The sequence below is a fragment of the Euleptes europaea genome, chromosome 2 (assembly GCF_029931775.1).
Source record: "Euleptes europaea isolate rEulEur1 chromosome 2, rEulEur1.hap1, whole genome shotgun sequence".
Taxonomy (NCBI): domain Eukaryota; kingdom Metazoa; phylum Chordata; class Lepidosauria; order Squamata; family Sphaerodactylidae; genus Euleptes; species Euleptes europaea.
Window position 1 is genome coordinate 36080635 of NC_079313.1, and position 144179 is coordinate 36224813.

The 144179-nt window shown below is 42.7% G+C and overlaps 1 protein-coding gene across 1 annotated transcript; it reads left to right on the plus strand.

Annotated features, from left to right (window-relative positions):
• Positions 1-16232: 16232 nt before the first annotated feature.
• NEK7 (NIMA related kinase 7) lies at positions 16233-75454 on the plus strand. Its single transcript, XM_056844533.1, has 9 exons — positions 16233-16317; positions 20725-20865; positions 30432-30494; positions 33405-33515; positions 43048-43156; positions 52760-52867; positions 60367-60461; positions 66173-66286; positions 75226-75454. The coding sequence occupies exons 1-9, from the start codon at positions 16261-16263 to the stop codon at positions 75334-75336; spliced, it is 909 nt and encodes a 302-aa protein (XP_056700511.1). The 5' UTR covers positions 16233-16260; the 3' UTR covers positions 75337-75454.
• The last annotated feature ends 68725 nt before the right edge of the window (positions 75455-144179 follow it).

Here is a 144179-nt window from a genome sequence, read left to right on the forward strand (position 1 = left end):
ACAAAGGCACCAAAAACTGCTGACATGCTAATTTTAGCAAATCCAGAGAATAGTGCATCGTATGCCATTGACATGGCTGTCCACCTGCTTATTTCAACACAATAGAACTCTTTTCCACAGAAGTCACCGGGGCACTTAAGTCTCACCATCTCTCCACAGCATCACATTAGTTAGTTGCATGTCAGATTGGTGAATACAACAGCCCACCATATGGGAGAAGATATGTATATAACTGTAGTCTTGGTTTTTACTTGACCTGCACAGCAAATCAGGTGAATTCCTAATTTGATTTTTTATTTTGGTTATTATATGTACTTGTGCTTTTATCCTCTCCCCATTTGCAAATTAACAAAACATTCATGTATTCTCGCACAATTTCTAGGGATAATAATATGAAAAGCAAACAACTGTGAAACTACCAAGGTTGCCTAATATGGCATTGGCAATTACAGTCATTGTTGTTTTTGATTTTATGAAACAATGCAAGCATGCGGCCGTGCAGGGCCAAAGATCTGCGAACTCCATACTTAAATTTCACCGATCCAAGGGTGAGCACTTTATACCAGCTGCTTTGAAACTATTCGCTGCAAAGACTTTGGCCCAATTTATGTATGCCTCATTTCTAGGGATTCCTGAAACATGCATAGCCTCCTTAGAGAGGGTTCAATCTAAATTTTTAAGGACCATTCTCCAGCTTCCCCTATGCGTTTCTAATTCTATGGTTCACTTGGAAACAGGATGCTTAGAGTGGAGGATAGGATCTGCATGGCATCCATTACAAAACGGCTCAAACTTAATAAAAACCCTCAGGGATTGTCGTCATTAATATTACACGACAAATTTCAGTAGTCATGGCTTGTAAGTGTCCAAAGTAAATTAGCACATTTAGGTTTTTCTACCCACTTTATATTAGACCTAAGCTTAGATCGGGCTATAACATCAGTTAAACAGAGAGTTAAGGACATTGGGCAACTATTAGACTTGACTAGAACACCATCCTTTATTGCCTCAGCCACAACTAGACACCTGTTGGCGCCAGCCACATATTTGCTTTCCCTTGAAGCAAATAGACATATAAGAGCATTCACACTTGCCAGATGCTCAGCTTTGCCCTCAGCGTTACTAGAGGGTCGTTATAAAAAAAATCCCTAGGACTCAAAGATTTTGTCTGTGTGGCAGTGGGCAAGTTGATACCACGGAACACATTTTACTATTCTGCCCTCTTCATGAAAATGCTCGTGCTGAAATGATTTCTCCATTGCTGGTAAGATTCCCAGGCGGATAGGGTCGCGAAATTGTTAAGCGGCGAGAACCCTCAGGTTACAACTCAGGTTGCCAAAAAAATTTCTGTCTCTATAAAGCTTCGTAGACTTCTGCTAGAATGATGTTATTGGTACTTATTGCACTTTTTTCTTCTCCATCCACTTTTATGTAAAGTGTTCTTAAAATTTATATAAATATGCCTCATTTTTAAACATTTTTTTATATTGTTCATGCGAGGTTTATTGTTGTATAGTTTTTACTGGTCTGATTGACTGTACCAATAAATATTATTATTATGATTATGAAACAATGATACTTGAGAAATGGAGAATTCTGCACAGAAAAGCACTGGAAAGTTTTCTTCCTAACACCTCTGGTTCAAAATCTTTGCAATACCTTTGTCTTAGGTTCTTCCTGTTGCAGTACCAAGTTTATGGTTAACACTGCTATTGAGAATGACCTGGAGTTTCCAACCTCAGGGTGGCTCCTGGAGTTGTCCTGGAATGACAATTGATCCTCAGACTATGGAGATCAGTTCCCCTGGAGGAAATGGCAGCATTGGAGGCCAGACTCTTCGGGATCACATTCCCGCTGAGTCCCTTCTCCTCTCCAAACTCTGCCCTCCCCAGGCACTACCTCCAAAATCTCTAGGAATTACCCAAACCAGAGTTGCCAACGCTAGCAACATTTTTAGTGGAAACTGGGCAGAAAGGTGCTAGAAGGTTCTTCTAGTGGAAGTAGTTCAAAGGAATGCATTTGGTTGGCCTTGTGGAACCAGAGAAAGAAAAAATAATATTTAATTGATACTAATGGACAACTGAGTATATGAACAGTTGAAGCAAGGGGGTGGGGGCAACTTGGCAGTCAAAGCACCACTCCCAGGTTTCTTCATTGGTTTTTTCATTGTTGTTGTTGTTGTTGTTGTGTGTTTAAATACCACCTCTCTTGTCATTTTTCTGAAATAAGAATGAGCTCTGCTAATTGATTCAACTTTGCTTGGCCTTAGTTGGAGAAACTTCGGAAACTGGGAGTCCCTTATGCTTTGTAGCTGAACAGCGTCATTCTTGGATTGCATGCTGTTACATTTAAACAAGGAAGAACCAGAACAGTGTGTAGCTATTGCTTAACATTTTCTGTTGTGCTAATGCCTGCAGGCCATTCATGTTCTCCTTGTGGTTAGAGCTGTGCAGATTTAAAGAAAGTGACACTCCCCGCTCCAGGAATTTGTAATATAAAATATTTTTTAAAAACCTCTAAAAGATTAGAATTAGTTGTGATATACCTTTAATGGGGTAGGAACCAATTTTAAAGCCATAATAGTCTTTAAAACCCTCAGTGTTAAAAATGGTGCCTAGACTCCCCTCTTGGATTTTTCCATTATAAGGTAATTATTTATTTATTTTGATATTTCTAGCCTACTTTTCTCCCTAATGGGAACCCAGAGACTTACAACATTGCCCTCGCCTCTTCCATTTTATCCTCATAGAATAGAATAGAATTTAAAACTTTGGAAGGAGTCCAGAGACCATCCAGTCCAGCCCCCACGCACTGTGCAGGAGGACTGAAAGCATTCCTGACAAATAATCATCCAACCTCTGTTTAAACACCTCCAAGGAGGGGGAACCCACAACATCCTTGTGAAATAGATTAGGCTGAGAGAATCACTGGCCCAAGGTCACCCAGGGGACTTCCATGACAGAGTGGGGATTTGAATCTTGGTCTCTAGATTCTAGCCCAACACTCTAACCACTTGACTACACAAGAGGGGCACAACTGATCAATTGCTGAAATGTTCAGTTGCAGATGAGTAATGGATGTATGGTAGATTGTTTTGCACCCTTGACCTGAAAGACAGTGACACTGTGTACCAGTGCTCCATCTGAACTGTGTACATTCTCCCTAGAACAGGGGTCCCCAACCTTTTTGAGCCTGCAGGCACATTTGGAATTCTCATTTGACATGGTTGGTGCGACAACAAAATGGCTGTCACAAAACCACTGCTGCAAGAGGCAGAGCCAGCCACAAAATGATAGTCACAGCTTAACTTCAATAACACAATATAGGTTCTTGTGCTGTGGTGGCCCATCAAATTTCCGATAGTCAGTCAGAAGTCTTGCTGGGCAAAAGCCCTACGTGGCCCCACCCACTTCCTAAAAACACTTGGTGGGCACTAGAAAAGGTGTTAGTGGGTGCTATGGCACCCATGGGCTTCACATTGGGGACCCCTGCCCAAGAACATGCTCAAAGTTCTCTGTTCTCAGAGACTTTGGCAGACAAGCCGGTATGGAAAGGATTCCCTGAATGCGGAAAGTCTGAAAACCAACAGGTTAGATAAACAAATGATTAGTCACTGTAATGAAACATGTGTTATTATTAGCCAGTGGAAAGCTGTAAATGTGCAGCATTGTCCTCACACCTGCTACTAGGGTGAAGGAATTAGCAGTGTTCAGCTCCTACTTACTGTATTAATTTTACTAAAATGTAGCAGTCTGCAACATCATGAGGACATAGCTGCCGTGTACAGGTGTTACTTTAATATGCAAGATAAGGAGGAAGATATGGGAGTTAATAGGTACAGATCTAATTCAAATATTAGCCTTCCTCTTCAAAACACACCTAAACAGAAGACACTCCCATCTATTAAAATGCAAAAGATACAGCTAACTGGAGGACTTTTCTTTCTCCACTAATGAATTTTCTGTTAATCTTTTTGTTATGACTATACCATCTATTTCAGAGGTGAAAAGAACTTTGTCTATACACAAGATTTCATGATTTGCTTTAGTAGTGCCAAAGCATACACTCTTCAGCTCTGATACTGGTAGCAAAAATATTATATCAAGCTGTTTCTCTGTCATATTTTCTTCTTTTTCTTTGGTGTTTACATTTGGAGTTTATATGGGATGTTCTTGAAGTCATCCCATGCCTATACAGTGTTGTTGTATTTTCTTCTCTTAATAGTCCTGTGAGGTAGGCCAGAGTGAGAGAGCAACTTGCCCAAGGACTCACAGTGAGTTTCATGGCTACGTGTGGGTTTAGGCTCAGTTTCTGCAGGTGTAGCACTCTTTCCATTACACTGGCTTCATTCCTTTCTGGTTAAAGGTAAAAGGTAAAGGTCCCCTGTGCTAGCACAGGGTCATTCCTAACCCGTGGGGTGACTTCACATCCCGACGTTTACTAGGCAGACTTTGTTTACGGGTTGGTTTGCCAGTGCCTTCCTGTCAGCGAGGGCATGCAATCGGACCCTGGATAGCGAGGTGACTTTCGTTTCATCTCTCCTTCCCGTGGGAAGGAAGAGGCAACAGCCAAAAGGCTCGAGAGATCTCCACTTCAAAGTGACTTCCTGATTGTAATCCTGCTCTGATCTTAAGGTGTGAATTCTCTCTCTTGGTATTGGGGAACCTCTGATGTTTTGCATTTCAAAGATGTTACTTGTAAACATGCTAGCTTGTGTACACTATAAGAATACCCTCCAAATGATTTGGCGCCATTGTAACGTTGTGTTTCATAGGTTACTGTACCCTTCCTTTCAAATAAATTCTACTTTAAACTCTCTGCTAACGTCTGGAGTAAAGTGGATGATTCCTGAGAGGCAACGGAGTCCTAGAACCTGACAGTACGTTACAATCCCAACCTTTTTTGTTTTCGGGTTAGAAGTAGTATTAGGATGTCGGCACCACCCTCGGTCCCGCTCAACGCGGGAGAGGAGCTTCGGCAGACTCCCGCTGATATTGAGGTTGGTCAAGGAGCAGCGACCCCGGAGCAGCGCCCACCCGGGCCTACCGATGTCCCTGGGAGGCCGACGTGGACCCCCCGATTCTCGGAGACCGGGCAGCGGCAGAGAGCAGCGTCAGAACCAGGAGGCGACTTCTACCGGGGACCGCTGGCCGCTTGGTATGGAGAAGGGGAAGGGTGGAAGGACCCCACGCTCGCTCACACCCCGACCCTCACTGCAGAAGCGGCCACTCTGATACGCGGACAGAATCAGATGCTCGTTCTGCAGAATCGGGACCTGCAGACTCAGCTAGATACCTTGCAGCGAGACCTGGCAGCCGTTCTAGGGGCAGTGAGGGGGCTTGGACAGCCCGTGCAACAATCCCAAACGGGTTCACGGCCGACTACAGGACCGCTCGTTGTTGGGGAGGCTCCCACGCCCAGACGCCCTACGGCCAGAGACCTGAAGGTATCTTTCGACGGGTCCAGCTCACAGTTGTCTCACTTCTTACTCCAAATCTCCGGCTTTATGAAGGACCAGGGGGAGACCTTTGCCTCGGAAGAAGCTCGGGTCAGGTATGTGATCAGCCTGCTGGAGAAGGAGGCAGTGGAGTGGGCAGTGACGGCGGCAGAAACTATGCCCCGAGTTTTGGCATCCCTGGATGAGTTCTTGTGCGCTCTACGACGCCGGTTCGAAGACCCCCACCGGGGGGAAAAAGCAAAGATTGCCATGCGTCGTTTGAAGCAGGGAACCCGCTCAGTAAGTGAGTATGCACAGGACTTTTTATCTTTGTCGTGCAAGATAAGGGAGTGGAGTGAGGCCACAAAGGTCCAGCATTTCCGCGAAGGGTTGCGGTGGGAAGTGCTGGATGGCTGTTTGACTTTGGGAGATCCAGAGTCAGTGGAAGAGTGGGTAAATTTGGCAGCTCTAGTGGAGAACCGCAAGCTTACCCTCCAGTTCTCCAAGGATCGTCCTTCGAAGACGATCCCTATCCCGCCCACGAGAGGGGACAGCGCAGCAGGTCCCCGGCGAGAGGGAAGACATCGAGGAGTCTACAGTCTCGACAGGGCACGTCGGTTCAGGGAGGGAGCTTGCCTTCAGTGTGGGAAGATGGGTCATTTTGCAGCAAGATGTACCAACACGCCGTCAGAAGGGACGAGCAACCGGGCGACACAAGAGCGGGAGGCGACACCACCTCGGAACCTGGAGCACAGGAGAGCGGAGGGGACGAACGGTCGCCGGGGGGGCGGCGGCCCTGCAAGCGGAAACCTCATCGGATCTCCACAACCGTGGTACCCGAGATAGCTTCCGAAGCCCCTCACCGGCAAAAAACGAGGACGGCCTTCTGTGAGGGAACCGGCACAGAGGGCACCCTTGGAAGAAACCAAACCGGCTCCATGTAGGGTGAGTGACCAGGGAGAGACATTGCTGATACCTGTTGTATTACGAAATCCCCAAGGGGGGGAACCGGTGGCCGTTGTGGCTATCGTGGACTCCGGGTGCTCCCGGACCCTAATTGATCAGGCGGTGGTAGAACGTCTGAAAATTGGGACTCGAGAACTGGATCAACCCTTACATTTCCATCAAATGGATGGGAGTGACCTGCGGGGGGGGCCGGTTCATTTGCACACTCGCAAGATGTGGCTGGGGGTGGGAAACCACTGGGAACAGATCCACTTCACGGTAGTGCCTAAGATTTCCTACCCGGTGGTCCTCGGCGTTAATTGGTTGGCGGGACATAACCCGAGCATTGACTGGGAACAAAGGCGGGTGGTGTTTGGAGCTCCTCAGTGCGAAAAACACAGCCGGGATGATTTACCCGGAGGCGAAGGGGGAAGCGCCGCTGCCTTGGAGGAACCCACGTTGCCCCCAGAATATAGTGATTTCGCAGATGTATTTGAGGGGACGGACTGTGACTTATTGCCTCCTCATCGCACTACGGATTGTGCCATCGAACTGATTAAGGACGTTAAACCGTCCAAGGCCCGAGTTTATGCCATGAGTCCTCAAGAGAAAGCAGTGCTGCGAGAATTTCTGGACAAGAACTTGGAGCGGGGCTTCATACGACCGTCCAAAGCTGCATTTTCTTCTCCCTGCTTCTTTGTGAAGAAGAAAGGTACATCTGATCTCAGACTGTGTGTAGACTATAGGGGGCTTAACGCGATTACTGAAACTAATGCCTACCCCCTTCCCTTAATCCCAGACCTCCTGAGTGTGTTACAGGAGGGTTGTATTTTCTCGAAAATTGACCTGGCGGAAGCCTACTACCGGGTCCGGATCAAGGAGGGGGTTGAAGTTAAGACAGCCTTTTCTTGTTGTTATGGGTTGTTTGAATTTTTAGTCATGCCGTTCGGTCTGTCTGGGGGGCCCTCGTGCTTCATGCAATTAATTAATGAGATTCTACACGATCTCCTATTTAAAGGTGTGGTAGTCTTTTTAGACGATTTGCTCATTTACTCCAAGGATCCCGCAGAGCACAGGGAATTGGTGCGGGAGGTGTTGCGTCGTCTAAGGGACAATCATTTGTATGCTAAGTTATCAAAATGTGCATTCAACCAGGACCAATTGTCGTTTTTGGGTTATGTGATCTCGCCACAAGGGTTAAGCATGGATCCGGAGAAGGTGCGGGCAGTGTTAGAATGGGAACCTCCCAGAACTCGCAAACAGGTTCAGCAGTTTTTGGGGTTTGCGAACTTTTATAGAAATTTTATTCAGGATTTCGCTCAAATAGCTTTGCCTATTACTGATTTGCTTAAAACCAAAGGGAAGGGGCAAGGGGCCACTTTTGCACAATACCAGGTACCTTGGACCGCCAGGTGTCAGGCGGCTTTTGAAACTCTTAAGGAGCGCTTTACCTCTGAACCCATTCTGGCGCACCCAGATTGCTCCAGGCCATTCACTTTACAGGTAGATGCCTCGGACAAGGCGATGGGAGGCGCACTCCTTCAGAGGGATGATCAAGGGAGGCTTAGACCCTGCGCATATTTTTCTAAGAAGTTCTCTGGTCCTGAACTAAACTGGCCGATTGGGGAAAAGGAAGCCATGGCAATTAAACATGCGCTCATGGTTTGGCGACAGTTCCTGGAGGGAGCGGCCGAGCCCTTTGTGGTTTGTACAGATCATCGGAATCTCGAATCGATTTTGGGTCAGCGGAAGCTGTCCGCCAAACAAGTACGTTGGTCGAGTTTTTTCTCTAAGTTTAACTTTACCATCAAACATATGCCTGGGAAAGAAAATTGCTTAGCAGACGGACTGTCTCGCATGCCGCAATATGAGTGTCAGGTTGAGCGGCCGGTGGGTTCTTTCTTCACACGGGAACACCTGGGTTTGACTCCAGAGGGGAATAGTGCAGGAGTTCTGACCAGAGCACAAAGCCACGCGGCGGCACAAGACTCGAGTTCGAGTCTCCCTCGAGATGTGGTCGCTCCCACCTCCTCATCCCCAGCAGTCCCCGGAGAACTTTCAACCACAACCGCTGGGGAGGGGGGGGAAAGCTCCCAAATAGAGCGAAGGGACCAGGCTGAAGGGCCGATACCCATCTCCTTGCCGGGGTCGGATGTTGCCATTCCCCGCCTCTGGGCAGTTCCAGAAAGCCTCCCGGAGGCAGTCCAGAAAAGGTGGGGGGAGGCTCTTCAACGGGAGCGGGAGGAAGAATCTTTCCCATCCCAGGTGACGGACCAAAACGGTATCTGTAAGAACAAACATTACGTGCCCAGGGAACTGAGGCGGGAGATATTGGAACGGAGCCACAGTTCAACAATAGGGGGACATTTTGGGTTTGCTAAATCCTTACACCTAATAAGAAGACAGTTTTGGTGGCCTGGGATGCGCCAAGACATCGAAGTATTTATCAAATCCTGCCCTGTGTGCGCAACTAGTAAACGTTTGATGGGAAAACCCCCGGGATTATTAAAGCCCCTAGAAACTCCCGAGGCACCCTGGCAAGTGATTGGGATGGATTTCATAACAGACCTCCCATCCAGTCAGGGGAAGACTGTCCTGTGGGTAATCACGGATCTTTTCTCTAAGCAAGTTCATCTCGTGCCGTGTGAAGGGATGCCATCTGCACATAAACTGGCTCGCTTGTTTGTGCACTGCATATTCAAATTGCACGGATTTCCACGGAAGGTCCTGAGTGACAGGGGCTCCGTGTTTGTGTCCAAGTTCTGGAAAGCGTTCTTAGGAATTGTAGGTGTGCAGTTGGGTTTGTCATCTGCCTATCACCCCCAGACGGATGGGCAGACCGAAAGGGTTAATGCGGTGATGGAATGTTATTTGCGTTGTTTTGTTAATTATCACCAAGACAATTGGGTTGATCTGCTGCCACTGGCAGAATATGCCTACAATAACTCGGTGCACTCTGCAACCGGGGTGAGCCCATTCAAAGCAGTTTATGGAATGGATTTTGGACCATTAGGGGCTGTACCTACCCCACCAGAAGGCGATCCCCCCGAGGTGTCTAAATGGGCTCACACAGTGAGGAACACTTGGCCCTGGCTTGTAAAAAACCTGGAACAGGCTAAAGACAGGTACAAACTACAAGCAGACAAACACAGAACACCTCAGTGGGAATTGAGGGTCGGAGAAAAGGTGTATCTTTCCACTAAGAACCTCAGGTCTTTACGCCCGTGTAAAAAATTGAGCCAACGGTTTGTGGGCCCATTTTCTATCTCCAGAGTTATCAATGAGGTTACGGTAGAGCTGGAGCTACCCAAATCCTTACAAGGGGTGCACCCGGTGTTTCACGTGAGTCTACTAAAGCCCTTTCTACAAGCACCAGAATGGCACCCCGAACCCGAAGCGGCAACTCCCATCATGGTACAGGGCGAACGGCACTTTGAAATCTCCAAGGTGCTCGATTCTCGGAGGCGCAGGGGCCGACTGGAATATCTTGTGCGTTGGAAACATTTAAATTCCAGTCACGATGAGTGGGTGTCCGCTGTTCACGTACAGGCTCCAACCCTTGTAGCGGATTTCCATCGCCATTACCCGGACAAACCAGGAAATCTGGAGGGGGGGCCTTTGGGGAGGCGGAGTGTCAGCGAGGGCATGCAATCGGACCCTGGATAGCGAGGTGACTTTCGTTTCATCTCTCCTTCCCGTGGGAAGGAAGAGGCAACAGCCAAAAGGCTCGAGAGATCTCCACTTCAAAGTGACTTCCTGATTGTAATCCTGCTCTGATCTTAAGGTGTGAATTCTCTCTCTTGGTATTGGGGAACCTCTGATGTTTTGCATTTCAAAGATGTTACTTGTAAACATGCTAGCTTGTGTACACTATAAGAATACCCTCCAAATGATTTGGCGCCATTGTAACGTTGTGTTTCATAGGTTACTGTACCCTTCCTTTCAAATAAATTCTACTTTAAACTCTCTGCTAACGTCTGGAGTAAAGTGGATGATTCCTGAGAGGCAACGGAGTCCTAGAACCTGACACTTCCCTAGTCATCTTCCCTTTACCCCCAGCAAGCTGGGTACTCTTTCTGGCTACTGTACTTTAAAAACAAAGAAGCAATAATACTCTCCTCAGTTACTTTCCTATTTAAACTAGAGGTATCAGATCTAATTAGTGGGTCTCAGATTGTAAGAGTTGATGGTCTTAAGTTCCTTTGCAGACCTACTTAGTATTTAAATTGTGCCTTCTCAGACTTGCCTAGACAGAGATATGATTTTTCCATGGAAGTGTTAACTGCACTGGGACGTCATATTTTTCAGCATTAGATGAGAAGCTATGTTGGGATCTTGCAAGGAATTGCCAGCATTGACCTCATCACACATCCTAAATAACACAATTTGTTTGCCAAGTGTTGTGGGAAAATACAGTAGCTGCCAGCAGTTTTCCAGCAGTTTTCCAGCCTTATCACCACTTTTGTTGCTGTATTTAATATAGTCAATGAAATTCAGGGTCCACATCTTTTAGAAACTAAGAGACGCAATGGCATATACAACTTTATTGGTACAAATTCCCACCTGAGGATTGCGTGTCCCTTTCTTGTGAGCTATTTTAGTGTATGGGTTCAAATGATAGTGTTCCCTTCAAATGATTGTGCTTCTGTGGTAGCCTCAGCTGGTTTTCAGTGAGGCCTGTATCTGGGCTGTATCACTTCAGATAGCTGGCAGGGCTCAGGATGCTTTCACACAGGAAATGGTACAGCAAGGATGTCTGTTCCTTATAAATGAAATCTGTAAACGATCTTTTTCTCTGTCAGTTGTTAATACCAATTTCAACCAACCATTTGATTGCTTTAAATAGGGAGTGACTTTAAATCTGGGACAGGGGAGCAAATTGGTAATTGCTAGTGGCCCACACCAAAATATATCAGTATTCATTTATAGACATGCATATTATTTTGTTTTATTTATTTACTTGCTTATAACCTACCCTTTTCCCGAATGGGGATCCAAACAGCTTACATCATTCTGCTCTGTACCATTTTATTTATTTACTTGCTTATAACCTACCCTTTTCCCGAATGGGGATCCAAACAGCTTACATCATTCTACTCTGTACCATTTTATCCTCATAACAACCCTGTGAAGTAGATTAGTCTGAGAGAGTATGAGTGGCCCAAGGCTAACCACTATACAATGCCACCTCTCTGTTACACTTGCTCACTTCTGCAAACCTTGTTATTCTCCTGAATCTTCTGGGGGCATTTTGAAGAGGCGAGTGAGAGATGCTGTATTGACTGCCTTTGTACTCATACTCTTAGGGTTGCCAGCTCTGGGTTGGGAAATACCTGGATATTTTGGGGGTGGAGCCTGAGGAGGGTGGGGTTTGGGGAGGGGAGGGACTTCAATGCCATAGAATCCAATTGCCAAAGCAGCCATTTTCTCCAGGGGAACTTATCTATCACCTGGAGATCAGTTGTAATAGCAGGAAGTCTCCAATCACCACCTGGAGGTTGGCAACCCTAATATCATAACAACCCTGTGAAGTAGATTAGTCTGAGAGAGTATGAGTGGCCCAAGGCTAACCAGCAAGCTTCCATGGCAGAATGGGGTTTTGAACTTGGGTCTTCCTGATTCTAGTCTGGTACTCTAACCACTATACAATGCTACCTCTCTGTTACACTTGCTCACTTCTGCAAACCTTGTTATTCTCCTGTTCAACCCCAACTCCAGGTCACTGATGAACAGATTGATAAGCACGGGTCCCAACACAGATCCCTGAGGGACCCCACTGCACATCCTTCCATTGCGAGAACTGACTATTGATTCCTACTCTCTGCTTCCTATTTTTCAGCCAGCTCTCAATCCATAAGAGGGCTTGTCCTCTTATCCCATGACTATGAAGTTTGCTTAGCAGTCTTTGGTGGGGGACTTTTGGAAAGCCTTTTGGAAATCCAAATACACACTGTCCACAGGCTCATTCTGGACCACCATCATCCTGTTTTGCCCCACTTGAGCGGATCCAATCAAAATTTTTAAGAGCTGCCCTCCACTTACCTCATTGCGTATCCAATGCAACTGTGCGACTAGAGACAGGAACAGTGAATGGGGAGGCAAAGGTATGTCTTGCTTCCATTACCCTGTGGCTCAAATTAAATCTTAACCCTCAAGGTCTGTCGCCTTTGATCTTGCAGGTCAACTTCCAGTCCTTATGCCCTAAGGAAGTTTACAACAAAATAGAAAGGCTGGGCTTCTCTCCACTTGCCTTGTTGGCGCAGGGTAAAGATCAGGCAATATGCCTTCTGAAGCAAAGGGTGAATGACATAGAACGTCAGGCAGTTCTCAGGAGAGCACCGTTTTTCCTATCACCTGAAAAATCTAGGTACCTAGTCTCCCCTGCAGCATATCTTTCTCAATTAGAACTTATCCATCATAGGAAAGCTTTCACCCTCGCTAGGTGCCAGGTCTTACCTTCGGTGGTATTGGAGGGAAGATATAAGAAGGTCCCTATAGCAGAAAGGCTTTGCCCTTGTGGGTCAGGGGATATAGAAACTTCAGAACATGTCTTGATACACTGCTCATTCTACCAAGAAGTCCGCACAAGGTTTCTTTCCCCTTTGCTTAACCCTTGCCCTGAACAACCAGATGAGTTTCTGGCTAAGAAGCTCTTAACTGATGAAAAATCACGGTTTACACTCTTGACTGCTAAATTCTGTGCTGCAGCTATTAAAATACGTTGTACCCGGACAGGATAAGAGTAGCAGAAATACTTTATTACTCAAAATATTAAGGGGGTCATACCAAGTTATACAATGTTTATATAAATTTTATTCATACACGTAATATGTAATGTTTAGGCTTAGATTATTTGTAGTAGCAGTAGTACCGTATATACCCGTGTATAAGCCGACCCGCGTATAAGCCAAGGTGCCTAATTTCTCCCCAAAAATGGGGAAAAATTAGGCACCCGCGTATAAGCCGAGGGTCGGCTTATAACCCCTCCCCCCCCCGCAGGCTTACCTGGGCTCCCGGAAGCAAGTGGCGCGGGCCTGGCGGCGGCGCAGCCAGGCAAGGGCCGGGACAGCCTCCCTGCAGCTGCAGCAGGCCGTTCTCGGCCGCGAGAAGCGGCGGTGCGGCCAGGCGAGGGCCAGGGCAGCCTCCCTGCAGCTGTCCCAGACCGCTCTCGGCCGCGAGAAGCGGCGGCGCGGCCGGGCGAGGGCCGGGGCAGCCGCCCCAGGCCGCTCTCGGCCGCGAGAAGCGGCGGCGCGGCCGGGCGAGGGCTGAGGCAGCCGCCCCAGGCCGCCCTAGGCCGCCCTCGGCCGCGAGAAGCAGCGGCGCGGCCGGGCGAGGGCCAGGGCAGCCGCCCCAGGCCGCCCTCGGCTGCGAGAAGCGGCGGTGTGGCCGGGCGAGGGCCGGGGCAGCCTCCCTGCAGCTGCAGGGTCCGCCCCAGGCTGCCCTCGGCCGTGAGAAGCGGCGGCGCGGTCGGGCGAGGGCTGGGGCAGCCTCCCTGCAGCCGCCCCAGGCCGTTCTCGGCCGCGAAAAGCGGCGGTGTGGCCGGGCGAGGGCTGGGGCAGCCGCCCCAGGCCGCCCTCGGCCGCGAGAAGCGGCGGCGCGGCCGGGCGAGGGCCAGGGCAGCCATCCCAGGCCGCCCTCGGCCGCGAGAAGCAGCGGCGCGGCCGGGCGAGGGCCGGGGCAGCCTCCTTGCAGCTGCAGGAAGCGGCGTGGGCGCGGCGGCGGTGGCTGTAAGTTCCCCCCTCCCTCCTCCCCCCTCCCCTCCCCTACCGTATTGACCCACGTATAAGCCGAGTTTGGCTTTTTCAGCCCTTTTTTGGGGCTGAAAAACTCGGCTTATACGCGAGTATATACGGTAGCTGTTGTTGTGATTTTCATATTATCTATTGTGGCTGTTGTTTGCTTGTTTGTTTTTGCTGGTAAGTGACCATATTAATAAATTATTGTTGTTGTTGTTGTTGTTGTTGTTATACTTTGGGGTAAGTTCCATTATGATAAATGGATCACTTCTATGTAACACCAGATAAGGTCAGGCTGCACAGGACCTTAACTTATCATTTTATGCACAGACTTCTCTTGCAGTGAACATGGATGGATTTAGCTAATGATTCTAGTCCTATGCATGTTTATTTGGGAGTACCCCCAGTGAGTACATGGGATTTACGTGTAAGTAAATGCATATAATATTGGACTGTTAGGCAGAAATCCTGTTCACATTTACACTGAAATGAGTCCTTTTAATTCATGGAATGGTCTTCCAACCTAACTTTGGACTAGAATTCTGTTAGTTATCATTGTCCACAAACTAGTATTCACATACTCCATACCAGCTCCATCTAGAATGACTATTTTTGACTGAATTGGTTATGGGTTGCAGTTACACCACAATTACCATAAGTAGACATAGAAATTCTTAGGTGTTGAATAATATCAAATGTTGTGCAAGAGAATACGTGGTATTCTGTTTTATTTCAGACACTAAGCATGGTATTTATACTAATCTATTGTCACTTCCAAGTTGACTTGCACCATTTGATTCAAATGGAATGCTAACTATGGTTTGGTGCTAAGCAAATGAGCCTTGGGCTCATCCTCATGTGCTCTGGTTTGGTGTTATGGCTTTTGCTATATGATCACTTATTTGAACATAGAAGCTGTCTACATTGAAAAATTATCACCCATGAAGTGAGGGAAAGGGATAAAAAATATGTCATGAAGGCATATTAGAATTTACATCCCGATCCAGTTCATATTTACTCAGAAAGAAACCCCAGAAAGTAAATGCATAAAATATTTTTATGTATTTACTTGTGTAAGAGTCCCACTGTATTCACTGGAACACTGAAGTAAGTAGGCATAGGATTGAGGATTGATGCAGAATCCTGTGCATGTTTAGTCTCAAGTATATGTTTAATCTCTCATGATCTATTCCATGATCTGTTCTAACATGCAATTCCAAGTGCTACGTTAATGTTGTCAACTATTGATGAACACTCATCTATAAATTTACCCTTACTTATTAATGTTGTGTTCATGCCACATTTTTTAAAATTTAGTATGACCGCTTTCACGGTCAGAATTCATTGGTTCTTGTAGGTTATCCGGGCTGTGTAACCGTGGTCTTGGTATTTTCTTTCCTGACGTTTCGCCAGCAGCTGTGGCAGGCATCTTCAGAGGAGTAACACTGAAGGACAGTGTCGACACTGTCTTTCAGTGTTACTCCTCTGAAGATGCCTGCCACAGCTGCTGGCGAAACGTCAGGAAAGAAAATACCAAGACCACGGTTACACAGCCCGGATAACCTACAAGAACCAATTAGTATGACCTTATTTTTAAAATATCTGCCTTCCTCCAGCAAGCTCAGGATAGTGTACTCCTCTCTTCCATTTTATTCTCACAATAACCTTGTGAGGTAGGTAGGGTTCAGAGAGTATATGACTTGCCTTAGGTCACCCAGCAAGGTTCATGACAGAGTGGAGACTTGAACCTGGGTTTCTGCAATCCTAGCCCAATGCTCTGACCACCCCAGCACCAACTACTATACTATAAACTATATATTATATTTATCTTGTGTTAGTAATTGCCCAAATCCCTTAAACAGTTAAGAAAAAAAACTTTAATGTTCATCCTTTTCTATAGAAACTAACCCCTAAATACATGTGACTGCATGTACACAGGTTATTTTCCTGTTTTCTCTTGCCTCGGTTCTCTCTCCCTGAATATTGTATCACTCTTTTGCTTGTGTTACTTAGTAAAGTCTGTGTATGTGGTATGTAATAACAGTGCTGTATAAATAATAAAAAGAAGAAAGGTTACACAGAATAATAAGATGTAATTGCATGGAATTTTATGCAGGTCATTCAAAAGTGTGATTGGAAGCAATGGACGAGCAATCCCAAGGAATGCCGGGCCCTCCTGTTCCTCAATTTCAGCCACAGGTAGGATATTCTAAGAGTTATGAAGGACAGGTAGTAAGGGGATGCATTAAGGAAGTATTTTAAAATCAGAAAGTGTGTTTAAAAAGATGCATCTGTTTTTCATCTCTGTTTCACACACCCAGAAAAGATTATGTGAACTTTAGGCCTTCCAGAATATTGTCGAAGGCCTTCCATGTCATGCAGCAGTCATGTTTTGCTGCTTGTATAACCATAGTGTGCTGCCCTTATATGTGAAGGGAAGGAGCATGCAGTGGGCATGGCTATTTAGCCAGTTATGACTCCCTAGTGGGCGTCCACAGCATGTTCTGAAGAGTTCATGGGTGCACATCATACTTTACAGGCAAGGATGGCAAAATATTGATGTATAATTCCCTCTTAAATGAGGTTTGCAAGCTCACTTCATAGTCAAGCTAGCATTAATTGGAGTTATCATTGCTGCAGATTTAATGGTAAGCCATGGTTGAGGATGACATGGGAAGGGAGGGAGGAATTTACACTAGAGCAGGAAGGGAGAAGGGCAGCATGTGGCTGACTTCTTATCTGCTAACCATAGTTGGAAGGAGGCAGTGATATGTTTGTGCTGAATGTGAGAGAGCATTGATGATCTAGATAAGCATCAATATATACATGGGAGTTCGTAGAAATCACCCCATTGTCACATACAAGTCCTTGCTGATTTTTAAAAAAATGTAATAGTTAAAATGCAGTCTGAAGATGACTACAATGTATTGTAATATGTTTTCTGACCTACCAATGCCCCAATTATGTGCAAGCCTGTTCTATTTCCAAATTGCGTTGTGGCTGGAAGGGAGACCTGGGTGATAGTTGGAGATGTGCAGCTATGGTGCTTCTCATGTCAGGTCTCCACGTTGAAATTGTATGACAGGACAAGGGAGCGGATGAGACAAGCTGTCAGTCAGCCACACTGCCCTTTGAAGAAAGGCCATTGGGTGTGGGGGGGAAGGTGCTGCAAATGGGCTGTGAAGTTTACATACACTGCCCACTGTTAAACAGATTACCTCTAATGAAGTGTCTAATGCTCAGGCCATATCAGCCTAATCCTCAGTGGCAGTTCATCCCTCAACTGCCAAAAAACACCGCCCTCTGGCCCTCTCTCGCCACTCTGGCCGCCAAACACAGGGAGGTGCCTGGTCTTAATAAAGCCAGACAGTGTGTGATCTGACATGCAAATGTAGGTCATTGCATATGTAAATGTGTTATTACAAACCTGCATGCCAAAACACATTAGTGAGACTTTGCTCTCAGCATGCGGTTGTCACACTGCCTTAGTAGTTCACGCTAATGTTTGTCAAGTTACTGCGCAGACAGAGGATGCAATTCCCAATTCAAATTTTGAAATATATGCTGGCTTAAAAAAAAAAAAAATCACAACCCCCCCCATCTTAATGAAGCCACATTCTTCATCTCTGTAACATGAGCATTTGAATAATGAGAGAACTCCCCAAGTTTCTGTATTTTCACTACAAACACTACAGATCACCTCATTAAGCCTGCATAGGTTCCTTTTGAATTTACATCATTGAATCTGTGCAATGCCATCTCTATCAAAGCCGTTACATATTCAGACGTCGGTGGTTCTATTGAATATTCATTTATTTTTAGTTGTGTGATGGACAGCTTCAGAGAGCCAAAAGCCTAGACATATTTACAGTATCCATTACATTTCAAAGAGGACCAGTTGCATACTTCAAGGGTCCTCGAATCACTGCTGTTTGTGCTTTTAAATTCTAATACAAAGGCAAGATGTGACAAAATTGTTGCCGTTTTGCAGATCCTTAATAAAAAGAGATGTTACTTGAACTGTGGTATATAAAATGTTTAGGGTGCAGAACAGAAAGCAACCCAAGTGTCAGTGACTTTCAGTTTACCCCTTACAACACTTACCCTTTTATATATTCCATGTGACTTTTCTAAAGTATACCATATTTAAGAATATTAACAGATAAAATTAAGAACAGAGAGACATTGTGGATCGTATTCTGGTGCTGAGTACTTCACCACCTTTGATTGCTTGGGGAATCCCTAAATATTTGCAATATAGGACGTTCACTAGATACTAGGAAAGTTTTCCCCACCTCTAGAATTAATGTCCTTCAGCTCTCTGAAGTGGTTGCTAAATTTCTTACTGTTACTTTGGAGTAATAGTGAATATAGTTAATAAACGATGGATTCAGGTTATGTAATGGTCTCCCTGGCCTCTATATGGAGCATTAAAGCTGTTTGTAGTTATTATTTGTATAGGTCTGGCCAAAGTATGGCCATTTTATAACTGCCCTGTATTTTGTATTGGATGTCCCATTTTTGTACTTGATGTTTTAGCTACTATCCCAATAAATAAGGCTATGAATGAAAAAAAAATTAATGTCCTTTTTGATCTAGGAGCCACATAGCTAATATTACTGAAAATACACATTGATTTCTCTTGCCCTTCCAGAGGCATGTAATATGTATCCTAACAGATGCAGATCTCTATTAACACTAGCAATTTGAGGAGCTGTTGTGATTAACCTAAATACTTAGCAGGAGTACCCTTAGATGATTAAACCTAAAGGGAATAAACAGTATAGTTCAGGGGTGGGGAACGTCAAGCCCTGGGGCCGTTTAAGGCCCATGAAATCATTAGGTCTGGCCCTTCGTGGATCCTGGCAGATCTCTAGCTCAGAAGGATCTAAGACTGGTGATCCATCCCCTCCTGCGGACAGGAATAGCCTCTATTTAAGGTGGATGTGAGTTTGTTTTGCCGAGAAAAGGAACCTTCCCCCTGCCTTGCAGAAGAGTAGTTAGCTATGGAGCTGTTAGGACCGCCCAAGAAACTGTGTTAACCCTTTCCCACCCGGGCCATGGAGAAACGTATTCCCTCTGTACTTCAAGAGGGCTGGGGGTGGAAGTGGCGACATTGGAGGGGTTAAAGGGGGCAGGGACAGAATGCGCGCGTGGGGGGGGGGGAGTTCTTAGCCAGTGTGTCCTCATTTCATCCCTGCAGGCGGAGGTAGCAGGAGCTGGCTGTAGAATCCACGCGGAGCAACTCTGGCGTGTAGCTGGATGGATACTCCAGGCTGGTGCAACAGACCATCCTGTGCCACCAGACTGGCGAATGCACCGCCGGTTGGATGCCTGCCTGCTTGCCTGCGCTGGGGGGGGGGTCATCTGGGGCATCTGCTTGCTTGGGGCTTGGTCGGCTAATTTTTAAGTTGATAACTTTGTATGGCCCATGAATGATGTTATAAATATCCAAATGGCCCTTGGCGGAAAGAAGGTTCCCCACCCCTGGTATAGATGGTCACATAATCAAATTTTTACTTGAGAATTCATGTACAGGGAGGCACTAGCAATGAATGAGGTATTTGGGTAATTGTTGGTAGGAGCAGTTGAGTAAAGAGGCAGGGGAGAAACACTCTGAGGACTGCTTTCTTTTTCCACATGTATATAACAGCTTGCTTATTTGGAGGGCTAGAAGAATGATAATCTTTTTCACCTCTCCTAACATCCTGAAGGGAGCTGCCTGCTATTGGTTCCTCTTGATGGTTCAGTAGACTACACATTATTAATGGAATTCAGGCTCTGATGTGAGACTCGGTCCTAAGAGAAGATGCTCCTCTCTGCTATTTTTTACTTGGTTGTGTGATTTGAAGACACCGTTTTGAAGAAATGCAAATAGGACTTCCAACATGTCTCTCTGTTGGCCTCAGAGGCTACTACCCCAGCCATGAGGAGAAACCTCCCTTCTGGGCATCCAAGCTTCTCATTCCATGCAGCAGAGGAGTTTTACCTTATCATCGGCTTCCTTGTCCCCTGACTCAGTGGTTGGTGACCAACTGTATGTCTCCTTCTGTGTCACTTCACTCAGGGGATCTATCTTGATGATATTGACCTGAGGTAGTAGGTCTCATGAAAGCACTATTTACTGTTTCTTCACTCTCCTCCTCCTCCCACAGTCTCATCTACTTTGAGGGTATTTGTTTTAAATACTGTGCCCGGGCACTGGGCCAACTGAGCCTTGAACTGTAAAAGAATGTTCTCTCTGTTCCCCGATGCACACATGCTGAACTCTGTATGTCTAATTCACTCATCTCTATTTAAGGATAGATGGAATCACTTTCTATCTGTATCGGAAGAAGTGAGCTGTGGCTTACAAAAGCTCATACCCTGCCAGAAATTTTGTTAGTCTTTAAGGTGCTACCAGACTCTTGCTCTTTTCTCCTGCTAGTGACAGACTAACACGGCTACCCATTGTGACCTATCTGTATGTGTAGGTTTCTCAAGTTCATGTTATTAAAGTGAATGGAATGAACAACTGGTTGAGGGAGATGATGACTGTGCATACTCCACTGTATAATGTAATATGTTGTGTACCATAAAATTAAGTTCTTGATTCTTTGACTGCAGAAAGCCTTGCGACCTGACATGGGCTACAATACTTTAGCCAACTTCCGAATAGAGAAGAAGATCGGCCGTGGACAGTTCAGTGAAGTGTACAGAGCCACATGCTTGTTGGACGGTGTGCCAGTAGCCTTAAAAAAGGTGCAGGTAAGGATCTGTCGATTGGTATGTATGAAGAATTCAATTTCTGATATTGTTGGCTTGATGAAATACTCCTTTACATAAATAAGGGTGCTGGGATGATGAAGAGAAGAACTATATAGAAACCCGCTATGACATTATGACATATTCTGCTTTGGTTTTACTGCTGTTTGGTTCTCTCATGTTTGCAGCTTTTTTTACAATGTTGAATTTAAGCTGGTGGGGCCTTGGTATTACTTAGTTCAAGATTGCTCTTTTTTCTGATTAGTTCTGTTTTATGTTAATTTCATTGGCTTGGAGCCTAAGCAACCTGACCAGTCGTGCTAGAGGAAGATGGCTTCCCCACCTTCCTCTTCTCACTGCAGCCTATTGTACTGTCCGAAATTGTACTCCTGCTGGTAATTGGACCTAAAGGCACAGTATGGGGATCAAACTACAAGTCTGCCTCCAGGCAATGAAATAAGCAGAAATGGCTCACTCCTTGGACACAGAAAGAAAAACCGTTCTGTTGAAGGAGCTGCTGCTGCATTGATGAGATGGCACATTAGATGGCATAAGCCATTGTTTTAAATATGACCGTCTTTAGCTTTTTGTTGTGCCCTGCCTTAAGAGCTTTTATGTAGAAGGGCGGGGTAAATTTTTTATAACTAAATGCTACATAGTAGATTAAAAGCAAAAGAGGCCCACAATTTTGTAATGTCAGCAGGAGTTGAAAAGCCCCAGCTGTCTGGTTATCAGGGAACGAAAAAGCTTTGAAATCTCTTTTATAGGAGACTTGCACATAGGACAACCTTTACTTTTTTAGAGTCTAAACCAGTTATGCTGGCATGTCGCTGGCTGTGCTGATTCCTAGGGATTAGAACAAAAATTGCAGCCCGCAATACTGTTGCCCCAGATCAGCCAGGCCATGAAGCAGCCCAGAGCAGAAAATATATGATTGGCTTTTAATTGCAGCATCTCCTTTCCCAGGGGAAAATATATATATGTAAAAAAAAAACCTCAAAGCATTAGAGAAACGCATTAGCTTTCTTTCAGTAGAACCAGACCATGAACTTGTGCAGGGAACCATCTACTCACCATATTGCCCAAATTCTTTCAGGAGGAAGCTATATTTTGTATGAACAGCCTCCCAACCCCTTCCAGATATACGAGACAGCAACAGTCAAAATGGCAGCGACTAGCTCCAAAATAATCTCAGTGGCATCATGTGCAAAGCTAAATCAACATGCACATCCTACTGTGTTGTAGGTCATTCCAAGGCCATCGTTATTTTTGTAGTCTTCTGAATGCACAAACCACAGTATGGAATCTTTCAAAGCTCTGAGTAGGGAACCAGACCCTCTTCCCCCTTCACTTGGATAGGAGGGATGCCCCCACATGCATGCTTCAAGGTGCAGGCAAGTCCTTCCCTGCTCAGTGTGTATCACATCCCTTAGGAGAACGGCAACAAAGGGACCTTCTCTAGGTTTTGTTACTTTGTGAGCTCATTTCCTTTTTTTTCCTTGTTAGGTTTCATTCTTTTCCTACTATTTAATAAATTCATAGTGGCATAACTTCTCTCTCTTTGGATTATTTTCCTGTCTCCGTTCCATGTGCTTTTAGTGCATCAAATGATTTTTCAAGAAGAGCAGAATGCCCATACTTAGTTTTGTTTCAGTCAGTCATCTCATCCTTTTGCTGTGTTGCCATGGTGTGGATCCATTCTGTTATTTAGCAAGACGTTCAGGGGTAGCTTGTGGTGCTGATGCTCAGTGCAGTTTATTATGGTGGTATTCCAGTAGAGGGGTTTTTAGACCCCATCCCATCAAAAGCACTTTTTGGCTAGCGCCTCGTAGGATCAGTTATGCTCAGTTAAGCAAAAGTATAGGATTAAACCCTGTCATTTGTTTTTACAAAGGTTGTTCAAATCAAATTATTTACTCATCAGCAAACTTTCTGTCTGCAAGTCTATGAAGCATTAAAATGTTGCTTAAACTGTCTTCAGCTTGCTTGCATGTTGCATAGTGTGCTGTCAGACAAATCTAAGTTATAAGATCTTTTGTTGTTTTGTAAGTGGGGTGGGGTATCATTAAATCACAATATAAAATATCAAAAGGAGCACAACTAAATAAAGCTTGCTGTTCTTTACTGAACTTTTTTAAAAACTTCAGAATGCGATAGGATATATAATTGCCCAGCAACAGTAAGTTTTTGTTTTTGCTACTGAACTCAGTGTAATTTTTAGCCAGCCTCATCTACTCAGGAAGGTTGAAATGTGTCACCAGAATTCTCTCCACTAAATTCATTGCATTTTGCGCCTTACATAGTTCCATGTTTTGTCTTTTTCATTTCAACTCTTAATACCTAGATAAAAGGAATCCTTTGATCTAGCACATAAATTAATTATTCATTGTTCGTTGTCAGTGAATTGCCTCTTGAGGATTAAATTAGAACTAATTAATCATAAAGAAGAATTTCTAGTTTTATACTATTCAGAACTGTTACTCGGTATTTTGTTAGGCTGGTCGGGTAGCTTTCTGTTGCTTACATTCTTATAGGTAATTTGTTACCCCACATCAGATTTCAGAAGCATCAAGAACCTAGAATAGTAAATCACATTAGCAATTCAAAATTCCCACACCCATAACTCAAAACCCACATCCCTGTGAATCTCACCATAGATACCCACCTCTTACCAAAACTATATATATTCACCTTGGTGCAAATACCCTGCATTCCATCCACCTCTTTGTCTCTTACCCAAAAGATTTGTTCGCTAAGTGTAATCCCTCCTTCAGAATAAGTCTTCCCTTCTCCCAAAGGGAAACCCTTGCCCATTCTCTCACTTGCCACCATCATCTCATTAACCCAGCCCTTCCACTCAGAAAACAAATAAAATGTCCTAAATAAAAATGTCCAAAATACCAAAGAAATAATGTATGTGCGTATGAAAGAGTTCTGACACACACACCCTTTTTTAATCTTCTAGAACTTTTATGGAGCTATGGGTGCAGAGAAGGGAGATGATTTCTAGCCACTTTTTCAAGTGTGCATCAGTAAAGTTTCATTGTGACCACAAAAATATTTAGACTGCCTTAATTTGTTGGATTTTATGTTCAAAATTCTTGGTAATGTATTGGGCAGTATAGTGTCTTGAGCTTTTTCAGTTCAGTCCCTACAGACTTCCTTGAAAGTGCTTGTATTTGTATTCAGCTGCAACATGCAGATAATGAAACAAACAGCATTTACAATGCATCCAAAGTTAGTGTACTTTGGATCCTGGTAACAAATAGACTTAAGAAATTTTAAAAGGCCTTCTTGATGTCCTCATTAGTACATGACTACGGTACTTGTTTTCAAGAGACTTAGGCGCAGATACTAAGTGGAATGTGTAAGTTTATATTAATAGTTCTCAAGTTTATGAAACCCCTTGTGAAAAATAACAGGTATTAATATGACACACAGCTTTCGGCTAGCTAATGTCATTTCCACATATTATTGGGCTCTTTTTGAGAAAAGTAAAGATTGCATAAAACATTTCAAAGGAGAATTGTAGATTACCAAATCAGCAACTAGGAGCATTGTAATTAAACTGTTCCTCTAGCATTTGAAGCTCCTTTGCTGGTTGATATTAGCCAAAGAGAACTGATATATTTGTCATAAAAATGCAAGACTGCAATAGTTAGGGACTACTCAGGGAAATGGTAACACAACCTTATTAATAGTGTGTTAATGGGCTCCTCTGTAGTAAACCACAAACAAAGAGCAACTTCTCTTATATAGTAATCCTGCCTTTTGGAATTCTTCTGAGGCAATCAATTTAATCGGTCCCAGGTGTGTGTTGCTTGGACACATTTGAAAAGGAAAGCCAGCGTAGTGTAGTGGTTAAGAGTGGCAGACTCTAATCCGAAGAACCGGGTTTGATTTCCCACTCCTCCACATGAAGCCTGCTGGGTGACCTTGGGCTAGTCACAGTTCTCTCAGAACTCTCTCATCCCTACCTACCTCACAAGGTGTCTGTTATGGGGGGGGGGAAGGAAAGCGATTGTAAACTGCTTTGAGACTCCTCAAAGGTAGAGAAAAGCATGGTATAAAAACTATCTCCTCTTCCTCTTCCTGCTCCTGCTCCTCCTCCTCTTCTTCTAAAGTAGAGCTAAAAAGTATTTAAACAAAAGTAGAGCTAAAAAGTATTTAAACAAAAAAAGAAGCATAGTTGCTCAGTATAATTTTAATACTGTGCATTTCCCCACTGGTAAAATCTTAATCTACAGATTGAAGAAAGATTTAGTATAGAGAAACTTCACCGGTAAACTGGATCCTGATCAGACACAGAAGCTGCATTTAGACCTCTTGATAAGCTGATGAAATTTTGGTTAGTTCTTACATTTGAACTCAGATCATCTAATAAATTGGACTTGGTTGGTTGGGTTTCAAACTAATGTTTGTACCTGGTTTGTTGACCACAGTTTATACTAATTGTGGTTTGTTTGTGATAACTGAAAGCACAGAGCACAGTATGAGTAGTGCCATGTACTTGTAGCTGCCTGGCCACAGAAGTCGTGGGTATCTTCCTGTTGGGGGATAGGAGAGAAGAAACAAAACAGCAAGTGCTTTTATTTACCAGCTGGGAATTGTTAACTGTGTTTGATAGATTAACCGGAGTTTGCTGCACAAATAGCAGTGACTAAATGCAACCAGATTTGAATCCAGTGGCGCCTTAGAGACCAATAAAATTTGCAGGGTAAAGGCTTTTGAGAGGCAAAGCTTCCTTGGTTAGATACAAGCAAAGGGAGTTTTGACTCTTAAAAGTTTACACCTCAAACATTTTGTTGGTCTCTAAGGTGCTACTGGACTCGAATCTAGCTGTTCGGCGGCAGACCAACATGGCTACCTTCTGGAAATATCTAACCACAGCCAGTGATTATGAGAAAAGTATGTAGTTGGCATTCACAGGATCAGTCACACACATTACTCTTTACGTTACAGATGGGCTAACTTCTTTTTTATGTAGTCTACTTATTTTTTGGCGGTCTTTCATTTTGTGTGAAATATAAGAAAGCAAAGGTGCACGCTCAGGATCTCTTTACAGTAATCGCATACGTATGTATTCTTTCTTATGTATCTTTCTGGATAAGACCCAAATATCCCTTAGGTCAGTATTTTTTGCAAGAACCCCAGCAGTTTGAAGGCCCACTGATGGACTACAGGGTACCTTCTTCCTGTATCTACTCTAGGATATTTAGGATCAGTACTAGTACAGGATGTAAGGTTGCCAGGTCCCTCTTTGCCACTGGCAGGAGGTTTTTGGGGTGGAGCCTGAGGAGGGCGGGGTTTGGGGAGGCAAGGGACTTCAGTGCCATAGAGTCCAATTGCCAAAGCAGCCATTTTCTCCAGGTGAATTGCTCTCTATTGGCTGGCGATCAGTTGTAATAGTGGGAGATCTCCAGCTGCTACCTGGAGGTTGGCACCCGTAAGGATGGAAAATGGGTTTTGCAACCATGTGTCTAGCTTCCACATCTGTAGGAGAAGCAGATGGAGAACTAAGATATATAGCACCTGCAATCTTTAAAGTCAGATTTGCTGCTTCTGAAGCAGAGGAGGCAGGCAGGGATGGAGTTGGTAGGACAATAGGGAGCTAAAAATAGGTTTAGAGATGATACAACTGAGAGCAAGACAAGATAGAGGTATTCTGGACAGGCCAAAGTAGCTTCCTTACACTCAGGCTATTTCAGTGTGGATTTGGGCTCTGGTTGGAGACTGAATACATTCACACTGGTATGTTCAGAGTCACATAATATCTGAACACACTAGGGCTGTTGATTAGGTAAAAACCGAGCCAAAAAAAGTTTTGGTAAATTTCTAGTTTGGGTTTACGAATCCACAAAATCCGGGAGGTTGGCAAAGCCAAATTTGTCATTCCCGAAAATCTGGCTTTTTCAGGAACACCTTTCCATGGCTCCTGGGGGGCATTTTTGCAGGTAGAGGTCCCTAATTGCCAGGGTAGCTAGAAGGGCCTCTCCTTGCAAGAACCCCCAAGTTTGGTAAAGATTGGGTCAGGGGGTCCGGAGTGGGTCTGGAATGGGTCACCCCCATCCTCCTCCATTGAAAAGCATTGGCAAAGTGGCTGTAGGCAGATTCTTTAGTGCAATCTTCGCTATGTATCGCAATGGAGCAGCCGGGCTTTAAATGGTGGGAAAGTTCGCTTGACTCCTCCATAGAGATACAATGTATCTTTAATGGAGGAAGCTATTTCCTGCGTTTTTGCAAGGAGAAAGCTCTCCTTGGTGCAACTTACCTTGCCTGGACAGCCTAACAAGGGGGAGGGGGGAATTTAACTCCCAGACAGTGGCTAGCCCTGAGAGGAGAGTGTCTTCGGCCAGTCACAGAAGCTGGATTCTCCATTCAAACTTTTCTGTGTTTTGGCCAAAGGCTATACTACCTGGTCTCTCTCTACTGGCTGTTGCTCACAGAGAGAGAGAGAGTTTGTTCTGGCGCAAAAACCTTGGCTTTTGCTCCTGCTGGCCTCATCGTGAGCTGACCTGGTGGATTACAGCCTGCTTCTTCCATTGGATTATTTCCTGCCTGCTATCTCTAGGAGAAGAGATGACATCTAAAAGTTTGAGACCCTATCATTTTATTTCATTTGGGGCTTTTTTTCCCTAAACTTGGCTGCATGCAAGCAAGGGGAGGGATTTCTGGGACTGAATTAACATTGGTTTCAACACTTTGTAGTTGTTATTGCTCATAACTGCTTAAATTCCTGTTTAATTCCTTTTTGATTCCTCTTTAAAAGTGTTAAAGGTTAGTTTGGTTCCTGCTTAAGTGTTGCCTGTTTGGTTTCTTTAATTCTGTGTATGTATGTGTGTGTGTGTGTGGGGGGGGGGAGCCATTTTACTTGGCTGCTGGTGGGTTTGTATATCCTTATTGCATGCCTGGTTATTGTTGTTGGGTTTGGCACTGTGCGTTGGATTGGCTTGGTTGACTCCACATCTGGGCTGGCAGCAGTGCCCCCAGACCTCCAGCTACCTGGTATCATGCGGCTGGACGGGTTTTTTGTGGGGCATGTCTGCCAGAGCGTGCCTGGGTGCTGCTGTGTCCAGCCTCCGCTGTGTGCATAGTGTAGGTTTGGTAAGGGATGGCAAAAGGGCCCCCACTTTGGATTTTGTTCTGGTGTCTTATGTTTTGGGTTTGTTGTAAAGAGTCTCAGCTGGCATAGAATTCTCCATGTGGTTTGTTGTGCTTCTAGGTAGCTAGGTTGTGACGTTAGGTTGTCTAGTGGTTGTGTAGGGATTGGCTGGCTTGCTTGCATTAGTTGTTAGGAAAGGAGAAAATGGGCTGGGAAAATTTCCCACCCATGTTAGCCTATGGGTTTTTTTTTTATTTGCGAAGCTCCTGGGGGGCATTTTTGTGAGTAGAGGTCCCAAATTTTCAGAGTAGCTGGAAAGGACTCTCCTTGCAAGAACCCCCAATTTTGGTGAAGATTGGGTCAGGGGTTCCAGAAGTTATGGGTCTGGAAGAGGTCGCCCACCTTCCTCCATTGAAGTCCAATGCAAACACTTCGGTCACCAAACTTGGGGGTTCTTGCAAGGAGAGTCCCTTCCAGCTACCTGCAAAAATAGGAGCTTTGCAAACAAAAAAGACCATTGTGCGAATATGTGAGAAAAATCCAATTAGTGGTTTCCTCCCACACGCAGTGTGAACTGGGTCACAGAATTCTCACACGTATCTGCACAATGGGCTTTTTTGTTCGCGAAGCTCTGAGGGGAGGCGTTTTTGCAGGTAAAGGTCCCATATTTTCAGGGTAGCTGGAAGGGACTTTCCTTGCAAGAACCCCCATGTTTGGTGAACATTGGGTCAGGGGTTCCGAAGTTATGGGGTCTGGAAGAGGTTGCCCCTTCCTCCATAGGGACCAATACAAAGTGTTTGCATTGGTTTTAATGGAGGAAGGGAATGACCTCTTCCAGACCCCATAACTTTGGAACCCCTAACCCAATCTTCACCAAACTAGGGGGTTCTTGCAAGGAGAGTCTCTTCCAGCTACCCTGATAATATGGGACCTCTGCCTGCAAAAATGCCCCCCAGGCATCACAACAAGCCACGCAATGGGTTTAAATGGCCAAATTTTTCAGGAAACCTGAATTTAAAGCCGAATTCTTATCTTTATCGGTATACGAAATTCGGCATTTGGGTTTTCCTGAAAAAAAGGCAAATAAAACCGAACTCGAATTTTCCCGAATTTTTTTTCTAACAGCCCTAGAACACGCCCATTTCCCCCAAAGGTAATCAGACCCTTAGAAGCTAACATAGGTACCAAGTTTTGGGATTTTAAGTCCAAGGTGATTTAAGCAAGAGTGGTGTCTTCATTCTGGCTTTCAGATTTGGAGCAACAGCAGGGTGGGATGTTTGTTTCTGTGTTTTCCATCAACTCTGGCTTGAATTTCAATATTTCATCAAAACTGAATATGCAGGGCTAGAACAACTCTCCCCTACCCTTATTAGTCAGATGTTATTTTTTTTACTCTTAACGTTCCATTCATGTTACTTATCTTGTTTTTGTTCTGTTCTGCCACTTAGCTTCCTGAATCATAACTCACTTCCTAGTGTGTTTGCTTTCTATCATTGTAGCATTAGTAGGGAGTGCAGGGAGTAGCATAGAGAGAATTCTAGGGTGTGTTTCTTTTAAAAGGTCCTCTTTCCTTAACTGACTGGCTGGTTAAAATTATACCCTACAAGCTTCTCTCTCCATTGAAAGGGTTTTCTTTTTTTATGAGGATCCAGGCTGCTTTGTAAACATCCATTGGCAAAGCTGTTTGCTTTTCCTTCCCCTAGTCTCCACTACATGTGTATTTAGATGTTCACAGTTAGTGTGGAAGGAGTCTGTTTTGAAGAGCAAAAATGGGGAGAGTGCTCAGTAAAGTTTGATGCTCCCTGAACTACTACACTCTATCCAGACTTAAATCATTATCTCGATTATAACCATGCTAATAATTTGAACCATTTTCTAAATGCATTACAAAACACTATGTTTTATTTTATACTGGAGAGTTGAAGTGCACTCATTTTCTGAACTAAAATTCAAGGCATACTTCAGTCTTAAAGATTTTTTTAAAGATCTACTGTCCCTTAGTGGAGCTGACCTACATGTTTCTGTATGAGTCATTGATCTGGGCATGCTTCTTGACATGAGAGTCAAGCCTGCAGCAGTGACTCATGAAAGTCATGCAATTCCACTGTGTGCCTGCATTGGAGTGATCGAATAATACAATTGCATCCATTGCAGACACATGGCAATTACCCATTTCCAGTTGAGGCTGACTTGCAAGAAGGTAAAACTGGAGCTGTGGATTATGCGGAGACATAACAGGCGGCTTCCTTTGTGGAAGCCTGTGCTGGATCCACAGGGGCTTTAAATTTAATTATTGGGTTTCTTGGGGCACAGCTCTTTTGCAGCACTCTAGCGAGCGTAGTTTGGAAGTTGCCAATTTACACCATGGATTGCATACTCTTTGGTTACATTAAAGATATATTTTCTGCAAATTTTTCATAAAATTAGTAAAAGCTAATTATATTTTTTTCTTCTTTTCTTTAAAAAGATATTTGATTTAATGGATGCCAAGGCCCGTGCCGACTGCATCAAAGAAATAGATCTTCTTAAGGTAAATCTTTTATTAAAGATAATATGGATTAAAGTGCAATTCAGCATTTTCCTGTTGATGGAAACAGTTAAGAAATTACCGGTATCCAATAATAAAACCCTTTCATCTAGGTTACAATATTAATGACTACCTCTCAGTGTGGATTTATTAAACTTCGGAGTTATATTGATTTCTTAAGTTGTGTATCATCATGCACCTCCAAAGCACTATAGGACAACTTGGCAGAAAGAGAAGAATGCTTAAGAAAATCCCTTAGCTGAGCTGCTGTGAAGTATGCTCTCTTTCAGAGGTGGAGAGGTGTGCCTTGAATCAACATTCCTTTTTAGCTTTGCCTTGTGATCAGTGTTAGAATTCTGAAGAGATAAGAAGTAGAGTTGCAGGCTTAAAAAAAATTATTGGTGAAATCAAGCCATTTAAATCTTGCGCAAGCTACCTAGACTCCAGGAGAATTTGATAGTGATTCATATTAACATTACAGCACTTCTCACTTAAAAAATGCTTTTAATGCTTGGTTATATGTCTGCCTGAGACACACACTGCCCTTATTTAAACTCTTACTTGATCTAGACCAGAGATCCCCAACCTTTTTGAGCCTGTGGGCACTTTTGGCATTCTCACACAGGGTGGTGGGCTCCACCACAAATTGGCTGCCACAGAAGGCAAGAGCAAACCACGAAATGTCAAGGAGTGAGGTTATGCATAACTCGTCAATATTTTGGGCAGAATCACATCTTAAGCGGATGCCTTTTAAAATGAATATATTGTTTAAAAATATTTTCTCGCATAGCTTACCTTTAGTCACACAGTAATGATTGTTGTGTTGTGGTAGCTGCTGCGAAAGCAGTTAAAAAAACAAAGCATGCACAGCCAAATAGGAACTCTGCTGGGCAAATGTCCCACCTGGCCCTGCCCACTTTCTAAAAACACTTGACAGGCACCATTGATGCCCACTGGTACCATGTTGGGGAACCCCTGCTGCAGACTAACAATAGAGCAACTGGGCTATGTTCTTGAAGTGCAGCCATCCTGCACCGGGAACAAGATGTGATACTCACCTTTTTCATCTGCCTTTGCATTGCCTTGTGGGGCCTTGGCTTGGCCTGCCCTGCCTTACCTTGCTGGGTCCTCTCTCAACTTGCTGACCCTACTGAATCTGTCCCTGCCTTACCATTCCAGCATTTCCCTGGTATTGGCCAGAAACTAGAGTAGACACCAGCTCTGCCAGGGGCCAGTAATCAGGATGTTCTCAGCACAAAGAGAAAGATGGGAGTGTTTGCCAGAAGTTGTATGCTGTAGTGGGAAGCAAAGAAAGGCTTAAGTGTGGACAGATGGTTCAAGGCAGCATAAACAGAGACTGACTTGTGCAAGATACAAGTCTGCAAGATTGACGTATAACTTTGACGTATAATTTTGTATTTATTTGCTTTTAATTACCCCGGGATTTAATTCACATTTGGATCATTGCATAGAATAAATTAGAAAAAGAAGTTGTGATCCTATCAGCCTTTTAAGCCACTGAATGAATTTAATCAAATATACTAAAATGAATTCATGTGATACTAAAAGCTAGATATATGTGCTTTTTTTGAGATAGCTTATGATTTAATAAGCATAAATTACTATCTCTCTGTTTTAGAAGGAAAGCCTAATTTTAATTTTTTAATTAATTTACTTCACTTACAGTGTGCCTTTCTTGCTGAGACTCAAAACAGATTCCTTATTACAGTTGTAGTAATATTACAGTACAGTAGTATTAATACATGAGAGCCAGTGTGGTGTAGTGGTTAAGGTGTTGGACTAGGACCTGGGAAACCCAGGTTTGAATCACCACTCTTCCATGGAAACTTGCTGGGTGACCTTGGGCCCGTCACATACTGGCCAGTATTTGGATGGGAGACCTCCAAGGAATGTCAGGATCATGACGCGGAGGCAAGCAATTGCAACCTACCTATGGATGTCTCTTGCCTTGAAAACCCTTGATGGCAAAACACTGTGACTTGATGGCAAAACACACACAGAATTAATACTTACAGCACGTTCCTAAGGAGAGTTACTCCAGTCTAAGCCCACTGAAATGAATTGGCTTAGACTGGAGTAACTCTCCTTAGGAATGCACTCATAGTGTCTTTAAGTATTAATTCTGCGTGTGTGTGTTTTGTCATCAAGTCACAGCTGACTTATGGTGACCCTGTAGGGTTTTCAAGGCAAGAGACATCCATAGGTGGTTTGCCATTGCCTGCCTCCACATTACGACCCTGGTATTCCTTGGAGGTCTCCCATCCAAATACTAGCCAGGGCCAGGGCTGAGAGTATGTGCCATCCAAGATGGACACTATGCATCTGGTGAAGTTAGCTTTGACTCTTGAAAGCATATGCTGAAATAAATTGAACTTCTTTTTGTATTATTTTTTTTTAAACTTCAACATACACATAAAACAAAGCTTACATCTTAACATACAACCTAACTACATAACATCCAACATAACACAACATAGCAAATGTGCTTTACTTTCTCCTAAATTGACCAACTATTCTAACGATTCGTACTACTACCTTCCTTTGCAAAATATCGTGTTATAATGTTATCTATTTCTCTTCTTATGTACTATTATATATCATTTAAGACTAACCATTGAAATTATGTTAAAATCTACTTTATGTGATGATGATAAAACTTTGTGTGATAATAAAACTTACTTTTATTTTACTTTTATATTTTACTTTCTTCTATGGGGTCTTGAATATCTATGTTAAAACTGTTAAAGTATCCCTATTACTTGTTCCAGCTATCACGCCTATTTTATCTCCTCTAATATTTATTATTTGACAAGGATTTATCATCAGATTAATGTATTAATATCTCCATATGTGATTATTCAACTATAAATTGAAATATCTTTATTTTTCTAGCAATTGAATCATCCAAATGTAATTAAATACTATGCCTCGTTTAGTGAAGACAATGAATTAAATATAGTGCTGGAATTAGCAGATGCTGGTGATCTTTCTAGAATGATCAAGGTAGGTGTTTTTTTAATCTTAGTAGAGTTTATTAGTTCTTTATTTGGAATATGAACAACGTTTTTAGTTTTTAACTTATTTGCTTTTCATTACTCAGGGTTTAATTCACATTTGGATCATTGCATAGAATGAATTAAAAAAAGAGTTGTAATTCTATTCCCGGTTACAAATGTGTAAATTCTATCCAGACGGCTGAGGCCTGCACATGTGTAACTGGCTTTCAAAGTTTGCACCTTATTTACACAAGTGCAAGAAAAGGCAGAAAGGAATAAGAGATCAACTACTGCACTCCACATCTGGCATTTTGCTGCCATAGTATATTTCGCCGGTATTTCCATTATAAATGTTCCCTTTTACGAATTGTTATAATTCAGGTGTAAAAACTAGCTGCAAGTTAAAATTTTGGCAACAGCAATTTTAACTCAAAAATATGTTTACTGCAAAGTCAACCTGAGAGCCTTTGAGGACTGCTCCCAGTATTAATGGAAAGATATTGCAAGCAGTTCCAGTGACAGTCATGGTAATGTGGGAAGGCTTTGGACCAGTGTCTACACAAGACCATTACTGGAATGCTTGGATTATTACATGCAGTGTTTGTTGATTTGGTATTGAGTCAAAACTGCAGAAATCATTAGCACATGGAGAGGATTTCAGATTGGAGTGTGCTATCAATATTAACTCAGCTCATTGCCTTTTCTGCACTTTATTTTTAAAACTATTTAAAATACCTGCCTGTCACCCAAACAACTGGGATCCAGATTAGCAGGAATCAGCAAAGGGTTAGGCACTGTTGTCATTTATCTTGTAAGTGCTTGTTTCACTGAACCATCGTTGTAACCAATGCCGTCCAACCAACTGATTCTATGCCTTTATCTTTATTACCTGTTCTTTTTATTTTCTTGTATCTTTATTCAAACTTAGTAAAGGGAAATACTCCTAGATTTCTGTTTCATCAATTCTACAGTGGGTACAAATGGTCTGTAAACCTAATTTAGAACAACTTGAGCATTTTGGGGTGGAAAAGAAGTCTGGAAGAGTGACAGACATTTTATATTTTATATTACTCTGTCCGTCAGTCTAGACAATCACAGTTTGAAGGATCAGAAACAATCTGTGGACTTGTGTGTCCTCCTCCCAATCCCCATGACTTCAACATCAGTTTGTAGATTGGCACAAACCATATTTTGCTAGGGATGTTTGAACTATACTTAACACTTTCCCCTCCCAAGCCATGTTTTTCAGTTTTCTGGTGTGACGGCACACTGTAGTTAGCACTGAAGTTCAAATTGAAAGAGAAGTTATGTGTAAGAGGGGAGGAGGGAGTGCACAAGCCCATTGCTTATTTCCAGTCCCACAAATCATGGTTTCTTTCCCCTCCCTTTTTGTAATATTCTGTGTAATAATGAGGAAAATGATATTCAGTCTTTCTTTCCATTGCATCTGAGGAAGTGAGCTCTGACTCACAAAAGCTCATACTGGAATAAATGTTGTTATACTTTAAGGTGCCACTGGACTTTTGTTCATTTTGCTTCAAAAGACTAACATGGTTATACCACTGGAATTGCCTGAACTGAGCCTTAATGAAGACTTTTAAACAAAATAATTCATCATTTTCGCACACTAAAATCTGGTATATTTAGTAAAAACTGCTGATGTATTCCAAAGATGATGGAATACTTCAGTAGCCATTAAAGTTGTTGTGATGATGGCTAACTGAACATTATTCAAAAAGTTCGCCGTTGAGTGAACTGTATGAAAATATGATAAAGGAAAATGTGAAAATCTTTTTTTTTTTTTGCTGTTGATTAACTTACAGAACAAACTGTTTTTGTTTTTCTTTGAATGAGCCCCGTGGCGCAGAGTGGTAAGATGCAGTACTGAAGTCCAAGCTCTGCTCACGACCTGAGTTCGATCCCGACGGAAATTGGTTTCAGGTAGCCGGCTCAAGGTTGACTCAGCCTTCCATCCTTCCGAGGTTGGTAAAATGAGTACCCAGCTTGCTGGGGATAAAGGGAAGATGACTGGGGAAGGCACTAGCAAACCACCCTGTAAACAAAGTCTGCCTAGTACACGTCGGGATGTGACGTCACCCCATGGGTCAGGAATGACCCGGTGCTTGCACAGGGGACCTTTACCTTTTTTAAATGCAGTAGGTTGCTCCAAGAGCTGACATGCATATTTAAGATATTATAACTTAACCAGATAATTGCATGGCAATGCAGTCTTTTTTATTGTTGTATTCTATTGTAAGGCCATTGACCTCCACCCCTACTTATTTTTAGTTTAGTTTAGTTTGGTGTATTTGATTTTTAGGCTACCCTTTCCTGGCCGAAGCCAGGGTCAGTGGCTAACAGCAGTCTAAAAACCGTTGAAAATGATACATTTCATAGAATGTTACAATAAGACCAAGCTTCTTAAAATGCCCATAACATTTATAGCAGCCAAATAGTTTAACCCATTTGTGGGCACATAGCAGAGCAAGTTCGGGGGAGGAGAGGCCAGCTAGAGGAATACCAGATGAATATACTGTTGCTGTCCTCAACCATTATTTCTAGTGCCTATGTCTGTGTGTAATGTATGTATGTTATAACAAATGTATGCTATTTATTTATTTTATAAAAATACTATTTTTGTGGCTTTTTCAGGCATTTTGTAGCAAAATAGTAAAAAATTAACTTTGAACTCTGAAGAATTTTCCTTTCCAATATAACATCTTTAACCTTAGACAGTGAAAAATGTGATGGTATACAGAGTAGCAATGTCCTGTTAACATTTATAACCAAATTTATAACCAAATTGTATATATTTTGCTTTTAAATTAAGTCTGTATTCTTACATTTGCTACACTGTAAAGCATTTATTTCTCTTTTGAAAATTCCTGTTTGTCATAACATTAATATGAGGTGTGTCTCTGACAGGTTCCATTATGACTTATTGAGGCCTTAATTTTACCTGAGGCTGTCAAAAACTTTTAAACAATCTAACTGCCTGGGTTTTAACTATTTAAAATAAACATCCTGGTATTTTAATATAAATAGATTTACATTTTTTATAATTTTGAAAATGGTCTTGAACACTCTTCCCCAATTCATAAAAAGACAAAGGGTACTTTACAGCAATGTCATCACCACTTGGAGACCCATTCAAAGACTAGGTCTGACTATAATTAGATTCTAAAACAAATCCTCCTCCTTAATGAGTGCATAATGAATTCATCAATTAATCTACTGGTGAATTGGTGGAGTATTTTTAATTCTGATTTACCCCAGAGATACCTAATGTCATCTTTAGCAAGTTTGGGCCCTGTTACGCTTCATGGGTATTTCTTACCCATTTCTTTCGTGAGGGTAATTTATGATGTCCTCTTAACACAGGCATCTTGTTTAATATTGTGAACTCAGATTGCTTTTTGAAGTTAATGACAGCCTATCAGGCTATGATTAAATATGTATAAGGTGTCACAATGTATTCATGTTTTCATAGTTCTTGTAGTAAGATTGGCATGAGTTTGTTTTAGGTGTTTATGGGGTGGGGAAGAGGGAGGGAAGTTTGAGGAATGCTGCCCACTTTCTCTCTTTATATTATAGTTTTAAGAGAAAGGATCTATAACACAATGAAAAGGCTTCACTCTGCTTGTGTTGTTTGTCACATGAGCAGGGGGAAATATGATAATTATATTTTAAAAGCATGGACTGTATCTTGGACTTTTGCTTTATAATAAATGCTGGAGGGGCTTTCTAGGTACTGTTGCTGTCCTCGCCAAGTGAGTGCACAAATTGCAAGGACAGTCTTGCAAACAATATGTGTTTTAAAGATTTATATCCCATAGTCCCCAGAATCAGCCTTAGGTGGCTATCAGTGAAACCCTAAACAGATTTGTACCCTTTAAAACCCTTTGACTTCAGTGGACTTAGAGGGGTGTAGGATGAATGTTTGCGATAATTCTCAGTGTATTCTATGGGGTTTGTTTAATCAGTGCTTTGTTGGTGTATTAAAGTCACCGCAACGTAATTTTACCTCATCAGTTTTGTAAGGGAAAGGTCACTTTTGTATATACCCCTACATTGCACCACCCCACAGCAAAACCTGGACATCAGAAGTGTATTCTAGAACATCTTGTGATGGGTAAACTGTGAAAAATCTAAATACAGGAAGCACCGCAAGAGGGTTTTTTTTGTTAGTAGGAGAAGTTTGTTTAAAAGTACATCATTAAAATCTTTTCAGGATTCATTTTTAAAACACGGAAGTGTGCTTTTATATGCATATACTTGAAGTTGTGTATTTGTTTTTAAATGAAAAGAAACCTGGTCTCTATCTTCTTGTTGACATCAAATGATCCTCTGATATGCAAATCTCAGCTACAGGGAGAACAGATACACAGAGTTTGTTTGGATTCAATCCAGTCTGACTGAAGTCAGCATTTAAGGAACTGGCATTCAAGCACTGCCTCATTTGAGCTTTAAAAGTACTGTGAGAAATATACACACACACACCAGTATCTCTTACTCTGTCTTGTGCATAATATTGTCTTGGGTCAGTGCAGATGTAATATTATTCCCTCTCAACTTGAGCTCGTAAGCCTACAGAACTCTGTGCTTTCTCCCCCCTCCTTTCCCGTATCTTTTCTAGTGGAGATCTCCTCACCCACTTGTGTACCCTTAATTGCAGCGTGCAGTGCATTCCTAAGAGCTGTCTGTGGGGAGGCTTCCGGCCATGAGCAAGGGGACCAGGGAAGGAACTTTGGGGATCAGGTCCCTGCTTACCTGTCAGTGTGTGGCTGCAGCTTTGGATCGAACCTCTGGAGATGGGATCCCTGTTAGGGTTCTGAAATGAGAGAGGTCAGCCACAGGGTGTGGACTTTGCTCTCCCCTTCAGGTGCTTATGCAAAGTGCTTGCCCAGTAATATTAAATGCTCTTCCTGTGCTTTTCCCACCACCAAAGTGCCTTGCTGCGGGGCTGTGCCAGCGCTCAAGAGTGGTGGAGTGGCACTGGGGGCCTGAACTGAGGTAACTGGCCCTTATGCCAACGTATCTCTGAGATACGCTGCCGTGAAGGTCAGTCAGCTCCCTGAACATATCCCCCCGCCCAGGATTGCACTATAAATGTTATGCTGACCCTAACATTAACCACAGTGAAAACCAACTGGCTGCTTGTTTCAAATTTGATTTCACATCCTGATTAAGAGGATACCTTTGTTAGCATTTACCACTTTTTGGGAAGGTGGGAGAGAAGGAAAGGTTGCAGCCAGGAAGAGAGGAAGGGTTTGGGGTGTATGGAAAATGCAGTTCCATAATTGCCTCCTGATTTCTTCATTGCAGAGAAAGGCTTTAGCACTGTTACACGTGTACCTGCTGTTACGGCAGAAAGATAGCATGTTAGGACTAGGATAGGTCTGGGGTGCCAGCAGGCATGAAGAAATGTGTTCTGTCCTTTTAATAGAGGGTTACCATGTGGAAATGGGCAGTTGATGCTTTCCATGGCATGGTAAATAAAATCCTATTAAGTCTCTATGAAAGGAATAGGACCTTTTTCTCGAGTCCAGGCAACTGTAGGTACCGTATATACTCGCGTATAAGCCGAGTTTTTCAGCCCAAAAAAAGGGCTGAAAAAGCCGAACTCGGCTTATACGTGGGTCAATACGGTAGAGGAGGGAGGAGGGAGGGGGGAACTTACCTCCATCACCGCCGCCGCCGGGCCCAGACGCCTTCCTCCGGCCGGCAGGGGCCTTCCTGCCCAGGCAGGAGGCCCCCGCCGGCCGCGCTGCCACCGGCCGCGCGCTTGGGCTCCTTCCTCTGGCCGGCAGGGGCCTTCCTGCCCAGGCAGGAGGCCCCCGCCGGCCGCCGCGACGACGACCGCGCGCCTGGGCGCCTTCCTCCGGCCGGCAGGGGCCTTCCTGCCCCGGTAGGAGGCCCCCACCGGCCGCGCCGACGACGACCGCGCGCCTGGTCGCCTTCCTCCGGCCGGCGGGGCCTCCTGCCAGCCCAGGAAGGCCGCGCCGCCGCCACCGATTCGCCGCCTCTCCAGGTAAGGGGCTCTTCCCCCTCCCCCCTTGAATGGCACTGGGGTCGGGGTGGGTTGGGGTGGGTTGGGAGGGCCCAGAGGCCGGCGGGAGGGCGACCTGGGGCAGGGCCCTGCGCTCCAAAATGGCGGCCGCCATTTTAGAGCGCAGCATTGCCGGTAAAGGGAATTTCTTATTGACCCTCGGCTTATACGCGGGTCAATAAGAAATTCCCTTTTCTGGCCTCAAATTTGGGGGGTCGGCTTATACTCGTGTCGGCTTATACCCGAGTATATACGGTAGGTCTTTGCATTTTGGTCTGCTGCCTTTCTGTTTGCAAGGAGTTTTCAGATAGGGGAAATCACTTCTCTGTGACTTTTAGAAGGACTGTGCCATGTGCTTTTTCTGACTTTTTGAATCTGATCCCTGTTTCACAGAAACTAATATTTCATCCAAATAAATATGTTTATGTTCAGAGGTTTGCTGTACACTGGAAAGTATGTGTGTGTTTAATGGCATTGAATAGAAATATAGGGATAATGATGGGCAAGGCTGTGTTACTTTAAGGACATATGTTGCCAGTGTTATTTACAAGACACTTGTTTCAAATATTGGTTGCCTCAATTAATGCACAGCTGGTAATTTCCTGTTCCGCATCCTGCTGAACCTTGTCCTGTCAAGTGGAGGACAGCCTCACATAAAGAGGGTAGATTGGTGGCAGATGTACGGGCAGCAGTTTTCTTCTCGGTTTGAACATCTCTGACAGCCGCCTCACACCTGCCAAGTTTGCAAGATTTTTTGAATTGGCAGCCTTACAGGTTCTTAGCCTATAGTAAAAGAGAAACTGCAGTTGTTTTGCTATCCTTGAATTACAATATGTGAAATAAATTTTGTATAGATATATATGTCTATATCTGGCAAGGTAGATGTAGCTTGCTATTAAATATTACATGAGAGTAGATATTGTTTCAGCTTTGGACTGGGAAGGCCCAGGTTCAAATCTTTGCTCAACCATAAGCTCATTAAGGCTCAGTTCAGACATTGCGCAAGACAGTATTTTAATTAAACTAGCTGTGATCAGCATGAATGAAGGCTACTCCACTAACTATGATTAGTTAAGGTCTGTCAAACCTGTATTTGAAACCAGGGATCAGTTCAGACATCACAAAACAATGACCTATTTTAACTGTGGTAAATCAGCAATACCAGGATTGGGTCTGCAGTCGATCAGTGAGTCCTGACTTGGCTTGGCAAATCCTGGTTTAAGTACTATTACCTCTTCCCCTCCCCACAATCCCTGCCAAAGATCCAGAAATTTTCCACACCTGCCTCTCATCACCCAACCAATGATAGTGCCTCATTGTATCACCATCTTGCTTTCCATTAACGGTTAGCACTAGCCATATGAGGACGGAGAAACTCCTCTTGTAACAGTGATTGCTTCCAAACCATCCCCCACCCCACTTGAGGGCTAGCTAAGGAAACCCGTGAATTCACTTTGGTTTGGAAATGCTAAACTATGGTTTTGAATGATGTATAAATGCATATATCCTGGCTTAATCGTGGTTTATTGCGTTGTTTAATCATCATATTCCCTGGAGATTGCCTTCCTAGGAAGGAAATGAAGCCAGCATTTGTTGAGGTAAACTGGGATTTGAATAATCATCCGTAAGATGAATCATGGTTTCAAAAACTAACCATAGTTAAAATAAACCATATTTTTAAAAAAGAAAAGAAATTAATGATGCATTATGTGTGAGAGACCTGGACCCAGTAGCTTTTTCCCAGCCAAACTTAATTCAAAGGGTTGATGTGAAGATAAATTTAAGAGGGGCCAGACCATATACACTAATCTGTGCACTTTGAAGGAAGGGCAAAAAATTGTTAAAAAATCTTTGCATTTTATTTGTGAGGTTGATGGATTTATTTATTTTACTTATTCTTTGATTTCTATCCTGTCCTCTATCCCCTGCCAAGGCCGGGCTCAGGGTGACTCACAACATTGTATATAATAGTACAATATTGTATATAATAGTACAATAAGAGCATAAAATATTACTATCTAAAATCATTAACATCGTTTCAAAATTAATCAATTCCATAAAACTAATGGTGCATCATTAGAGCCCAGGGCTGCCACACGCTCAGCAACACAATCAGGGTTGATGTTTGATGAAATCTAAAAGGGGGAAGGGGGGCAAGGAGGCCAGATTGGATGGAACTGTTGCTCCCCGCAACTATTGGCCTGGCCGAATATCTCTGTTTAGCAGGCCCTGCGAAATTCTGTAAGATCCCACAGGGCGCTGGTCTCATTTGAAAGAGAATTCCATCAGGCTGAGGCCAGGACTGAAAAGGCCCTGATCCTAGTCAAGGACAGCTATTACCCGAGTGTAATGCTCTCTTGGGGGCATACCAGGAGAGGCTGTCCCGCAGATACAAAGGTCCCAGACCGTGTAAGACTTTAAAGGTTAAAACCAGCGCCTTAAACCTGATCCAATGTTCCCCCTGGAGCCAGTGCATTTGACGTAGCCTAGGCTGGATATGGGCCCTCAGTAGGTTCCCTGTGAGGACCCTCACTGTGGCATTTTGTACCAGCTGGAGTTTCCAGATCAGTCTCGAGGGCAGCCTTACGTAGAGAGAATTACAGTAATCTGTCCTGGAGGTGACCATCACATGGATCACGGTAGCTAGGTCAGCCGTTCCGTGTGGCTGAATTGGGTGCCTTCCATGAAGATAGTTTCAGAGGGTAGCCGTGTTGGTCTGTGATAGAACAGCTAGATTCAAGTCCAGTAGCGCCTTAGAGACCAACAAGATTTTTGGGGTATAAGTGTTTGAGAATCAAAGCTGTCTTTGTCAGATACAGCTGGAATCTAGCTGCTCTACTGCAGACCAACACAGCTACCCTCTGAAACTATCTGCATTTCATGTAACCGTTCAGTAGATCCAAAGTGAAAGCAAAGTCTTGATGGCATTGCAACTTAAAGTAGGTTCCAGAATATAAACAGAGTCTTATGAGGGACAGGACTTTGCTGACAATTACTATTCTTAGAGCCGGTGTGGTGTGATGTAATGAGAGTATTGAACTACACCGGGGCTTCAGATCCCAAACTATGAAACTCAGTGTGTAACCATTGGCCAGGCATTGTCTCTCAGCCAAACCTACCTCGGAGGTTTCTTGTGATAAAATAGAGCAGAAAGGAACCATAAATGTTTCCCTAAATTCCTGGGTGAAAGGGCAGGATTAGAATATACTAAATAAATCCTGGCCCCTCTATGTATTATTAGGAAGTTCCCAGTCAGCCCTTTCCTTTCCTTCAGGACTGAGTTGGTTTTTTCAGACACCGTTCCCCCCCCCCCAATTAAGGGTACAAAGGTCCTGGAGGAACCTCCTTTTCCCCAGTTAAAGACTAATTTTCCCTCTTGTTTAACGTGATAACAAATTTCATTGTATAATATTTAAGTAGGTCATTGTTTTTCAACGTTTACTTTATTCACAAACCCAGATTTCAAATATTCTTCTTTTTATTTTTAAAGCATTTTAAGAAACAGAAGCGACTGATTCCTGAAAGGACCGTTTGGAAGTATTTTGTTCAGCTGTGCAGCGCCTTAGAGCATATGCATTCGCGGCGTGTCATGCATCGAGGTAACTTACTTGTGTTACACAAACATAGCATAAAGATGGTAACTAGGAAAAAAAAGGAATGTACCATTTATGGTACAGTAATCATGTGCAGAAGTCTATTTTACTGTAGAAATCAGTAACTAATACTTTATGGCTGAGTGCATAGAATAGTAATTGCACAATAACGCTAGATGCCAGGGATTAAACCTTCCATATTCTGCATGCAAAGATGATGTTCTGCCACTGAGCCTGGCCTATCGTTTTGCCTTCCTCCTCTGAAGAAAGCTATTTTTCTGTTTTCCTTTGGGAAGGTTAGGAGAAAATAGTTAAAATAAACAATCTACATTCACTTATATGCCATTTTGTATGCTATTGATTCTTAACAGGTTTACCACTTATTCATAAACATACCGTATTTTTCGCTCCATAACATGCATCTGACCATAAGACGCACCTAGTTTTTAGAGGAGGAAAACAAGAAAAAATCTAAGTCGCTCTCCTCCTCCGTGGAAGCCAGGGTCTCTCACTCTGACTGACGTCAGCTAGAGGACTCCTGACCGCTCTTCTCCTCGGCCTCTGCTCTGTTCTTCCGGTGCGCTCTACCGGCTCTGTGTGGCCCCGCCCGCCTCCCAGCTGGCAGTCGGGGCGGGGAACGCCTGCACGCGTCGTTCCGGTGCGCCCAGCCGGTTGACCTTCCCCGGCTTCTGCGGGCCATCCGGGCTGCTCGGCTCCTGCCCCAGATGGACCGGGCTAGGGTCCGTCTCGGAACACACATTCACTCCATAAGACGCACAGACATTTCCCCTCACTTTTGAGGAGGAAAAAAGTGTGTCTTATGGAGCGAAAAATACGGTATTTGTTTAGGAGATATAACAGGTATTACCAATCTTGGAAGTGTTCTTTTTTTTTTTTTACTTTAAGTCTTCCCGATAATTTTTAAAAAATCACCTGCCACAAAACCCTGAAGGAAGGAAACCTGGTTTCCCACCATAACTGACAGGAGAAAAGATCTTTATTTCCCCCAGCATGAGTCTGCACTCAGCAGAGGGGCTTGAGAAGCAAGGGAAGTATTTGATAGGCTCGGGGATGTAGTACAGTGCTTAGTGCTCATTAAAATCTTGTTGAATGCAAAGCAACAGGCCCTGGCTGGGTGTAAAAGTGTCCGAAATGTCATTTTTGGAATGTTGCAAATAGGCCTAATATGATCAGGCAGCTACATTTTACTTATGGAAATCAAATTCTTTTTAAAAAATATTTTTATTTTTCATTTACTTGCACTACAAGACAAAACAATACAAACATACCATTACAATACAAAATACTTCCCAGTTCTAATATAAGCCAGCTAATCATATTCTGGGTGTGCATATATAGTTTTGTTACCTCCTATCTACCTTATACTTTTTATCAAAGATTGATTATTAGATTATTTTTTCAAATTGATTATTTATACTTCTATTCTTACATTCTTTTTTATAATATAGATAATTTGAACTATTATACCAAGATTAATTATTATTGATGCATCTTCAGCTCCATGTATTCTTAAAAAACTTATTTTAGATTCACTAAATTCTGTTCATCATCTAACGTTAATATTGATAAGATTAATTATGTTAATTAGTTAACAACTTCCCTTGCAAATTTAAAAACAGTTTAAAATACATACTCATTATACAATTTCCAGTTTCTCTTGAACTCTTCCGTGGATCTTTTATTCACATGAATCGTTAACTTGGCCATCACTGCATACTCTGCTAGTTTGTCTAGCCAGTCTTCTAGTTTTGGAGCTTCTTCCAGTTTCCACTTAGTAGCAGTTGCAACCCTTGCTGCCGAGATCATATATCAGAACAGTTCTTCCATGTTTTCCCTATTATCGGTGGAAGGATACCTAACAGCATAGCTTTAGGGTCCAGTGCAAAAATGATCTTAATTTTTTTTGTATTTCCGAATATACTTCACCCCTTATTTTTCATAATCAGATTCTCAAATTCCATCATTTCTGTCATTTTACTCTCTACAAGACAGTCTTTTCTTAGTCTCGAGACCAGTTGACAATAGGTTAGTCAACCTATTTTTTATTCTCTTCTTTTATTGTTTCCCAGCTTTTAATTTGTCCATGTGTATCAATCATATCCTGATAAGTCAGATAGTAATTTAATTTCCTTTCTGCACTGTCACAGTACGCTTCAATGGGGGACATTAATGGTGAAGGAGAAGGGCTAAGCCTCTTTTGATTTGTCATCCGTAGATTCAGCAAGTTGTCTTTAATTACATGTTGCATTTCTTGACGTTTCCCTGCGCTAGATATAATTTTTCCTCATCCAAAGTTGATGGTATAATTCTTCTTTCATGTCTGCCCTCTCCAATTTTATTAGGCTCAAAATATAGTGGAAGGCTTTATTAGGCTTTTTTGCAGATTTTTAATCCAATCTGTAATCCACACCAGACCAGTTGCCTATTGGGTAAAGCTTCAAGTTCATTAAGCCAGATCACCTCTGGCCTTGTTGTCCTTTTGAATCTGCTCCTTGTTTTTTTCCCATTCCAAACAAATTTGTTTAGTTGTTTTTGCCAGCTGTCCACAGTCTTTGCTTCCAAACCGATTGGTAACATTTGAAACAAGAAATTGATCTTAGGTAGAACATTCATTTTTACTTTGGGAATTCTTCCCAGCCATGAAATATTTCATCTCAACAATCTCTTCAAATCCTTTTCAATTTTCTCCCATGGTGCTTTGTAATCGTCTTTGACGAAGGTCTTATTGTGACCTGTAATTTTTATTCCCAGATATTTTGCTGCTTCATCTGTTACTTTAGATTCAATCTCATCTTTTTCAGACTTCGGGAGATTTTCCAAAATTATTTTCATCTGAGATTTGTTGATCTTATATCCTGAATATCTTCCGAACTTTTCTATTTGTTCTATCAAGTATCCTATTGATTTCTCAGGGTTGAGAATGGTTAGTACCACATCATCAGCAAGCATTTCATTTTAAATTCCTCACCTTCGACCTGCAGTCCTTCAATTTTGAAATCTCTCCTAATTCTGATTGCAAGAAATTCCAGAACAATATTGAACAGGGGTGACAATGGACACCCTTGCCTTGTACTTTTATTAATTAAGATTCCATCCATCAATTACCCATTGATCAAAATCCTTGCTTTTTATTTTTGTATATACTCTGGATCCAGTTCAGGAATCTCTCCACACAGTTCAAACTTTCCAAGGTCTTTACCAGAAATGTCCAAGAGATATTATCAAATGCTTTTTCTGCGTTTAAAAAAATTAGTGCTGCTTTCTTATCTTTATTTTTAACACGTTCAATGACATTCAGAAAAAAGCAGACATTATCTCTCATTTGCCTTTTCGATATAAATCCTGTTTGGTCTTGATGTATGATTTTCATTAAAAAAAAATTCTGGAAATCAAATTCTTGATCAGATAATACTATTCCACCTTTACAATGTGACAAGTACGCATTTCAGTTTCTATTGGACTGAAAAGTAAATTATTTACAGATTAGGATTTTAGAAGGCAGAGTACACCTGGCTGTCTTGATTCAAACATTTTTAGCAGTATGTTACCTGTTCAAGATCCACTGAGCTCATCACCCAATGTAAAGTTTGGTTCTTCAAGAAAATGAATTGGTTTTTAATCACCATGTCTAAGAGTGGTGAATTTAAAACTGGCCAGTACTTAATGGAAAGTATTTGGGTAAGGACAATGGAAGGAAGGACAAACAGTGTTATGGTTGGAGTCTGCTACAGACTACCTAACCGGGGTGAGGAGGTGGATGCCGCCTTCCTTGAGCAGCTTGATAGTATATGAGCAGCTTGTAATTATGAGTGACTTCAACTTCCCTGATGTGTGCTGGGAGACAAACTCTGCTAAGTGTCCAGAGTCACACAACTTCATTTTTAAAATAATGGAGGATAGGGCTGTTGAATTCTTAAAAATTCGGTATAAATCAGATTTGGGTTTAAATGGCCTTTTTTTCGGGGAATCCCGAATTCCTACCTATACTGGTATAGGTAGGAATTCGGATTTAAATTCGGGATTCCCAAATAATTCAGCCATTTAAACACATTTGTGGCTTTCTGCTGCTCTGGGGGAGGCATTTTTGCAGGTAGAGGTCCCAAATTTTCAGGGTAGCTTGAAGGGACTCTCCTTGCAAGAACCCCCACGTTTGGTGAAGATTGTATCAGGGATCCTGAAGTTATGGGTTCTGGAAGGGGTCGCCCCCCCCCATCTTCTCCCTTGGAAATGCATTGGCAAAGTGGCTGTGTGACTCTTTAATCTGATCTAATGTATCTCAATGGGGAAGCCAGGTTTTAAACAGTGGGTGGGAAACTTCGCCCGGTGCCTCCATAGAGATACTATGTGATACACTTTGTCTCTATGGAGACACGTATGTTAGATTTTAGTAGGGTGGATTTTAATGAACTCATAGGCATTCTGAGAGTTATTCCATGGGCAATAATGCTGGATATGCTCTCCTAAAACAAGAGCTCTTGCAAGCACATGCACTCACTGTTCCAGCAAGATGAAAAGATGGTAGAGGATCCAAGAAGCCAATGTGGATGAACAGGGAACTCCATGATGAGCTAAGGCAGGAAAAGGTTCAAGAAGTGGAGGGAAGGACATACCTCTGAAGAAGAGTATCTGCGAGTTGCTAGATATTGTAGGTCAGCCATGAGCGAGGCCAAAGATCAAATTGAGCTGAAGCTGGCCAGGGAGGCTCGCTACAACAAGAAAAGCTTCTTCAAATATGTGAGGAACAAACCAAGGTAAAACAGGCAATAGGCCCACTTTTGGGTGAAAATGGAGAAACTCTGACAGAGGGCAGAAAGGCTCAATGCCTATTTTGCCTCAGTTTTTCCCCCTGAAGAAGAGAACAGGTCTATCTAGAGATGGTAGTAGCTAAGGCATGGTGTCTGGGCTGCTGATTGACATGGAGAGAGAGGTTGTTGAGAGGCACCTAGCTGCACTGGATAAGTTCAAATCCCCCGGGTCAGATGGTGTGCACCTGAGAGTGCTCAAAGAACTTTCTAGAGAGTTTGCAGAGCCTTTGTCCATCATCTTCTAGACCTCTTGGAGGACAGGAGATGTGCCACAAGATTGGAGGAAGGTGAATGTTATCCCAATCTTCAAAAAAGGGAGGAGGGATGACCCAGGAAACTACAGGCAAGTCAGTCTGACCTCTGTCCCAGGTAAGACACGAGAAGATATTAAGGGGGTCAGTCTGCGAGCATCTGAAGGACAATTTGGTGATCTGGGAAAGTCAGCACAAATTTGCCCCAACAGGTGCTGATTGTTTCCTTCTATGATGGAGAGATGGGCTTACTGGATCATGAGAACGCCATGAACACTGTTTACCTGGATTTCCTTTCCTTTCCTTTTATCCCTTAGAAACTCCTTGATCAATTGATCTTGAGCAGCATATATCTAGTGTTGGAGGGACATAAGGACTGAAACAAATCTTGCCACTGACAATGTAGCCTTGGGGTCCCTATCGCTTAGTAAAAAAGTCATGTCAGTCACAGAGGCATTGGATTTGTATATTAAAAGGGGGGAAATATAGTGCGATCGAAGTTCCTCGTAAAAGCGGCATTCCTAAAGGGCATGGGCTAATGAGTCAATAGAGCCAGAAGAGCAAGAGCAGATCCTGTCTGAGTATGGTATATTCAGAATTCTGCCCTGCATTACCATAGAAGGGTTAGCATTCAATCTAGCCAAGCAAAAAGCTCTACAAAGACGAGGAGTTGTCAGATAATATGTATAGGCAGGCAGACCACGTGGAGGGGGTATTCCGAAGAACTGGGATGAACAGACGCGACGAGCCCGAAAAGTAGTGCTGTTATAATTGAGCTCTTTAATGTGCTTTTTAATTTTGGTAAAAGCTTCAGTTTTCCCAAGATCTAATAACATATCCTGCGAGTGTCGTGGTACAGGCGAGGAGCGAGGGCTGTAAGCGTAGTCTGGGGAACAGTCCAAGGTCATTCACAGTGAAGGCAGAGTCCGAGATATCAATACAGACAAGGGAAGTCCAAAGCGTTAGTCAGAGCCAGTCCAAGAAGTCAGGATACCAGGAATCCAATGGATAGCAGGGAAACAAGGCAGGTAAACAAGGCAGGTACTCAAGGAGGTTGGTGACAAGTTGCTTGCACAACAGCCAAGCCTAACTGATGGCTTAAATCCCTTCCCCTGCTGCTGTAGCAGCCAGCTGATGCTGATGAGGCTGAGTTCACAGGTGGTGCTTTAGCCCTGCTCTTCCTCATCACTGCTACTGGGGAGGTTCCTCTGTAAAGCCTTCAGCCTAGCACTTTGCCGTCTCTGCTGCATTGCCAGACGGACCTGTTTTCTCCTCTGCTCCAGTGGCCCTGGCGAGGCCTCTGGAGACACTGCATGTTGCAAGGTGTCAGGTCCAACTGGAGTCCTTGAGCTGGCTGGCTGCAGACATGGTGAGTCATCCCCTGACCTTCGCTGATCCTCCCCTCCGGCAGGCTGTAGGCCCTGTGGTTGTTCCTGTGGGACTTCTGCCTGAGGATGTCCCTCTTCGTCAGAGGAAGTCTCTGCAGGCTGACACATGACAGCGAGAAGCCCAACAACGCCAGTTTCTCATCTACGATTTTTTGCCATGAGGATTTAAAAGGGTCATGCTTCAGAGAAGCTAGGAACCCCTCAGTGCTAAAGCACAGTTTAAGGTGTAGTTTAAAGGCGGCCAACCACGCCCTTGCTTCAAGTGACATTTGGCCAAACTCAGAACGAAGAGTAACGCCAGCAACACATCGAGGGGCATTTAGGAGTTTTCGTAAGAACTGAAGCAGTGGACGATCTATAGATTCATTGATGACTGTAATCCAGATGGCAACACCAAAGAGGATAATTGGGGTAATTTTCAGGTTAAACACCTGAGTAGCCCCTGGAATATACTTGCCACCTTTGGTGTGAAAAAAATTGACAATAGCACCAACCCCAGGTTTAATTTTGTTGGACACTGCTTTTTGATGGGCATTCCAATTTAGGTTATGGGAAAACAGAATGCCAAGGTAAACAAACTCCTTGACTTGGTCAACCTCAAAGCCATCTAATACCTAGCGAAAAAGAGGCATTTTTCTCCTCTTAGTGAAGATCATAATCTTAGATTTGTGATGGTTTATTTTAAGACCTTCCCTAGAGCAGTACTCAGAAAAAGTTTGCAAAGATCTTTTCAAACCAATTCTTGTGCGGGACAGGAGAACTGCATCATCAGTATAGAGTAGAATTGAGGTGGGATGACTTGCAAGCTTTGGGGGGTGGCAAAACTCTGAGAAATTGGTTGCCATATCATTCAGGTATAGATTAAACAAGAGAGGAGCAAGGAGGCAACCTTGTCTAACTCCCTTGACCAGTTCAAAGGGCTCGGTTAGTTCTCCTTGGTTGCCACAGCAAACCTGAGCTGTGAGGTCAGTATGAAATTGCTGAATAAGCCATAGTAACCTCCTATCCATAGTAAAATGTGATAGTTTCAACCATAGCCTCTCCCTCGGGATGGTATCAAAAGCTCCCTTAAGATCCATAAAACCTGCATAAAGGGTGCCATTTCGGGGGGAGGAATATTTCTCTGCTAGATGGGAGAGCACTAAACAGTGGTCCGTGACAGACCAACCCCTTCTAAAGCCAATCTGTTCCCAGCCAAGGATGTCATTACTCTCAACCCAGTCCAACAGCCTCTTTAATAAGTAGGAGGAATACAATTTGCCTAAGCAAGACAAAAGGATGATTGGGCGATAACAGCTTGGGTCAGAGCGCTGACCCTTTTTAAAGATTGGGACGATAATAGTATGTCTCCAAGATTTTGGAATGGCTCCTGATGCATTAATTTGTGTGGATACAGGAGCAAGAATGTTGGCCCACCATTTGCTGTTGACTTTAAAAAGTTCGTAGGGAATTAGATCAGGACCTGGGGCTTTGCCTGAGTGTAGGCGATCAATGAGCGGTTTAATTTCCTTAGGAGACACATCTGGCCAGGAATTCAAGAAAATAGAAGGTGCTACAGGTATAAGTCCCTGTAGGAGACTTATAGGAGTAGGAGAAGAGGCTGTTGAAGTAAGCTGCTCAGACCGAAGACGGGATACATGCGGGGACTCTGGCATAGCCTTTACTTAAAGAATTCACAGTCCGCCAGAAGGTTGAATTATCATTGTTGTTTATAGCTGTAATCAAGCTCCTCCAATTGTTATATAGGGCCTCTTTTTTCCTCCAGTTTACCAAGTCCTTGTAGTTCTTTTTAATAGTTAACAATTCCTTCAATACTGAAATAGTATTGTTCCTTCTGAATTCTCTATGTTTCCTGGTTATTGCTCGTTTGAGTAGTCGACACTCGCGGTTAAACCAAGAATTTCGTTTGTATAAAGCATGCAAGCTTGAGGTGATTTCTTTAGTAAATAAAGGTTTAAATAAATCAATTAATCTAAAAAAAACATTTAAGACAGTAGCTGCAGACTCTTGCTCAAGGAGGGCAACTTTCAACGAAGTCACCTCCAAAAGCTACATTTTGCCACGCACCAAGGAATCAAGCTCAGGGCTCAAGCAAACACAAGCTAGGGCTTTTTGGGATTGGTGCAATATTTGATGGTAGGACGGTATTAAGTGTTGAACACAATTGGTTGATCGAAAGAGAGATAGGGAGATGGTCACTGCCCATGTAATCGCAGACTTCCATATTACTGATTAGAGGTAAGAGATCTAATGAAACCAGAAAATAATCGATAACACTGGCACCATTTTGGCTAAAAGAAGTGAAATCTCCATTAGGGTCGATCCGTGATCGCTCATTTACTATTATTAGGTTCTTCTGAATAGCGAATTGGGCCAGACTTAAGCCAGAAGAATTGATTACCGAGTCCCTGGAAGTTCTAGTATACCATAGGGAACTTAGGAAAGATTCATCAAAATTCCCTATAAGATTTTGGAAGAGAGTATTATCATCTGGCCCTATTCGTGCATTAAAATCACCAGCCATAAGAACTGGAGTAGTTGGATGATTGTTTTTGATGTCATCAAATAGTTCTCCCAGACGGGCCCAGTTTCGTGCAGTATTACTTGATCTAGCAGGAGGAATATAAACAGAAAATAAAATATGTGAAGAAAAAGTCAGGTTTACTCTAACTGCTAGCACCAACTCTTCAGCCAAAAGAAGGTCAATTGAGCTTATGCTTAAAGAAGTGGAGATAAAGCATGCTAGTCCTGCACGAGGGCAGCCCACAGAGCCTTTGATTGCTTTTTGGGTAAAAGAGGTAAAGCCTGGGAGAAAGATCTCATTTGTGGCCCAACTTTCCTGAACAAGGATGATATCAAAGGTCGAAAGAACAGGCAGGACTGAGCACACATGTCATATGTCACATCGTTCCAAATGCTCTGCCCGCACCAATCAAAACTGTTCCAAACAAACCCAGTGAGCAGAGATCCTGAACACCCGCTTACTGTATAACTTGGAGTGGATGCTAGCAATTTTTTATTTGCTCAGTGCTTAACAACAAACAAGTCACAAAATTAGATTACTGATCATGCATTATTTATAATCTTGCAGTTGGTGGGTTTTCTTCTGTCATGTATTTTTAAAAAATATTTCTCTCTTTACAGACATCAAGCCTGCAAATGTGTTTATTACAGCTACAGGAGTAGTAAAACTTGGAGACCTTGGACTGGGAAGATTTTTTAGCTCCAAAACCACAGCTGCACATTCTTTAGGTCAGAGGGAGTTTCATGATTTTATAACGATGTGTGGAAATTAATTTCTTAAATAAAGAGTGGAAGTGACAAAATGTATTTTTTAAAAACCCATAGAATTGCCTGCATCCAAGTTGAATTTTAGCAAGTATTCATGGTATGGACTGTAAAGGATATGCTTCATCATTAAAATGCTCTTTTGCCTTTGGGGTGTTGGTGACAGAGACTTTTGGGGAAGATTATTAAAAACTTGGGTGTTGTTGTAGGAGGCAATCTCTTTTTTCTCTTGGGTTTTTGAGGTCCCTTCACCAGCACTAAACGATTGCCTTGAGGCATCAGATTGCAGAGCTCTGCTTTACTGTGGGGTTGGGTATGAGCTGAAATGGATCTTGATGAGCCCCTTTGAGGCTCCCAGGTTCTAAAATGCAGCAGCAGCAGCAATATCGCTGCCAAACAGCATGCCTGTAGGCCACAGCCTCCAGTAGTAGTGATGGAAGCCACTGCATTAAATGATCCTCTAAGACCTGCTCAACAAACGAGGTTCTGCCAGGCACATTTGTAGCCATATGAGATAAGTGGTTTCCAGCTCATTCAAATGGTGTTTATGTGTGAGCACCTCCTGGCCACAGCATCCCAAAACATTTGTCTGGACACTGCTGGCTAGTGTTAACCAGCCCTTAACAGGACAAGGACATCTTTGTGATAAAAAATTTTTTGCCATCAAGTGGCATCTGACTTATGGTGACGCCTGGTGGGGTTTTTAAGGCAAGAGACATTCAGATGTGGTTTGCCATGGTCTGCCTCTGTGTCACAACCTTGGTATTCCTTGGAGGTCTCCCATCCAAAAATACTTTCCAGGGTTGACCGTGCTTAGCTTCTGTGATATGGCGAGATTAGGCTATCCTGGGCTATCCTTTAAATGATACAACAGCAATCAGTGTTTTGGAAACGCCAGTGAAGAATGCTTGGCTGTTTGTAACATGCATGTTGCACTACTTTTGTCTCATGCATTCTTTGTTCACAGTTTACAATGCATGTATGGACAGTGGTTTCCTGCCACACACAGTTTTAGAAAGTCAATTGTCCTTACAGCAAGGGAATTTTTGGCATGGCAAACTTGCTGTCAGTTCCTTTAGGTCATAAGGCAGATAGTTCAGGATGAATCTATTATGCTTTTTCCTCAAGTTGGCACTAGTCCATTGCAAAAATCTGACTGAAGCACAGACTGAAATACTTCCAAAATTCAAGGGCCATCTAGTCCACCATTTGTTTTGCAGTGGACCACTAGATGTTATTGGGAAGGTCAAAAGCAGCAGAAGATAACAAGGCCCCTTCTCTGTTTCTTGTCACCAGCATCCAGTAATCAGAAGTGTAGGTTTGATTCAGACATTGCCTGAAACTGTGGATTAATCTGTGGTTAGTATGATCGTCCAAATGTTGGCCATTCCATTAACTATGATTAGTAAGAATATATCAAATAGGATTGGAAACCATGATTTGAAGTTGGTTTAATATCTACTATTGGTCTTCACTGTGGTTTCATATAACACATAAACTATGATATCCTGGCTGAATCCCACGTTCCTTGACACTGTTCCTTTTGCAGGCTAGGATACCAGCTGGATCCATGTGGGAGAGACAGAAAAAAGAGCAAAGGTGATAGAACCAGCATTTCTTGAGGCAGATCAGAATTTTCATGATCACCTGCTGGACAAATTCTGGTTTAGACAAACTAACTGTAGTTAAAATAAACTGTGGTTTCATGTTATGTCTGAACAGGCCATACAGAGACTTTATTTCTAACTATGAAGGCTAACAGCCACAGATAGACTAATCCCCAATAAATTAGCTGAGTATAACTGGTCTCTGGTTTTTGTTTTTTGTGATTAGATTTTATTTTTACATAATTGCATTTCACCCAGTACTTCTGGCATTTCTTGGCCCTTTGGTCTTGCTATTTGTTGTTGATTTTTTTCATGCTTCCTAATGACAGCTTACTGAGGATGCACTCATTGCATCTAAAAAAATAGAGCATAGTCAACAAAAGCTTATGCTGGAAGAAGATATTATTCATGCTATAAGGTATATCCTGTTTAACATTAAACTGATCTCGGTGGAATGTAGCAGTTCATGTTTTTTTGTTCATGTGAAATGAAAAAGCAGTTATTGAAAGCTTTCATTTGTATTATGGTTAAGGTGTTATACTAGGCTAAACTCTGCAAAATGCAAGCATTTGCTCTTCTTTTTCCCCATCATCAATCTTTCACACTCATCTCAACCCCCTAATGTAACAGCAGGTTTCTGAGAACTACTGGTTAAAGGTAGCTGTGCTTTTGGTAAACTATAAACTTTCAAATCTTAAGTGTTTTCAGGTTCATTGCCGATTCTGCAAAGTCTTTCCCCATCAGTTCATCGTTCTTGTTAGATCTCCAAATACTATAGACCTATATATAAACTCTTTATATCAGGGGAGGGGAACCTTTTTCCTGCCAAGGGCCATTTGCTCATTTATAACATCCTTCGGGGGCCATAACCAGGTGTAGATCTCCCAGCGCGGGGGAGAGAGGCTAGGGTTGCCAGGTCTCCAGCTACCACCTGGAGGTTTGGTAAACTTAAGTTAGCGTGCTGTAGAATAGTTAATAAATCAAAGACAGTCACAAAACTGCACAGACACTTAATTTTTAAATAATAAAGCATAGAAAACGCCAAAGATACATCCAGTATCTATATAACCATAAACAATTTTTCAAATGGGCATAAATGTTAAACGAAAGTTTATACAATCCTGGCGTAGTCACTAGGAACTCATCCTTCTCATAAGGAGGTTCAACTTGACGACCATACAAGAGGTAAGATGAAATGCAACAGACTTCCGGTTGTTTTTCTGTTTCGGCTTAGATATAGCCTTCCTCAGGGGCCACTATATTGATAACATAAATAAAAAAATGCAGTACAACGGCATAAACATATGATATAAAATTAAAAAAAATATATATATATACTATATACTATAAAGACAATTACTTACACGCTTGCTGTTAATAACAAAGCTTCCGCGTTGGCAAAATAGCCATGTCACCGCCCCAATTAAATACAAAATATCCACGTGATACACTGATTCAGTAATAGACATGTTCTTAAAGGTACAATGACCCAATGTTACAAGGCATGATAGAACATATACAGAATTATAATTATAAATAGCAAGACAAATCTAATGTGGTATTTAAACCTTTAGGATGTACAGTGTCAAAGAGATGGATGTATTTAGACTCTTGTCGCTTCAACAACAATTCCAGATCAACCCTGTCATGGTTGTGTGAGCTTTCAAAGCGCCATAATACAAAAAAAGATAAGTCTTCATCACTATGATTTTTATTAAGAAAGTGCGCCGTTAAAGGTGTCTCAGCTACCTGGTTCCTTATTCTAGATCTATGCTCGCTGATGCGATATTTGATGGGTCTGGACGTTTTGCCAATGTACCACTGCCGGCAGTGGTACCCATCAAATATCGCATCAAATATCGCATCAGCGAGCATAGATCTAGAATAAGGAACCAGGTAGCTGAGGCACCTTTAACGGCGCACTTTCTTAATAAAAATCATAGTGATGAAGACTTATCTTTTTTTGTATTATGGCGCTTTGAAAGCTCACACAACCATGACAGGGTTGATCTGGAATTGTTGTTGAAGCGACAAGAGTCTAAATACATCCAGCTCTTTGACACTGTACATCCTAAAGGTTTAAATACCACATTAGATTTGTCTTGCTATTTATAATTATAATTCTGTATATGTTCTATCATGCCTTGTAACATTGGGTCATTGTACCTTTAAGAACATGTCTATTACTGAATCAGTGTATCACGTGGATATTTTGTATTTAATTGGGGCGGTGACATGGCTATTTTGCCAACGCGGAAGCTTTGTTATTAACAGCAAGCGTGTAAGTAATTGTCTTTATAGTATATAGTATATATATATATATATATATATATATATTTTAATTTTATATCATATGTTTATGCCGTTGTACTGCATTTTTTTATTTATGTTATCAATATAGTGGCCCCTGAGGAAGGCTATATCTAAGCCGAAACAGAAAAACAACCGGAAGTCTGTTGCATTTCATCTTACCTCTTGTATGGTCGTCAAGTTGAACCTCCTTATGAGAAGGATGAGTTCCTAGTGACTACGCCAGGATTGTATAAACTTTCGTTTAACATTTATGCCCATTTGAAAAATTGTTTATGGTTATATAGATACTGGATGTATCTTTGGCGTTTTCTATGCTTTATTATTTAAAAATTAAGTGTCTGTGCAGTTTTGTGACTGTCTTTGATTTATTAACCACCTGGAGGTTGGCAACCACAGGGGAGGCCACGCAGAGAAGGCCTGGAGGGCATCCCCGCTCCCCCTCCCTCCCCCCTCCCAGGCGTTCCTGCATGCCGCGACTGTAGGGGGCAGCCTTGGGGGAAGTGTCCCTCCCCCCTTGACAAGAGGAGGTCCAAAGGGCGCTGCGACCCCAGGAACATCCTCGGGGAGGGCCACACTGTGCTGCGCCTCTGCGGCAGGGCCCTGGAGCTCCCGAGGGCCACTGAAAATGTCCTCGGGGGCTGCATATGGCTCCCGGGCCGGACGTTCCCCATCCCTGCTTTATATACACAGATTTGATTTATACTTTTTTTGTGTAATTCTGAAGATAATTGTTTCATCATGGTTTGTATCAGTGCACAATAAAGTCCTTGTGGCTTATGAACTGAGAAATTTAGGTGGCCTTTTCCATTCATACCTTTTAACTGAAAGATAATTTTAGAAGGGAAAACAGTAGATTATTGTGCTAAATGATAGCATATTTAAAATTTCCAGTTCCTTTTGAACAGCATTTTTGTGTGCAAGTTATTTGCAATATGGGACTATGGAAGGTGACTCAGGGTCTATCACCCTTTGGTTTGGCTCCACCACGGGAATGTGACTTTCTCACCTTCTTCCTTCCATTGCAGACAAAGATTCACCCCTCCAGGCTGCTCATGTGGGTTCCTCAACCTTTAGGAGTAGCATTTAGAAGGGCAGTTCTGCCCTGTCAGGTGGGCAAGAGAGTCATGCTCAGCGGGCAGAAATATATCCCAGAAACACTCTGGTAGTTCCAGGCCAATATATAGATTCTTTAAAATGTTTCACATTATGGCTTTTCTTACCTGGTAAAGCATTTAGCTTACTACATGGGTCAAGATATTTTCATCATACCGGGGTAAACTTTTCATGCTGCACGTTTGTAGTTGGTTAGAGTCAGTTGTTCAGTCTGAGTGAGGAGCTGCTGTATATGAATAGTTTTCCATGTGGTAACGACTCCCATAAGGAGTGATTTGGACACCTTGACATGTGTACCTACTGCAGTTGCCACTGTAGTTGAATACAATTTTAGATTATGTATAAATAAACTGAAGATTTTACAAAAATCAGTTGAATAGTACTTGGACCCAAATCTTGACTTTAACTTGCTGTTCAAAAACATCCATCTTTAAGCACATTAACTTCTATCCCACTGCTCAGCTGAGCTAAGTTCAGCATCTTTTTCAAGCATAAGAAGCCTTCTGCTAGAAGAATGCACCTTGGGACACAAGAAGGCTCCAAATTTAGCTGAACAGAATGATAGGATGCAGTCCTTTATTTGGAAGCAAGCTGCATCAATTCCAATTTATTTATTTTTTTCTTGTAAGGTCCCTTTTGTATGTGTTGTTTTTTCCTAAACAGTGATGGTGCCTGCTTGGGAAAAAATGTGCACCATCACATCTCAGGTGTGACAGGAGTTTTTCTTTTGCTATCAGTACATGAATCAGGTATCCAAAATGAATGATGTGATAGTGTACATACTGTAGGAGAGTGATCACTAATGAAACATCCATATTGGCCTTGGTAAGCTGGAACTTTTTAAAAGAAAAATTATCTTAAAAAAACACCATTACCTTAATGTACATTTTTGAGATGTCCCCCTTGCTTTTTAATCTTTTTTATTAATTTTTAATGCTTGAATAGCACATACATTTTACAAAGAAAGTGTTACACAGTTTGCAAACAACAATATCTATAAAACGTTCAACTTTAGTTGTTTTTTTAATTTTTTTTTAAAAAAACTTTAGTTCTTATGCACTACGAAAGGTGAAGGAGGGGGAAGAAAAGAGATAAGACAAAATGTTAACTATCTGGGACAGCTTGTAGCCATAACTAAAGGAGCTGGCCAGGACAGATGACCATTAATAGTTTTTAGAAAGGGAAGAGATGTACCCCCTTGCTTGAAATATGAAGAGGAGACAAATTTTAAAGATATTTCTGTATGGAAAGGGAGGGGTTGTAATTCATATGAATAACATTTTATTTACTCAAAACATTTCTAGACCTGCCTCCCCTAAAACTGGGACCCATGGTGGGTAACAACAAGGAAACCCAATACATCGTAAAACATTACAAAATAACTTAAAATAGCCAGCAATAAAAACTTTCAAGCAAGAGGGTTTACAATGCTCATCCAGACAAGCCTAAACCCTTTTGTAACGTTCATTCCTGCATCCCCTCCTGAACAGCAGAAGGAATGTAGGTCTTCTAAAGTTGTCTGGAAGAGTGTTCCATAGCATTGGAGCAGCTACTAAAAGGGCACCAAAGGACAGTCTTTCATAATTCTGCATAAGTTGGAATCATTAGAATGCATGTGCCAAATAGAACTGCCAGCGGTTTAAAACAAAAATGAGTAAGGAAGGATATTACAGAAACGTCAGGAAAGAAAATTCCAAGACCACAGTTACACAGCCCGGATAACCTACAAGAACCAACGATATTACAGAATCTTTAATTAAAGCAATAATTGTTCCTTTAGCATTTTGTGCTCTTTGTAAACATCTGAAGATGAGATTTTAAAAAAGAAAATACATGAACACAGGATTTTCGCCACTGTAAAACACTGTAAAGTTTTTTTTAACTGGTAGTCCTTATTAAGTACAAGGTCCTAGTCTAGTTTACTAAAGAAGATGCATATTTTCCCTTTAGTTTCACCACCACTGAGGAATTTACTTGTAATAAATGCTGTACAAATGAGGGAATATACTACTTTATATACTACTTTATGCCCATACTATAAACTATACCATGAGTTTATAAATTGCAACTGGGTAATATAGAATATATATTGCTAAATCATTGGATATGGGATTTCCTGATAATTTTGTTCTTGTACTTTATGGCAAGCATTTCCTTTAAAAATATAAAACAAAAAAACTTTAATAATAAAAGCTGACTCTATAAAAACATGGTTAAATCACTTCAAATACATTTTCAATTACATATGTTCATTTATATCAGCCATCTGCATGGCCTCATGTATGTTGCTACAATTTGTTTTAGGTAGCTAGCATCAAGTAATAGTTTTTTCCCCATCCAAATTCTTGAAATGTTTATTTATTGAAAGCATTGTGGCAGTGCTTTAAGTATTTGTTTATTAATTAAAGTATATTTCTCTATTTGCTACAGTGGGAACACCTTATTACATGTCTCCAGAGAGAATCCATGAAAATGGATACAACTTCAAATCTGACATCTGGTCTCTAGGATGTCTGTTGTACGAGGTAATTTTGGCAATTTTAATAATAATGTTGATGTCCATTGCTTTTGAAAGTATGTCTCAGAGTCTTTTTACGATCTTCTCTGCATTTTTGTTTCTATATTCCTCCAGTGATGAATTAGTATGAAATAAGACTGGAGAAACAGATCCTTTTAATGCCAACAATGACAAAAGTTAAACATTGATCACATTCCTCTATGCTAAAAATATAATCCAGTCCCATCAAGATCTATGAGACAGTGCCGTCATAATGGCTCCTCATCTTACATGGAAATGAAAATGGCATTCAGATGTCATGAGGAGCTGCAATTAAACTGAGAGTTGCTGCAGACCACGGTTTGTCACACCCATGTGCTCCCCTCGCTCCTCCTCCCCTTTGCATGCAGAGGGCCATTGAGCCCTCTGGGATTTGAGAACCTGTGGGGCTGCAAACAAACTTCATTTTACTGAGGGTCTTACATTTGGATGCCATGGGGAACTGGAGTTCGTTTCAAGGCTTCTCAAATTTGGATTTCCCCATGGGAGCGGGGGAAGAAAAAGGGCAAAATAAACAAATTGTGTTATGTCCATCATGGCAACTCTCACTTTAATTAAAGTTTGGCATGAAGTCTGAATGCAGAAATTGTGTTTGTAGCACATTCTCCTTAGTAGCACACATTCAGCACCAAGGTTAGCTGTGTCAAGATAATAGGTATAAATGGAAACATTTCTCACACTTCTAATGAACGTGCCAAGTTTGTAGTATGGCTGACAAGGGTTATTTGACCTTTTATTGATTTTTTAAAAACCTTACTGCAAATGGAACCCTAGAAATATTGCAGTCTCAAATTTGCAGAGCATTCATGATTAAAATTGTTAGATCTGATATGGGCAACAGCTCATGTGCTTTTTAAGAGTTACGTAGAATGTAGCTGTCAAAACCTTTACAACTACAACTGTTAAAGAAACAATGTTATAGTTTGAATAACTGATACATAGCAACCATACCTCCTGAAGATTGGCAACAAAATAATGCAGTGAGCAGGTATTGCTCCTGCTTCTGTACATGCTAATTGCAGTGCCAACCACTCCTGTGGCTTAATGCTAATTATACAGAAATCAACAAGATAACCAAGTTCAGCTAAATCCTTTAGGACATGCACAGCTGCTCCTATGATTTCTCCCACTGGGCTGTACAACTGCAACCCAAATGCTCTCCAGAGGGGCCTTCCAAACTCAAAAGCATCCAGGTGAGGTAACGAACCTCCTGCCTCCATGATTCAGCAGAATTCGCTCAAGTTCTTAATCAGGATAAACACCTGCTAGCACAAAATTTGTATTTGTGACTTATCACTTTGCATGACATTGTGCTACAAACATTTTTACTTTTTTTTTTTTTTTGAAATGCCAAGCTTTTACATTCACTGATATACAAGAATGTCCCTCTCTAACTTCATGGTCCATTCTAATCCTACAGACAATTGTGGTCCCTTCTAATTTTTACTATTCGAACTGTGCATATGAGAACTTTCTGAAAAAAAGTTATTAGGCCCATATGTATCAGGATCCATTTAATATTGATTCTATCAACTGTCGAGAACATTGCATGAATCGAACAGGTGCTCCAGCAGATGACTTTCCAGTTGCCCTTAAGTATAACCCTTGTATATTTGATATTGTGTGTGATATGAATCTATTGCTTTTTAAAGACAATCAATGAAAGGAAGTGTCTGGGTCCTGAGATATTTAATTTTATGTAGATCTAAATTTATTAAATGGAAATCAATAGGATTTAGAATTCATGAGGGTTTTTTTAAACCAAGACATCTGTAAAATTGGAGCTGCATCCCCATTAGGAAGATCTTGGAGAAGAACTTAGACACTGATCTAGAGAGACTACCTGCACATCTGCAAGAATTTACGAGTGCTCAGTGTTACAGCAGATTTTTGTGCTGTGTGTTAGGCCACTTTTGGGTTTACTTTGTTGGGTGGGGGTTGTATCAAAGAAGGAAAAAAGTCCTGCTTCATATACAGGCCTCATGTTGCTTTTTAATATAGATTTAAAAGGAATAATGCGATAAATTCCTTGCAATCAAATAAAACGGCCCATGAACATTTCCTTTGCACATTTATAAGACCCATTGTGGGAGTTTGTGAAGTAAAGATTTCTCTGATGCATCCACTCATAACATTTATGCATTGTATTAAGAATGCTTCCTTTTTACTTTAATTCTCACTGTAGTACAGTAGAGGACTTTTGCATATAATTGGAATTGATCAGGATGCCATGTAATCATATATTTAGATTTTACCCCTTCTTTTTGTATTAAGTGGAATAGTTTCATGTTTTACAGACTTTATAAACATGGCGGCAAATGGTAAGGTTCGGATGTACAAGAGCTACTTCCTCTCCCTCTTCTTAAAATTAGCAAACATGTCCATTATATTTGACTGTCAGGAAACTTTACTAACTTGAAATTCATTCAGCATAGTTCTGTAGAATGGAATTATAGTGGCCCTGTATTTCTTATAAGAATTAAGTAGTAGGAAAAAGTAAACCTAGGCCTCTTCACAAATCAGTTCAGCCAGAGCAGCTGGATTTTAGCTACTTAATTCTGTTAACAAAGAGTACAAATATGTAAGCTGAAACATAGATTTGATTGGATTTTTAATCGCATCATTTGTTCTATGTGTGTATTGTAATTTACACTTTACATTGTTTTCATTAAATTAATATTTTGTTGTATTTAAAAGTTCTATTTGTTCACAGTCTCTTCAGATTAACCAAAGGAAAACTTGGAGCTTGTTCATGAGAACTGCATAAAGTCCCAAATGACCTTTCCATGAAATCATCCTTCAGTTAATGTTTTAATTCAGCACTTAATTTCTGGCAGTGTAATTAGATTTTTAACTAAATTTGTTTCTTTCTGTCCCTTTCTATTGTATGGTATATAGTTTACAATTTAACAATAATTACAGCGACACCTTATTACTAAGATTTTTAAAGGTTCATTTTAAACTCAGAGAATTAGCTTTTCAAATATTCCTGAGACATATAAAAAAAATTCTCTAATCACTGTGGTTTTAATTGATATGCAACAAAGTAGACTTTACTAATTAAAATCAAGATGCCATGCTTTTGCTACATGGACCTTTACATGGAAAAGTAGGTTTTACACATTTCCTTTATTGTTCAGCGCAGCAATTGCATCCTTACAGGGTCGTAGGTTGGTGGCTTACAGTTCCCAAAAAAAAAAAGAGAGAGAGAGAACGAGAGAGAGAGAGAGCGCTGCCACCAGCCCTGAAGACAGACAGTGGGCTTTCGTCCCTCAGACACCCCCAGAATACTAATCAGGAAAGTCAGACCCTGGAGGTCAGGGAGCAAGTCAATCATTCTAGCGATCGTCTCAGTGTGGAGGATCAAATTAGCCTGAAAAATTCAGCTGCTGGGAGGAGAGGGCGAGCAGCTGTCAGGGGCAGCAGCGAGATGCACTAATGAACCAGATGAATAGTGCAAAAGCTTGAAAATAAAAACAGGACAGTTGACATTTTTCATCTGTCAAAGCAGGAGATGCATGAAAATATAGTATTCCTGTTTTAACTCCTTAGGGGACATTCAGCTTCTCCCTCTCTCTTCCTCTCTTTTAACACTCTGCAGCATTCAAACAAAAGTACTTTTTAATGAACACCTAGTGTACCAGCAATGACTATCTTTGCATTTAATTTGAATTTCTGCATATGAGCAGGTTCCGTTGTTGGAATTTCTAGCTTTGATTTTTGTCATTACCCTTAAAAATATGGCACAAGTTATTTGTTTCAAGATTGAATATTACAGTTGAAAAATGGGGTTTTCCTTCGAAGCCCACATCCCTTGCTCTTGTGAGATTTTAAAACTGAGCAGAGTATTTATGATTCCTAATTAGTATACATAGCTATGACGTGGTTTTTTTTGGGGGGGGGTATTCTTGTTGTGCTATTGTGTTGCATATCTTTCTCCTGGAATTTTCTCTTACCGTAGTGTCCTTTTATTAGTGTACCCTTGCTAAGACAGCATTTGGTCACGAAGGAGTTAATGTTCTATCTGGAAGACCACAAGACAGATGAGAGCCATTTTCAGCTTGTCCTGTCCCTGCTGAAGCTCACTGAGTAGCACAGCATGGACTAGCGTGTTTCACACACACTCTGCCTGTCTGGGGAATGTACACATTGTCCTTCCAAAATCAAACTTATTAGCACATGTAGAAAAGGGTGACTGACTTTGGGGCAGTGCTGCACTTGAAGCAGTGCTCACGCTGCTTTGGTTCAGAGATTTAAAAGGTTTAGAACCCAATGCAAACGTGTGGTTCCCCCCCCCCCCCCTACAAATCCTTTCAAAGTTGAAAAATTTGTTTGCCTTTGAAATGTCAGGTTCTAACATGGTCATGAAATAAGTGTTAGATGTATTAATGACATTTTAAAGTTGCTCTTTTCCCCACTAAAAACAAAAAAACCCTTACAAAATATAGGTACATTTTTTCTCCTAGATAGACTATATCGTTCTATGTGTAACTTTACATACTATATATGTGTTTGATTTCAGTGGGACGTAATATGTAGAGCTGGCTGCAGATTTTCAGACTATAACCTTTATGCATATCAGAGTTCTTTTATAACAGAAAATCGTTCCCCATCTTAAATTTAGATGTTATCTTTTTTCATATTACACTAAATAGATAGTGAAATTGTATTAAACAGAACTGCCTAGCTAAAAAACAAAGAGAGGACACTTGGCAGTTAGGAGCATAAATATCAGAGGTTAAAATTTCTGAAACCAAGACACAGAGAGTGCCAAAATCTATCCTTTCACCCAGGAAGGTATCAAGATTGACTGGTTATCCAGCGTCCTGTTGGTTCTAGAAAATCAACTGGGGCTCAAGTCAACATAGATGATTTAAGAAAATGTGCATATCTCTTTAAACAATGCACATAAAAAGGTGTTTTTTTAATTAGTATTCTTTTAAAACTAGCCCTAACAGCTAGAAATGTGATAGAGTAGAAATTCAAGATTTTGTTTTGTTTTGTAATTTTAGATCATACAGATTCATTGTGCTGTGTATTGGTATATTATTTGAAACATAACTAAGTATTTAGGACGAGATATGGCCAGGATCCACAGGGCTACTTGAGGCACGCCTAAGGGCTTGCACGCACCCGATGGGGTTTTCCAACACTTTTCTTAGAACCACAGAATACCATACCACATCATAAAGCACTTTTGAAAGTCCCCGCAGCTCTAGAAGTAGTTTAGGTTTTAGCATAGAGTAGGGGATTATTTTTGAGAAACACAAGGAAGCCATTTCAAAGTTGTGTTTAGCCAGGCCAAAATTTCCCTTGATAGGTGTCTATAAAATAGCATTTTAATGCTTTCTTTGTTTGCAGCTTAATGACTATGAAGTCAACATTTGTTTGTAATAATCTGGTTTCAAAAACTAATTTCAATTCATGTGTAATATGCAACCAGTTCATAAAATTGCTAAATGTTATATTCAGCATATATAATTTAAAAAACAAATGACTCTATGATAAAAGTTGCTCTAGAATAATTACGACTGTGCTGATCAGAAAAGAAGATGATGTAATAGTTTGTCCAGTTTAAATGTGCATCGGACTTAAACAAAAGTTAAGGTTTCTTGAAAATATTTTCAAGGAACTAAATATGCTTGATTTGTATTTGTGTGTTTTTTCTTTTGCAAACAGATGGCTGCATTGCAAAGTCCATTCTATGGTGACAAAATGAACTTGTACTCTTTATGTAAAAAGATAGAACAATGCGACTATCCACCCCTTCCATCAGATCACTATTCGGAAGAAGTGAGTAATTTCTCTTTTTTGTGGGATTTTGGGGAGCACAAGAAGAGATGTCCCAAGGTGAACACTTTTTTTACAAGAAGTTTCTCATTTGTGCTGGAATCTTGGGTACAAACCACTGCCTGGTGTGTAGTTCTCATTCATTTCAGTGGGGCTTGAGCAGGAAAATTTGTCCATTTATACCTAGGCTGAGCAATAGGAACCTGTTTTGATCCCTGAACTTGATTACTGGAGAAAGTACTGTTAACTTGGTTGCAGGTTTGAGGCACATTTCTAGTGTGGACCACGTGCTAGCAAAGACTGCTGTAACATAATAGATTATACTTAACTTGCCTCTCTCTTCTTTTGTGGTTGTGAACCTGTGCAAGAGGTTAACATTTAAGGAACATTGTGAGGGTGAAATCACTTTAAAAGGACGCTGTGAACCCTTAACACCTTAGCTTTGGCTTGGTACAGCGTGGTAAGCAGTCGCTGTTCCAAACCCATGTTTTTTATGCACACATTATCATGATCCTGTGTTATTGAGTGTTTTCTAAGGTAATTATCCTGTAAAAAGGTAAAGGTCCCCTGTGCAAGCACCGGGTCATTCCTGACCCATGGGGTGACATCACATCCTGACGTTTCCAAGGCAGACTTTGTTTGCGGGGTGGTTTGCTAGTGCCTTCCCCAGTCACCTTCCCTTTACCCCCAGCAAGCTGGGTCCCCATTTTACCGACCTCGGAAGGATGGAAGGCTGAGTCAACCTTGAGCCGGCTACCTGAAACCAACTTCTGTCGGGATCGAACTCAGGTCGTGAGCAGAGCTTGGCTGCAGTATTGCAGCTTACCACTCTGTGCCACGGGGCAGTCTTCAATCCCTAAATAGCCTTCCAGTAATTTATAATGAGAATTCCCATCTGTTCGCCGTGTTTTAAATGCCAGAGTTGATCTGGTCAAACTATGGTCATGTATTGGCAAAGGATAAGAAGAAGAAGAGTTGGTTTTTATATGCCGACTTTCTCTACCACTTAAGAAAGAATCAAACTGGCGTACAATCACCTTCTCTTCCCCTCCCCACAACAGACACCCTGTGAGGTTGGTGGGGCTGAGAATGCTGTGACTAGCCCAAGGTCACCCAGCTGGCTTCATGTGCAGGAGTGCGGAAACCAACCCAGTTCACCAGATTATAGTCCGCTGCTCATGTGGAAGAGTGGGGAATCAGAGTCCACCGCTCCAAACCACCGTTCTTAACCACTACATCATGCTGGCTCTCTGATCTGCACTCTTATGAGTTTTCCAACTGGTTATCATATTATAAACATACCCCTTTCCGGGGGAACACAAAGAGCATGACCCTTCTCTGCATATGTACAGTGCTTCCATATGAAGAGGTTCTTATAGGGTGTATAAGAGAGCACTTTTTCCTTTTCCATGTTGTGGGCACAGGGGCTTCATCCTATCATTAAGAGAATGGGAGGCTTGTGAGCAATTCCCATATACCTGGCCAACATTCCTGCTTTGCTAGGTCAAGAGATATGGACTCAAATTTTCCATTTCGTTTGATGGCTTGGTATGAGCCCATCCATGCGCTCCTAGGGTGTGAGGGTGATGGACAGACTGGCATGTGGGGATCCCTCTGCACTGTAGGTGCTGTACCCACATGGGGAACAAATGTTCCATGACAGTGGTGATCTCAGAACGTACAACCGTCCTGTGTGTCAAAACTAGTGCTAATGATCTTTCTCTTTGCTTTAAATGTTGAAGGTGTTAAAAAGTAGGACATTTTGAATGTTGAATACTTTAAATTGTTCACTAATGCAAATGGACATAACTTATATGTATCATCTTTCTCTTGTATATAAGAGAAAGCAAATCTGTGTATGTGTAAAATGAAACATTCTGTTCAAGTTTAGGCAAGGTAAAATAATTGCAGCTCCTAGCAGCTGCAAACCAACAAAGAGGCTAGCAAGTTATTCTAGTTACATGAATTAAAGATTATGTTGAAATGCACATAAACGTCCTCTCTGAAATATGTTTTGTAAGTATTAAAGTCTTGCACTGCTTAGGTTACAGAATGGGAAGTAACTTGTAATTCTAGTCCAAGAATCTCTTACTTCTCACCGTTTTGATAATTAATAAAATATTGCAGATCAGGACTGGTTAGTCTTAAAAAAATTTTTTTGGTCATATATAGTGTGACAATACTTATTCTATTATAGTTTAAATAGAGAGGGTTTTTTTTAAAGAAAGAAAGATGGTTACAAGGTGAGATAATCCTATCCATTAAGCAGCGCGTTCAGCGTATTCTTAATGTAGCTTTCCCAATTAGCTGTTTTTCAGTGGCCCTTTTTAATTATTATATTTTTGCAGAATATAAATATGGTACTTCATATAGGCAACTTCAGAACCGGAGGCCTAGAAATACAGTAGGGTGTGAACAATAATGCAAAATGATAGCAAGAATGTCAGGGGCCGTTCTTTGTTGTGTCATTCATGCTGTCTTCCTTTTTCCACGAAGCGCATGAATATTTCACGTATCTGCATCCTCATCCTCTATTCTTCTTGACTAATTTTCAGACTGTCTGAATTTGCATTTCACATGGTAGCTGATTAGGAGATGCCGAGTGCAGCAGTGAAGCCTCAGCAGGCGGTTGCCATGGTGACCTTCAGCAGGATTTTAATGATGATACCACTAGTGGTTCGTTGAAGTCGGCCTGCCTGCAGGGCTACTTCACTGCAGCTAAGTGTGAAGTTGGATATATGGATTCTCAGCCAAGGGGCAAATATCAAAGTCCGGCCCCAATAGAAGGTCTCAGTACTGGGAAAGGGAAATAGATTCCACCTTTGGTTTTAGGGGCTTTAAAAAAAACAACAACTTAGTCTGCATAGTTTCCCGCGGGGGGAGAGGGAGTCACAGAACAAATGTGTTTCCCTCATTCAGAAACTGAGGGTACTTTTAACATCCCTTGTTTTTAATATAATTTTGCCTCATAACAGCCTAGGAGAAAGAAGAATATGTTTTCTGTCATAACAAAATAAGTGAAAGACATAAGTACTATTAGCAGAGTGAGTAGTCATTACTTTAATCAGTTCGTCACCTAAAAATCATACCTGATATAAAGCTTTTTTAAAAAAATTGAAATATGTAAAAATATTTTTTCTCCGTCTCTCATAATATAGTTTTAATTTTGAAAGTCTTGTACAGACTTGGAACTGCAGAAGAAGTAAAGGCTAAAGTATATCTGTCAGAATGCAGCAGTGTCCTAAAGACTTCTTGAAAATTTAGACTTCAAACTGTTATCCAAGCTGAAAAGTGTGCTCAGTTGAGCCCTTGAGTTCAGGGATCACTGAACAACGAATTTTTCATGCAAATAAATGTGGTGAAGGAATAAAATTGCTTTGCATGGTTTCTGCCTGCTTTCGCATAAGAATATTTTAATACAAATGACAAAGTAACAGTCTAAGATCTGTTTTATTATTTCTCTGTATTTATTTTTTGTTTCACTAAAAATTTATCTTGTTTTCAGAATTTGACTTGACTTATAGGGATTGGTTATGGCTCAAACTTCCAAACTGTAATCTTGACTCTGGTCCTGTTATTGACTAGAGAGCACTGTATTTACAAACGGTAGTATAGTATACTGAGTACTTTAAATGGAGGCAGCAGAGATGCAGGCTTCTCTTTTTGTTTGGCTTGTGATACTCCTTGTGATATCAGTCACCCTTCTCACGTATTACTTTCCCTTGCAAGTCATTATCACACACAGTGGCTTTCTATTGTGATAATCCTCCCTTTCCTTTACCCCTTTCCTTCAACAGTTTCATTTGTTCCTGAGACCTAGTATGCTAGCAGCTTTTCTTCCGAAAACTCATGAGCAGTTAGAATCCTATACTGAGCAGTTAGTTTCTGTACTTTCCCAAACAGCACAGCCACTGAACTGAAGGATAGGACATTTAAATATATTTTGAGTATGCCGAAGCCAATAATAACTACAGATATTTCAGAGACTGTGGCCTGCATTCACTGCAGGTTATTCCCCCCCCCCTTGTTAAATGTTTTTGATTTGGGGGGCAAACTGGCAAGCCAGTTTTTTTTTTCCTGCAAAGCTACCTGTTTGGTGTATTTCTGTTGTAGCTTAATGGTCTCTCTATGTAACTGCAGTGAGTGTCCTAATGTTATACAAAGCTGAGTTTGAGTTTGTATATAGATAAATAGATATTATATAGATAAACAGATATTCTACAAAAGTGGAACAGTAAAAGCTTTGTTATCAGGTGCTTGATTATCCAGCTGCATTAACTGGCATTATCCAGACGACAAGCTCCTTCTCCTCAGCCACCATACCCTTGCTTCTTCAGTCATGGGCATGGCCCACCCCTGCCCACCCCTGCCAGCTCCAGCTGTTGTTGGGCTTCTGACAAGCAGTGATGCCACCCTATGTCATGCTTTGGTGCCTTCTTCCCCTTGAGCCTGCCTTGGGCTTCATGGAATCAGCTGTGTTGGAGGGTTCCTGGCTGCTGTGTAGGATGATTGGGGTGGGGAGGATTCTGCCACTGGGGGTGGTTACCATGGCCCTCACAGTGGTGTAGTATTATGTCACTGCAGATTCTGCTGGGTAAGGGGAGGGGCAAAGCTATGAGCTTGGATGCCTGGCATGTTTGATTAACCTTTCCCCATGAGTGCTGGATAGCAAAGCTTTTACTGTATATGAATACATGCTAACTCTGTCATGATGATATTCCACCAGATGAGGTCTGCCAAGGATGCATTTGGGCTCCTTTTCTAATTTCTTTAATAATGGTGTTGTGGAATAATTTATTAGTAATGAGTTTGTACCCCACCCTCACCTCCAGTTTGCAATTCTTTTAAGCGCTGATTAGATCACTCCAGTCTTGATGAAGATAAGCACATCTGAGCTGCTATAAAATTGTTTTTGGAATGCTGCAGGTTAGAATACTTAGAAAAATAAGGACAGGTTCACACATACAGGTTCATTTAGTGGCAGCAATGATTTGCATATGTTAATGAGCCATAACATTTTAATTGCCACACATTAAGCTTTTAGATCACTGTATACCTGCGCAATGCATTCCTGTGTTCCAACACATACCATTCCCAGTTTTGCAGAAAGTCCTCAAGTGTAGTGTAATTAAATGATTGATAAAAATTATTTATTTTGTTAGTTCATTTTGTTCCCCCCAGTGGCAACCCAAAGCCACTTTCCTCCTTCTCCTGTCTTCTGCTTTATCTTTATAACAACCCTGTGAGGGATGTTAGGCTGAGAGTATGTGACTGGACCAAGGTCACACAGCAAGCATATATTGTGCACTCGTCTATGAACCAACCAGGAAATGAGCCAAATTTTACATTTATGGTTGTGTTTAAAGTTAATGAGACATGATATAGAACAAGACAGATCTTTCTTTCACCTCTGCTTAGATATATACAGACCACCTTGGCTCTCTGAGCAAATGTCCTGTTGCGGGGAAGCCTGATACATACACTCCCCCCCCTCTTAAATCAGGAGTACCATGCATCGGTTGATTGGGCACTGACATGAAGCATCCAGTTCTCAAAGGAAAATATCTGAATGGTGGAGGATTTGTTGATGAGCACACCTCACCACTACACAAGGATGCTGCTGGCCTTAGTGAATGTGCGATCCAGGGATCATTCTTTAAACAAAATGTTTTTTCATTATGCTATATGGGAGTGGAACTCCATGCTGGAATGACTTACTTGATCTTGTCCCTTATCCAGAGCAAGTTGTTCAGAGCCCTCTAACATCATCTACTGACCTAGATATGACCCCAAATACATGAAGTATCCTTATCCTCCAAGACATAGGCAACATTCCATTTTTATACTGGCATGTACTTCAGTACATGGTTCCTAATAGTTTACTATACAAGTGATAATTAGAATGACAGAATGATAATGATTTCCATAGGAATTTTTATGTGAAGATGCTGATTGTTCAGATCAGTTTCTCATCTGCAAAGGAGGGATCCAATGTTCTTTTTCTTTTTATCCCTAGGAAAAAACATGTAATTATAACAAAAAGCTACTACACCGGGCATCCAAGTAGGACCTAATAGACTTTTTTCTTCTCAGTTTACTCTATGACTAATTGGCTGAGCCAGTCCACTTGGCAGTGACGGAGGGGGCCCACTGAGTGTCAGGCATGGAAAACCAGGACTTGCCTCCATTGCAACAACATCACTAGTGTTTCTTTATTGTACGTAGGAGTATATGCCACCAATTTACTTATGCAGGAAAAGGTTAATTTGGGGAAATCATTGGAACAGCTCAATCTGCCCGTTTGTCCTGGTGGCCCTAATGCTCGAAGATAGCTTTTGTTCCACATTAACAATGTGTCAGATTTGAGATTATGTCCACAGAGCTCAGTGAGTCTCTCTTAAATTCAAGCCTGTTCCTACCAATATAGCAAAGCCCCTCCTGACATCATTGAGGCCATGATGGTGAATGCCTGTGCTCTGGATAAGCAACATTTTAATGTTTTAAATCTAGATTATTTGCCATCACAGGAGTTTCTAAATAGTCTTACCTGTGTCAGGATTGTGGTTTAGGGTGTTGTTGTTTTTTGGTCCCTTTTTATGACTTGAGGGACACTATTTTCTCCCCTTACTTGGAGACTACACAGACCTGTTAAAGTGAAAAGAAATGTGTCCCACTGCTCCCTACTACCAGGCTAAGCTCCAGGCAAAATACTGTCATTGTGCTAAGTTCACAGAGGAGGTTAAGGAGAATAAGCAGAGCCGAAGGAAGACGCTGTTCAGGGATGCAACAGGAGCCTCTCCACCCCCAGCTTAGTTACTGTCCCAGTCTGCCTTCAGTAGAGCATGCTGGTCATCTCATACCTGACAAGAATATATTGCTATCCTAGCAGCTCAGCCCAGCCTAATTCACATTAGAATCCCCTGGGTCTGGCAAATGCTACTGATGCGACGAGCTCATGTTAATAGGATAGCTTCCCAGCTTCAAGGAACAGGTAAAGCAATCATAGTCACGTATCTGGCTATTCTGTAAGAGATTGTCAGCTTTCTGCACATATTTCCAAAGACAGTGTTTCCTATTGTTGTGCTTTTAGAATATATGTTTTAAAGTCATCACATGTGTTTGGGATGGGAGTTAATGTTTTATCTTCAACATATGCTTCAGATTTGCTTAGAAAGATACCGTGTTTCCCCGAAAATAAGACATACCCATAAAATAAGCCGTAGCAGCATTTCTAAGCATTTGCTTAATATAAGCCATACCCCGAAAATAAGGCACCCCGGGGCTGGTGTGGAGAAGACCAGGAGGAGCCCAGCTGAGCAGATGCAGTCTCCCGCGGCTGCTTCAAAGGCCCGGCAACCAGCGCGCCCGGGGCTGGGGTGGAAAAGACCAGGAGGAGCCCAGCTCAGCAGAGGCGGTCTCCCGCAGCCGCTTCAAAGGCTCTGCAACCAGCGCGCCTGGGCCTCTGGGGGCAGGGAAGACAGGAGGAGCCCAGCTGAGCAGATGCAGTCTCCCGCGGCCACTTCAAAGGCCCGGCAACCAGCGCGCCTGGGCCTCTGGGGGCGGGACCGGAAGGGGGTGGTAAGGGGAGAACGGGAGCCGAGAGGGAGGACAGTTCTGATTCCCTCAGAATAAAGACATCCCCTGAAAATAAGCCATAGTGTGTCTTCTTGAGGAAAAATAAATATAAGACAGTGTCTTATTTTCAGGGAAACTGTATTTAAAAGGCAGTATACATTGCTGTTAACCACCTCTGTTAGTCTCTTGCCATGAAAACCCCAAAAGGGGTCGCCATAAGTCGGCTGTGACTTGACGGCACATTACACACACACATATATTGCTGTTGGCCTCCACATCCATGAAAGATCATGACATCTTCCCAGTCTCTCAGTTCCCTGTGTCTATTGCCTTAACAGTTCAGCTATGAGCCCTTTCTCAGGTTAATTACTCAAAATAGAAAGTAATTTGTTTACTTCATACAACTCATATATAAAACCATTTTAAAATCGCTAGGATCAGAGGAGCATGCCTATTTTATTGGGTGCTTTGGAACGCAGGCAGGATAATGCTGCTGCAGCTGTCTTTTTTGTGGGCTTCCTAGAGGCACCTGGTTGGCCAATGTGTGAACAGACTGCTGGACTTGATGAACCTTGGTCTGATCCAACATGGCCTTTCTTATGTTCTTATGAAGGATGAGGTAGGCTGAGAATGAGGATGAAGTAGAAGGGAGTTTGAAGCATCCAGCCAACGTTGTGCTTTGCAGCACCTTGCATATATCGAGTGTTAAAAATCACGGGCACAAGCCATCCCCAGGTGGGTGTAGGGCTTTGTTGTGACTCAGAATTTGCTCACATGGGATGGACTGGGCACCTGGCCTATTCAGTGTGGAAGTCTGAACTTTGATTGCACATTTCACAGGACCCATTTATGTATGAACCTTATTAGAGGACTCAAAAGGAATACTTATGAAGTAGAGAACTTGCTTTTATGTAAGTGTGCCACAATCCAGCACATATTTTATACATCTTAAACCTGGTGAGAAGAATGACCATAACCTCAGTTAACCTTGCTTTGGATTGAAGCTAGTATGTGAATCCTGCATTCAGTTATCACCAAGTATTTGCTCCAACCTCTATAAATAGAGTCCAGAGCAACTTGTCTTATGTGTTAAGTAAGGTAACTATGTGCAAATTAATAGCACTGCGGTTGAAGATGCAAAGCATCATTGTTTTGGGAATTTGGTTGAAAAATACTGTAAATGCCTGGAATAATATTATGCATATAGAAAACACCCTGTTAGTAGAATCCATTATTGCCACATCATTGTGGTTCCCAATATTACTAATTAAATAACCAAAATAGGGGGAGGCTGAGGATCACCAGCACCTGGTGACACAATTATTATTATTATTGTTTCTTTACATATTACTTATCTTTTTTTCCAGCTGCGGCAATTAGTTAACATGTGCATTAACCCCGATCCAGAGAAGCGACCAGACGTAACCTACGTTTACGATGTAGCAAAACGTATGCACGCGCTCACTGCAAGCAGCTAAAAGACTCGAGTTCTGAAGAGGATAAACTAACCTTGAAATTTCCAAGTATTATTGCAGAAACTGTCTTCCACCTTGACTTCCAACTGTTGCCTAAAGTTTAGTTATTTGCAATTCGCACATTTAACAATTTTGTTACAGAGATGTTACTTTAAAGTAATTCTGTTTTTTTTTTTTAAATAGGGTTGTTTGTACAATATGAAAAAGTTCTAAATTGACAAGCAGGAGAAGAAAACTGGCAACCTAATGACTTTGGAAACTGGCAATTTCACAAACATTATTACATGAATTTCAAAAATTGTATGACTTCCTGCTGTTCTGTCTACATATCTGAGTTGCTGTTTTGCTTGTTTACCATAATCTTAACTCTTGAATCAGTTCCTCTGTTTTTAATAATTTATAGATGTGATGAATCAGCACAATTAGTGAATTTATTGTTCATTAGTGAATTTATTGTTGCCTTTCCCCCTATCCCCTGGAGGCAATTAATTAATAGGAATTTTTAATGAGTTATGTAGTTTACAGTTTTGTTTGTCAAGATAAATGTAGATAGAAACCGTTTTATTGGCTGTTGAACTTTAACACAGCTGCTGAATGTGAAAGGATGCTTTTTGGAGAAATTGTCCCACACTGAAAAACAATCCTATTGAACTGTTGTTTCTTTATTTTTGCACAGCATCCTAATCTTCACCCCTAAAAAATTTCAGATTTTTGTCTTATGCAGTGCTTTGTTGGAAGAAAATGATGCAAGTGTATAGAGCTTAAGGATCTGTTTGGATCATTCCCAGAATCTGTAGTTTTCAGGGTTGAGCTCCAAAGTGTTAAGCACTTCCAATTTTTTTCTGTTCTCTTCCTCCTCCTCTTATGGCTCTGATTCAGCACATCTTATTGAGATGTGAGACTTTCCAAAGGCTATCATTCTGTGTCTATCTTCCTACATCTTAAAAAAAAAAACAGAAATATTTTGCAAGATTTTGCATATTACACTGACAGTTTTAAAAGCTAGTTTACACTTAGAAATGAAGTGGTCACCACATAGAGGCTAATTGAGACTGCACACATGTGACAACTGTTCCATGTGGGAAATGATTCACATGTCAGGACACCCCATGTGGGTCAGTGACCCAAAGATGGCTTTCTTACAGGAATGTATTGCAGATACATAGGGCTGAAACTCATAGTAATAGGCAATCTATATGGTTGCCAAACTTTTATATGAATAGCCTTTTAGAATGAAGACGTCTGCTTTCTGAATCACTCGTGTGTATGTATGTTATATGGACTTAACTTAGAAAACATTATTTTGTTTCCTGAAAAGAGTTAGCTTAAGTTTCAGGTTTAAAAATAGAGATCTATTTTATACAGTAAGCATAAACATTAGAACTAGAGCCAGACTAATACTTTACTTATATTCCAATGTGAAGTTCGTGGGAATAGGCATGAATGGTTTTATTTTTTAGTGAAAGTATTATTTTGTAATTACAAAATTCGGTTCATACATAGCTCTATCCTCTCAAAATTTTGAGAGTCCCTTGAAGAGTCAACGACGTGGGCCTTTGATAGTGTGGCATGATAACTGCATCATTTGCAAAGGGCAGGGAGAAAAGGTAAAAATGCAGCAGTATTCTTTGTAAATAGTAAACACATATCTTTTAGTAAGTCACCAATATCTTATCTCTTTCTTTGATTGCGCTCATCATAAAAGCCTATGTAAAATGTATAGAGATTTTCCTCCCAATACAACTGCTCATACGTTACCTGTTAAAATTTGCTTGCTGCTGCTTTGGAGTCTATTGAGATTGGCAATGGAGGCACAGCCTCTGTGGCACTGCTTAAAAAAAAATAAGTCAGTGCTGCTGAGGCTACATATGCAGCATGCTTCTCCTGTTTGATATAAGAGCCAGTAGGTGAAAGTTTAGAAGGGAGGATGAGTCGCATGATTAGCATCCGTAGCACCAAAATACCATAAAAGCTGTACTTGCAGCTGATCCTACCCTCTGTACTCAGAACCGTAGCTCCCCTCCATGGTAAAATCAGAGTAGCATTGTAGTATGTCCACAAGTCTCCATTCCCAGTCTAGCTAGGACATGTTTAGCTGGCTGGAAGCAATAAGCTGGATCCAAGCCTTGTATTCCATTGTTGGAAGGGTGCTTGCTTTGGCAGCCAGGCATATTGCTGTTCCTGGGGGTCCCTGAACCAGGCTACAGGGTTGGGGATGGGGCTGCAGCAAGATGAGAAGATGTTAGCGTTCCATTACATAAGAAGAGCAAAACTCACAGTGCCTTGGATCCTGTCCAGTAAGTGCTGGTTTACTAATTAAGCCCTTGTTGGGTTACCTGACAACAGAACTGATTAAACAGAAGTGTTTTCAATAACTGAAGGATTACCAGGAGCTGCTTTCAACTGTTTGAATTTCAGTGATGTCTGAGATACTCCATTCCTGTACAGCAACTTAGTTTAATGACGGCAACCAGAGCCGACCTGCTCAGCTTCTGACCTACCAAATAAAATGTAGCCCAATAGCACGGAGGTAAGTTATCAGGTGCTTGACAATCCCCCAGTTTTTTTCAGTCCCATATGGGAACCAAAATTAAGTTTACTGACTCCCTGGTAACTTGCCGTACATGGTTTGTGGGATGCATATGGCTTGGTCATCACAAAGGTTGCAACCTTGAACCAGAGCCTTTTCATTGTTGGTGTTTGGGTTTGTTTATGCTCATACACCTTTATCTTTAATAGCCAGGAGTGGGCAGTCTTGCACTACTGTTTTTCTGCCTCATAGTTCTAGAAAAACATTCAATCATATGAGATTAGTATATTAATTGCAATGGTGCCTTCTCCCATAGCATAGTTGTGCCTTTAACTTCAATATTCAGCATTTGAGAGCAATATGGTCTTTAAATATTAGTTGCATTTCATAATGAGCTTTTTAAAAAATAAGTAGGGGCAAAATTTTATTTACTGAAGTACAGAATAGGATAGTAATTGCTTGACCCTTGTAAGCAGGTATTTCAATGCAAACGTATTCCAAGAATTGTTTAAAATCTATTTTGTTTAATTTTTATAGCATTTTCAAGGTTTGGGGGACAAGTTGATCAACACAGTTTGCATGAAATATTCAAGTACCAACTCTATACATGGTTGCTGATCAGTTAGTATCACTGAGTTCCTTGGGGCTTTCTCCCAAATAAATGTGTATAGGATTGCAGCTTTAATTAGTTTTAGTCCAGATGTGCACGTTGCTAAAATTGCATGCTTTTTGACATCCATGAATAGCTTCTAAAAAAAATATTTGCGAAAGTTTAGAAATAATCGTGACGTACATTCTGCTAACTCACCTGAAAAGAAGAGTGTCTTTATAAAAAGTGTTTCTCCAGTGTTGATAATATAATTATATTGAATGACCAATTAATGTGATTTTACAAGCTAGCAAACAAAACAGTAGTTAGGGGGGAAAATCACTTGAGGTAGTAGAGAAAATATGTATGAATGACAACAGTCCTGCCAATAGGTCAGTTGAGCATGTCGTTCTCCACACAGTCCAGTCCCAGAACTCTGAAAAAAAAACATAGGCTAAATAGGGAGGTCCTGTTTTACAAATTATGGGAAAAGCTGGCTGAGCAAGGGTCTAATTAGTAAGTTAGAAGCAATAGTGTCTCTGCAGAATAGCCACTCCCACACCCCTGTAGGAAATAATTACTTATTCAAGGCTGTCAAAATGGTGAATTCCACTGATAGTATCATTACCCCTTGGGGAGGAATTCCGTCAAACATTACCAAAACAGACCATTTTAATGAATTGGAAACCAACGTAAATCACACTTCTGTTTCCCTTGTGTCAGGGCAATATTTGATCTGCATTTAAGTATATCCCTTCATAGAGTTCCAACTCCATAAAGTTGGAAGGAGATGGTGTTATGTTACCCCGCATCTATAAAGTCTGATGATAGCCATGTGTATCGAATGATATACAGAGTTTATGGAGCGGGGCTTGCCTGCTCCCTCCTGCTGCTGCAGTCCCCCAAGCCCCCTGAGATAGTGTTCTTGGGGGTGGGGTCAGCAGACCCTCAGGTACAGCAGAGGGGATATATGAAAGGTCAGCAGAGGGAGGAGGAATTAATGGAAATGACCATCCCTCTTGCAAAGGCTTTTAATTGCCCTTAAGAACTGTGTGGCTGGGCATATGCAAGTTTGGTGTATGGTACATACCTTTCCTAATGAATTCTTTTATGAAATGAGGTGAGAGTGTTGCGAGGCAGTTGGCCACATGATCTTACTGCATACTACGTAGCAAGTAACAAAAAGAGGGAAGCTCAAAAAAGGAACCTATAGGACAAATCTTAGGAAGTATATAGTCTCGGGTACAGTGGTGATAGACATAGTGTCAAGAATCCCATCTTGTTCCACATTTGGGACAAACAAAGGCCAGGCTATGCAACTATTATGTTTCTTGTTAACAGAGCTACATATTGAACTGTTGGCTCATCGAACGGTAAAATTTACAACAGTGTATACGTATATAGAAATAATACAGTTTAATAATGCCTTACTTTTTTTTTTTGTACTAACCAGAATATTATTCTAGATCTATGGATGTCTCTGGTAAAATTTATGCTATTTATTTAACCAAACTGTTGGTTTTATTAAGAATGCTTATTCTTTCAAATGAATGTATCACTTTAATAAGCAAAACATGTATACTTTCCCTTGGCCTCATGTTTCAGCAGTACTGTAATAGTTATGACTTTATTAAATACTTTATTGTGTTTTGTCACAAGGATTCTGCTCTTCGTTTTGAAAACTATGTTGTACAATAGCTTAATATAAATAAAGGAAACAAAACTTAAGTACAATGTAAAGTAAGACAACCTCAGTGTCTTTGTTCCACTCAAGAATAAGTAATACCGTATATACTCGCATATAAGCCGAGTTTTTCAGCCCAAAAAAAGGGCTGAAAAAAGCCAACTTGGCTTATACGCGGGTCAATACGGTAGGGGAGGGAGGGAGGGAGGAGGGGAAACTTACCGCCGGCCCGCGCCCCTTCCCGCGGCCTGGGAGCGGCCAACGGGGCCTGCCTGCTCCCAGGCAGGCCTCGCGGCCACCCCCCCACCGCCGGCCCGCGTCCCTTCCCGCGGCCTAGGAGCGGCCAGCGGGGCCTGCCTGCTCCCAGGCAGGCCTCGCGGCCGCCCCCCCCCCCACCGCTGGCTTGCGCCCCTTCCCACGGCCTAGGAGCGGCTAGCGGGGCCTGCCTGGGAGCAGGCAGGCCTCGCGGCCGCCACCGCCACCATCCTTCACTGCCACCCTGCACCCCTTCCCGCGGCCTGGGAGCGTCCAGCGGGGCCTGCCTGGGAGGCTGCCGGGCCCGCACCGCTTGCTGCCGCCGGGAGCAGCCTGGGGGCGGCCTCCTGCGGCTGCAGGAAATCCGCCCCCACCGGGCCCGCGCCGCTTTTAGCCGCCAGGAGCCGGTCAGGTAAGCCTGCGGGGGGGGGAGGGGTTATAAGCCGACCCTCGGGTTATACGCGGGTGCCCAATTTTTCCCCATTTTTGGGGAGAAATTAGGCACCTCGGCTTATACGCGGGTCGGCTTATACATGGGTATATACGGTAACTGAAAATGGAGCAATTTATTTGGAGTTCCTATGAAATGGATCTGCTTAGTTAAAGGTGTAAGGTAAAGAAGGGAAGTCCTCAAAGCAGATGTGTTGGAGTATTTTAACAATCTGTTCCTGTAGTCACCCTAAATGGCTGCTACTGATTGTAGAACATTAGTATCTATAGATAAATGGCCTTATCCCACTCCTATGCCACCTTATGTGGTGAAATGAGGCAGGTGACCTCACTTGACTACTTCCTGTACCTTTTCTGCTGCCACCGTTCGGAGCTTTTCTTTAACTCATACTTCTCAGCACACAATATCAACTTTACTTGAGTTTATTAAGGCTAAGTTAAGAAGAAGAGTTGGTTTTTATACCTTGCTTTTTCTCTACCTTTAAGGAGACTCAAAACAGCTAACAATCACCTTCCTTTCCCCTCCCCACAGCAGATACTTTGTGAGGTAGGTGGGGCTGAGAGAGTTCAGAGAGAACTGTGACTAGCCCAAGGTCACCCAGCAGGCTTCATGTGTAGGAGTGGGGAAACACACCCGGTTCGCAGATTAGAGTCTGCCACTCGTGAAGGAGTAGGGAATCAAACACAGTTCTCCAGATTAGAGTTCGCCGCTCTTAACCACTACACCACGCTGGCTCTCAACAAATCACTTTTTGTAGTTTCCCAAGTTTTGGCTAATAGGGATGGGAGGTTAACAAGATTTTAACCACTTTGTTTAAAAATAAACTCTTAAAAAGAAACTATTGAAACCTGTATTACTGTTGAAAACATTTAGCAACATGAGCAAATTGATTTAGAAGTGCATGCGACACTTTGCTGTGTTTTTAGTCAACACATGTGTAAGGGGAGCAGATAAAAAGTTCACTGCCCCGCCTCTATGTGAAAACTATTTTAGCAACATGAGTAAATTTATGTCCTGTATACATGATCTCCGCTGTGTGTTCAGTCAACACACATAGAAGGCCCTGCCTCTGTGTGATCTCCACCTTGTGAACACAGTGTCCACACACAGAGGAATTGTACACATATGGGCTCCTTCCTTGTGATTGGCACATTTGAAAAGCAGCATTCTTGATCAAGGAGATGTTGCCTACACACATATACTTCTTCCACACATAGATAACCATAATCACGTGATGGTGGAGGGTGGGGTGGTCAGCTCACTCATACCCTCTCCCCCTCTATGCACTTTGCACATGTGATCAGAATGTATGTACATGGCTACAGCTACTACTTCATACATGGAATCATAAAGTTGGAAGAGGCCATACAGGCCATCGAGTCCAGCACCCTGCTCAGTGCAGGATCAGCCTAGCACATCCCTGTGCTATTTTGATTATTTCTGTGCCATTTTGATTAACTGATAATTAATTTATATCTTAAACTGTTAATTGCAACTGTTTTTGTCTGGTAATGTCTTTTAACAGTAAAAACCTTTCTCTGATTCCCTAGACCTCATAACAATTTCTCCACATGCCTACCTAGTACATTTATATCTCTGTCCTATGCCCAGCAGTCTTTCTCAACTGTCATTCTTTAATTGTCCTTTAACCATTTTTTCCACTTCCTCCTTCCGCAAGCTTATCAATGGGGCTTCCTACTTCATTGCAGGGCTGCTTATTTAACACTCCTATACCAATTCTGTTGTAACCCATTGATTCTTGTAAAACAGTTTCAGATAACATTATTTGCTTTATTTATAGCCCACCTTCTCACAGAGACTCAAGGAGGATCACACAATATAAAGCAATGTCAGCAGACAACATAAGACATCCAATAAACAAGGCAATAACAAGGTAGGGCCGTCCTGTGTGTCACCACAGCAGATACAAAATTTGGACCGAGGCTTCCTAATTGTAACTAAATTCTTAGGCAAAATCCCCTTTCTGGGACATTGAGCTTTATGACTGTTTTAATTTCCAGCATAATCTACTTCACTGGATTGCTGTAAAAAATACAATAGAGGAGGGGAGAAATATTCATTGCCCTGAGCTCCTTAAGGGAAGATCAGGATGGAAATATACTCATAATAATAGTTTGCCATGTATGGTTTAATTGGAGATTAGGTATGGTGTTTGGGGAATGGCTTTACTTCATAGTAGCAGGTTGGACTTCAGAGCCAAGACAGTCTTTAATTCTGATTGTCCACCTACTTCTGCTAGAAGTGAAGTTAAAAGAATACCCAGGTCTCACAGGGTGGTATGAGTAAGTCATTTTTTTCATGGACATCTACGGTTTTTAACCAGAGGCTAGATGGCCATCTGTCAGCAATGCTGATTCTATGACCTTAGGCAGTTCATGAGAGGGAGGGCATCTTGGCCATCTTGGGCATGGAGTAGGGGGTCACTGGGGGTGTGGGGGAGAGGTACCGGTAGTTGTGAATTTCCTGCATTGTGCAGGGGGTTGGACTAGATGACCCTGGTGGTCCCTTCCAACTCTATGATTCTATGATTTAATGGGACTTTTGAATAGGACTAGGATCACAACAGAAAAAGCAACACAAAAAGAAAATTGAGTTGGACATGATAAATGCAGAAAATGGAATTACAGAAGACAATACAGTAAGAGCAAGTTAATATATACAATAAACACTGGAATAGCCTATAACTCTCCCCCTGAACCATTCCATTAAACTACAACCATATTCCCTTTATAAAAATGTTCTTCTAGACAAATTTGTTCTGAGCAATCTGTGGAATGATAGAAGTGTGGGTGCCTTCATGGCCTCCTCAGTCAAGCTATTCCACAAGGTGGGAGTCACAAAAGAATATGCACATTTACAGGCAGCTATCAATCTTACCCTGTTCCATGATGGCACCTTCAGAAAACTTTGCTCAAATGAGCAAAGCAGGAGAGGTGGTCCTGCAGATATGTGGATCCAAGGCCCTTCATGGCTTTGTAAGTGATGAAGGGCTTTGTAAGTGATAACCACTACTTTCAATTGAACCCGTTAGCTGCTAGGTAGCCAATGGAGTTGATACGGCAAACAAGGGTTCGTGGGGGGAGAGAGAGACCTGCAGATCGTTATTCAAGAAAACAGTTTATTCTGGCAGCTGCGACCCAGAGCACTCTATCGAGTAAAAATCTCTGAGCCCCGATCATACTGAGGAAGGGATATTTATCCAAATTCAAGATATGACAACCCATCAACATTCAGGGTAGGCTGATAGCACTCCAGACATAGAGGCGGCGCAGTACAGTTCAGTTCTATCCAGTTTCTACTATCAATGTTTATAGTTCACTCTGACTCTCCATGACTCTTAACCCACTTCCTTAGCACACAGACATACAGGGATATTCTGCCCAGCAACAAGCTATTCCCTGGCTGCCCTAATACATTTTACAGAAAGGAAAAGAGATTATTACAAATTGCTAAATCAGTGGATCTTCCATAGTCAGGGGAAGTCTACCTGCTGTCACATTCCCCCCTTATGATACAAGACATACATATAAGGCTTGTCAATCATTCCTGTATTCCATTTCATCATACTTTCTATCACAAAATGCACATTCCAGAACCCTCTTATCTCAGTGAACCACTCACTCCACCACTCAATCGACTTCCCAATTCTCATTCTGACCAACTTTCTAATTCCCATCCTGGGCACAATTAATTCTGGTCATCCTATACAGTCTTAACAATTGATCTCACAAATACATCCCATCTCAAAATACGTTCTTGCCACTGAAATCCAACAAACAATTTAACAACATTAAGAAGCCAACTAGGCCTGGCAACATTACAAGAATGGTAGTGTGTGGGTGCTTATGCAGACTCTTGTCAGTTGAAGGCAAGAGGAAAGTCAGAGAAAAGACAGAGGAAGGGGACATGTCCTCACGGCTAAAGGTGAGATTCTTGCACCTGCTTATGTACGCAGGCAGTTGATAGGGCCACAGGTGAAATATCTTTTTCTGTGGGCAATAATTCCAGGAAATTCCTGGAGGTCCCTAAAACAGCTTTATTGAAAAATCCAAAACTTAGGAAGGACAGTTGGAAGAAGCAGGAACACATTTGAACAAGATACAATAATGGAAGAACCCATAGACTTCTAAGACATTGCAGAATGCATGATACACAGCAGCAACATCAATCCCGCATTGGTACATTTTATAAAACAACACCAACATCCCTTTATCCTTTCTTCAAACAAAGCATCCCAAAAATCAAAAGTCCTTTGTCAACTTTGAATGGAAACATACACAACCTTTCACAATAGTCATACAGTTGAGATCATCACAAAGAGAAACACCAGATAACTCAGGCAGTCTAGAATAGGCATGACTGCCACAGAATCAGAACTAAAAATCACCAGAGTCTTTCCACAGGAGCTGTAAAACAAATGAGTCTGAGACACAAACAGAAACAACTGAAGCCGCCCCCCTTTACTACTGCAGGGCGGGGGAGACAAATCCACAGTCTCAGGCAGGAGGCAGGAGGCCCCTCTCGAATGACTCCCAGTCTAAGCCACAGGAACAATGTTAACATATAGATACAGTCATTTGCTGAAAAAAACTTCATCTGGTATCAGGAAAAATAGGGTACGTTGAAATATCTGGAACCAGACTGTAAAAGACAAAAATATCAAGAGCCTACACAGAGTGCACTTAATGTCTGTAGAGCTTAGCTGAAAAAGTAGAAAAGCACTGTCCTTCAGTGTTACTCCTCTGAAGATGCCCGCCACAGTTGCTGGCAAAACGTCAGGAAAGAAAACACCAAGACCACGGTCACATAGCCCTGATAACCTACCAGAACCAATAGAAAAGCAATGTCCAAAGGCAATGTTCATAGCAAACGTTTTTAAAGGCAGGAGTGGATGGAAGTAAAACCTGGAAAACTCAAAAGACAATTAATTCAGTTATTGCATGGAAACACTGTTGACATAGAGGGACCTCATAGAGGACTTTCCTCCCCCCCTTCACCTGTTTTCTGACACACAGGAAACAGTGACGCTGTTATGCTCAAGAGAGCTGTTGACAGACCAAGTAAATATCTCAGAACCTAATAAGCAACTATTGTCACTTCGCCCAAACACTCAAAAATCTTCTTTGCTTGCTTCCGGCCATCAGAACAGACCAAAAAACCCAAAAGATTTTTCTCGTTGCTTGTGGGGTGGCAATTTCTGCAAAGTTCTTGCCAAACCTCATTAACTTTCCAAGCCTCCTCAAGCCTCAAAAGGGTGTTTTCCTCCTTTTTCAAGCAAATCCCAGGTGCTGCACAGACCAGAACAAACTGCAAGCAAAGTTCTGACCCAAAAAACAGCAGTACCCAAAGGTCATCTAGACGGGCCACAAGCAGAGGTTTCATTTTCCCAAACCTCCAATGAAAGTCACGAAAACTAGGTTCACACCAGGGGCAAGGAAGGCACAGATGGTGGCAGACCCCTTTGTCTGGCTGGACCTTCCAAGAACTGGCTTTGATGCTAGGAAAGTTGCCTTCAGCCCTCTTGTCCCTTGTTCCTGGCACTGATTTCCCTGGCTGGCCCCCCAGAACAGGTGTAATAAGCAAATTCTGCCTAGCTTCTGATAGTAACCTAGCTGTAGTATTCTGTATCAACTGAAGTTTCCAAGATGACTTCAAGGGCTGACTCATAACTTGATATAAAATATCTGAAAAAGAGAAAACTAACAGATTTTATCACAATATCCTATGCTTACTCAGCAGCAATACGATAAGTGCATTGAAAGAGAACTAAGTGAAGAAACTGTAAGTCAACGTTGTATAGCGACTATAGTGACTACACAATCGTTCTAACCAACCAGAACATTGCTTCCAGGCAACTTGCACAATGCTAAGAGTGAACCAGTCACCAGCAACAAGATTACAACTGCGTGGCTAGAAACACTTAACCAAAGTCCTTCTATCCCACCCTTCTCTCACTCCCAACTGAAGGCACAGCTAGACGAGATGATGTCCCTGCGTTTGCCCCGAAGACACACATCACACGACACTTGATCTTCAATTCTGGGAAAGCGATTTAAGAATGCCATGGGGGCCTGATTCTGGATGGGACCATCACACCATGCATGAGGAGAGGCTCTGCATTTTCAAGATGCCATTTTTCTGACCCAAAATGGCATGATGGGAAGAAGGCAGGAACCCTTCCTCCTCCCCATACAACAATGGTCCTGACCAGACTCTCAGGCCCCCACAGCTCTTGTAAACAGCTTGCCATGGCGGTACAAAATGGAGGTGCAAATCCAGGGAAAACATGTCATCTAGTTGTGCTCTGGGACAGCATACATTCTGTGTTACCACCAATATTCCATGCCAGGAAAGGCTGGCTTCTCTATAAATCATGCACATTAAGCAAATTCGTGTTGAAGGGTGGATACTATTTTAAATTGGCCTTGCAGCTTAGTATTTTTTGGTTCTTGTAGGTTATCCGGGCTGTGTGACCATGGTCTTGGTATTTTCTTTCCTGACGTTTCGCCAGCAGCTGTGGCAGGCATCTTCAGAGGAGTAACACTGAAGGACAGTGTCTCTCAGTGTCAAGTGTGTAGGAAGAGTAATATATAGTCAGAAAGGGGTTGGGTTTGAGATGAATCATTGTCCTGCAAAAAGTATCAAAGGTAATGTGCTAATCATTGTCCTGTAAGTATCAAGATAAGGTGCTAATGAGGGTGTGGTATGTTAATATGGAACCATTGTATCCTAAAGTGATCTCTTAATGTGTGAAGTCCAAAGCTAATCTGCATGTCCATTGTGGACTGTAGTCTTCGTTAGCCTGGATGTTTTCAGGTTTTAACAAAGACTACAGTCCACAATAGCCTTGCAGATTAGCTTTGGATTTCACACATTAACAGATCACTTCAGGATACAATGGTTCCATATTAACATATCACACCTTCATTAGCACATTATCTTGATACTTACAGGACAATGATTAGCACATTACCTTTGATACTTTTTGCAGGACAATGATTCAGCTCAAACCCAACCCCCTTCTGACTATATATTACTCCTCCTACACACTTGACACTGAGAGACACTGTCCTTCAGTGTTACTCCTCTGAAGATGCCTGCCACAGCTGCTGGCGAAACGTCAGGAAAGAAAATACCAAGACCACAGTCACGCAGCCCGGATAACCTACAAGAACCAATGAACTCTGACTGTGAAAGCCTTCGACAATAGCTTAGTATTTGTTTTTTATTAAGCTCTTGGTTTTAATATTTTTTTCCCTTCTTGTATTTTTAAATGCCATTAGAAATTGTTCCTTTAAATGTAATCTTGGTTTTGTTATAGCTGAGCACTTGGGTGGCTAAGCGTAATATACAAATAAATTCAGTTGATTATTTAGCATAATTTATTGTTATTTATCACTGAGCAGAGGAGTATATGTGTGTAAGCATGTGTGTGTGTATTATACATGTATAAAATCTTGTATGCTCACCTTGTAGAAGGGTTCACATTCTACGTCAGTTTTGAAAGGCAAAGCAGATGGCATAATGGGTCTTCCCCTTGTCATGTTGTCATTCCTGCACAACCTTTCCATTCCTACATTTCTATACCAGCATAGACAGCAGTCTTATGAGAACAGCAGCTATCCCCCTCCTGCAACATAATGTGGCCTTCTGATTTTGTAATTAGGGGCAAGTAGTCATTCTTCCTTGTTGCAGCTACTATTATTTAACTTGATTCCATGCCCACAGTGCTTCAGGTGCCACCTAGATGAATCACGACTTCAGCAAAGAAGGCTTACAATATGAATTGGGTGAATAAGGCAGAAATGTGGATTTAGTAAGCTTTATCTTCACCCCATGGGTCAATAATGACCCGGTGCTTGCACAGGGGACTACCTTTATTGGGAAAACTACCTTTATTGGGAAAACTACCTTTATTGGGCAAACAGCAAGGAAAAAAATTACCCCACTTTTCAAGCAGGTTATGTCAATTGAAGCCAAAATAGGTGCAGGTCCATGCACAATGGAAAGACAAATGGCTGCTTTCACTTTTTCCTCTGACCTTACTGATGGAAGGGCACATCCCATGTGCTTCCTCACACACACATCTTCTGCACTTTGTCCCATGTCTCTGTTATTTTCCACTCTTTTTTCCAGGACTCTGTTGAAGTAGCATGCTTCCTTCCCACCCACCCCCGCCGCGGTCCTTACCCCAGGCAGTATTCATTGTCCAATTGACAGCTAATCTGACTCCAACATCTATTCTTTGACTCAACACCATCCTCTGTTTCCTGCCTTTCACTACACTATTCTCAGTCATTCTCCTGACCTTCTTATACTGTCATCTTATTTCTGAATATCTGAAAGTCAACTGCTCTCTTTTAGGATCTGTGTCTGTTTTTCTACTTTTATTCAGTCCTGTGATCTGCAGTATGTTCATTCTGACTTCTCAATGGCTCTCAGTTACATCCTCCTTCCTATACACACACTAGGGTCTCTCTTATATTCTCTACACTTGAGAACTTTCATCTGCTTATATGCTTCCTAAGCTTTACCTCCCATTATATCCCAGAGTTATCACAGGCTTCTCTGAAATTGTTTGTTTTCTTGAGATCACCTGTTTTCATTTATTCCAGCAAGACACAAGATGGGTTTTGTCTTCCAGTTCTCCTGCTGTGCACTATTTTTTACCCCACAATGAGATCAGCATAAGAGCAACATATGCTGCATTGAGTCAAATGTCCATCCTGTCCAGGCTGACTTGTCTCCAACACTGGCCAACCAGATGCCCCTGGAAGCTCAAAATTAGAGCTAAATGGAAATAGCCATTCTAGCTATTTGGGCTTGTGGAACTGTGCTGTTGGGAGCATCCAAGCATACAATAGGCTCCTCAGATTCTTTATTTTAAACACTGTAATCCTGGCACAAATATAGAAGATGGTATAACTCAAGAAAGATCCCAAGAAGAAGAAGAAGAAATACTGCAATTATCTGTATTTTTTTTAAGATGGGGGTCGTATTCTCTGACACATGACTTATTCTATTTTGTTTATGCATATATTCACGTATCTACATCCTTTTCTCTCTCTCTTTTTTTGGGGGGGGGAATTCTCTAGTACACTGCTTTTGAACTCAACTGCCAGTTTCTTTTGGATGAATGTCTTGGTGTGCAAATACTGATCCAATATCTTCTCTTTCATATTTTTGTCATTCATGACAAATTGATATCATTTCCCTCTCCTACAGGCTACTGTGTTGACATGGTCTTTGACTGTTCCCTGTTCTGGAGTAATACTCCAGACAATTCTTTTCGGCATGGTCAAAGTTCTTCCACATTCAGTATCTCAGTGATAATATTCCTCATAGTTTCATCTGCACGTTCTCTTGTTCCCTTTTTCTGTTAGTTTTTTTTAAATAGTAGTACAATCATTGAGTAGTTCCTGTGGTACAATTTCCTGACACAGAGGAAGTATGTATGATCAGGAGAAATGGCCCCTGCCCCATTGCTGTTAAAATACGCTAGCCCATCCAGATCTGCATCAAACTCGGATGGAAAGTGGACTGTATGAAGATCACATGGCAGCTACAGAAAGCAGCAAACCTGCATCTCCTCACACCTAGCAACATCTAGTAAACTAAAATGTGTGACTTGAGAGCATCAAGTGATTTCCTTGCCTCCACTTTCACTTCAGGAGTTGTTGTTTGCTAAGGTAGGGAAATGTACAATACAATGAAATTACATATCAGTTTACTAGATGTTACTCGGAGACGGGACAAGGTGTGGGCTGCTGGTTTGGGCAGCAACCAACCACACAATCTCCATGCTGTCCAGCTTCACCCTTAGCCAAGGAAGTTGCATCCTATGGGCTGAATCCTGTGGATCCATTCCTATGGTGGTGGTACTTTTCTCCAGCACAGGGAGGCTGCCCTTGATGTAAGAAGCACCTCTTGCCTCAGGGGGACTTGCACCAGAGGAAACTAGTGGAGGGACCTAACCCAATAATTGTTCTTCCCCTTGTCCTTTTCCAAAGCCCCCGATTTTATGAAGATTTTCCTCAACCAGGCAACTTAATTTTTTTTCATCTTTCCCCTTTGTTAAAAAAAAATGCTTGTTGGGGAGTCCCCTGAGTCTCCTAAGATACTTCCATTTTAAGATGAGAACATTATCTGTAAAGTACATTCCAATTCTTGTCAAGCCTTTGGAGGTAAGAGCCCTTTTAATGAGACAGAAATATAGCAGGACAGGAACATGCACCAATTAACAAGGTGTAAACATCAAATGAAAAATAAAGTGCCAATTGCAACAAATTTTAATAGAAAACTCTCTCTCTCTCTCTCTCTCTCTCTCTCTCTCTCTCTCTCTCTCTCTCTCTCTCTCTCTCTCTCTCTCTCTCGCATGATGTAGTGGTTAAGAGCAGTGGTTTGGAGCAGTGGACTCTGATCTGGAGAACCGTGTTTGATTGCCCACTCGTCCACATGAGCTGCGGACACTAATTTGGTGAATTGGATTTGTTTCCCCACTCCTACACATGAAGCCTGCTGGGTGACCTTGGTCTAGTCACACTCTCTCAGCCCCACCTACCTTACAGGGTATCTGTTGAGGGAAGGGAAAAGGTGATTGTAAACCAGTTTGATTCTTCCTTAAGTGGTAGAGAAAGTTGCCATATAAAACCCAACTCTTCCTCCTCTTTTTCTTTTTCTTCTATCACACACACACACACACACACCTTTTCAAACCACTGTCTTTCAGTCCAGCTGTATTCCAGTTAGCTCTGGAGCCAATGAAAGCTCCTCTTGCCCAGCTCCTCTTGCCCATACATCCAATACACTCCTACAGCTGTAGGAGTGTATTGGATGTATTGTGTATCACACTCACTGTGCAAGTGGTACTACAGTGAGATCCTGGCCAGTGCCCCAACACGCATCGTACCTAGAGCCCTTCATAACACATTCTGGTTTCTAGCAGAAATGCAAGGCAGGTATGCCAAGGTGGAAGAAGTCCCCTACAGGTAAAAAGTTTGATAACCCTTTTCTGAGCCTTAGTTCCCAGTCCAAAAGATGGAAATAGCAGTGAGTTAGTCCATAGGTTTGTTGCACCTACAAATTAATCAGACTGGTTAAGTACTGTGCAAATTATGGTCATGATCCAGTGGTTACAATATCCACCTGTGCAGTCATTGCAGCTTTCTGTTCTCTTTATGAGGGACTCCTGTGTGTAGAACATAGAATCTCTATGCCAGTACAGAGCATTCTCTCTCATAGTAGCCAAAGTTAGGCCTCTTGGATGTGAGACTTTGGACTGTGTTCTGGAAGTGTTGTATAAATTTGAATAGCATTAAGATAAAAAAATAATTGGTAGTCTGTATAGAGTGGGGGAAAGTAACAAGTTCACAAACATCCAAGTTACTGCCTTGGCGCTGTATTTCATGTCCTCCTTATGATCCGAGAGTTTCTCCCCAAAGTTCCAAGAGTTTGACAGCTGCTCTTCTTATGCACATGCTATGATGTGCTCATAAATCTCTTCTGTGGGGGGAAAATATGAAGCAATTATTTGGACTCACAGGCCGTTTCTATTGGTATCGGTGTTAACTTGCAGCTGTTAGCAGGCCTGTGACACCAGTTCGGGCTTCATTAAATAGAGCCCTGCTGATAGAGGCTATTGATCCAACAGCTAGCACAGGTGTACTTCACCACAATATGTTCTCCCCCCTACCCTTTATCTCTCTCTTGGGATAACCAATCGGAAGAATTGACCCACTTGCCTGGAGTGTTGAGAAACTGGCGTGCAGTTTGATTTCAATTGTCAGTCTGACCACTAACCCTGTAAATCAAATCCCAGCCATGGAAGGATGGCAGCCTTTCCAGTTCTTTGTTACATATTCTTAACACTACAACCAAAATCTTTAATGGCACCAGATTTATTTGTGCTAAATTGGCCCTCTGACCCCCCCCCTTTCTTGTTCCCTGCTTCTGCAAGATTAGGAAGTGTCTCCATTTCTTCTTGGTATAAAGCGATCAATTGAATGCATTTTTTTATTTTGTTTTTCTTAAACATTTTTTTTTAACTTTTAAAAATGCTGAAACTTTTGGATGAAAAAGGCATAATACATCCTTATCTGCAATCCCATCCTAAGCATCCTATCCATTGACTTTCATGGGTTTAGAAGGGTGTAACTGTGCTTTGGATTAGACTGTTAAATACACAAGAGCTTAACATTTTCTCACCTCTGCCTTGCTGGAACCGTTGAAAAGCCATTAAGTCGTCATCATTCTTCTTCCAGCAACAGCCAGTCAATGGCTCTATAGACTTGTTCTTTATTACTTTATCTAAGCTTGTAATTAATTTATTTATTTTTAAAGAACCAGTTCAGGTGGTCGAAAATCTTCTCTGCGAAGGAAATAACATCTGATCTGGTACAGCCACAGAGATGGGTCTTATTTCCTGGCAGCAGTTTGTAAGGGTGGCCTGTGTTTGCCTGCTACGCTGGGCAGAGGCTGCCAGGAAGTGACATCCATTAACAATGGAAGAGGCATTACACTAGTCGTGGCTATTACACCATCATGTGGTGCAAAGTTCCATGTATTGCATATAGCAGTAACCACCCTTTTATCCCAGCTATAGACAGGACGTACTCTGAATTAAAAGAAATAAAGTTCTGTACTTAGGCAGTCCAAGCTTTGTGCCAAGAAACCACCTGAATTCTATGGCCTGTTATACATTATCCGAATTAATCAAAAATGCATAATTTCCCATTTTTTGCATATTGTTTTCTGGTGTTCATACAAGTTTGCCTGATTTATTTTAGGTTTGCTAGGCATTGGCTTGGCAAGGAGCTATGCAGAGCACAGTAGCTCTGCCCACTGCCTTCTGAACTTTTTCCTGGCAATGCCGAAATACATCTATATGTCTACTTCTGAAGTGTGCCCCCTGCCTGCAGATAGCTAACCCCAAACAGATGTTTCTGCAGACTGGAGGGAAAACCCAGGCATGCAGAAAAATCTAAAAAGTAAAAAAAGGGGGGGTTACCTCAAGCTGGCAGTGGCAGCACAGCCCGGGAGCTGTCCTGGGTCCAGTGGCAGTGGCTCCTGCCTTGAGAGCGGGAAAGGCGGCTCCTGGCAGGGCCTTGGCATGCCAGCCTCGAGCAGTCTGGGTAAGCTGCTGAGAGAGAGGGAGAGGGAAAGGTGGCTCCTGGCAGGAGCCTTGGCACACCTGCCCAGAGCGGTCCAGACAAGCCACCGAGGGGGAGGGAGACGGGGAGCCTTGGTGCCCTCCTGGAGCAGTCTGGGTGAGCCGCTGAGAAAAAAGAGGGGGGGCGAGGTGGCTCCGCTGCAGTGAGAGAGCCCAAGAGCCACTGGCTGGCCCCGTCCAGCTTCAGTTGGGCTGGAAGGTGAGCAGGAGGGAGGGGGAGATGGGATTCCCCCATGCCTCCAGGGGTTTTGCAGGCTCCCACTTGTTCTAGTATATTTTCACAATGGCAAGCCAAGGCCTAGAAACTTTTTATTTTAAATGACAGTTGAGATTCCCTGTAGAGTGACATCTGTCTCTATCGTGCACTGTTTTTTAGATTCTTCCCAAGTTATGGAACATTCAGCCTTCCTGCAGTTAAATTTATCCAATAGAGCCGAATAATTGTGATACCCAGAAATGTTTTTTATAAAGGTATTCACACTGTGCAGCACTGCTGTCCCATTGCACGCAAGTGAATGCCTGTAACTGATGGCAGAATAGTTTTTAGGGAACAAATCCTATAATTTTTCTCTGTCCTCTTCATTGTCTTGATTTTTTTGCTTATTTGCTTCATTTACTGCCAGCCTTTCTTACACATGCTTTTTAAGATTCTAAACATGCAGCCTGGGCTGTTTGATCTCCAGTTCTGCCTCAAGTTGCCTTAGCATTAAAGAACTAATATTGTTTACTACAATAAAGACCTAGTCACACATAATAGTCGCTTCCATATAGAAATGCCCCTTCAAAAGAGGGGTCCTTTGTAATACGCCATTCAGTCCTATTCTCAGCTTTTATTTTTAGACAGGTTTCTATTCCCCATCATTAGTGTTTTTTTAAAGGAACTTGAAGGCTGTGGTCTGAAAGATCAAGAATGAGAAAACAAAGTGTACTTAACTGGTGGGATCTGTCCTAAATATGGAGAGCGGTTTCCCTGTCATGATTGGATACTATATATGCAGAAAAGGAAAATCGCTTCATGAGTTCATTTTCCCTCTTGAGTCTTATGATCACAACGACAGGAGACAGTGAGATGCATCCTGGTTTTGTAATTCAAAAATCTTAAACTGTCAATGCAAAAAAAGAAAAAAAAAGATCAGCGTGTATATCCTAACTCACAATTAATCCTGGGTCTGAAACACAATGAGGTTTTGTGCAATTGTCTTAGAAATACTGTGTATGAACTTGGTTAAAATCAAAAGGGGGCTAATTGACTACATACATACATTTGACATGCAACAACCACATTGTTAATTTAAAATAAGTGGTTTATATTTTTATTGGAATTCCTAATGTCCTATAGAAGAAGTCTATTGGTTTTAAATAAACGGGCTTCCAAAGACAGCAGCAAAATTAATTGCATTTTTCAAGGATCTCAATTATTGTCATTTATATTCACTATTATTTAATGTCCTACCTAAGTCAACATACAATATTTCATTCTCGACACTTAATCCATGAAGGAGTCCTTGGAGATCTATTATTCCTTTAAAACAATTTATGTGCACAGTCTGATGACTGTCCCTTGCAGAAGCATATTGGGAACATTTTTGCTCTACTTCAGGACATAAAAAGGAATTCAGGCTTGTGTCTCACTGTAAAATGCCCTTAAAGTAATTGTCCTTAGAAGGAGGAAAATATTCATTTAACTAAATGGCTGTGATCTACAGCTGTGCACAGGTAATCACTTTGATGCTTGCAGAGGGGCTACATTGATTTCCCTTTCCACTTGAAGTTCCTTGTGCTGTGTTGGATTGGATGACAGGAGGGTTCCTTGATCTTCAGGAGCAACTTTTTAATGCTGGGAAGAGGACATAATGTACAGCCCTTTGGGTTCTAGCCACCCATCAATACCTTTATTTCTCAATGTGGGCCCATCTGTGGATACTTAAATCCAGAGACTGGAGCCATGGATAAATAAGACATATCATTCTACAAACCTCAGAAAGTTCCCAGTTTTGCAGTCAAATCTAAAATCTTTAAAAAAAAAAAAAAAACTAAACTAAACACAACACACTGGGATTTTTTTTAACCCTAAAACTTTAGAAACAGTTTTTGTAGCTTTGAGATACAAAAGGCCTCAGTGGCCATTGCTAAGCAACCACAAGTGTGTTTAAAGCCTTCAAGCCTTTGTTTCTGTCAGAAAAACACTTAGGGAGGGGCAGGGGCAGTTCCAGGGCTGTTTCGACCCTTAAGGGAAGACTCATTGGGGCCAAGGCTGACAGTAACCACCAGGCAACTCTTCAGGCGAAAACCCTAGCACAAATGCTATGTGGAACACAACTCGACTCTCCACCCTCATGTCTTATTCCCGTGGAACAAGTGCAATCCAAGTTTCTTAGAGCTGCCCTGCAATTGCCAAGATGTGTATCAAATGCTATGATCCGTTTAGAAACTGGCATGATGAAGGTGGAGGCAAGGGTTGTCTTGTCCTCGCTTTATCTATGGCTGAAAATTAATTTCAACCCCAAGGTTCTTCTTCCACTGATTCTTTGGATACCTTTAGGTCTAAGTGGATAATAGCCATTGAAGACAAACTAAATAACCTGGGTTTTACCCTCCTAGCACTACTTCAGTTAGGGTGGGATTAAGCTAAATCAACTATAAACCAAAGAGTTAAAGATATTGAGCGACAAGTAGATCTAGCAAGAGCGCCCCTATTTATGGCTCCCCCCCCACTCCAAATTTATCCTTGCACCGGCAGCCTATCTCTGTTACCTAGAGATAAACAAATATAGGAGGGCTTTTACCTTGGCTAGGTGTGCAGCCTTACCCTCTGCTATGTTAGAGGGGAAATTCAAGAAGATACCCAGGGCAGAGAGACAATGCCCCTGCAAATCCGGGGATTTAGAAACCACTGAACATGTTCTCCTGAACTGTAACTATTACACTATACCCAGTTCTAAGTTTATTGAGCCCCTCATACTGAGAATGGGACCCGTCAGGGAAAGAGAAAAGTTAGAAAAGCTCCTACAAGGAGATAATCCCTCAATCACCTCTCAGGTAGCAAAAATTTTACGGCTGCAATGACAATTCGTTGCCACAGAGTAGTCTCTTAGTCCAAACGGCAGATGTAACTCGGATGTTATTTATTTTATTATTTTTAATTTTTTAAGTGACTTAAGACTCGGACTGTAAACCTTTGTCGGTAAGACCATTTTAGTCCATGTATCTTGTTTTATCGGGCCAAGGGCCACAAATAAACTATCTGAATCTCACCAGGCAACTTGCTACCAAGTGACTTCCATGACTCCCCCAGGCTCAGCTATTTACTACTGTTCAACAGCAATCACTCCGCAAGAGCCAGTGATGTGTAATGGTTAGAGTTTCAGACTAGGATCTTGGATCCAGGTTTGAATCCCTACTCTGTAATGGAAGCTCACTGGGTGACCCTGGGCCAGTAACACAATCTCAGCCATTTTATTATCACAACAACCCTGTGAGGTAGGTTAGGCTAAGAGTGTGTGACTGGCCCAAGGTCAGCCGGTGAGCTTCCATGGCATGAGTGGGGATTTCTGTCTAGTACATAAAAATGTGCTAGATGGAAATAATGGGTGTGTTCACTTTGGCTGAGGAAGCATGAGAAGCATTCAATGGGCTACATGCTGGTAGAGAGTGCCGTCAAGTTGCAGCCAACTTATGGCGACCCTGTAGGATTTTCAAGGCAAGAGATGTTCAGAGGTGGTTTGCTGTTACCTTCCCCTGCATAGTGACACTGGACTTCCTTTGTGGTCTCCCATCCAAATGCTAACCAGGGCCAACCCTGTTTAGCTTCCAAGACTTGCCAGCCAGTCTTCTCTACATCAGCAAATGTACCTTGTGGTCTGACTATCCAGCTTCATGGTGTTAACAGCTATCTGATGATCTAAATTTTCCTTCGGTTCTTGTAGGCTATCCAGGCTGTGTGACCGTGGTCTCATTAGCACAATATCTTGATACTTACAGGACAATGATTAGCACATTACCTTTAATACTTTGCAGGATAATGACTCAGCTCAAACCCAACCCAGTGTTACTCCTCTGAAGATGCCTGCCACAGCTGCTGGCTTAACGTCAGGAAAGAAAATACCAAGACCACGGTCACACAGCCTGGATAGCCTACAAGAACCGATGAACTCTGCCCGTGAAAGCCTGCGACAATATTTTTTAATTTTCCTTATTTAAGTGTTCATATTTTGCTGTTTTTGGAAGATGTCTGAGTGGGCTCAGGGAAGATCACATCTAAACATTAACCCTGTAATGATACTAACTAGCAAGAGCAGAATAAAACAGTATAAGAATTATCAAACCAAAAATGTAGATTAACAGAATTCAATAAAGCACCATAAAATAGCCCCGCACCAAAGAAACACTGTTCTACTGGCACCATTTTTTATTTTTTATTGTAAATTCTGTGCCTGCTGTTTTCACAAGCAACTACCAAAGAAAAGTCAAATTCAGTTGTGTCTGTGAAGTGGCATTTAAACTATTGTGGCAGCATCTCAATAGATATTTCTTCTGGTGGATTTACTCACTGCAAACTTTTTAAAAAATGCTGTTGAGTCACAACTGATTCATGGTGAATCCATGAAGTTCCACCTCATGGGATTTTCAAGGCAAGAGATGAGTAGAGGTGGTTTGCCATTGCCTTTCTCTGCATAGCAGTGTTCCTTAGATGTCTCCAATCCAAGTACTCACCCTTCTTAGTTTCCGAGCTCTGATGAGATCAGGCTAGTGTGGGCTATTAGGGCTGCTACTCTGCAAACCTACATTAGTTTTATCCAGTTTAATTGTCATGTGACATCAACCCATGGATCATTAATGACCTGGTGCTTGTACAGGGGACCTTTACCCTAAATTCTCTGTGTAGAGGGATGGATGGTGGAAGGTCATAGTGTATGTATTCCCCCCAAATAAAAATTCATTTACATTTTCATTTGTAGTACACAATGAGCATAAGGCTGTTCTGGATTAAGTGGGGCCACAGGTGTATAAAAACACCTAAGGTCATGGGCTGGTATCTGTGCAAGCAGAGTTAGCAAACCAGCGCAACCAGTTCCCATGCCATAGATCCTCAGCATGCTAATGCTGTATGCACAGATGCAGGCAACCCAGATTAAATGATATGATATAGATTGCATAGAGCCCTGTGCATGTTTGTTGAATTTTAACCTGCCTGGTGTCGTATTTAAACCAGGTCTCCCTTACTGAGCTCTGGTACAATAAGGTCGGTGTCTCTACTTTGATTTGGGGTATATCCAATTTGGACCTCAGCACTGGATACAAGTGGCTCCAATTAATGCTTTTATGTACACCGCTTTGAATTGATCAATACTGATCTCCCCTCCCTGGCCCCCCATTGGCCATTATACTACCCAACCATTCATTTGGCTTTTAAGGCCCATTTTCCTCTAATTATATCTATCCTAAATAATTATGTCACTTGCAAATTGTTCACCCTCTGTTTCCACATCATTAATGAGTATATTAAACAACACCATCTGTTCAGATTGTCCTTTTCCTAATTATAACTTTAAGTACAGGATTAAGGAATCCCCTACATACCCAATACTAGTAAAGTCTCCCTCAGCACACATTTCCTGTGGCAGTCAATGCCAGGTTTTGAATTGCTGTCCCAGACCGAAGTGAACTTTTGATTTCTCAAGTCTTGTTTCTATTTAGGAAGGTCTTAAAAAAAAAAAAGTCAGCCCCTGTAAAACTAAATAGATTACAGATCTAATTTTGCCTGCAGTAGCCCTGAGTCCAGACAGCTTTAAGAGGTGAGAATTACTTGAGTAGGTCCATAACGAATCCACGAGATCCAGCTTTGATCTAATGACTCCACTGCTTTAGAACATATAATGTTTTGTATTAAAAGAAACTCAGAATATATAGTCCAGCGTGTTGAACAAAAACAGCCGCTCTCCTTCAGATAAAAGCTATGTCACATCCATTATTAGTCATTCATTCAAATGACACTTATTTTCCCAATATAAATATGTTTAGGAGTAAAAATAAATAAGGGCTGCCAATGGTTTTTCTAACTGGCCTCTTATTCCTTTAATGCATGAAGCTGCCTGCATTTAGGAAGGTCTTTGCAAGTGCTCTACTGTTGAGTTTTAGTTTCTCACCGAAATATGAATTAGGGGAGAGCAAAATAGGGGTGGGTTGTATCCAACCACTCAGCTCTATTAAGTGCAGCTTCTGCCTTAGGCACAGGCATGGATGGATAAGGGCTAAAAGCTGAAACTTGACAAAACAGAGGTACAACTGGTGGGGGGAAGGCTTGATCCAGGAACTGGGTTGTCCGCTTTTCTGGATGTGGTTGCACTTCCCCTAAAGAAGCAGGTTTGTAGGGCTGGAAGTGCTGGTCCAGACCTCCTGTTGGATAACCAGGTGTCAGTGGTGGCCAGGGGTGCTTTTCACCAACTTTGGCGGGTGAGTCAGCTGCAGTCCTTCCTGGGCAGGAAAGATTTTGCCACTGTGGTGCATGCCCTGGTAGCATCAAGATTAGATCACTGCAATGTCCTGTATGTAGGGCTTTCCTTGAAGACTGTTCAGAAGCTACTGTTGGTACAGAATGCTGCAGCCAGTATGTTGACTGGAGTGTGTTGTAGGGACCGATCACTCTAGTCTTGATTCATCTACAGTGGCTCCCAATTTGCATCCAGGCCCAATTCAAGCTGCTGGTATCACCGTTAAAGCCCTGCATAGCTTGAGGAGTAAAATGCTATAGGGTCTACCTTCCAGTGTAGCCATTTCCTCCAAAGAAACTGATCTCTGTAGTATAGAGATCAGTTGTAATTCTTAAAGATCTCCAGGCCCACCTGGAGGCTGGCAACCCTAGCCTTTGCAGAACATAAAACCAGTTAGCAAATGCTGATTTCGAAGTTCCATTCAGTAGCTTGATTTGGGAGGTTGCACAGCTCTACCTTTGAGTGCTGGCATTCTTCCTACCTACCCCTGCATTCCCTGCAAGCCCTTTCATTTCACCAGCAATGCTATGTAAAACAAAAAAAATCTGCATTTGCAACTTGTACAGACTGTAACATTCCTCTAGAATGGGAATCTGCAAATCACACAACATATGCTAATTAATGGAATGCCCCAAAGTGTTGTAAGGATCATTTTTTTGTGGGGAGGGGAAACTCAATATTATAAGCATTTAGCTACGGCAAACATGTGCAAGTAAGTCAGAGCAGAAGTCTCCAATAATGGGCTTTGACATATTGAGATTCTGTTAATAGCAACCCTTTCCAATTGCCCTTATCAGACTATTTCAACTTGGTCATTGTTATTACACTTCTGTTATTTTACCCTGACACTTCTTGCAAGCCCTTACATGGTTTGGCTTGCCTCTTCAATAGGAATTCAAAGCACACCGGAGGTCATTTCCTTTCCATGCCTTCCTAATAAGCTCTGGCGCTTTTGCACATGGTGAGAACTTTGCAATATTAGTAAGATTAGTGGTCCAGCAGACACGACAGAAAATGAAGAGTGAAAAATAGTAACTGTGAGTTCATGCATTAAAGAAGTGTGGATCAACATTTTCGTGTCTTTTCCTCCCCCCCCCCCCCCCGCCGCCCCGGCAAATTGATTGCATCAGATACTTCTGGCAAATGTGTATGCCACATTTTTCATTTGTATCCCAGAAGAATTGTTCCAGAGCTTCACCTTAGATTCCACATAGAATAAGTCTTTGATACTGTAATAGCTTTTGAAGGGAAAAAAGCTCTCCTTTGATGTCAAAGGCTTTGTGTAACCCATTCTTTTGATTAAGGAACACTTATTCAGTGGGAAAAAGAAGTCTAACAATGGATAAAAAGACAGGAAAATGATAGTCAATTGTGCTTTGCTAGACGAGATTGGTGCAAGAGACACAGCATGTGCGCCTGTATATTTTATTTTCCATCAGACTCATATTTAATATCCAGTACATTTGCTCCTAAAAGTGACATCTTTAGGAGCTTCGTGCTTTTTGGATTGGTCCTAATAAAAGGAAGTGCATGGATTTTGTTTTGGGATTTTGCTTGGGATCAACACAGCTACTAGAAACCTTCGTTCTTCTTATGTTACTCCTCCACATATAGATGTTTGCTTAAGAGGAGTTAAGCACACACTTAACTTGCATTAAAATAATGGGACTTTAAAGGTGCAGTCCTAATGTAGAGATGCTTGAACACCCAGTGTTTATTTATTTAATTCATTTATACCCCACCTCTCTCCCCAATGGGGACCCAAAGCAGCTTACATCATTTTCTTCTCCTCCATTTTATCCTCTGTGAGGAAGGGTAGGCTGAGAGAGTGTGACTGGCCCAAGGTCACCCAGCAAGCTTCCATGGCACAAGTGGGGATTCGAACCTGGGTCTTCCAGATGCTAGTCCAGCACTCGAAACCACGACACCACGCTGGCTGTCAATGGGTCTGTTTGCTGATTACAAGCAGGGAGCCAATTTTTAATTGAGCGATTCAGCTATTTGTGAACAACTCGAGCCTACTTCTTACTTTTTTTGCCAATTCAAAAAGTGCAGTAGAGTATAAAGGACCCACCGACTCCTGTTTTACATGAGTGGATGAACATCATAATAAAACATGTAGAGGTCTCCACCACATCTAGTTCGACACTCAAAGAGCAGCACAACTGCTGCCACTATTGTAAAAAAAACTGCATTCCATTTCAGCCTTTGAACTTGCTAGGGCTTCTAAATAATGCCAAGCTCCAAAATGGGGGGGGGGTGTTTGTATGTCTGCTTGTTGGTTTGGATCCTGTGATTCATGAGTGCAAGGACTGAGGACTGTTTATTTGTTGCCCTCCCCTCAACAGCTTTCTGACTCTGAGAAAGATTCCCGGGGTCTGGGGACCTTTGCAGACAAACAACTATGTGGGTTGGAAAGCTGCAGTGGGGAAGGGGGCAAAATCTCCCTCTTCCTCTTCTGTCAGCAAAACTGGACAGATTTCACCCACTTCCCCTTTCCCACTGCAGTTTCCTGACCAATGTGGTTATTACTCCATGTAGGTCTTGTGACCCCAGGAACTGACTTTTCCCAGGGTGGTAAGGGACTGCCAGGGTGGAGGGGGATAAGGAACAGATTACTATGGATCAACACCTGCCTCTGATGGATCTCAGGGTTCAACCCACAGTGTACAAATGAACACCTTTTACCAGCAAAGACCCAGAATTAGGGAAGTCAGTGTGCTGTAATGGTTGGGCTGTTGGGCTGGGACTTGGAAGATCTAACTTCAACTCTCCACTTGGCCATGAAGCTCATTGGGAGACCCAGGGCCAGTCACTTTCTGTCATACCCAACTACCTCACAAAATGGCACAAAGTGGGGGAGGGGAGAATCAAGTATGCTGCCCTGCACTGTTTGGAGAAAGGGAAGGTTAAAAATGTGATTGGTAGAGGTAGCAAGGGTTGAAGTGACCAGTTAGCCTTTGCTTCTTCCTCTCTTCCAATCCACACAACTTTCCCCCCTTTTGCACATGAAAGTATCTCTTTGTAGTTATTTTGCAATTAAGATTCAGGTAGAATGTGGTCGATGACACTTCATTAATGATAGTATGATGATACTGCATTAATGGAAGAAAACAGCGAAGATTTGAAACGACTCCTGATGTAGGTTAAAGCAGAAGGTGCCAAAGCAGGACTACAGCTGAACATCAAGAAGACAAAAGTAATGACTACAGGAGAATTAGGAGCCCTGTGGAGCAGAGTGGTAAGCTGTAGTACTGCAGTCCAAGCTCTGCTCACGACCTGAGTTTGATCCCAACGGAAGTTGGTTTCAGGTAGCCGGCTCAAGGTTGACTCAGCCTTCCATCCTTCCAAGGTTGGTAAAATGAGTACCCAGCTTGCTGGGGGTAAAGGGAAGATGGGGAAGGCACTGGCAAACCACCAAGTAAACATAGTCTGCCTAGTAAACGTCGGGATGTGACGTCACCCCATGGGTCAGGAATGACCCAGTGCTTGCACAGGGGACCTTTACCTTTACCTTTTTACAGGAGAATTACACAACTTTTAAGGTTGACAATGAGGAAATTGAAATTGTTGGAGACTTTCTATTCCTTGGCTCCATCATCAACCAAAAGGGAGACTGCAGCCAAGAAATCAGAAGGAGATTGAGACTAAGAAGGGCAGCCATGAAGGAGCTAGAAAAGATTCTGAAGTGTAAAGATGTGTCACTGGCCACCAAGATTAGGTTAATTCATGCCATCGTATTCCCTATTACTATGTATGGGTGTGAAAGCTGGACAATGAAGAAAGCTGACCGGAAGAAAGTAGACTCCTTTAAAATGTGGTGTTGGAGGAGAGTGTTACAGATACCGTGGACTGCCAAAAAAACAACAACCAGTGGGTTATAGATCAAATCAAGCCTGAACTGACCCTAGAAGCTAAAATGACTAAACTGAGGCTATCGTATTTTGGTCACAACATGAGAAGGCAAGAGTCACTAGAAAAGACAGTCATGCTAGGAAAAGTTGAGGGCAGCAGGAAAAGAGGAAGACCCAACAAGAGATGGACTGACTCAATAAAGGAACCCACGGCCCTCAATTTGCAAGACCTGAGCAAGGCTGTCAAAGATAGGACACTTTGGAGGACTTTCATTCATAGGGTCGCCATGAGTCGGAAGCGACTTGATGGCACTTAACACACACAGAATGTGGTCACTTTTGTGAATATATCCTCAGTTCTGAGGCTTGTTCACTGTTTTTAGCAACCCATTCCCCTTTTCAGCTTTTGATCATGATGTTTACAATCAAATAGAAGCAAGGCAGAGATTTATATCAGGTTGGTGGATACAAGTTCTTACTGTACAATTGTCCAGTAGCACCTTAAAGACTAACAAAAATATTTTCTGGTAGGGTATGAGCTTTCGTGAGCCATAGCTCACTTCTTCAGACTACTTCACTTCTTCAGACTACTGCAAACAGACTAATACGGCTATCCACTGTGAATTACTGTACAATTGTTTCCTTTACAAATGTGCATTTGTACAATATTTGTAATCACCTGCCAAGTACTCAATTACCCAATGATTTGGCTCACATCCTGCTTGCTGGTCACAAGCCAGGAGCCAGTGGTTTGGTGAGCTGTTTGGATGTGTTTGAATGAATTATGATATGTCTGTTTGCAAAGTAAGTTTGAGATTATTTAGTTGGGACTTACAGCTTGGGAGTGCCTTTGGGTCTGCCCATGTACCCAGTGAATTAATTCTTGCAATCACATTACCAGTAGATGCCACTGACTGCACATGGGCAAAAAGCAAGCAATCCATTCTATCCAGTACCAGTCATTGAAAGGATGTATCTGATTGTGCAAACAGACAGAAGGGACAGACAGCAAGCCTTTCCTTGATCAGTTAGTGACCCAAATGACCATGACCTTATGCGAATCAGACTGTTTGTTATATAATTATTTGACTCAGAATATAATTAAAATCAATATAAGCAATATAGGCAACAGTTATTAAAGTTGTAAAGAGATTAAACAGTTGTAAAGAGAGTAAGAAACTAATGCAAGTCTTTTCAAACATGCAGCACAATTCTAAATACATTTATTGATAAGTAATTCCTGGTGAATTCAAGGGACTTATTTTCTAGCAAGAGTGCTTCAATTTGCAATGTTAGGCATCATAATTCCAATGCAAATTAGAACAGAATAGCCATACAATCTGGTGTGAAAAGCTCTTCATCTTGAGATAAAATGTCATTTTCAAGGAGCAACCTCCACTGATAGTCTGCTAACTATTCAAAGTACACTTAACCTTGTGTTAACTGTTGCTCATTTGTACAATTCATAGCCAAACTGTCCTTACTGAGCTGGGGGGAAGTAATCAAAGTCCATGGATCACCTGAGAGATGAACGAGGTAGTGCAAGACTGAGAGTCAAAGGAAAGGAAAGGTGAGAGATCACAAGGACAGGATTTTGCCAGTGATGTTGTGATGCTTGTGAACAAAAGTATGTGTTGCAACAGCCTATTGGGTTGAATGGCAAGGTAAGCAAATGAGACCAAAGACTAGAAGGGCAAAGAAGAAAGAACATGGCAGTGAGAAGGAACAGGAGCCAGGAGGGCAAAAAAGATAACTACCAGCAATGGAAACAAAGCAAGGAACGGTATTTTCCCTGGCTATCTCTTCAGCTACCTCAACATGAATGTCACAATTAAGGAACATTCAGCACAATCCTACCTCATGTGCATTAGATGAATGTTGAGTATTATTAATGGTTATTCTTTGCCCATACAGCTTTGGTTAGGAAGATTATAGTTGATTCCAGTCTGTTGGATACCTATTATGCTCAAACCTGGCTTGCTGTGGTGGTCACGCATACCACATTTCTACCTCTCCCAAGCCCACTTCTCTTGCAAAGCATGATGAAGGTATCTTGATTTCAACAAACTTGTTACCTGTGATGTAAACATGCCAGAACCTGGGCTCATTCAAAAGCCAGGATTTTATGTCTGTATTTTAAGCCTGGTTTGGAATCCAAATTTAGCAGGGGGAAACTCACCTGGGTGCCTACAATTTGTATCTCCTGAGTTTGGTTTACACTAGGAGTCCCTCATTGCTCTCCATGGCAAAGGGGAGGAGGCAGGGAAAAGGCCTGTGTGTGTGTTGGCTTAATGGGACATCTTAATGCAGCCCAAAGTCATGCTGTTGCAATGAATTCCAGAGGGATGGTACATTGTAATAACGGGCTGTTGGGAATGAGGCCATTAGCCTGTATCTGTCCGCTGACATTCATTACCAATGAGTGCTGGGAAATTAGATCTAATTTCCCCCCTTTTGGGGTGGCTAGATGGGAACAGAAAAGATGCTGCCCTTCTACCTGCCCAAACATCTCCTGAATTGATAATCAGCTGCTCCAACCACCCAGTCAGACAACATAGAGGGGAATAAAACTAGATCGTGGTCAGTGGCGATTTGAGCTAATGAAAGCTGGACCTTGCCTGAAAGTCTAGTCGGAGGAAAAGAGCTTTCCTGAAAGCTGGCTGGGAAAAAAATTTAGCAAGTTTCAGTTCTGGGTTTTGTGACGATTTAACAGCCAGGTCTTTTGGAAGAGAACAATTTGTAGCAAGCAAAAATAACAGCAATGGCAATGCCAGCCCATTAGCAAGTAACACTCCTCACCCTTTCTCCTTACAGCCCCTAGACAACAGCATTCTTGCTATATTTTTTGGTTTTCTGGGTGCATCCGAGAGACCTTTTTTGTTCCATTTTCAGCCCTTGTGCTGACACAGCTCTCTTCCTCCTTCCTTTTCTCCTTTCCACCCGTTGTTTAAGCCTGCTGTAAACTTATTCATTCCCCGAAGGCAAAAACAGCTATCTGAGCAACACTTTGTCAGCATAATACATTTACAGAATGCATATTTATGAACCTTTGAGCTTTTATTGTTCCAAAGGGCAAATAAAAAACATGAAAAGTAGCAATATAGTGTTTCAAAGGTCCCTCAAGGAAAACAAAAGAAGCTGGAAATAAATCCAGGTTGTAGGGTTTTTTTTAAGGGAAAAAGGTTCTCCTCTAGAAAAGACCCCTTGAATTAGAACAGGGGAAACTGTGCTTGGGTTTTTATTCTATTTGATGCAGCCCCATTGGAACCCCCAAATCTAAGTATTAGGAAACATTAAACTTTTTAATGATTCTAAATTCTAGAAGGGGGAGACTTTGAGAAAAGTTAGCTTCAGCCATAACAATGAAGGTTTATAAAATGGGGAGAAAAAACTTGTATATCCCACCATCCTATTCTCCATTCATTCTGGCTGGGGGTGGGGAACAGGATGGCCTTCCTCCAGTGCAGAGTACTGAGTAAGGGGTTTTTCCGAAGGTAAGAGTCCATTCCATGTGTTTCATTCTGAGGTTCAAGCTAGATGTTATGACAGAAGCGTGAGGTTCTGGAGGAACTTACAGTGAGCGTGATGTAAAACTTACCTGACCACTATGGTCATCTTCGGAAGCCCTACTTCAGGTGTGTTACCTGAATTGCTCTATAAATGGGGAAATTAGCTTGAGCAATCGGAAACTACAATATTTATATAGCGGGGTCAACCTATGTATACCAGAGTCGATAATCTGTGACCTTTGAAATCAAGACAGAGGCAAAAGGATTCAAAATTAATAGTGTTTATGTATTCAAGCATTCAAATGGTGTAACACAAACATACAGAGAATCTAGGAATAAAAAGGTAGTAGGAAGAGACTTTTGCCAGGTGGCAGGAATATTTTCACAGGATATACGATACCTTTCCTGTAGTCCAGAGTTCCTAGGATCAAAAATGAATAAAAAGGGGGCCGGGGAAGTCTGGGATAAAAATAGGGCAGGGGTAGCCCCCTGCATGCTCCAACATGGCTGCTCACTCTGGCAGAGAGTGGCAGTCTGTATGAAATGCCCAGTCCTAAGGTAGGGATCGTATGGACTTTCAGGATTCAGTTATATTCTTTCAGGGGGTGGGGGCTGTCTGGATCATCCAGGTGGTAAAACAAAAGGTGGCAGAGCCCTTAATGGCTGGCTTCCTGGGTGGGGAGGTTGGAATTTGGAAATCTATTCTAATGCCAGTGACTTGTGCAACCAGGAAGAAACCTGCATCTCTGGTTGATGAGATTAGTGAGCTAACACAAAGGTGTGATAACGATTCTTCATTGTTGTCTCAATGTCTATCGATGGCTGGTTGATCATTGCTGATGATGCAAAGGGGAGGGGGAAGAGGATTGCATGGGTGCCTGGACATGTCTTGCAAATGACAGCCTTCTTCATACTGGGTCAGAGAAATATGGAGTCCCTCTGGCTCACTGGAGAGTTGACCTTGCCTCTGTTTCTCAGCTGCCGTCGACTCAGGATGCACAGGAGCGGCTGTGTCAGTTTTACTCGCATGCAAAAGCCTTCCCTGTAACGTTTAGGGGCTAGGCGTGTGGCTGGAACAGTGGTGGCACGCATCTGTTTGGGTTGCCATGACCAGTCCTGGAGATTGGCAAGCCCATTTGCTTACAGGTGCTCCCCCCGCCCACCTTCTGAAATCAGGTGAGTGGCAACCCAGGAGAAGGTCTTCTCAGTAGTGCCACCAAAATACTAGAATTCTGTCCCCAGGGAGATTTGGCAGCCTCTGTCCGTTGCCATTATCCACCAGTGTATAAAGACTTTTTTTGGTTTGGTGTTTCCTCAGTGATCCCTCCTTCCTTCCTGAAGTTTTAATTATTTTTATGCTTTTGTATGTATTTTAGCTCTGGTTTTAATTGTTCTAATGATGTGTTGGGACTTTTTTTGGGTTTAATGTTTTTTTTTAATGGGGGGAGCCAGTGTGTTGTAATGGTTAAGAGCAGTGGTTTGGAGCGGTGGACTCAGATCTGGAGAACCGGGTTTGATTCCCCACTCCTCCACATGAGCGACCGATGCTTATCTGGTGAACCAGGTTGGTTTCCACACTCCTATGCATGAAGCCAGCTGGGTGACCTTGGGCTAGTCACAGCATTCTTGGAGCTCTCTCAGCCCCACCTACCTCACAGGATGTCTGTTGTGGTGAGGGGAAGGGAAGGTGATTGTAAGTTGGCTTGATTCTTCCTTAAGTGGTAGAGAAAGTCAGCGTATAAAAACCAACTCTTCTTCTTAAAATGTGATTGTATTGTGTATGTATTCAACTTGTCAGCAGCCTTGGTGGCCTTTGTGAGGACAGAAAGCTAGAAGATGGAAATTTTGTAAAACAAACTAAGTGGCTGGGAGGCATTTGCAATAGAAGATTGGCCGACACAGGAGGAATTAAGCACCCCCTTTCTTACATTCATTCTTCACTGTGAGTGCTGCTCCCTTACTGTGCTGATCATGGGAATGGGATCACCCATTTGCTAAGATGTTGTTTTTGGTTTTCAGATACAGATGGCAGGAAGTTGCTGTAACAAATATATTACCATTAATTACAAATATATTACCATTAATTACAATTCATTTTAATCAAGCAGAAGGAGCTATCTAGTCAGAATGCTGGCATTAAATTGAGTTAGACCAGTGGTTCCCAACCTTTTTTGAGTCGTGACCCCCTTTTACAATTGCCAAGTAGCCTGCGACCACTGCCATATTTGCATAATAAAGCCATAAATGACATTTTCAATAGGATAAAAAAACACATTACAAATAGATTTTTCAGAATATAATTCCAACGTAATATTTAATTAATTAATTTCATTAAATAATTAATTAATATTTAATGTGATGGTCGTGCTTGCATCTGGGTAACCAGCTTCAAAATTCGTGGCTGAGTGTTTGTTAAAGCCAACCTCATGTCATCCTCAACATTTAGTCTGTTTCTTGTCTTTGTTTTGATATGAAGAAGCGTTGAAAATCCACTCTTGCAGAGATATGTAGAGGCAAATGGAATTAAAACTCGAAAGGCGAGCATGGTGACATTTTTATGCTTTGGGCTGGTTTTACCTGATTACATTAGGGCAGGGGTGGGGAACCTTTTTCCTGCCAAGGGCCATTTGCACATTTATAACATCATTGGGGGCCATCCCGGACATTGATCTCCTGGTGTGGGGCGGAGAGTGGCTAGGGTTGCCAGGTCTCCAGCCACCACCTGGAGGTTTGCAAGCCTAGCAGAGGCTATGCAGGGGAGGGAGAGAAGGAAAGAAGCAAAGGAAGGAAGGAAAGAAGGGAAGGAGGGAAAGGAAAGAAAGAAAAGAAGGAAAGAAATGAAGGAAGAAAAGGAAAAAAGGAAAAAAGGAAAGAAGGAAAGAAAGGAAAGAAGGGAAGGAAGGAAGGGAAGGAAGGGAAGAAAGTAAGAAAGGAAAGAAGGGAAGGAAGGGAAGGAAGGAAAGAAGGAAAGAAAGAAAGAAAAAAGGAAAGAAGAAAGGAAAGGAAAAAGGAAAGAAGGAAAGGAAGTAAGAAAGGAAAGAAGGGAAGGAAGGAAGGAAAGAAAGAAGGAAAAAAGAAAAAAGGAAGGAAGGAAAGAGAGGGAGGAAGGCTTCTCCCCCCCCACACACACACACTCGCCAGCGGCCTGGGGAATCTCAAGCACACACACACATACATGGGGAGGGCTGGGGGGGGGACCCTCCGGCGGCAACACGGCAAGAGCGCAGGCCAGGGGAATGGAGCACAGGGAGGGCTGGGGGGAGACCCCCCGGCGGCAGCGCGGAAGCCGGGGGAATGGAACACGTGGAGGGCTGGGGGGGACCCTCGGGTGGCCTCAAGGGGGACCATCCTCTTGTCCCCTGAGACCTGAATGGGCCGAGCCAGGGGAGCTTCCTCGGCCTCCCACACATCCTGTCGCGTCATCCGCCTGGTGCAGGCGCGACTGCGCCCAGGGCGGGCCCCCCAGCCTCTCAGCTGGGCGGCGGGGCTACAGCTGGTGTGCGGTGGCATGCCGCCGTGTCTCTGCAGCCCGGCTCCTTCCGGCTGTCAGTGGGCCGGTTCCTCGCCTCTCTGCTTGGGGTCTTCCCTGCCCTCGTGGACAGATCAGGGTTATGGGGCGTCTGGGTTAGTAGGGCTGTTGAATTTTAAAAAATTCGGTATAGTTCGGATTCGGCCAAATTCGGCCCGTTTAGATTCGGGATATGCCGAAGTCTGAACTCCCCCACTTCGGATCCGTTCAATTCGGCAGGAATTCAAAGTTCGGGAAAAAAAAATCGGCCGAATAAAGCCATTAAAAACACAATCGCGCCTTTCCACGGCTCTGGGGGGGCATTTTTGGGGTTAGAGGTCCCAAACTTTCAGCATAGCTTCAAAGGACGTTTATTGAAAGACTCCCCAAGTTTTGTAAAGATTGGGTCAGGGGGGGCTGAGATATGGGCCCTGAAAGGGGTCCCCCCACCCTTAATGTGCATCTCTCAGCAGAGCTTGCTGCCCACGCACAAAGCTCCCAGCCCCGACAACAGTTTGCAAAGCAACACAACCTTGTAAAACAACACCTTTGCAACAGGGAAAACCAGAAGACACACAACTGAAACCTCCCCCCTCAAACCAGGGAGCGAGAGACTCGAGGAGGAACACACACCCCAGGAAGAACCGACGAAAGCCCCCTTTGGCTTCCCCCCCACCCACAGAAACTGCTCCCTCCCCCCCCACACACACAGACTCTGCTTTTCCCCCCCACACACACACACACATACACAGGAGAAAAATTATAGATTAAAGCCCCCAAAGGGGTCTTACTGTGGCTGTCTTCTGTTCCATCAGGAGGGGAGGACTTGTAATCCAAGATGATTCCAATTAGGCATGGGACGTTTTGCTCTGGAGAAGATGCACACAGGATCGGCTGATCCATTCATCCCAATAGGGAAAAGGGGAAAGGGGAAAGGGGAAAGCCCATATCTCGGGACCCCCTGACCCAATGTTCACAAAACTTGGGTGGTCTCTTAAGAACACTGGTCTGAAACTCCGCTCAAAGTTTGGGATCTGCACCCCCAAAAATGCGCCCCCTGCAGCCACGGAAAGAGAAAAGGGGGGAGGCGATATTTCTGCCCCCACTGAACCCATCTTTACAAAACTTGGGTGGTATCTTAAGAATAATTGTCAGAAGCTATGCTAAAAGTTTGGGGGCTATATCCCCCAAAAAGCGCCCCCTGCAGCCACATAAATGGAAAAGGGGGGGAGGGAAAAGGGGAAGAGCCCATATCTCGAGACCCCCTGACCCAATGTTTACAAAACTTGGGAGGTATCTTAAGAAGCTTCATCTGAAGCTCCACTGAAAGTTTTGTGTCTGTACCCCAAAAAATACGCCCCCTGCAGCCACAGAAAGGAGCAAATGTGCACAAGCACCCCCCCACACACACGAGGATTTCGCTCTCTCTCTCTCTCTCCCTGGCCGGGCCGCACATCAGCTGATTCCTCCAGTACTCAATCCTGACTGATTGGCCAGAAGAAGACCCAGCTTGGCCACCGATTGGGCGGGGGAGGAGAATGCTGCTTACTGACGGTTATGCTGCTTACTGACGGCCCCGAATTTGCCGGATTTATTCCCGAACTCCCGCACTCAGTGAATTCGGCCCCCCCCGGTTGCCCGCCAGTTTTGAGTTCGGTTCCTCCCGAACTAAAAACCACCGAATCAGGGGAAATTCGGCTGATTTTCAGTTCGGGCCGAACCGAATCAACAGCCCTATGGGTTAGTCCTGGACAGCCCGGGATGGGGGCTGTCCCAGGACAGTGGCGGCGACCCCCCAGAAAAAACATCGCGACCCCCTTGGGAACTACTGAGAACCACTGAGTTAGACCATTGGTCTACCAAGGTCAGCACCATCTACTCTATCTGGCAGCAGGTCTCCAAGTTCTCAGGCAGAAGTCTTTCGCATCAACTACTATCCTGATCCGTCTAGTTCAAGAGGTTTGGGATTGAACCTGGGACCTTCTGCATGCAAACCAGATGCTCTACCACTAAGACCCCACCCCAATCAGGCTACTTTATACAATGTGCCATAGTATCTGTTACAAGCCCTGAGGCTGCCAGACTTGGAAAAAAAACACCTCTCCCTGTTTAAAATGTTCATGCCATTTTCAAGTTGGACACAAATGGTTTCAACAATGCCTGCTGCTGCTCCCCAGCTCTTCCACAAACCACATATCTTATTTGTCCTGAGTGGAGGGAATAGCCAGTCATGGGAGATAACTTTTTAGAAACAGAGCATTTTTTACTGTTTGACAAATGATTCCAAGTGGAGCATGGGGATGTTCACTTGTCACTAGTTGCAAGCCTGTGCTGTCGGAGCATAGCTATGAAGGGTGGAGAGAGTATTTATTAAATTAATATATTTATACAGCACCACCAGTGTTCATGACACCTCATGGAGACTGATCTCTGTTGCACAGAGTTCATTCTCCCCATTAGAGGCCTGCCAGTAAAGATGTGGCTCATTATTTCAAATCAAGAAGCAAACTTTCAGCTTTCTTGAACTCTCCAGCTCCTAGCCATGTGTACCTTTTCCTCTTCTCCCCAATTACTCTTCCAATTTTCCTTTCCTGTTGTGCCCCCTCTGTTTTTTCTCAGTTTTCCGGTCAATTTCCTCTTTTTTATTAGGGCTTCCTATTTCCCTTGGCTTGGTACCGTCTGTGTCCTAATCAAATACTTCTCCTATCCTTTTCCCCTACAACCCTTCCACTTGCCTGTCTATAGGATATGAGTTGTCAGCCAATGGCAGACAAGAGAATCCCAGCAACTCAACCGAAGGTACCCAGAGATCCTTATACATGCCCTCCTCTCCTTGCCAGGGTCTTCCTCACCAGCACCAAATTACACACCACTGCAACTCATTTACAGTGCAATCCTATGCAGAGTTAGTCCAGTTTAAAGCCATTGTTCTTCTGTTAAGCATAGCACTGTTAGTATATTGCCATAGAGATTTAGATGGGGGGGGGAGATAAGGAAATAAGAGAGGTGTCTGTGAATAAATCTTGTTACACACATTCATGTCTAGTTTCAGTTGGGGAGGACAACTAAGGGAATTATTCAAAGGATTCACAGGAGTATTATAGGATAAAAAATAAGGGTATTACCAGCATGAAATCCTTAGCAAAATTATTATAGATTTTTAAACAATGGGCCAAGGTAGGCATGCGAACAGAGCTCTGTTCACAAGTTACAGTGAATATATGTACAATCTGTGTACAGTGTACACTTGATTGTTCTTTATATGTGCATTGAGTAATTCTCATTCAATGCATGTACAGCTGAATATGTGATAGAAGCCCCCCAATTAACCAGGTACTGGTCCTAGGTTTCATTTGTAAAGTGAACACGCATTGGCTCTTTTTTACAAACAGGTGTGTGCATGTACATGCAAGTTGTACATGCATTCATTGTAACATGGGAATAGGGCTCAGGAGCATCATGAATGGAATTCTTGCAGGTTGTAAAAGTAGAAATAGAAGGGTAATGGGACAGAGCTTCTCCTAGCAGAGCTGCTATTTTACCTGTTAGGAGGAAATGTACAAGTACCCACATGCTGGCTCTATCTTTCCTCCATGTGCAATAGCAATGCAGGGAGAGGCAGCTGTGGTTAGGAAAATGGCACGGGGGAAAGACTTCCTCTGTGCCATGCCACGGCTCTGATCCAAATTCACTCACCCACTCAAAAATGCACAGCTGCTATTTCCACTTTAAAAATGTGGGAGATCCATTTTTAGATTTCCTAATGTCACATTTAGTTTAGCAGTTTGACTCTTAAAATAACAGTGTTGCTTGGTAATTCATTAATGCTGACAATAGACAGTCAGTGTCCTGGCACTTGATCATGTTCACTGAGCAGGCTGTGAAAGCAGTGCCAACCGTTCAAAAATGTAGCTGAGAGGGAGTCATGGCTCAATGGTAGAGCATCTGCTTTGCATGCGGAAGGTCCCAGGTTCAATCCCCAGTATTTCCAGTTAAAGGACTGCAGATGTTAGGAAAGTAGTTTCTCTGCCTGAGACTCTTGAGAGTCAGTGTAAGTCAGCTGACAAAAATGAACAGCACGAATGGCTATACAATGTAACCTGTAACATGTCATTTGTCCCTTAGTAAACAAACTGTACACTTCTGAGGCATCCTTTTCGAATCATTAGCTCCTCTCCCTGAAATTTATAAGACAAAGACCCAAAAAGTATTCACTTTTCAAGCTAACTTTTACGCTTAAAATGCAGATTTATGTTTAAGGCTGTATTTTACTGACTTAAGAACGGTTTTAACATACATTTTGCCTGTGCCAGTCAGGTTTTCTCAGAGTTTAACTAATCAGCTGAAGATGCATATTGTACCTGTTGCTGTGCTGTTAAGATGTCCTACTGCAGGCAGAGAAAGCAAATGTTTCAAATGCCTACCACCTTTGACAATTAAAAACTTACACATAGTCAGGGAATAGGGTTGCCAGGTCCCCCTTCACCACTGGCAGGAGGTTTTTGGGGCAGAGCCTGAGGAAGGTGGGGTTTGGGGAGGGGAAGGACTTCAATGCCATTGAGTCCAATTGCCAAAACTGCCATTTTCTCTCAGCTGGAGATCAGTTGTAATAGCAGGAGATCTCCAGCTAGTACCTGGAGGATGGCAACCCTATCAGGGCAGTCAAAGTGATTCTGGGCAAAAGGCAAGATTGGGGGCCCAGAATCACTGGGTGCAGCTAGCAGGGTGGCAATTGGGCCTGAATCCCCCCCCCCAACCATCATACAGCTGATTTCTCCCACTCAGAGCTGCTGTCCTCGACAACCTTTGGTCCTACAGTGTAAAATAAGAGCATCTTTCCCCCATGAAGGCAAAAGGAGTTTTGGGTTAACTTTGCATGAGGAAATGGTGGAAAGCGAAAGGTTTAAGGAACTCCTTTTCTACCTTTTATGCATTGAAGCTCACAATCTCAGAAAATGCTGTGAAAAATGAGGAAATATATTCACAGCCATGTATTGTTGCTAATGAAACTGAGAAGATCCCTGACTAAGGACCCATCTGTGTCAAGCATTCTGTTTCCCACAGTAGTCAACCAGATGCTCTGGATGGTCAACAGCAGGGGCACAGCACCAGAGTCAGCAGCTGCTATACTGCTTGTGAATGTGGCAGCTTCATTTAATAAATCTTTATCCTACCTTTCTTCCCTGGAGCTCAAGATGATGCCCATGGTGTTCCCATCCTCTGTTTTAGCCTCACAGCAAACCTGTGAGGTAGGTAAAGCTGAAAGAGAATGACTAGTCTTTGGTGGTCACACAGCACGTTTCATAGCAACTGCACATCTGAAACTTGGTCTCAGCAGGACTAGTCCAGCACGACCCCATATTATTGAGAGACTTGCAATATAATCCTAAGAACATTTTCCTGGGAGTTATCTCCATTGAATAGACCTCAATAGGCTTCTGAGTAGACTTGTTTAGATTTAGTTTATCTTTCCCCCTTTTAAAGCTCTCTAAAAGTTAGCAGTCATCGTGTGGTATTGAATTCCTGAAGAAAATTATGCTTTCTGTAAAAAGTGCTTTTATGAGTCCTGAATCTACTGCCCACTATCCACAGGCTTAGGGAGAAGCCCCTCACCACAAAAGTGCCAACTTGGAGGAGCAGCTGTGGGGGTGGTGGCTGCTTTGGTTGAGCCAGGCTGTGTTCAAGATGGGGGAAAACAGAAAGGAGCTGGTGGGAAGCTTCATGTATGGGCGGGCCCACTGCCCTACCCAACTAGCTGAAGAGTGGTGGGGGACCTGCCTCCAGGAGCTGCAGCAGGGGTTGTGGCGATTTCGGCAGATGGCTGGAGGATGGTTGCCTCCCCCAGCACAGAGCCCAGGCCAACTGTCTGGGATGCCCCATGGGGTTAAGTCCTCCCCTCCATATAGGAAAAAAAAAGTGTAACACTGGGATTTTATTCTATAACCAGTGACAAGTTATAGGCAAGCTTTTGAAAGAGGAACAGTTCATAAAAATCATGGACAGAGCCACATTTGTGCGTGTTTTGAAACTGGAGATGTCAATGGGAAAGAGTTGTATGCTGTTTACATGTATTCTTCTATATGCATTGCTTCATGATGTCCTGTTTTGCCTCCCATTCCATATTGCACTTATTTATTTACAGCCCTTCATGCAGAGATCATATATTATAAATCACACAGAGAGTGATAGACGTGGGCTCTCATGCATAACTTTTCTTTGATCAAATTACTCTTGCCCAATGAAGGTTGCACATGCAGGAGTTAATAACATGGAGAACACCAGCATGAAATGTGTGGCTCATAATAAATCTACAGATGTCATCACTTTTGTATTTTACCAACTCCCCAATGAGAAGAGCCTCTTCATTCTTTATCTTCCATATAAGTAAATAAAAGTGGGGATTTGGGTTTCTAGGTACAGGTGAACAAATATTTCAAAACAGAATAGGCAAGATATTGTCGAAGGCTTTCACGGTCAGAGTTCATTGGTTCCTGTAGGTTATCCGGGCTGTGTGACCTTGGTCTTGGTATTTTCTTTCCTGACATTAAGCCAGCAGCTATGGCAGGCATCTTCAGAGGAGTAACACTGAAGGACAGTGTCTCTCAGTGTCAAGTGTGTAGGAAGAGTAATATATAGTCAGAAGGGGGTTGGGTTTGATGCCTGCCACAGCTGCTGGCGAAACGTCAGGAAAGAAAATACCAAGACCATGGTCACACAGCCCAGATAACCTACAAGAACCAAAGAATAGGCAAGGATCATTGAAATCCAGCTAGGGAAGGCCCAAGATGCAATGCCTATGCTGTACTTCTTAGTTTTAGTACTACGCTGTACTTCTTAGTTTTACCAATAATAACTTCTTAGCATTAATAATAATGAAAGCAGAGGATGTCATCTGAAACTGTATTTGTATCTGATGGAATGCAGAAAAAAGACACAGCCACAACAATGAACTAACAGTAGAAAATAATCAGTTAAAAACAAACAAAAGCAACCCAAGTTCAAGAAAATTTCAATATAGTAAAGACAGAGAAACTGCAAATGAAAACATCCATGGTTCTGCTGCTCTAAGAGTTCCATTAATCAAACAACATCTATTAAGATATGCAGTCAACATTTTTTAAGATGTCAGCTATGAATTACACACAGAGCACTGACTCCTACAGAGGATTTATGCTGATGGAAGGGGGTGCGATTTTCACCAGACCCCCTCCCTTGCAGACCTTTGACTCGCCCTCGTGCCATTCCTGGGGGTCTCCTGCCTACAGGAGGAGCCTTTCAGAAAGTATTTTGGGGTGTCGTGGGAGAGGAGAGGGGAAGAAGTCTGGTTTCATTGACTGAAATATTTCAGTCAATGCAAGTGTTCAGCAGGATCCAAGCGATGGTTAGAAGGGAACCGGATGTTATGGCTATCATTACTATCCCTTATAAAGTTATTGCTCTCTATCATCCGTAGTATAGCTTACTCTGTGTTGTGACTCTATCTCCCGACTATCTCCAAAGGCAGCTGTTAATATGGCAATGCATAACCTCACATCATCATGATATATCCTGTGGGAACAGGACATGTGGTTGACATTTCTGTTGTCTGATATTTGCCCCCTGTAAGGTTCCTATCCCGAAATGCATGTAGTCAGGTTCCTCAGGGAAGCATTTTTAAAATCTTTTAAATAATCTTTTTAAAACTGAAAAAAAAATCAGTCCATATGGGAAGATCTAATACACCTGTTTTCATGGTTGAAAATGAAGAAAGTTCTGAATTGTTGAAAGATTTTTTTAAAGAAAAAAACTTAGAGGTTTCAGGTATTTGGAGTCAAAGGAGCTAAGGTCAAAAACAAGTGAAAATTTTCTGACAATTCACTATTGAGACAATTTTTTTGCTAAAAAAAATTTTCAAGTAGCATCAACAAGAAAAAAATACTGCTCAGATTCTAGTGGAATGTTATAATGATGTTGAACACCATTTATGACTGGCCAGGCAATGTACTCTTCCATCTCCCAGGGGACACAACTAGCAGGTTTGAAAAGAAATTATGGGATGTAACCTTATAGTAGAACTTCCAGTGTGTGGTTCTTTTTGTTACTGTCAATGCAGCTATAAGTTTTCATCTTAAGAGCCAGGTAGGAAAAGGAGCCATCCCAGAAAGCACCTTGGTATCCCACATGTATTTTTTTTAAAGAAGCAGTCTATGAAATACTATTATGAGCATAAAGTTTCTTTAAAATTATATATGTATCCTATGAACTGGCTATATGCACAGCAAGGTACATGTTAGTTGTGGCTGCAATTTGGTAGGCTGTTTAAATTGTTCTAAGTTATGATGTTGTCATACACTGGTCTCTTCTTATGCAGTCACCTTCAGGATATACGCTGTTGCTGCTTATAACTTCTCCATTCATGACAGAAGGATGGTATAGATTCTGTATCCACAAAAATGCTCAAAATATGAGTATTTGCTTCTTGGCTAAACCAGTGAGCCAGCTAGTTCGCACATGAATCACATGATGAGTGCAGTCTCACAGGGAATTGCATGAATAAATGAACCACTACAAGTTAATGACACTTGTCAGATCTTTCAAGCGGCTTCATATTATCTCATACATGAGTGATTTTTAAACTTTCAGGACCAATCTTTAACCCACAGGTGACCGAATAGCATCCACAGAACAAGTACATGACAGGAAGTCACATGGCATAGAAGTCACATGGTTACTCCAAAGAGCTCCTTGGTATCCTGCATGTATTTTTAAAAAGATGCAATCTGCAAAATACTGTTAGGAGCATAAAGTTTCTCTAAAACTTTATATATACTATGTATTGGCAGGGTACAGGTTAGTTGTGGCATGAAGAAAAGCAGCCTGATTTAAGACTCTACCAGTGTCAAGGCCAATGTCAAGTTGGGGACAGGAAACAGAAATTGAGTGCCAAGTGGTATCCTGTAGTAAGGAACCAAAAAGAATCTTCACCACCACTGAGTGACCTCACCTCACTGTCCTGATACTTCTCTCTCTCTCTCTCTCTGATAATAGCAGAAAGTCTTCCAAAAAGCAGCACGCAAAAAAAAAAAAAAAAATAGGGATCACAGAAGGTCCTGACCCATGGGCTGAAAACCTCTATCATACAAAACTAATAAATATGGTACTTGGTACATTGTTCTTTTGTCATGGATAGGTCCTCCTGAGTTCTGAAGTGTGTGAATGTCATGAATGTCATGATATTCATCATGTGGATCAGGCAGTTTTCCCTATACCATCTCAGCTAATTTTTTTTTTGGGGGGGGGAATCCACCACGGAGTGGAAAAAATGATCGGATCCCTTCCATTATTTTGTAGTTTATTTTCACATTTATCAATTGCCTTTCAATTGCCTTTCCTCCTGAGTGTACCCAAGAAAATGTAGAAAACATACAAATAACTTATCAAACATTCTCAAGTTAACTATAAAATCACACTATCAACTATAAAATTGGAATAAATACAACGAACCACAGCATGCTGCAGCCAAATGAAGCAATTCCATTTTTACCAGCTGAGGAAAACTCAGCAAGGACATTAACTTGTATGCATCTCTAGGAGGTCATGGCCGTCCACACTAGGATGCTAGTTCATTGGGCGGTTAACTGTCCTTATGGCTCCTTCTGTCCTTATGGCCCTGATTAGTCAATGGATCCACAGGAAATGCACTAACCAGGACCGTCAATCTTTCTTCTTTGTCTGGGAGGATGTTGGGGGGGTGGGGAGAGAAAAAAAGCTGATCAATCAGGGAGTCCCTCATATAGAGAAATGTAATGTCTACCAAGGCCAAAATGAATTAGTGTACAAATTCATTTTGGCCTTGTTAGCCATTACATTTTTAAGGCCTTCATTTTCTCTTCTATTAAGAATCAAGTTTATACAACCTAATGCATTAAGATGGGATTTTTTTTTACACATTTTTTTTTTACACATGCATTTTGGTCATTTTAATCTTTCCCTTCAAACCCAGGAGGAGGCGGTCATTTTCTGTCATGAAGAGGGGAAGGCCAGGATAGAGGAATTCACACAGGTGTGTGTGTGTCTCACAACAAAATCTTCTTGCCATAGAGTGAAGACAGACATTTCTCTCTGAGTGTGAGGGGGGAAATATCATTTTCTCTGCTTCTGAGAAGCTGAGGAAGGAAGGTAAGTTCTCCAGTAACACAGCTGTTTAATATAATATATACTTAAGGCAAAATCCTGGTGGTTCTCCCTTCCAATTCAAACCATCAGGCTGCAGTCTAGGTTGCTGGGTCCCTCTTTGCCACCGGTGGGAGGTTTTGGGGGTGGAGCCTGAGGAGGGTGGGGTTTGGGGAGGGGAGGGACTTCAATGCCATAGAGTCCAATTGCCAAAGTGGCCATTTTCTCCAGGTGAACTGATCTCTATCAGCTGGAGATCAGTTGTAATAGCAGGAGATTTCCAGCTACTACCTGGAGGTTGGCAACCCTACTGCAATCCTATTCAGCCTTGCTTGTGAGTGACTCCTATTGAATAAAGTAGAATTTGCTTCTTATTAAATATGCATAGTATTTAGGGTCACCAACCTCCAGGTAGTAGCTGGAGATCTCCTGCTATTACAACTGATCTCCAGCTGATATTTGTTCACCTGGAGAAAATGGCCGCTTTGGTAATTGGACTCTATGGCATTGGAGTCCCTTCCCAAACCCTGCCCTCCTCAGACTCTGCCCCAAAACCTCCCGCCAGTGGCAAAGAGGGACCTGGCAACCCTAATAGGATTGCACCATTCATGGACATTCTGCACATGTTCACAATGTTCACAATCATTTTGTTTCCAATGCTTCTGAAAAAATGTTATTAAGGAAAGGAGTTGAGACTCCTGAAAGACCCTTTTTCTAGAACCAGTAACCTCTAAACCTGGTTTGGGATGGTTGCATGTATTTAATTACCCAGCAGTGAGGGAATAACTTTGACTCGTAGGGTTGTCAGACTCCAGGTAGGGCCTGGAGATCTCCCAGTTCCACAACTGCCCTCCATACGACAGAGACCAGTTTCCCTGGAGAAAAATGGCTGCTTTGGAAGGTGGCTCTATGGCATTATACCTTGCTGAAGGCCCTCCCCTCACTAAACCCCACCTTCCTGAGGCTCCACCTCCAAATCTCCAGGAACTTCCCAAACTAGAGTTGGCAATCCAGTCTACATATGGCCATAAGCCTCCTTGTGGGTCTTGTGTGTGTGTAAAACGCCATCAAGTTGCAGCCGACTTATGGGGTTTTCAAGGCAAGAGACTAACAGAGGTGGTTTGCCAGTGCCTTCCTCTGCACAGCAACCCTGGACTTCCTTGGTGGTCTCCCATCCAAATACTAACCAGGGTTGACTCTGCTTAGCTTCTGAGATCTGACGAGATCAGGCTAGCCTGGGCCATCCAGGTTAGGGCTTGTGGGTCTTACACACTGGAATAATTTCCTGCAGTTTTGCTGTTGCACCTGCCAGTTCAGCACAGGGGCACCAGGGCTTCTTTGCTCTTTCCTTGTCCCATTACTCCACAGCCACCACCCCTGGGTATAGATTCCCATAAAAAAAAAAATCAATAATAGCAAAGTCATTCTAGCATTGTAACACTGTTATAACAATCTATCTATTGGTCCTTCTTAATTCTCAGCTTTCCCTTAAAAAAGTAAGTCTCTATCCCCTTTTGTTGTGGAGATAAAAGGGAGCAGGCATATCTTTGCAACAAAAAGAGCTAGTTTTTTTTTAATGCCAGCTGTGAATTCAGAAGACCCCATTGATTGTTATAACATTATAACTATTATAACTATTGCTGAGTTTTTAAAAGGACTCTTGTGACATTAAAGGAGGAAATGGTGCCAAAGTGGGTGGTGCAGCTTTATCTTCTCATGGAAGGGAAACACTCTTAGACTGCATAACCAAGAGGAAACATTGGACCAATGGCAGCTTGAGAACGAGTGGGGAAACTCTGAGAGTCACCAGTGGTTACTGTGGTGCTGTGAAGATGCCTGGAATTATCCACTGCAGTTGGGAGCCCAAACGGGAGCAAAAAGCCGATGCAGAAGTTATTGTGATCAAACTGAGTGCTTACATTCCTTTTTTCCCCTCACAAGATTCCTGTTCTAAGTTGAATACTGGGTTTTAGGAAATAAGGGCATATGTCTTCTGCATTGGGTATGCATACAATTGTTGTAAACTGTGAAAGGAGAGGTTGCATTAAATTAGCACCTGCAGGGACTGGAGAAATGTTTCTAGATTATCTTCTGTGGTAATGCAAGGGAGGGATGCGGACAAAACCAGAATTAATTGGCTCAGCCTACTGGTTGTGGCTTCACCTATTATTGACCAGTCTGCCCTCTGCTGCTTTAGCTCCGATGGCTGCCAGCCACAGCAAGCACCGAATTATCTTGAGATGGGAAATCTCAATTAACAGGGACAACAATGTTCAAATTATGTGGGCACTGAAGTGCCACTTCCCTGCAGCACAATTGCATTATGACACAACTTTCACTAGCAGAAAACATATGCTACATACAATTAAGTTTTCTTAGTGTGACAGTTAACCCAATAACAAAAATTGCCCGTTTTGCTATTGGTAGACCACCTGTTTTAGTGACAGGGTAACGTTGGATCCAACCAATCATACTAAATATAATTAGATTTTTTTTAAAAAAAATGGCCCTTCCTACAAAAGGGTTTGTGGCAGCATACAGGGCCCATTCTTCCATATTGTATCCTCCCAATAACCCTGTGTGAAATAAGCTAGTTTGGGACAGAATTACTGGCCTACTGGTGTCCAGTTACTTTCATGAGCCTGGCTTTCCCTGGTTGTGGGCCAGAACTCTAAGTACTGCTCCACAGAGGCTCTTAGAAACTGCACAATTATGCTCTTCTTAATTCAGGTATCTCGCTTTCAGCAAATACTACTATTTCTGACATGTATTTTAGGAGCACTAGAAATAACGGCAGTCACTGTGTCCATGACCCATGAAATTACTAGCTCCAATGATTTTGTCGCTGGTGTGAAGAGATGACTCATGTGAGGGAAAAGCATGGGCCAAGCGAACATGTAAACTGGCAGCTAGAGCAGGTATTGTTTTGTTGATGGGTACCAAGTACATACTCTAGCCCTTGTTGTATAAGTAATTTGGGGGGTAACTACCCCTTGGCAAAACCCAAACACACTCTAATCCTGCTAATTTTTAGACATGTTTTTTCCTCGCTGACGCTGAATTGTGGAGAACACTGCCATCGTCCGTGTGTTTGCAAACCCAGAAATGTGTTATTTCCTTGTTAGATGGAAATTCTCCCGGTCTTATTAATGCCTCGATGTGGCATACAGCCTCATTCATTATTCATAATCATCCAGTCAGAGGGCACCATGAGACCAGATAAATTCTCACCTAAATGACAACAGCTGACAGGGCCTAGGGTTTTATAGCCCTTCTCCTGCCATAGAAAGGTGCTGTGGGCAAAGGTCCAGAATGATCTTCCACTAATGACCATTGTGATATACGAGTGGGTGCTGATTTTGTGACATGGAGTCTACTCTGCTGAGTATTTAGGCTGGTCTCTTTGTGAACCACAGAGGAAAAATTGACAGGTGATGCACTTTCTGTTAGCCACATGGAGAAACGGGTTAATTCTAAGCTGGGCAATTGAAAACAACAGCCAAAATAAGCCCCTGTGAATGTGTGTGAATGTGGATTTTGGCAGGCATCTGTCAATCCTGACCATGCTGACAGGGAAATAAGCATGTTGTTCTTGCTTCCTTTTTGTCACCCACAGGGTTGAACTAATCACAATCTCAGAAACCTATAAATTACTTTATAAAAATTACTCATCAGCTGATAGAGGGAAATAATCGCCCTTTTCTCACAAAGAGGCAGTTTCATTTTATGTGGCTAGATACATACAATTTTAAATGGTTTCTTCACTGCCACAGTAAGTAAACAACGAGACACTTCAGTCCATTTAAGCATACATCTCTGTATTTCCTCCAAAGAGACCCTGAAAAAATCAGAGTCTCACAATCTTCTCCACCCTTGTTTGTTTCTTTAAAGTATTCTGTCACGCTCTTCCTTCTGTTCACCCACTTTTGAGAGCAGGGCTCCTTTGTATATAAAGCCACACCTGCTAAAACACACGTATGGAATTAAACCAGTGACGAGCAGGACATTTGCTTGGACTTGTTGGGCATTTTTTTGGGGGGGGGAGGAGGAGAGGTAGCCTTAGGGATTTCGAAAACTGTCTGGCTAAAATTGTTCAAAGCAGTTATGCAGAGCCCTGGGGAAATCTCGAACCACCTTGATTCCAAGCTCTACCATTCCCAAGCTTTCAATCTCACCCAGAGCCCAACAATCGGACTTCTAACGTGCCCCTCACTTCACCACAAGCCCACTGCCTGCATCCAACCGTATGAGAAATTAAAGAGAAAAAAATTCTTTATTTTACATTATATGGCAGATACACCAATTTTTTCACAGTTGAAACAATCACATTTCTCAAGCTTGATATCATGATATTTATTTAAAATATATATTCCACATTTGAGTAATAATCTGATGTAGGGATATCTGATTATATTATTTTAATTCTCACACATGGTTCCGAGGACCTGTTTTGTTCCACCTGTTTTCTTCGGCCATCATCCTTTTTCTGTTGCTTTACATGATATGCCAATGATACTATTGTTTTCACAACTGACACAAAATCAGTTCTCAATTTTAACAGCAATATTTCTATTAAAAGTCATTATACTACAGTTAAGGAAAAGAACGATTGTGGTTTCATCCCAGAATAAGTAGAAATTATAACAGAAATGTGAATGTTCAGATTGAATCAGAGTTGTCTTGAATTTTGGTAACATTTCTACTGTCAACAAGGTTTACAACAGAAGTTAAAAATACCAATTTTCCCCAACACAAATATATAATGGGCTTTCAGATTGGGCTGGGGCCCCCAGTATAGTGTATTATGTCCTCTTTCTCCTTCCTTTTTATCCTGTGCTAGGAACCTCCTTTCATCTGGACTGATATCTGGGTTCTGCTTAACAGCTAGACTGGTATGTTACCTAAAGGAGCATATTATACCTATGCTGCGTGAACAATATGGGATTCCAGTTTGTTACCAGGCCCAGTAGAAAGAGCTGGTAGTGTTGCCAGCTCTGTGGTGGAAAATACCTGGAGATTTTGGGGGTGGAGCTTGGGAAAGGCAAGGTTTGGGGGAGGGACCCCAGTATAGGGTTGCCAACTTCCAGGTGGTGGCTGGAGATCTCCTGGGATTGCAACTGATCTCCAGGCGATCGAGATAAATTCACCTGGAGAAAATGGCCACTTTGGAAGTGGCATTCTATGGCATTATAACCTACTGAAGTCCCTCACCTCACCAAACCTCACCCTTCTTGGGTTGCACCCCCAAATTCTCCAAGTACTTCCCAACCCAGAGCTGGCAACCCTTCCTCAGCAGGGTACAGTGCCATTGAGGCCACCCTCCAAAGCGGACGTTTTCTCCAGGGGAACTGATCTTGGTTACCTGGAGATCAATTGTAACAGCATCTAAAATCCTACAGGGCTTAGGCCCAGTGAACCTGAAGGGCTACTTCCTCCTTTGCAGCTGCACAGTAGATGCATAATGGGGTTTCATTTCCTTCTGCCTTACAGCTGCTGTTCTATTTGCATGGTAGATTAAATTGATATTCTCCTGGGTCTTGGAGGGACAGGTCTGGTAATTAAATGATGGTGGGGGGCTATGACTCCTATAAAGCTAGGATTGCCACCTACCCAGTTCTGGTGGGTGACTTCCTAGTGATTCTCTCTGTCTTCCACCCTCACTCAATGGTGCAGCAGGGTAGGAATGAGGGGGGAAAGTATCTACCAATGCCTGGACGTAAATTCCTTTTTTGGAACAGAAAATTATGTCATGAGGCACTAGGAATTTCAAAAAATCTTGATGGTTTTACTTCTAAAATTCCTAGAGCGTCGTGATATCACTTCCTGATCCAAAACAGGAAGTGCCATCTCAGAAGTCTCTCCCCTCCTCCCTCCATGCTCCTGGGGATTGCCAGCCAAAGGCTGTATATGGGTATGTGACAACATGCATGTGCAAAATAGCATAACAAAACCAAACAGTAAGACTTTATTTATAGCCATCGGCTGCCCGATTTGCTCAGTCTTTATTTAACGATTGGCTGCTGTGTAGCATATAGCAGTGTCAGCTCTGTGGGTTGGGGGAAACTAGGACTGTCATTGAGCAGTATGAGAATGTGCGTGTATGAAATACCTCCGACTGCACTGTACTGTTTGAATATACAAAAAGTAATCTACCAAAGGCTCAAGCTGCACACAAAGAGGTACTGCTTGATTAAAAACTGGCTCCCTGCTCATGACCTGTCAGTTTTCAATAGGGTTGCCAACCTCCAGGTACTAGCTGGAGATCTCCTGCTATTACAACTGATCTCCAACCGATAGAGAGCAGTTCACCTGGAGAAAATGTCTGCTTTGGCAATTGGACTCTATGGCATTGAAGTCCCTCCCCTCCCCAAACCCTCCCCTCCTCAGGCTCTGCTCCAAAAAACATCCAGGCAGTGGCGAAGAGGGACCTGGAAAGCCTGGTATTCAAATATCCTCAGTTCCAATCCTAAATATTTCTACTAGGAGATAAAGTCAATTGAAAACAATGGGACTCACATCTTCACGTCATCAGACTAGTAGCAAATCCAGGGCTGTTGATAGAAACTGATCTCTATCGGCTGAAGATCAGTTGCAATAGCAGCTTGAGAAGGTGCAGAAAAGAGCAACCAAAATGATTAGGGGACTAGAGCAACTGTCCTATGGGGAGCGGTTAAGATGCTTAGGGCTGTTTAGCTTGGAAAGAAGGCGGCTAAGGGGAGACATGATAGAGGTCTATAAAATTATGCATGGTTTGGAGAGAGTGGACAGGGAGAGGTTTTTCTCCCTCTCCCACAATACTAGAACGCAAGGTCATCTGTTGAAGCTGGAGGGTGAGAGATTCAAAATAGATAAAAGGAAATATTTCTTCACACAATGCATAGTTAAATTGTGGAACTCCCTGCCCCAGGATGTGGTGATGGCTACCAACTTGGAAGGCTTTAAGAGGGGAGTGGACATATTCATGGAGGAAAGGGGTATTCATGGCTCTTAGTTAAAATGGATACTGGTCATGCTGCATACCTATTCTCTCTAGTATCAGAGGAGCATGCCTATTATTTTGGGTGCGGTGGAACACAGGCAGGATGGTGCTGCTGCAGTCGTCTTGTTTGTGGCTTCCTAGAGGCCCCTGGTTGGCCACTGTGTGAACAGACTGCTGGACTTGATGGGCCTTGGTCTGATCCAGCAGGGCCTTTCTTATGTTCTTATGAAACCCACAATATTACCCATTGATGTGACATTAGTTGTGTATCTGAGAAATAAGGGCCTTTGCTGGGTCAGACCATATCAGTCTACATCTCTTGTTTGAGGTGAGTTAGACAGGGATTCATCGGAGAGCTTTTTCAGTTGCTGCCCTCCAGTTTGTGGACCTCCTTTCCCCAGGAGGTAAGGTTAGCACTGTGTCTCTTGTCCTTCCAGAGGAAGGTAAAATCATTTGTGTTATTGGAAGGGGTTTTAATAGGTCAGTAACACTGTGTGGTTTCTCTTTCACTATATGATTATTGTGTCCTCTTGTTTGGATTGTAAAATACATTCTGAGAAAGGGAGGATTTTTTTCTATCTGATCTCTTTACCTATTCATAATTCCTCCTGTCATCCCTTCTCTCTTTTTTGTCTAAACTTAAAAGTACCAAATATTGAAATCGTGCTCTGTCTCGATCATTTTTGCTACTCATTCCTATGCTGTTTCCAGCTCTATGATACTGTTTTGAGATGGAGCAACTAGAACTGTATGCTGCTGTATCGTAGATTTCTACAAAGTTATTAGGACATTTATTTGTAAACCCATTTCCTAATGGTTTATAATATTTCAATTAAATTTGTTATGAATACCGAGTTAATTATTTCCCAGAGCTGTCTACTACCATCACCCCAAAATATCATTCCTGTATAACTATAGCAAGTTATACTAAAACAGGTGCATCCAGTGTTGTACCCATGGGTGCCATGGCACCCGTCAACACCTTTCCTAGTGCCCACCAAGTGTTTTTAGAAAGTAGGGGGGCCGGGGGGGGGGGCTTTTGGAGGTCTCATTGGCTTTGCAGATTTTTAAAGACATTGCTTTGGCAGCAGCTGCCACCACAGTACAAAGCTATTCATTGTGTGACTGAAAGAAATCTGCAGCAGCCATTTTGGACCTGGCTCCACCTCCTGCAGCAGCCATTTTATGACAGCCATTTTGTGGCTCTGCCTACCACACTGTCAGAATCCCAAAGGTACCTGCAGGCTTAAAAAGTTTGGGGAGCCCTGTACTAAAAGTCAGGGAAGTTATAATAAAAGATAGGGAATTTAGAATGAATTATCTAGGAGCCAAACTAAATGTCATGGTAGCCATGGGTACGACATGTTTCAAAACTGTTTCAGCACTTGAGAGGTGCGGGGGATAAAAATCAGATTGCTTGGTCCTGCTGCATCCTTGTGGCACTTTTAACTGGCCAAATTCTTCGGTAAAATGGCGTTGGCAGCCGGCAGCCACGGGTCATACCCATGGCTGCCATAATGCCTAGTTTGGCCTTAAGTCAGTCAAATGTATGTACTATTTGCTTGCGTGTTATTAACTTGAATAATATGCAGGATGAAGTTTGAACCTCATTTCTACATCCTCCAAGTGGACACTAAGGTGATTCAGGAATATGAATATAAGGAATGTGTAAGAACATGAATGAATGCATATTAGGGAAAGTCAAAAGAAAAGTTGCCCACTGGTCCTGCAGGTTTTCAGACATATACTGGATGTTTCATTTTAAAAGCCCTTTCCCATGAGGCCTAGCCACTTGCCTAGCAACTTTAAATGAAGTCACTTCACACAATTATTTCCAGTTACAGCAAATACATCACTTCCCAGCATGCCTCCCAATGGTTGACTGAGGTGATAAGAGAAGTTTCACACCTTGGGGCAATTGAGTTGCAGCTGAAATTATCATATGGTAAGTGTAACTTGCCAATTGTCCCTGAGATTCTCAGAAAACAGATTGCAGTGTGATGGCCATATGATAGTGTAGGGAGTGGTACTAAACCCCTTTAATAAACTGGGTGCCATATTACAGAAACATTGATTAAAGGCATCAGTCATTAATAATAGTGCACCAAGCCATAGGAAAAGGTATAGAAGGGTGGAAACAACTCCTCTCCCCTCCACATAAAAAGGAACAATGCTAAATACTGGACATAATGAGCCAGAGAGTAAACTATCTTTAATTTCTCGGTGTATCAGACACAGTGTAAGATTTTTTTGGTTTTTTTTAATGATATTAAAAAGGGGGTACAACTTTCCTCCTGTATTCTCTTCATATGTTTTAAACTAGTTAAATTTTTATAATAGTGGGAGTTATATTTCCCTTCACGTGGGGCCTAGAGGCTCCATTGGTCCTTGGGACTGATTCCCCCCCCCCCAGCTGTTTTTTACTTTCTGACTCCAGGGCTTTGCCACAAGGCATTTCAGGTTGTCTCTGACTATAAGTGGGAGTCAAGAAACATCTTGTTTGCGCATCACCCCAGATTACCCCAGAGGAAAAATCCATATAATAATACTAGCAAGTTCAGTTTGCATTTTTCAAGTATGGATTTGCATTCCTGACTGGTACTGCAGATCCTCTGAAGGGTGATTCAGGTGTACGAGGGGTAACAGAGCTGCTTCAGTCCAACAGAGTTTCCTCAGCCTGCCTCATATGTGATTTTAGGTAGTTTGTGCTGCAGAGCCACAATGTGTCATGAGGTAAGATTCATGTTCTGAGTTTTGGCTTTTAGAAGTCTAGTTTCCAGTGTTCTAGTAATTAGGTTGTAAATGTATCACATCTTAGCTTTCTGGATAGTGTGGAAGTACCTTAGCCCTTTGGGAATGCATCTCAAGCTGCTTAGGGTTGAGGGCAGAGATGGTATCATCTAGAAGCTGGCCTTCTCTCCCCTTCTACTTCCCTTCCCCCCCCCTTTACCTGCAATTTCTCATGTTTCCCTCCCTCCATATATGTGTGCCCCTCCTTTACAGCCCCTTCCTGGGGGTGGTACACCCGTGGCAGCCAGGAGCAGTGCTGCCACGCTGCCTCCTCAGAGGCTTCTCAGCCTCCACAGAGAGAAAAAAAGCATTGTTAAAAATTAAAAAAAATAAAATAAAAAGGGGGGGGGAAATGCCCCATTGCAAACAGTGGGGCTGTGCCATCGAAAAAGGTGGTGCATCCACGCTGCAGCTCAAGGGGGCATTCCTGGGGCGAGAGGGGTTAGGGTGCTAACTACAATCAGCTCTGCCTCTTGGAACGCCCTGGGAATGTGTCCCCCCCCCGACTCCGGCGCAGCCCTCCACTTCCGGGATTTAGGTCCTTGTGTGGCAGCTGCTGCAGTGGAGGCCTGTGCTTCTCCGGGTGCCTAGACACCAGGGTATGTGCCACCCAGGACAGCGTAAGTGCCAGTTCTCCCAAATTAAATGGGCACCTACACCAGCGCGGGGTCACGCCTGCTCCTATGGAGCTTCTCCCCGCCTCAGGAATGTGCTTTTAATGTTATTAATATTATCCATCTCTTCTCCCCTGAGGTACGACATCTAGCTAGATGGTGGTCGCCGTTGTAACAGAGTGGTATAAAAACAGAGTGGTATAAAAACACAACTGAAAAGAGTTAAAACAAAAACAAAAATGTGTGTGTGTGTAAACACTGAAACACCAATTAAGGAGGGATCGTTGAGGGAACACCAGGTAAAACAAAAAGTCTTCATCTGCTGGTGGAAGATAGTAAGGGAAGGGGACAGATGAATATCCCTGAGGAGGGACCGAGAAGGCCCTCTCTCAAGTTGCCACCCATGTAACCTCAGAAGGTAGGGGACATTGAATCAGGGCTTCAGAATATGGCTGTAGTGATAGACTTATTTGGGAATATGCGGTCCTTAAGGTATACTGGCTCCAGACCATATAGGGCTTTAATGGTCAACAACAGCACCTTGTATTGGGCCTGGAAATGAATTGGGAGCCAATATAAATGGGCATAATATGGTCCCTAGTACCCACTCCATTCAATATTCTGGCTGCAGTGTTCTGTACCAGTTGAACAAGGGCAGCCCCATGTAAAGCACATAGGAGTAATCTATGGGGACCAGATATTTTCTGTCCAGAAAAGGCTGCAGCTGGCTAACCATTCAAAGCTGATTAAAGTTACTCCTGGTCCCAGCCTCCACCGGCTTATACAGCACTAGGGCTGGGCCCATCAGCATGCCCAAACTCCAGACTGCTCCTCCAAGAGGCAACCCTCTCCAGAACAGGAGACTCCTCAACTAGCAGGTCCATCCTTCCACTTATCAGCATATTGGTGACCGCTCAGCCCAATTTCTCTGGATGACCTCACCCCACAGTTGGGACAAGATGGACTATGTAGTGGGAATTTATTAATTAGGATCAGAGAGAATCCCTCAAATCCTAATTAAAACCTTCAAAACAGTCTTTTAAGCTGAGCAGGAGACAACCCCCTCACTAGTGGCTTTGGCCGGGGAGAGCGGGGTAACAAATGGGAATCTATATAAATACAAATGTAAATGTTCGTTTGTTCAAAATCTTAAATCTCTGAAAGTTCTTCACCGATTGCTTAGAAATTTTGACACAACGTTGCATTCGAATACGCACGTGTTTTTATATACCTATATTATATAGATGTCACACCTGTGACAGGTGAAAACATGCTTTTCTTGAAAAACAGTGCCATCTGTTGGATGTCAAAGCAACACACGCTATCTTCTTAGATGCACCAGGAGGAACTGGTAAAACGTTCCTAATTAGACTGATTCTGGCAGCAATGCGATCCCAAAATGACATAGCCTTAGCTCTTGCATCGTCCGGAATAGCTGCGACATTGCTACCAGGTGGAAGAACTGCTCATTCCGCTTTGAAATTGCCATTGAACATGCAATTCATTGAAACTCCCACGTACAACATTTCCAACGCATCCGACATGGGAAAAGTATTGCAGAAATGCACACTTATTGTTTGGGATGAATGCACAATGGCGCACAAGAAATCGCAGTATGGGAAAAGTATTGCAGAAATGCACACTTATTGTTTGGGATGAATGCACAATGGCACACAAGAAATCGCTCGAGGCTCTTGATCGATCATTGCAAGATTTGCGTGGAGACATCAGACCATTTGGGAACTCATTAATATTGCTTGTAGGAGATTTCAGGCAAACATTACCTGTAATTCCTCAATCGACACCAGCGGACGAAATAAATGCTTGCCTGAAATACTCTACTTTGTGGCGACACGTAAAGAAATTAAACATATTAGAAACGTGCGCTTTCTCTTTTCTTTCTTTTCCATTTCACCAGACTGGGCCACAGCAACGCGTGGCTGGGTACCACTAGTAATAAATAAATACATACATACATACATACATACATACATAGTGTAAAGCAGTGGTGCTCCCTCTGCATCTTATGGAGAGCCACATTCACACTTGCCATCAAGTAAAAGAGCCACATTTACTGCCACTCCTTGCAGCTTACCCATCCCTCTGGCAGCAGCTGTTTCAAGGGGGGAAAACTCCTATCAACCACAAACCCCATCAATCAAGGGCCTTGCCCACTTTCCTAAAACATGGGACAGGTGCCAAATTGTGGAACAGCGTTCAGAAGAATCACAGGTGGCTTGCCACTGAGTATCACTGGCATAATGGATCTAAATTGGGGACCATATGATACCATCTATCCTCTATTAATTTCCACCTCTACTAAGCAAGTGTTCGCTTCTTTTCATTATACTTATCACTGGTCTGTTCTTATACTTCCGAGAATCTTTCACAAAGGACAGGTGCACTCCTATTTCTGTATATCTGGGGCATTTTCTCTTTCTTCTGAGTTAATTTAGGACCCCATGTTTTATTTTTTCTGCATGCCTGACCTTTCCTTGGATAAGCAGAAATTTCCTACATGGTACCTAAGTGTTCAATGTGCAGTGCCCTTTAAAAAAACAAAACAGAACAACATGACTTGCAAAGACATGCAAGGGGGAAATGATAAGGAAACTGTTCCCCTGATCTAGATCTCCCCCCTTCTGGATTATCTAAGTTTTCATAGATTTCAGCAGGCCCATTTCCCCATGTCTCTGTCTGTCTCTGCCTTTAGCTGGCTGTTGACTGATCAATATTCCACACCTCCTGAACCATGCTTAGTCCTCAGCAGGCCATTTGTATGTGTGTGGGGGGAGCTCTATTTCTTTTGGTTAATTTACAACAGGGGTGGGGAACGTCTGGCCGTGAGCCGTTTAAGGCCCGTGAAGTCATTTGGCCTGGTCCCGCCAAGGCAAACATTTAGAGAGCAGCAAATCCAAGGCAAAACCTCCCATGCATAAATGGACGTTTCTCTGTAGCAACAGGAAAAGACTCAAAAAGCTTCACTCAGGTTGCCTCTTGTGCTCTCAGCCCATTTCCCCTCTTAAGGTGGCCCAGCCGCTGGCCACCTGGTTCACCTGCCACGGTCCGGTGGGTCAGCCTTAAAGAAAGCTCCTTGCCTCCTTCCACGCCAAGCAGTGAGCCTTCAGCGGCGCCGCTTTGTAAGGGAGCTCCTGAAACCTCTTGTGCTCCAGTGGTGGTGGTGGGAGGTGTTGTAAAGAGCCGGCCGGGAGGCGGGAAACTGCCAGCGCACCTTCAGCTGGCAAACCTGTAGCCTGAAACCGGTCACCTGCCTGCCTCCCCTTCCTATGCGGAGGGGAACCACTCCCTGCTTGCCGGCAGGTCTCCTGCCCGTATGCTCCTGGAGATCCTTGTGACTGACCCATGAAGCAAATTGGCTCAGGGTCTTTTCAGGTAAGACATGAATGGATCTCAAATCCCCCCTCCCCATGTTTAAAAATGGGGGTGGGGGGGAATGACCTTGGCTCTTTTTTGTTCCGCATACAACATTTGAAGAATGACAGATTGCGTTGCCCGCTGTCTGCTAGCCATGGGACAGCCTGAGCACAGTGAACTTTGAAAGATGCTCGGCAAAACAAATCCAGGCTAATTTTTAAGTTGATAATTTTGTATGGCCCATGAATGATGTTATAAATATTCAAATGGCCCTTGGCAGAAAAAAGGTTCCCCAGCTGATTTACAAAGACCTTTTCCTGCATACTTGGGGATTCCATCATTTATGTAGAAATCTCCTCTTTGTTTGTGGATGGCCTGGTTATGCTGTTTTCATGACCGGTAGAGTGACTCAGTTTAATGCTGGGCTCTTCTTCATGCCATGCATCGCTAACTAGTATAAAGATCTATTGGTATTCTGGCTACAGCGAAGAGGCTGATGGCATCAGGCTAGGTCTGGAGAGAAAATGAATGCTCCTGAAGCAAGGATTTCTAAGACTGGAGTTTCTGTATCCCTTCCCATTGAGCAGGTGGATTCCACTTCCTTGGGTCATGGGGGAACTGGGTCCATTTTATCACACCGTGAATACCAGTTTGAGGATAAAAGGAAGTATTTGGAGGGGTTTGCAGTGGTGGTGGGTTTTCTTTTCTTTTTCTTTTAGTACAGCTCTGTGACATTCATCCAGACACATTCATTGCCGATATTCTGCCTTAGCAACATCAAGATGACAGTCATCTCGAACTGAAATTCAGGGCAGGCTGCGATTCCTTTAACAACAATCCACAATCATGCTTGTTGTTTCACTCGTTCTCACTTTTGCTGGCTTCAGTCACACTGTGAAGTCTCAGTTCCTCAGCCCTCTGCCTTGGGCTAATAGTTTGTAATAAAGCTCAGTCTCTAAAATGACAAATATAAATGGAGAAAGGAACATCGTAAAAGAGAAAGATGAAAACATTCCCCCCATGCTGCATTCTGAAGCCTCTCTAGGGTCTGCTGATTTATCAAGCAGCTAGCAAGGCATGCATTCAACCACCTTGACGTTGTTCAGCTCGAGCTACTATTTGCTCTCACCAGCACTACTGAGGTACCATTTATCAAAGGATGCTGCCTTCAGAACAATGCATTGTCAATGCTGGTAATCGATCCAAGAAAATAAGTCACTTCACAGAGAGTCACTGTGGGCCCACTCACCTCTATAACTAACTAAAAAAAATCTGTGACGTGATGGGCCTTTAAGCTGTTTTTTCTTGTTACTGTACATGGAAAGAGGCAACGATGAAACAGGTTGTATACTGGCCTGTCCTTCCTAGATGTAGCTTAGAGCTGAAATGAACTTGCTCCCAAAATGTGTGTCTCAAGAATTCTGATGTTGAACATTCACCAGATATTTGTTGAATATTGACCAAGCATTTGATATGTTCCTGTATTTGGTAGTATTTTAGGAACCACTGTTAGCTGTACCAGAATTTCTCTAGAATTGTTCAACTATTTGATGACTATATTTGACACATAGTACTTGATTCCCTTATTTGTTATTTGATTATGTTTGACAGGTGGCTTGTAATATTTCATATTTTACAATATTTGATAGTATGCATGAAATATTTCCTGTTTGGTGGCATTTGATAGCTGACATCAGGGAGGATATAGCACCCTCTGCTTGGATAGCAGTTTGTTTGCAAACTGTGGACAGCACCCTCAAATGATTGAAAAATGTTCTTCTTAAAAACTGTTTGAAATTGGATCACAAATGCACTTTTCATATTCAGTCCCACACTGTTTTTCCTAAACCTGTCCCATATCTGTCATATTTCTTGTACAGTGGGAAAAGTGAAACAAAAATTTAAAAAGCCATATTTTATTCTTCTGGGGCTGGAAGTGCCTTGTTCCCCCCCCCATTTTAGCCTTGCCCATTTTGCCCATTTGTTTGTTGATGGGACTGTTTGGTTCCCAGGGCAAATAGTCCTGCATGCATGTTTCCATACTTTCCCCCAGTAGCTCTCCCTCTTCTCCTCATCTGTTTTGGTCCTGTTGGTGGGTGGGGGAGCTGCATAGCTTGTCTCTCTATCCCAGACTTGTTTATTTTGCTTGGCTGGTACAATGTTTGTTGATGGGACCATTCAGCACTACTCGTAAATATTTTGCACATGCTCATAATCATATTGCTTTCCCTAAAGCTATACTCCACTGTCTGCCTACCCAATACACCTGGTGGAGGAAAAAGCAGTGCTTTCTTTGGTTGTCTCAGTCCTTCTTGTATAGATGAAGTGCATGTAGGAAGCTGCATGGCTTGTCTTTCAAGTGTTATAGCCTCCTTACTCATTTGGCATCTCTGTGTGACTCCCAAAGCCGAGCATGCTCATTTGTGTTAAGTGGATCACAATTCTTGCATTGCCATTTGGGAACTGTAGTTCAGTCAAGTAGGTTCTGAACTTGCACACACCCCTCCCCATTCAATGAAGGGCACTGATTGTTGAAATTAGGGCTATTGAAAAAAAAAAATTCGGTATAGTTTGGATTCGGCCGAATTTGGCCTGTCTGGATTCGGGATATGCCGAAGTCCAAACTCCCCCACTTCGGGTCCGTGCAATTCGGCGCAAATTCTAAGTTCGGGAAAAAAATTCGGACGAATAAAGCCATTACAAACATGACCACTCCTTTCCGCGGCTCCAGGGGGGGCATTTTTAGGGGTAGAGGTCCCAAACTTTCAGTGGAGCTTCAAAGGACCCTTCTTGCAAGAACCCCCAAGTTTTGTAAAGATTGGGTCTGGGGGGGGCTGAGATATGGGCCCCGAAAGGGGTCCCCCACCCTTAATGTGCATCTCTGAGCAGAGCTTGCCGCCCACCATAAAGCTCCCAGCCCCGACAAACAGCTGATGAGAGCAAGGGCGGGGCAGGTGCTAAGAAGTTTGCAAAGCAACACAACTGCAAAGCAACACTGCAAAGCAACACAACTGCAAAGCAACACATTTGCAAACATGCAAAGCAACACCTGACACCTGGGAGTTTGCAAACCATGGAAAGGGACAGAGGCAGCTAGCTATGCATAATGAGCAGGAGGGGGTGGAATTTCCCCTTTTGCATGGGACTCGGGACCAGGCAAATGCATTCTTTAAGTCACCATTTGAAAACCGGTTTTGAGCAAGCATCAAAATAGACCTAACTGTCGTATGAATGAGGGAAAACCTGAGGACACACAACTGAAGCCCCCCCTCAAACCAGGGAGAGAGAGACTCAAGGGGGCACACACACCCCAGGCAGAACGGGCGAAAGCCCTCTTTGGCTTCCCCCCCACCCACAGAAACTGCTCCCTCCCCCCCCCACAGGAGAAAAATTATAAAGCCCCCAAAGAGGTCTTACTGTGGCTGTCTTCTGTTCCATCAGGAGGGGCTGGGAGGTGCTGGGTAATCCAATATGATTCTATTTAAGCACTGGAGGTTTGCCTTGGATTTGCCGCTCTGGAGATGCATACAAGATCGGGTGATCCATTCATCCCAATACGGAAAAGGGGAAAGCCCATATCTCGGGACCCCCTGACCTAATGTTTACAAAACTTGGGGGGTCTCTTAAGAAGGCTCGTCTGAAGCTATGCTGAAAGTTTGAGGGCTGCACCCCTAAAAAAGCGCCCCCTGCAGCCACAGAAATGGAAAAGGGGGGAGGGAAAAGGGGTGGAGCCCATAACTCAGGAGGCCCTGACCCAATGTTTACAAAACTTGGGGGGTCTCTTAAGAAGGCTTGTCTGAAGCTCCTCTGAAAGTTTGGGGTGTCTACCCCCAAAAATGCGCCCCCTGCAGCCACGGAAAGGAGCGAATGTGCACAAGCACCCCCCCACGAGGATTTCTCTCACTCTCTCTCTCTCCCCGGCTGGGCTGCGCAGCAGCTGATTCCTCCAGTACTCAATCCTGACTGATTGGCCAGAAGACCACCCAGCTTGGCCACTGATTGGCTGGAGGAGGAGAATGCTGCTTACTGACAGTTATTCTGCTTACTGACACCCTGAATTTGCCAAATTTATTTGTGAATTCCCGAACTCGCTGAATTTGGCTCCCCTGGTTTCCTGCCATTTTTGAGTTCGGTTCGTCCCGAACTAAAAACTGCCGAATCAGGGGAAATTCGGCTGTTTTTCAGTTCGGGCCGAATCGAATCGACAGTCCTAGTTGAAATGTCATCCAGTGTGAAAGGCAGGGCATACGCTTAACACAGCTGATTATAAATTATGCTTCATCTCTCACTGATAATCTTAGGTATGTGTAATCCAAAGAATTCCAAGAGTGTAGCAACAGTAGATGCCATGCTGAATTACACCATTGATCACACACAAAGCGACTTGCAACACTGCCTGTTTTGAATTGCACACAAGTCAGCAGTGCAATCAAGGTGTGTGTGTGTAAAGTGCCGTCAAGTCGCAGCCGACTTATGGTGACCCCTTATGGGGTTTTCAAGGCACGAGACTAACAGAGGTGGTTTGCCAGTGCCTTCCTCTGCACAGCAACCCTGGACTTCCTTGGTGGTCTCCCATCCAAATACTAACAAGGGCTGACCCTGCTTAGCTTTTGAGATCTGACGAGATCAGGCTAGTTTGGGCCATCCAGGTCAGGGCTGCAATCAAGGTACCTGTTCACAAATACCTGCTTGCTGTTGAAACAAAGGATGTTTGATTTTCAGATACCTCTCTTGCAAACAGAATCACCTGAGTCATAACTGATAACATTTCTTCCAATTTCCCACTGTCTAAAAGGTTGAGAACCGAGAGGCTTCCGGTGGTGTGCTGGGACGAGTACGACGTTCCCTCAGGTTGTCCTGGGGGAAATCCAAGTTTGCGTTAATTTAGGGGTGATATATGCACCCCAATCCGACCCTTGCAAGTGGATCGGACAGCAGGAACTCCCTGCAGCCCGCAAACGCAGTTTGACCTCCCAAAGACTCTGAGGGAGCTTTACAAGTCCCCTGGAGCTTTGGACGCTGGTCCTGCGAGGGCACTTAGGGAAAGGAATCGCCAAAACGCAACTTTGGCATAAGGCTCTACCCTCCACCACCTTAATACCAACATAAGGACTATTTTAAGAAAAGAACCTCACCTCTCGATGCCTAAGTGAGTACAAAGAATCCTTCGTCTTTTACTGGCATTACTGAACAACCGGGGGGTAGATGAAGATATTCCCAGTACCTCTGCTCCTCCCTTATTTGAATCGGGAAAGTTTGATTTGTAAATTCCATCTGGATTAGCGGCAGGAGCCTTATCAAATAGATCAGCTTAAACCAAAACAAAGAGTTGGAAGGACGCTTAGATGATGGACTAAAATTTCCACCAATGAGAAGCAACTTGGAGGGAAGGGGAGGGTGAATTTCTTCCTGATTCTCTGGTGAAAAAGAATTTCCTGCCACGTTAGCAGCAAGGGATTCATCAGATCGGAAGCCCCTCTATACCACCCTCTCTATCATTTGAGTCATAACAACAGGAAACAAGTCGCAGGACCGGATACGCGTCGCACTTGAGTAACACAGAAACAACTCCTGAAGGAAACAACCATCGAGATGAGGCGGTAGAAGGTCCGTGGCAAATTCAACTTCCGGAATACTTCCTGGTAGATCTGACCTAGAGCGTCCAGTAAAACTCGTTGGTGTTTCAAAACTTTATCAAGCTGTTTTAAAGCCAAATTTGGCTCTTTTCAACCCGAAAAAATTATTAAGCTGATCATTGAACTACCCTCTATTACTCACCACCTGGAGTGGTCTCCTGCTAGATGACCACCAAATTCAATCAAGTTATATATTCTGGAACCTCTCCCTGATCTGGCTAAATATATAGCCCTGCTCTTATGAAATCAAAGGGAATTTTACAGAATTCAACCATGGAAAAAAAAGTACAGGATATGCTTACTAAACATTCTGAGGCGACAATTAAACAATTAAAACAGATTTCAACACAGATGGCTCAATTGATTTCAATGATGATGACTCTTGACCAATCATCACAGGTGTGTAATCAGAAGTTGAATCTGGTTACAGAAGACATAAAAGTCTTGAAAATTCAAACGATGATTACAAATACAGACATACAAGCAATGGATTCTTCTGCCCAAAAAGTTACGGAAGAACACAAGGATATAAAGAAGAAGACAGAAGTTCAAGAAAGTAACCAGTCGGCGATAAAGAGATTAGACATACAAGAAATGGACCTCATCTAAAAAAGTCACGGAAGGACGTGTGGATATAAGGAAGGAGAGAGCAGGTCAAGGAACACAAATTGAAGCCACGATGAAGATGAAGCCCAGAAATAATTATTTTTGGATACGCACCTTGTTTGAGGAAATGAGAGAGAACAAAGAAATCCTGTGCCCATACCTGACTGGCTTATTTCAGTTACAGAAGGAAGTATTAGACCATGGTTAAAGGATGGACTTAAATATGATTGCTGGATTGGAAGGCTTTGACAGTGTGGACGGGTGGCATGGCTATTAATGAAGTAGTGGAATTAAGATTAAGACATCACTTTTGGATTATATAAATAAGTCCTCCTAATATAGATTATCAATTGATATAAAGGTATACTGGAATGGGTAGACTTTTGATATGGATCTGGGATATGATTTACACTGAAATAAGATTGATTAAACAGGAAATATCCCCAAAATACTGGAGAGAATGTTGTTTAGTATGATTAAATTTATGTTATAATGGCTGCAATTTGATGCAGCCAAATGGAAAGGGACAAAGGTTTCAGAATAAAGGGATTAAATCATTTTAATGTTAGAACTGGTGGAGTTGGAGAAACTAGGGAAAAGGGGAGAATTGAAGGAATCATTGTGATAATGTACAAGACCTGGGAATAATGGAAGGTTATTTTTTATTCTGATCCAGAATGTAAAACTTTATAAAATATGAAACTTTAGAATGAAATTAAAGCTAGGATCAGTACATGTTAACGAAGGATAATAATACTTTATTAAGAGGTAGATGGAGGTGATGGGGAAGTCGTTATACTTTTATGTTTAATGGTAATTAAGACAACAATCAATATAATTGTGATTGCGATACTATTTTTACATTGTTGTCAAAATTATGGAGAATTTATAGTTTTAAAAAATCAATAAAAATTTATTAAAAAAAAATAAAAGGTTGAGAACCATTGTGGTGTTGGATGTTCAAATCCCCACGTGTAACATGGAAGCTTGCTGGGTGTGTTACGGGGAATGCTGGGGGTCTCCAATAATTAATGGGGGAATTAGCTTACTGGAGACAAATTTGAGCACTAACGAGAGGCTTTTAAAGCAGATCTTTCACCAATGTATATATGAGCAAGCCAAAGGAATAAAAGATGCAGGGAAGCCAACTGAAGTACAAACAGGTTGGTTTTATTAAGGGGAATGAAGGGGGTACAAACACACGTAAAAACAATAAAACAGATCAAGCACACCAATAGAGTCCTGAGAGGGATAGGGTAATGGGAGACTATATCTGCCTTCCGGCGAAGTTTCCAGCGAGAGAGGCTGCAGCAGCAGAAGAAGGACTGCTCAGCGAGCCAGCGCTTTGCGATCAGGAAGCTGTGCAGTGACACGGGGCAGTCGTCTGGATCCAAAGTGAACGAGCAGCAAATGGCTACCGCAAGGGTGGCAATACTTATAGTAAATATCTGCCCTAAGGCAGGGTGACTCACCAGGCAGGTGGTCTTGGGGCACAAAGGTAAAATTGCTCCTCAAGTGGAGGTATGGTGTAAGGAGAAAGGAAGGGTACAGAGTTAATTGGAATGCGATGGAATTATTGATAGCTGCCAAGTATCAGTGATTGTGATATCAGGCAGTTGTCAGGAACTGGAGGGTGTGAGGGGGGAAGAGGAGGTGATGGCATTAGCCTGGTCCCAGCCAGGCTATCCCAGGGAAGGAATTCAAGGAGTAACAGGGGAGCACTATTGTCCTCTTGCTTGGGTCGTCAAGCAGATCTTGATAGGACAGCCACATTGATGGTTATACAAATGTCCTGTCCATTGTCTGAATGAGAGCAGTTCTTCTGAGGGTGTGCTCAGAGTGGGAGAGCAGGCAAGTCCAGAGGTGAGGGCTTTCCTCTTGCTGTGCAACCACATCCAAGATGGATTCCAGTTCACTTCCTTGTCAGGATCCATATTGCTGCTTGCCAACTGCAGAGTCCTGCTGGCTCCATACAGCTTGATCTGGGATAGTGTCTGGATCACTTCCACGCTTGGTCAGGCTGTGATGTAGGCTTCCTGCATAGTCCCTTAACTCTGTACACTAGTCCATGGGGTGTCAGGGAAGCCAGGTATGGGAAGCTAGGGTCACAGGTGACCTTGGGCCAGTCACACACTCTCAGCCCTGACTCTGGCTAGTATTGGGGTGGGAGACTGCCAAGGAATACCAGGGTTGAGACGTGGAAGCAGGCAATGTCAAACCACCTCTGAATGTCTCTTGCCTTGAAAACCCTGCGAGGGTCACCATAAGTCAGCTCTGACAGCAACCCCACCCCCAAACCTTGTATGATTGTTATCAGATTCATCTTTTGGATAAGACAGTAATCATTCTTCTTGTTTATCACTGCAGTTGTGTCAGGCATGGCCTGAGAAAGGAATGTTGTGGTTTTCTCCAGCTGCTGGCCAAGGCCAGCTATAGCCCTGCAAACAATGTGTTTAGACTGAACTCTGTGGGAATGCCGGTAGAATCCTACCTCCCTGACAGCTCCTGGGAGGGGGGTTGCCATGGCATCCAGATCTACCCCGATTTGCCCTATGCTTCCATATATGCCCTGTACTGTGCTTGTAGTTTTCATTAGTGTCCATTTGATTCTTAGCTTCTGTTAACCTGTGGATT

What these genes read in the sequence shown, in the direction of transcription:
- NEK7 (XM_056844533.1), top strand. Translation starts at nt 16,261, where the DNA reads ATGGACGAGCAATCCCAAGGAATGCCGGGCCCTCCTGTTCCTCAATTT. An exon ending in CACAGCTGCACATTCTTTAG is followed by an intron (nt 52,868 to 60,366) that starts GTCAGAGGGAGT and finishes TATTTGCTACAG; the next exon opens with TGGGAACACCTTATTACATG. An exon ending in TAGGATGTCTGTTGTACGAG is followed by an intron (nt 60,462 to 66,172) that starts GTAATTTTGGCA and finishes TTTTGCAAACAG; the next exon opens with ATGGCTGCATTGCAAAGTCC.